The 144,179-nt window shown below is 42.4% G+C and overlaps 2 protein-coding genes across 5 annotated transcripts; one reads left to right on the top strand and one right to left on the bottom strand.

The window, feature by feature from the left end:
- The first annotated feature begins 16,016 nt into the window (after positions 1-16,016).
- Positions 16,017-16,936, top strand: LOC147609695 (uncharacterized). Its single transcript, XM_086787027.1, has 3 exons — positions 16,017-16,161; positions 16,443-16,551; positions 16,636-16,936. The coding sequence occupies exons 1-3, from the start codon at positions 16,092-16,094 to the stop codon at positions 16,703-16,705; spliced, it is 249 nt and encodes an 82-aa protein (XP_086643153.1). The 5' UTR covers positions 16,017-16,091; the 3' UTR covers positions 16,706-16,936.
- A 38,032-nt stretch (positions 16,937-54,968) lies between these two features.
- Positions 54,969-132,677, bottom strand: LUT1 (Cytochrome P450 superfamily protein). Of its 4 annotated transcripts, none has more exons than XR_015264131.1 (9): positions 132,050-132,677; positions 74,346-74,642; positions 73,147-73,344; positions 72,955-73,056; positions 56,942-57,082; positions 56,634-56,814; positions 56,446-56,528; positions 56,191-56,353; positions 54,969-55,400 (listed from the first exon to the last, which is right to left on the bottom strand). XR_015264131.1 is itself a non-coding variant. In XM_086786690.1 (9 exons), exons 1-9 carry the CDS (start codon positions 132,617-132,619, stop codon positions 55,338-55,340), a joined length of 1,725 nt encoding a protein of 574 aa, XP_086642816.1. In that variant the 5' UTR covers positions 132,620-132,677; the 3' UTR covers positions 54,969-55,337. The 4 variants fall into 4 exon arrangements, 3 of the variants coding, with proteins under 3 accessions (XP_086642816.1, XP_086642819.1, XP_086642818.1); XM_086786690.1 differs by having other exon boundaries at positions 56,707-56,814; XM_086786693.1 differs by having other exon boundaries at positions 56,707-56,814; positions 132,046-132,646.
- Positions 132,678-144,179: the final 11,502 nt, after the last annotated feature.

Raw genomic sequence — 144,179 nt, 5'->3', positions numbered from 1 at the left:
GAGCACATCATGGTGGACATTGTGCACAACATGGTGGAAATTATGCATCAAGCAGTAATGATGGCAGTGCAAATCACTTGTTTGCCCCATGAAACATGTTGTGGGATCTATGATGACAAATGCTGAAAATGATGACACTTGGTATATGGACTCTGGAGCATCAAACCATATGACTTGTCATGGTGAATGGTTTGAGAATATGAAGCCTATGGATGTAAAAGGCTATGTGGAGACAGGAGATGATACCCAGCATGCCATTACACATGTTGGAAGTGTACCATTGGTTATGCACAATGGTGAAACAAAATCTATGGCAGATGTCTTGTATATGCATTCTATTACAAAAAGCCTGGCCTCAGTTGGTCAAATGGTGGAGCAGGGATTACAGGTTTGTTTCAACAAGCATGGTTGCTTCGTTGAGGAGTTCAAAAATGGATGTAGAGTCATTGCTAAAGGCAAGAAAGAAGGCAGGTTATTTAAGCTGGATGCTGGGATTCCTGAGTTGAAATCAGCCATGTTCTCTAAAAGCCAAAATGTGGTACAAGACATTGACATGTGGCATCAGAGGATTGGACATGTGAATATACAAAGGTTAAAGAACATGCAGGCAAGAGGCATTATTAGTGGGCTGCCTAGATTCAAGTATGATGGAAATATGCATGTTTGTGAAGCCTGTCAGTTTGGAAAGCAGGTGAGGTTGCGGTTTCCTAGAGAAGGCAACATGAGTAGGAGGCCACTTGAGATAGTACATAGCGATGTATGGGGTCCTGCACAAAACCCATCTATTAAAGGCAGTTTATATTATGACATTCATTGATGATTTCAGCATAATGACATGGATTTACTTTCTTAGAGAGAAAAGTGAAGTGTTGGGAAAGTTTATGGATTTCAAAGCTTTTGCAGAGAAGCAATATGGCTCTTGGATAAAATGTTTGAAGACAAATGGAGGTGGTGAATAAACAACACATGCTTTTGAGCATTTCTTGAGAAAGCATGGCATAAGAAGGCAGTTAACTTGCAGGTATACACCTCAGCAAAATGGTGTTGCTGAGAGAAAGAATAGAGTCATTTGTGAAGTGGCCAGGGCAATGCTTAATGAAAAGAGCATGCCAGACTATTATTGGGCAGAAGCATGTGCTACTGCAGTGTATATACTGAATAAGACACCCACAGCAGCTATACATGGAAGTACGCCAGAGATGCAGCTTACCAGTTTTAGGCCAGACATTGGATACCTCAAAGTATTTGGATGCATAGCTTATGTACATGTGCCTGACGAGAGAAGGAGGAAGTTGGATCCTAAGGCAGAAAAGTGTGTGTTTGTTGGATATGCACAGGATCGAAAGGCATACAAATATTACAATCCACAAACTAGGCAAGTGGTTATCTCACGAGATGTGGTGTTTGATGAGCTTGCTAGTTGGTACAAAGCAAAGGATGAGGGTTCTCTTGAAGCTGATGTGCATGTGAACTTGCCTTAAGCAAGTTCTAGTTCTACTTCTATGTCTGGGCCATCAGAGTCAGAGAGGAGTACTGTACGTCCATGGTCAGGACGCTTGAGGCATGAGAGTGTGAGCACTGGGAGTAGTGTTGTGGATAAAGGAAAGCAAAAGGTTGAAGGAATTGGAATTACAGGTTATAAGTCGTCAAGTTCAGAGAGTTTGGATGAGGAACTTGGCATACTAGTTTTACGCACACCTGGTGTGCAAGGCAGGATAGATATGTGCCACCACATGCTAGAGTGATAGGTGTTCAGAGTGATCCGCATGCATTGCGAAGATCCCAAAGGGTCAGATGACAGGTTGACATACCGTGATTTTGCTATGAATTATGCATATATGACCTCTTTGGTGAAGCATGTGGAACCTACATGCTATACAGAAGCTATTGGAAAGCATGTATGGGAGAAGGTAATGGATGTTGAGATGGACGCATTGGTTCATGATGACACATGGGATTTGGTTGCATTACCACAAGATAAAAATGTTATTGGTTGCAAATGGGTTTACAAAGTGAAATGCAAGTCAGATGGTTCCATTGAGCGACATAAAGCGAGATTGGTAGCTAAGGGTTATGCATAAACCCAAGGCTTAGACTATGATGCAACATTTAGTCCAGTTGCAAAGATGGGAACAGTGAGAGCAATCATTACTATGGCTACAGCAAATGGTTGGGAAATGCATCAAATGGATGTGAAAAATGCATTTCTAAATGGTGATCTACAAGAAGAAGTGTATATGGCACAGCCAAAAGGATATGTACACCCAAGATATCCCACTCATGTATGCAGATTGAAGAAAGCTTTATATGGTTTGAAGCAAGCACCTCGTGCTTGGAGTGATAAGATGAGTAGATATCTTATCTCCCTTGGATTTCAGGTTCTACAGTAGATTCTTCACTCTATGTGAAGAAAATAGATCATGGGATTGTTTTACTTGTCATCTATGTGGATGGCTTGATTATCTCACAGCAGGTGATCATGGTACAGATGTGATGCATGTCAAGAAAGCATTGAGTGGGAAGTTTGACATGAAAGAGTTGGGTGAATTGAGATACTTTCTTGGAATTGAAGTGATCAAAGACCATGCAGGTACAAGGTTAGTGCAACGCCAATATGCATTGGATATGTTGGCAAAATATGGCATGACAGGGTGTAAGCCAATGAGTACACCTTTGGAGCAGAATGTAAAGCTACGGGATGATTTTGGTGAGGAGTTGGATGATCCATCTATGTACAGAAAGATGGTTGGTAGTCTCATTTACATGACTATCACACGCCCGAATTTGAGTTATGATGTGGGGCTAGTAAGCCAATTTATGCAGAGCCCCAAAAAACCTCATTTGGATGCAGTGAGATACATTATGCGATACGCAAAGACCACTGCACATTATGGTCTTCTTTATGAGCATGGTAAAGGCTTGGATATACATGGCTACACAGATGCTGATTGGGCAGGTAGCTCATATGAAAGGAGGTCCACTAGTGGTTATGCCTTTACACTTGGAAGTGCCGTGGTGAGTTGGAGTAGCAAGAAGCAACCTACTGTTGCTTTGTCTAGTACAGAGGCTGAATACAGGGATGCAACCATTGCTACACGTGAAGGAGTATGGTTAAAGAATCTCTTGGCTAATTTGGGTGAGCTTATTGATGGCAAAGTTGTCATTCATTGTGATAACATGAGCAGTATACAGTTGGCCAAGAATCCAGTGTTTCATGCGCGGACCAAACACATAGAGGTCCATTATCACTTTGTCAGAGAGAAGGTGCTGGATGGTACAGTTGATCAAGTGTCAAGCGTTGGAAAGCAAGAATACACAGTTGGAACGGACTCTGGAGGAACAGGCCAAGAGAATCACAGACCTGGAAACGAGTATGGCGACACGCACATGCATGGAAACACCACAAACATGGGCCGGAGTAGTAGCACATACTCCCCCAAATGGAGACATGCCTGTACTTCATGCAGAGGGTGGTGATGCAGAGGGTGGTGATGCAGTGGTAGATGATGTGGATGCACGTGAACATAAAGAAAGAGAAAAGCGGGCCCAAAACCTGGTTATTTAGGGATTGCCCGAAACAGATGTTGAGACTGCACTCTCTCTTACTACAGAAGTCATGGAGTTTTTTGGTAAGCATTTTGCCATGGCAGATGTACCTGTCTTTGGTGCTCGACGTATGGGCAAGAAGAAAGACGATGGGAAGGCAAGAGCCATTGTATGCACTCTATTGGATGCATGTAAGAGAGCTATACTTTTAGACAGTAGTCGAGTATATCTCAAGGGAACAGATTTTTATGTAAATGAGGATCGCACCCCCATGCAACAGGAGGAACGTCGGAAGCAATACAGTAAGTGAAAGAAATCCAGTAATAACACTTCAAAGGATGCATAGGGATGCGCGACCCATGGGAGCTGCACGCTTGTGAAGGTGTTGTTTTGGCATTGCAGAGGGTTTCCATGGCATAAAGGTGAAAGCATTAATGCTATGGTTGGTGATGCTAACATTGTGTTCGTCGCCAAGACATGGGAGCGGGAGACATGTAGAATTCCGAATATCCCAGGGTACATAATTCATAGCGTATATCAACCACATGTAGGAAAAAGAGGGCAAGGAGGAGTTGCATTCCGAATATCCCAGGGTACATAATTCATAGCGTATATCAGCCACATGTAGGAAAAAGAGGGCAAGGAGGAGTTGCATGCATATACAAATGTCATTTGGAAGGGATGATTGATGTATGTAAAGTAGACCGACATAAGCGGTACATATGGATTATGCTAAAGCACACTACACCGATGTACATTGCGGGATGTTACATTCCACATAAGGAGTCCCCCTTCTATGCACGACATGAAGTGGATTCGCAAGAACCTTTTGAAGATTTGAGTATGGATGCATGCACATAAGGAGTCCCCCTTCTATGCACAACATGAAGGGGATTCACAAGAACCTTTTGAAGATTTGAGTATGGATGCATGCACATATATGCAACAAGGACATGTGATGGTCTTAGGTGACTTAAATGCGCGTATTGGACGTATGCAATTTCAGCCCATAGCGCATGATGAGCTAGACAAGGAAGAGGTTGTGGATGTAGAAGCATGTTGGCGTAGACAGTCTGAGGATACATACATTAACACTCATGGATGTGCCTTGATGGATATGGTTAATGGTTTGCACATGCCAATATTGAATGGTATGAATTGTTTCCCTGATACTGAAGGATACACGTGCTACTCAACCAGTGGAGGTTCTAGTGTGGTAGACTATGCAACATTTGGTACACATGAATGATTTATGCATTATCAAAGAGTTTTGGTTAGGTGAAAAACATCCAGAATCGGATCATATAGCTTTGGGCTTGACACTTGATATTTGCCACCATGTAGGACATGCAGGGGACATAGTAGGTACTGGTGCATTCCGTATTGATGTAGACAAGAAACAAGTATATGCTAGTCACCTGGATAGTCTTATGAGCAATCTTATGAGCAATCTTACTAGGAGCACATGGGCTGATTTGAGAGATGTGATGTAAAATACGGCTATAGAGGTTTTTGGGAAACCAAAGAGCAGTCACAAAAAAGTCAAAGGATTGCCATGCAAGAAATGGTTTGATGATGAATGTAAAGCTGCACGTAGAAAGCTGAAAATCCTCCCTAAGGGACAAGAACGAAGTGAGGCGGAAAAACGATATAATGCTCTCACACGTAAAAAGCGACGACGATATGTAGTGGCCAAAGAAAGTGAAGATGCTAGGGAGTTTGAGAAATGTCCAAGGCAAGCATGGAGAAAATTGCAAACCAAATGGTCAAATGTTATGGGGGATTTTATAGATGCTGACATGCTATCGTATGTTACAGAACTTTACATGCATAAAGGGGTACAGCCCATCAAATGTGATGTACATATGCAGCCATTTAGTGATCTGTTCACTTTAGAAACATTGGAGGCAGCCCTCAACAAGATGGCTAATGGAAAAGCATGTGATACTTTGCAGTTGAATGCGGAGATGTTGAAATGGACAACAAAGGAGACGAGACTGTTTATGTTGCATGTGATACATCATGCTTTTGCATATGGTTTTCCCCAAGAATGGTAGGAGAATTGGATACAACCGTTGTATAAGGGAGGAGATCACAATTTGCTCACAAACTACCGCAGGATTATGGTCACTTCATCCATGGCAAAGCTATTCAGCACTATCTTGGAAATGCAATTGAGTAAATGGGCAGAAAGTAATAACAAACAAGCTTATGGACAAGCACGTTTTTGCCCTAGTTATAACACCATTTGGTTACTTTACGTGTGCTTATGGATGAGAGTCAGCTTGAGGGAGCAACCTTGTATTGTTGTTTTGTGGATTTTAAGAAGGCTTTTGACACCGTACCAAGGGTTGGCTTATGGCAACGAATGCAAGAATTAGGGGTCCCAAATGATTATGCATGGGAATTTATAGGATATATCAACGAGTGGTGTGTTGCCTCAAAGGTCGCAACGGGCTGTCACAAGTATTTGAGAGTAATATGGGAGTCAAACAAGGTTGCCCGCTCTCCCCTACATTATTTGGTTTATGCATTAATAAGCTAGAGGAAATACTTCTCATGGCTATGAATGAAGAGGAAGCCAAAAACCCGCATATTGGCATGTTTATCATCTTGCTCCTACTTTATGCAGATGATGTGGTCTTCTTTACATATACTAGGGAACGTATGCAGCAATTCATGGGGATTCTTGAACGGTTTTGTCAACATAGTGGTTTGATGGTGAATGTATCAAAAACAAAGCTAATGGCTGTGCACACCAAGCAATCAAAGACCCCACCAAAGTACATTATGCAGGACAGTCTATAGAGGTAGTATCTACTTTAAAATACTTGGGGATTGAGGTACCTCTGCAGACCACAGATGGCATGCATGTGTGGAGTGGCAATTAGTGGCAGGGAAAAGCAAGTATTATCACTTTGAAAACGACTGTAGTAGCCGTACAAATACTAAATGCTGGAAAATACGCTGTATGATTTTTGATGCATAGTTCTACAGACGGTATTATATGGAGTGGAAGTGTGAGGGGGGAGCATCTCCTCATCTGCATGGAATGACATTGAGAAGCTGCAAAAAGCTTTTATTCGTAGACATTTGGGCATCAAAAGCACCACACCATATGTAGTTATGCTTTTGGAAACTGGCCGCCGTCGTCGGCCAATTGAGGTACATGCTATGATCTGAGTATTGAGATATGCCACCCGAGTACGTCAAATGGATGACAGTAGGCTCCCCAAAAACGGGCATGGGATGCTAGTACACGCCTACAAAAAACGTGGAAAAGTAAAGTGCTTTCAACAGGATGGGTGCTGGATATGCGAAAATGGTTTAAAGTGTGGGGAGTGGATAGATATCTAGATATGGCACCAGAAGATATATGCATGGACACATTTCAATCAGACCTCTTACGAGTGTATCAAGCAAAACATCAAAGCAAGGGAGCAAATGGAAAACTTGCTTATTACAGTATGCATATCTATCCTTCATGTTGGGAATCCTACATGTAGGCAGAGGCACACACGCAGCCATACATAGCCAACCCGCTCTCAGTGGTATTTAGACGGAGTATTGCACGACTTCGAACTCAATCACACACTTTATTGATCGAGACAGGTGCATGGAGTGGACAGGCATGAGAGATGAGGTTATGCAAGCTGTGTGGACTACAGAGTGTAGAATGAGAGGAGCACATGATTATGACATGCCCAGCATATGCACACATACGAGCTGACTTTGATATCCCTTTACAGGGGCCACTTCACCAGTTTCTGACCGCTACTCCTATATCAAAGTTAGGGGCTCTCATCACCCGCATGTTACGCTTTCGGGAGAACCACACTGCATAGATCGTTCTTTCACCGTAGCTACCCTTTCCTTCCATGGGGGAGGAGACTCATTGTATATCTGGAAAAGGTCCCATGGTTCATAATTTGGCCTTCCATGGACGATAATAAACTACTCTACTCTACTCTACTCTCATCTCTGGCACATGCACATAAGCTATGCTACCAAACACTTTGAGGTGTCCAATGTCTGGCTTAAAACCTGTAAGATGCATCTCTGGCATACTTCCATGTATGGCTACTGTGGGTGTCTTATTAAGTACATACACTGCTGTGGCACACGCTTCTGCCCAGTAATAGTCTGGCATGCTCTTTTCATTGAGCATTGCCCTGGCCACATCACAAATGACTCTATTTTTCCTCTCAGCACAACACCATTTTGCTGAGGTGTGTACCTGCAAGTTAACTGCCTTCTTATGCCATGCTTTCTCAAGAAATTGTCAAAAGCATGTGAGGTGTATTCACCACCTCCATCTGTCCTCAAACATTTTATCCAAGAGTTATATTGCTTCTCTGCAAAAGCTTTGAAGTCCATAAACTTTCCCAATACTTCACTTTTCTCTCTGAGAAAGTGCTGAAATCATCAATGAATGTCACATAATACAAGCTGCCTTTAATGGATGGGTTTTGAGCAGGTTCATATACATCACTATGAACTATCTCAAGTGGCTTGCTACTCATGTTGCCTTCTTTAGGAAATGGCAACCTTGCTTGCTTTCCAAACTGGCAAGCATCACAGACATGCATATTCCCATCATACTTTGAATCTAGGCAACCCACTAACAATGCCTCTTGCCTACATGTTCTTTAACCTTTGTATGTTCACAGTCCAATCCTTTTATGCCACATGTCAATGTCCTATACCACATTTCAGCTTTTAGAGAACATGGCTGATTTCAACTCAGGAATCCCAACATCCAACCTAAATAACCTGCCTTCTTTCTTGCCTTTGGCAATGACTCTACATCCATTTTTGGAATCCTCAACGAAGCAACCATGCTCATTGAAACAAACCTATAAACCCTATTCCACCATTTGACCAACTGAGGCCAAACTTTTTGTAATAGAAGGCACATACAAGACATCTACCATAAACTTTGTTTCACCAATGGTACACTTCCAACATGTGTGATACTATGTTGGGAATCATCTCCTGTCTCCACATAGTCTTTCACATCAATTGGCTTCATATGCTCAAACCATTCGCCATGACAAGTCATATAGTTTGATGCTCCAGAGTCCATATACCAAGTGTCATCACTGTCACCATTTGTCATCACTCATAGATCCCATGACATGTTTCATGGCAAACAAGTGATTTGCGTTGCCATCATTACTGCTTGATGCAAAATTTCCACCATTTGCATAATTTCCACCATGTTGTGCTCTACCCCCTCTCAAATCATTTTGTTTGCAGTAACAATCACGTGCCATATGACCAAACTTCCCACAGTAATGGCATTCCACATTTTGCATTGATGTTTGTTGGCCTTGCCAATGTCCTCTTCCACGAGGATTACCTCTGCCTCTCTGCTGAGGTGTATATCCACGACCACCTCTGGCACCATATGTAGGCTGAAAATTCTGTTATGGTGACCTATCCTGTCATCCACGACCATTACCACGACCTTATGATGCAAATCTCCCCCTGCCTCTAAATCCCCTTTGTGAATAGAAAGCCTGATTCTTGCCATTATCATCATGGCTAGTAGATGCATCATGAAAAGAGTCGCTGAGTTTGATTTCCTCAACCAGCAAGAGTGAAACTAACTCATCAAAATCTGGTAAACCCGTACTCCAAACAGAGATAGATGTATCAAAAGACTTGTACTCCTTGCCAAGACCACGTAAGGCAATGTCTACCAAATCATCATCAGGCATGGGGGCATTGAGAGTTGCCAATGCATCTGCATACTTCTTTATCTCTTGTACATAATCATGAATACTCCTTCCTTTCCGCTTCACATTATGAATCTGTTGTCTCAACTGAGACTTACGAGCACTAGTATCCGTATAAAACAGCTTTACCAATGTATCCCATGCATCCTTGGGATTATCAGCATCATGTATATGTATGAGTATAGCATCCGAGATACATATAGACAAGTAATGCAAAACTTTGTATGCTCTCTCTGACCACTGTTTATGAGCTACAACTTGTTGTTGTGTAGCTTGTCGAGGTAGTTTTGGCTCTGGCTCCACACCTGTAACAAGGTTCCAAAATCCTTTTCCCTTCAGAAAGCTTTTAATCCTGTACTTCCATGCCTGGAAGTTCTTTCTATCCAACTTCTCACCCACAATCTGTACTAGGTTGTCTGACATATTTGTTCAATGCAAATGCACCTTCCACACACATCCAATTCTATAAACGAGCCTTCCTCAGCTCAACCACACTCTAATAAGTGTTCTAGATACTCCAAAGTACTCAACGAACTTCACTGTTGATGTAGAAAATCAACTTGATTGCATTCAAATTGAACTAGCATACGCAGTCCAAAGTACCCTATTTTGGCGCACTTTCCAAGGCTTCAAATTGCAATGTAGTGGTTCAATCAAGTGTGAATAACTTGCATTGACACCTAAACAAGCTCAATGTTGCATATCAACACCAACCAAGGTACATACATACCAAAAATATCAAATCCCCTTCTCTATTTTGAGAAAAACCAGTAAAACCAATAAAAACCAATAGTAAAAGTGCTCTAATTCCTTTGATTCTTGTCCAAATTGAGAGACCAGGAATACATTAGCTTAGAAATGATGTCTACTAACTCCATGTAAAAGGAATTAGACCAATTGTTCAAGTTGAGAGAGTAATTAGCCGATTAATGACCCTTTGTTTCACTAATCACTATAGATATCCTGTTTAATCAGCTCATAATCAGCTCCATAATGCATAATTGTTCCAACCAACCACATAGCAACCTTCTCAAGTGTGTGTACCACAAAATTGCTAAGGATATTTTGGGATTAATCAATCACAAGACTTGAATTTGGCCTCCACTTTGCAAACAAGAGGATGAGTTTTCAGCTTTGTTTCTTCCCTTCAGTCTGCGCTGCCTACTGTAGGGGAGGATTGAGTGGTTTGTTGTGATAATTGATGATAGATGGGAGTCCCCAACACTCCTAGGCATGTACCCAATCCATCAATGTGATGATTTTTGTAAAAAACCGGCTCTAATTGCATCAACAATGGACCTCTCTTCTCTATTTTTGTGAGGGCTTCAAAACAGTGAATTTCCACTCACTAATATGCATCAAACTTGCTCCAAATTCAATGTAGGGCTTGCACATGAGTTGCCAATGCATTCCCATTTGCCAGATACATGATTCTTTGTCAGATTTGCAACCATTTGCCTCATACATTCACCACACTCAAGCTTTAATGGAGAGCTTGCAAAACAGAATTTTTCTTTGCTTTGGCCAACTCAAATCTGGTGTTGTTTGTGTTTTTGCACCTCCATTCCGCTCAAGGATGTTTAGTAGTCCTTACCCAGTAGGCCAAGCTCTCAGATTTGATGAAAATAAGTGTGCTCCAAGCTTCACAGCTCCAATGGCAAGCTTCACAGTTTTTCTTCACAGCGTCTTCTCCCTCTTCTCTCACTCACTCATAAACCCTAATAGAGAGCATCAGACCATGATGAAAAATAGGTAGAGGGAGAGGAGACACACACACAGGAGCAAACCCTAATGTATTAAGCAAACCCTAACCATAGAGGGAAGCCATATCCCTTCTCACACTATGCATAAAACCATAATCCATAATCTACAACACACTACATGTGTTGTGTCCACACACTGCTAACCCTAGCTAATGTCCACACACTATGACCAGCTGGACGCGGTCATTTATGTCTCACACATGTTACTACCTAACATGCTACCTAACATGCTACCTAACATGCCAGCACATAGTGCAACTGGCACAAGCTGACATCAAGCTTGAATCTCAACAAATCATTACATATGCCGATGCGCTGTATACTATGAGATTCCATTAGGGAAAATTTGGGCTCATTTTTGGCCCTCTAAGGAATGCCACATCATAAAAAATGGGGCCATATTAAATTTTTTATAAATCAACTCCATTTTTTTCGGAGGTTGCATATATAGAATCTGCTCTTCAAGATATTTCCTTGATATATAACATGATGGGGTTTGGACATGACCCATGCATGGAAGATGTACAAAAAGTAGGTTCAAAAGTGATGATGTGGACCGTTTACGATAGCCTTTAAACTTGATGTTGAGGAAAATGGTATATCTTGAGCTTAGCAACTCCAAATGTTTCGGAGTTTGAAATTATAAGATCTACTTTTCATGATCTTTCTAATGATATGTCATATGATGGGGTTTTAACATAAGGTAAGAAATGTTCACCGTGGCCCCCATTTTTAAGGCAAAGATGGCAAAAAATTCCTTAGAGGGCCCAAAAATGAGCGCAAATCTTCCGAGTTGGGTTCGAACCACTTTCTAGGATCATGAACTTCCTGGATCACAAATGCCTGGGACTTTTTCATCTAGAGATCCGTAGACATAGGGAGTCCTTAGTGAGATCCAGATCAGCTGTACTTGCTCAAGGACCAACACAAAGAGCTCTAACCCACTTCTTCCATAATACCAGCACTGCAAGGGGGACGATCCACCCATCATACCTAGACCACAAGCTAGTGTAGGAGCTCGGCCAAGAGGTGTGACACTCAACAGAGCCACTGAGTTATGCAGAGCTCAACGTCCCAGACCCCATGGCCCTCGCCCACGGCCACAGGAGGATATGGGCCATCATCTCCCATCATCGCACGACCTTCTCACGCTAGCTCAATTTTACCACCTTCAGCACCATGTCACAACGGCCCATGAGGGATCTATTAGGGTGATATGAGAGCTCTTTACTCATGTACCTAGATCAGATTTTAAAGTTCTAGATTTTTGTTATCTTTCTTTATTACTATTTTGTACCCAAGATGATGTATCTAATGGGATATGATGTAACCTTTTGGTCTCATAGGTCATTTTGTCCTTTTGAAGACGTTAATACAACTCTCTCTCTCTCTCTCTCTCTCTCTCTCTCTCTCTCTCTCTCTCTCTCTCCCTAGATTATGACCTTAGCTCTTATACCATGAAAATGTTCTAGAGAGGATTAGAAATTCATGATTATAAATAGTAAAAACTCTCTCTCTCTCTCTCTCTCTCTCTCTCTCTCTCTCTCTCTCTCTCTCTCTCTCTCTCCCTATATTATGACCTTAGCTCTTATACCATGAAAATGTTCTAGAGAGGATTAGAAATTCATGATTATAAATAGTAAAAAATGATAATTACAATGGATGATAACCAAACTCAAAGCATGAACTCAAGATAAATTGGTTTACAGCTTCCCTTGTTCTATTTGAGTCCATTACATCATCATAAAGCCAAAGGCTTGAACACAAGAACTAGAGGACTCTTCTTCAAATAAAGTTTGTGGAAAAGGTACAAAGACATTTTTGATCTTGCCAAGAAAGAATATGTATCCATGTTGAGTATGTTAGTAATCATACCCTTAAGTTGAATTACTAATTAGAAATGTAAAAAAAACTATTATTATTCAATATACATAAGCTCATGTAGATTAAGATTTGTATACATCTGTTTGTTTATTTCCTCCCAAAGTATCCCCTAGTAGCCTCCTAAGCTATAGCTCTAGTTCTCACACACATGCCTAGTGGTATCTAAGATTTAGTACACTCTTTCACAAAAAAGTATCCCCTTGTAGTAAGGCTCTACAAAATAGCCTACCATAGACAATCCTTCCATTCTATGTGTTGTTTTCCTCTTCCACTTTCAGATATCAATAGTGGGCCCTCTCTATCGCCCCTCCCTACCCCTTCCATTCTATACCTTATTTTCCTCTTCCACTTTCAGATATCAATAGCGGGCCCTCTCTATCGCCCCTCCCCCCCCATAGCAAAAAAGAAGAAAAAAAACTATCTTGAAGTATTTCACATAGGAAAAAAAGCTAAGAGTTGGGGGTTTATGAGATAAGTGGTCCATACTCTAAGAAAAACTTAAACCTCAAGCTAAGAGTTAGGGGTTTGTGAGATGGGTGGTTCGTACTCATGAAGTGGCTATCATGTTCTAAAAGCAATTGCCTAGGTGACCCCACAAATCACATGGGATATAGATAACCATAGGGACACACATATCAAGGGACATAACATCATCAACTTTATGCCAAAGAAAGCAAGTTTAGAAACCTCATTAGAAACACACAAGCAAGCACCAAGATTTGTATATTTGAAGACCTCAGTGCACCATTGCAAACTGAACCAAAAGGGGACATGCCATCATCATCTTCATCCCAAAGAAAAGCACATAAGAAATCTAAGATTATAATAGGCATCCAGATTTGGTTATTTAAAGACCTCAGTGCACCAGATTTGGATTATAAAAGGCACCAAGATTTGGATATATAAAGAAATCAGTGCACCATTGCAACTCAATAAAAAAGGAGTTGAATTTACAAAGGTGAGGTTGGCATGCAAGGCGGGAAAGAGGGTTCTCCATAAAGCAAGGGCTCTCATCCACCATTAGACAAGCCGACTCCAAGAAGGGCTAGCTACCATGCAATACTTTTGGCCATTAGCACACCAATAGGCTGCTTTCAACGTTTTCCATTTTTTTTTTGTTTGCTCAGTTAGGCATGTCTCACTAACCTCATGGATTTAGATGGATTCTCAAACCCAAAGTGATGTAACTCTAGTCATTTTGTTTTTTGCATCAATCCTATAAGTCATATTTCACATCTCACGTACATTAATATCTTTATCATCATCCTCATCTCCCTCTCTCTCTCTCTCTCTCTCTCTCTCTCTCTCTCTCTCTCTCTCTCTCTCTCTCTCTCTCACATAAAAAAACCACTTTAGTAATATTAAATCTTTAAATAAACTTTCAAATTTATTGTGTGTTTAATTTCAGTAACGCTATTTTTCCATTTTTTGGTGCTTTGTTGGCTTGAATATGATATTATTATTTTTTCAAAAAAGATTTAAATTGCATCATTAATGTACCAACCCTTCTGATCCTACCATGTGTGTGTGTGTGTGAAGGTGTTGAGGTGTTGATGCTCAAAATTGTTTAAATGAATAAGGCCTTATGAAAAAATTATTGTGATTTACTAATTATATGGATATAAATGATCATAAGATTTTAGAATTTTAGATGATTAAACACACAACGAGTGGAAAAATTATGCACATGAATGTTGTGGTTTTCCTTTTCCATTTATGGAAGGACAATTGTCACATTTTGAATTGCTTTACAGAGATGCAAGGAGCACATCTTATAGTAAAGGTATTTTAAGTTACTTAAAATGGAGATAAAGAGTGGAAAACTTCTCTAATAAAACAACATGGCATGCATTCCGTGATCTACAAACAAAGAACGAATGGTGGATGCATTGCACATTGTACGCATAATACAATTCCCTACATGCCTCCCCAAGTGAATTATGTTAAGCAATGAATTTCACTTGAAGACCAAGGTACCTTTTACACCTTCAATTTTGAAGTCCAAGGCAAGGTTGCAACTTTCGGCCCTACCTCTTCTCGCACCTTGGATATCACCTACACTAAGTGATACCATCAAGACTTGACTTTTGACAGGCTTTTTGCATCCCTTTGCCTACTTTGAACATTTTTTACAAGCGCATTTTTTAAATAAAAATATGAAATACACTAAAGTCGCTAACACACAATACCCTAATGGCAAGTGTGTAAAGGTCCCTAATCCACATCTCATAAATGGTACCTTTCTTAAGCCCATGTTTTTGTGAGTGCATAAGGGCTATTGATAACTAAAGCAAAGAATATGGTCTAAGTGGAGTTCCAAAATCACAAATTAAGCTAGATGTCTAATATGGGCCTTTGAACTGCTTGAAGTAATGTGTATTGTCTCTCTTCTTACAAACTTAACTTTAATATTATTCTTTTGTAGCATCTTTGCGATCTCCCACTTTCACCCTTCCTCGTCATTCCTATGTCATTCTACACATTTTTCTTTTCCTTTGGAAGATTATTCATGCATACATTAAATCACAATGGTAAGATTAACTTGCAAGCAACAATTTGTCCTAGACTCTTCCAATAGTAATACTAAGGACTTTAAAAGTAAATCAACACATCAAAATACATTTGTTTTGGACTCTTTAGATTGTAGGTACTCTAAAATCATTTCAATGCATAACCATGGCAACAATATACACACCAAAACATAATATAATTTTCAATGTTTCACTTTACATGTGCCAGAAAAAAAAATCTCAACCGATCAAAATAAAGGTAATGCTTGAGAGTAACGACTATTTAGCAACTTAAATATATAGGTGTGTTCCTTGAAATTACAAGTTATTTAACAAAGGAATTTCAATACCAATGAGGGAAAATGCAATGCAAGGAATCAAGAAAGCAGGTGGAAGTGGCCTTCTCCATTTTCAAAAGGTGGGTTTCTTTTATTTATTTATTTCAAAAGGTGGGTTTCTTTTACTTATTTATTTCAAAAGGTGGGTTTCTTTTGAATGACGTCAATTTGTCGGTAAATGTAGGTGTGCTATAAATATGTAGGGAAGTTTGTTCTGTAGAATAAATAATAATACGTTAGAAAAGTTTGTTGTTCGTCTCTCTGTTCGTGTTCTCGCAGACACACACACAGAGAGAGAGAGAGAGAGAGATGGCCGACGGACCCAAGTATGCGTACCCCCCTCCAGGTTATCCTTCGCAGGGCTACCCTCCTCAACAAGGTATGCACAGATCGTGTGTGTGTGCGCGCGCGCGTGAGTGTGTGTGTGTGTGTGAGAGAGAGAGAGAGAGAGAGAGAGAGAGAGAGAGCGCTTTCACATGGTGGCAGAATTGCTTGAGATGATGTCGGTTTTGCTTGCTGAGTGAGTGAGTGTGTGTGTGTGTGTGAGAGAGAGAGAGAGAGAGAGAGCATATGGTGCTGTGTTCTGCCTCTTTTCGCTTGTTGAGAAGGCCGGCCGCCTTCTGAGATGTGTAGCTCTGCCCTTGCAATGTGTTTTGGCAGGTTACCCTCCCCAGGGCTACTACCAGCAACCGCCCCCCCCTGTCGTACCCCCTCCCCAGTACTCTCAGCGTCCTCCGAGCCAGAACAGCACAGGCTTTCTTGAAGGCTGGTAAGAGTACTCTCTTAACCCCCTCTCCTCTCTTTCATCTTGTTGTCTACACTTTCAAAGAGCAATGTGGGTGTGCATGTGCAGCTTAGCTGCTCTGTGCTGTTGCTGCCTCCTGGATGAATGCTGCTGCGACCCCACCATCATCTTCAACTGATTCCACTATGATGTATATGTATGGCCATGGACTCCTAATACATCTCATGGTTTGTACCATTATGGGGGCATTGAACAGATGTTCCTCTGGCTACCTTGGCTCTCGGCATTCGGTTTCGGCCGGTGGAATCGGAAGACATTTCTCCATGTTGTAATTCATAGCACACCTATAAAACATTTCAGAATCTGCTCTGCCGTCCTGCAAAGAAGTCTTAAGAGCCTACACGTTGCATATGTTTTTTTTTTTGGGTGTTTTTCTGTGTCAGCTTTCAGATATTGTGTTGCTTTTGCCAAAAGTGTTGCTTGCTCTCTTCAAAAGGGGACGATACTTGCTTTTGTTTTTAACTCTCTTCAAGGGGAGGGTACTTTAGTGGGCCAACAAGACGCATTGCTCCTTATTAGAAGTCATTTTTATTCTCTCTACCATAAAGTAAGGGTATAACAAACATTTTCAATTGGAAAAAGAGGTGCAACTTCCTTGTGCAAAGTGTTCCATGTGTTTGTTGATGGAATAAAATCAATCCAATGGCAAGCACCAACAAATGTTCATAGTGTGCAACATCCACGATGCGACAAAATGCACCAAAGAAGAACAAGGAACATGTGGTGGGAACAAAAAGTAAAAGTAAGAGAAGAAAGACATGAAAATTGATGTATTCAATTAGGAAAAGAGTAGCCCTTCTGCATGCACCATTCTTGAAGGTTATTATCACCTTTTATTCCTAGCCTACTACAAAGAAGCTTTGATTTTATTCAAACCAATTTGAATGGGAAGGAGATGGAAATTCTCTCTCTCTCTCTCTCTCTCTCTCTCTCTCTCTCTCTCTCAGAATTTCCTTCATATTTGTTGATGCTTCTTCTGTTGTTTTTAGGATTAACTCGAGATCCTAAATTTGATGGAGACGTAAAGACGTGCTATTGGACCCCGTGTATCCTTTGATTAGAATGCATTGGCTCTTTGATACTTTTGGTCTTCTACCTACCAAGATTTGGGGAGATATCACTATCCAAGGACTAGAAGGCATTATTATGCTCAATGATTGAACTCAATCTCAGACATGGGATTTCTCCTAAATAGTCATAGAGAAGAAAAGATGCATCAATTCAAGGAACATACAAATGGCCTAGATACACATAGTATTCTAAAAAAAGTTTAAGGTAATAACTCCAAAATAAAAAACTTCCGATGAAAAGTGCCTAGATAATGAAAAATGGAAGATTGTTTTTTAAAAAATTTTTGGCACTTAATATTTTCTTTCAACTAATGTCTTATATAGAGACTATTTTTGTAATAGGAATCTTTTTGAAATAATAAATGTTTTTTTAAATAAAAGTCTCTACCAAAAGCCACAAAATGACTTTTTCTCTACAAGATTAATGCTAAACTTCCATAGCCTGTAGTTTGATTTGTTAAGTCCATTTTTATGCCAAATAGGAATATGCAATTTTGTAATAGCATTGGATGGAGAATTTGTCAATGGATTTGGATTGGTTTCCTCAAATTCATTATAGAGCAACTTATAGTGTAGTGTAATTCAAAGCCTACGCATTGATACCATGCAAGAAAGCACAATGTGCATAATTTAGTTTACACTCATATTATGAGAATTAAATTTAGATTGATACACAACTTACATAATAAAAGGCAAGAATATAAAGGTCTTGAAATTTTGGGATTAAGAAAGATGACAGTTTTCCTAAGTGATGCATGATTGAGAGGGGAACCTAAATGTCGTAAAAATGATAGTGACAAGGGATAGCTATTGATCCATGAATACTAAATAATTTTTAGGATCAATGAGGGAATACATGAGCTTTATATAGAGCCCCTTGATGGTCCAATTAGTATGATTTTGAATCTTCAAATGAAAAAGGTCACACAAGAAGCAAGAAAGACAAAGCTAAGAAGGCACTCATCAAGGGCCGTGAAGATTGGGTAAGCTATAGTGTAAATCAATCCAATGTGGAAAGACAAACACAAGACACACATGAAGCAAAAAGGACACAAATGGAACTCCAATGTGGAAAGAAATATGTAAGAAGACTAATTAAGGACACAAATAGAGCTTACTCTGGAAAGACATATGTAAGAAGACTAACAAAGGAAACAAATGGAACTTTGATGTGGAAAGACATACATAAGAAGACTAACAAAGGACACAAAAGAAGCAAAAAGGACACACATGGAACTCGGCACTCAAGGATTGAGAAGGTGAGGTAGCCCTAGTAACCAATCCAATGTGAAGATAGAAAAAAGAACTCAACCTAGACATGGGATTTCTCCAGAATAGTCATAGAGAAGAAAAGATGCATCAATTCAAGGGATCAGATTGCCAAAGCATTAGAAAAAAACCCATACCACAAGAACCTTAATCAAAGGTGTCGAAGGCTCTAGGAAGGGCCTGGCTAACAAGGCACAAGGCGGTGAAAGCTCCAAGAAGGGATTAGTTCACAAGGCAGACAAGGCCATTCTAATTTACTTTTATCCAAAAGCAATGGAACCCTTCTTACCATGAGACCCTTATCCACCATGGGAGGGAGTCAAAAGTAAGAACAAGATCATGCATTCATATTTCTCTTTAATAACTTCTCACAAGATCATGCATTCATATTTCTCTTTAATAACTTCTCCAATCAATATTTATCTTGGGGCCTTGCATTGAATAATCCCAAAATTATGGAAGCTACAAGGAAATGTATGGAGAGGGATGAATTACCACCTCATAAGAAAATAGAAAAGTTGCAATAGCCTTATCTTTAAGAAAAGGTGTATACAAATGAGTGTCTTTAGGTTGGATAGAGAAGGAATATGCCAATGGCCTAGATACATATAGTATTTAGTTGGATAGAAGGAACATGCCAATGGCCTAGATACAAATGAGTGCCTTTAGTTGGATGGAAGGAACATGCCAATGGCCTAGATACATATAGTATTATTAAAAAATTTATTTTTATGCAATAGCTTAAATTTCAAAAACTTTCAATGAAAAGTGCCTTGATGATGAAAAATGGAAGACTGTTTTTTAAGTTTTTTGGCATATCATATTTTCTTTCAACTAATGTCTTACATTGAGACTGTTTCCACACAAATCCCTTTGCAACAATAAATGTTTTTATAATAAAAGTCTCTATTAATGGCCACAAAATGACTTTTTCTCTATAAGACTAGTGCTACTGCCATAGCTTGTAGTTTGATTTGTTATGTCCATGCTTATGCCAAATAATAGGAATATGCAATCTTGGAATAGCATTGGATGGAGATTTGTCAATGGATTTGGATTGGTTTCCTCAAATTCATTATAGTATAACTTAGAGAGTAGTGTAATTTAAAGCCTAAGCATTGAGACCATGCAAGAAAGCACAATGTGTGACATAAGGTAGTTTACACTCATATTATGAGAATTAAATTTAGATTGATACTACACAACTTACATAATACAAAGGTAAGAATATAAAGCTCTTATTGAATTTGTGCTTTCTTGCATTGATACCATGCAAGAAAGCACACTGTGTGACATAATGTAGTTTACACTCATATTATGAGAACTAAATTTGAATTGATACACAACTTACATAATAAAAGGAAAGAATATAAATCTCTTATTGAATTTGTGTGATTACAAAAGATGACGGTCTTCTTAAGTGATGCATTATTGGAAGGGGAACCTAAATGGCATAAAAATGATAATGACAAGGGATAGCTATTGATCCATGAAATAGGTGAATATTGAATAATTTCTAGGATCAATGAGGGAATACAAGAGCTTTATATCGAGCCTCTTGATGGTCCAATTAGTATAATTTTGAATCGCCAATAAAGGACTAGTAGACCTTGGAATGCCTAAGAAAGGCTCATAAGATTATTCTCCTTTTGTCTTGAAAACCTCTGGGGGTGTGAAACATAGGACATAGGTGTAACAATGCTACCAATCTAGTTTCTAATCATAGTTATATGTCATTACCATCATGGTCACACATGACTCCTATCATCCACACTAGAATGTTAAAACCGTGACGACCCAATCGCTAAAAGAAAGTTGCACCACCATATAAAGTAGAGTCATTACCATTATGGTCACACATGACTCCTATCATCCACACTAGAATGTTAAAACCGTGACGACCCAATCGCTAAAAGAAAGTTGCACCACCATATAAAGTAGAGTCATTTGAGGATCTAATCACAATAAAATGCTGCATTGAATTCTAACATGTGTTCGGCTAGACAAATGGCTCCTCCACATTGGATTAGTTACTAGGGCTACCTCACCTTCTCAATCCTTGAATGCCTTTTTAGCTTGTCATTTTTGCTTCTTGTGTGTTGTTAAAGACAGTGGGAAAACCATGCTAAGCCTAGTGACCCATGAATACTCTATTATAGAATAGCTCTCTTAACACGTTTCTAGCCATCTAAGTATTAGGCTGTAACACTACTTAAGGGAAATAGGTAGTGAATGTTCATGTTTTACACTCTATTTGTAAATAGCTAGTGAATGTTCATGTTTTACACTCTATTTGTAAATAGCTAGTGAATGTTCATGTTTTACACTCTATTTGTAAATAGCTAGTGAATGTTCATGTTTTACACTCTATTTGTAGTCCAATGTCAACATATTCCTTCATTCTCTTTTTTAGTTTACCTTCCTAATCTCTCATGTAGCTTATTAATAATAATTGATTTCCCAACTCACAAATATTAGAGCAAACTCTAAATTATTTCTCTCTTAAACAATCTCAAAACTCACATTTAACCTTGTTTTAAGCCTCTTTTTCCAAAGGAAGTATATCCTTATGAACTCTTTTAACTTTCATGATTTCTAGGCTAATCTCTCTTAAACAATCTCAAAACTCACATTTAACCTTGTTTTAAGCTTTTTTTTTACAAAGGAAGTATATCCTTATGAACTCCTTTACCTCTCATTATTTCTAGGCTAATTCTACTAAGAAAAATATTAAACTTAGCTCTTTACACCACCCTCAAATTCTTCTTGGATCTCCATTTATAGATCCTCCACGAAATTGCCACTAATAGTTAATTCACAAAGGAAGTACTCTCAAAATAAACTACCTAGGCTTTAAATTTAATAGGCATATTCTATATAGAAAAGTAAGATTTTTTCTCTTCAAAAGAATACCCCAAATATTTCTCTATTTCTAGTTATTAACCCTCCACTAAAACATACTTAAACCCATTTTACAAAGGAAGTATAAATTAAACTTGTTTTCTACATAAACCTTTCTACACAATAAAATTTTATATAATTCAAACATAAGTCATAGTTCAATAATTCCCTTAATTTCTCACTTATTGTGAGATATTAATTTTCTAAAAAATAACACCCAAAAATCAAGAAAATTAATATTAATTTTTTCTCATATCACTCCACCATCAGAAATATATTCTTCCCCATTTCAAAACCAATAGAGAAAACCTCATAAACTAAAACCATAACTCCCTACACTATACTCATCTAGACCTTTAATACCCTAAACTAAGCATTAAATTTCTAAACATTAATCTCAAACTACATAAGATTTAAAAACCCTTAACCCATTAATCCTAAAAGGTTCATTTTCCCTTTGTAAGTCTTGTATACTTAAGGAACCATTATTAAATATTTCTATTACCCTAAAAGGTCCTAACCATCTAACTTTCAACTTACCTAGAAACTTATAATATAGCGGCTATCATAAACTAGAACTAAATCTCCCTCTTGAAACCTAACGAATCTTAATATTACGATCATGCCAAGCTTTCCTATGTTTTTTCATAGCCTCTAAACTTTGAAGAGCTAACAATATTTCATCATTAAGCCTTACTAACCTCAAGAGAAAGGCATTCAATCACCTAATCACATTGCTAAAGCTACCCTAATAGCGGGAATTTCTTGTTCAATAGGGAATATCGTATCTATTCCATTCACTTAATTAAATGGATTATTTTACGTAGTAACTGTATATGTTGTATGATAAGCCCATAATGCTTCATATAATCATTCGTCCCAATCGCGTCTGTTCTCTACTACGAGTTTAGTTAAAATCCCACATAATATTCTATTAGTAACTTTTACTTGACCATTCGCTCTTGGATAATACAGTGTAGATTTCCTATGTTTTATCTTATAATTATCCATCAATTCATTGATCGTCTCATTTAAAAAATGAACCCCAATCACTTGTTCTAATAGACAAATTTAGCCACATCTATTGCTCAGTCTATCTTTAGAGGTTTTGCATCTACCCATTTGGTCACATAATCAGTACATACCAAAATATATCGATTGGATTGATATTGTGGAGGATCTATTGGTCCTACAAAATCAATCCCTCACTTTTCCAAAGGCGTTAATGCCAATATTGGTGTCAAAGGTGTAGCGAATCATCGTTTCGTTGGTAGTCGGCCAACTCGCTAACATTTATCATACTTATGACAATAATGATAAGGTTGGCCACACCAATATCCTATAAGGAGTATCTTTTGTGCTATCATCTCACTTGCAAAATGTCCCCCACATGGTTCGTCATGTAAAACTTTTAGTATAATACGAACCTTGTCCTCTCTTACATAATGATGCGATAAACTCCTTTTCACAAGGAAAATATTTATAAAGGTATCCACCCAACAAACTATAAGCCCTTGATTGCAACAAAATCTTTTCCTTTTCCCTTCTATCTACCATGGGTGGGTGCTCAGGAAATTAGCAATGTTAGCATACCACAAAACTTGCATTTCTATAAAAAATAGTTGAGTAGTCTCAGGAAAATCAACTTCTACCCCAACCTCTTGATTATCTGTCAATAGTCTAGATAAATGATATGCCAAAACATGCAATTTTCCTAGCTTAGTCATTGCCACTTGAAAATCAAACTCTTGAAATAAGAGCATCAATATCCAGCCAACTTTGGCTTGTTCAAGAGATACTTTAGAGCCTCGTGATCTACATAAAATATGAATTTATTTCCTAAAAGGCAATGACAAAACTTCTTAACTAAGAATACCATTGAGAGGCATTTCTTTTCTATAGTTGTGTAGCTATGTTCGGCATCAATCACATTCCCTGTAATCATCCCCTATTTTAGAATGCAAGAAAACATTGTTTTCCCTTGTTTTTGGCCTAGAGAGAGAAAATATTCTAGAGAGAGATAATTCAATTTTGAGATATTCTTGGATACAAAGTTTCTCCTAATATCTGAGATGAATTCCCGTAAAACAGAAGTTCAAAAATAATTTTTCAATGTGCATTAGAAATTAATTGAATATATGTATTAAAGACCTTAGCCTAAGGGTCCACATTTTTTGACTAAGGTCCAAATAAGGTTCTAAAGGGCCAATAGGATTAATCCAAGTGTTAGGATGACAAAAATACAAAGAATAAAAGAAAATACCCCAAAAATGAGTAAATGCTCACATAAGATGAAGAGTTGACCAAGTACTGGGTTTATTAGTTAAAAATTAAGGTTTATTAGTAAAAAAAATCAATTTTTGACACCTCAGTAGGAGGGAGAGGTCTCATGAAGGAGGCACCTTTTTTCATCATTACCTTACATTTTTAATTCAAAAAAATGAGATATTTTTATCTCTCCTCTCTCCTCTTGCAAACTGGATCAAAAAGTGAGCTAAACTGGTCTAAATCTTGTCCAAATTGGGTCAAACTAAAGCTGGAAGCCTCTAGAACCCAGTTGGACTTGGTTAGTGCCACCTATAAATAGACCCTCATTGCTTTGTATTTTTATCTCTGATTTACATGCCAGTATTATCTTCATTTTAGTGTAATTCTATTATCCCTCTATTTTGCCTCTACTACTTTGGGAAGCTTTGAGCTTCACAAATCTCCATCCTCTCTTGGAGATTACCCTCCCCATCTTGGTGGCCAAGCTTGCTTTGTGGGTTTCACTTCTTTTTGAAAGAATCAAGCCAAAAATCAAGGGTAAGCATAATTATTCTATGTATGCATATTAAAATTTTAGTTTAAAAAAGGAGTTCCTATCACATTTCAATTTATGAGTATTTATTTAATATTAGAAAATTGAACATTCTCTGAAATTGCAGTAGCAAAGCTATGGTAAAATTTTCCAGAAAAAAGATGAATCTTATTTTTATGCATAAATTTAATAAAGCAAAAAGAGGAATTCTCATTATATTCTAGGCATAGATATTTTTATGCTAAAAGAATGATTTTTGTCATATTTATGGAAAACACTTTTATAGTATTTATGCATAAGTGTGTAAATAGAGAAAAGATAAATTTTGGTTATATTTATTTTTTCATGCAATAAATAAATAAATTTAGATGCAAAAGAGGAATTTCCACGATATTCTAGATACAAATAATTTAAATATTAAAAGCGAAATTCTTGGCATATTTCAAAACATGGTTATTTTTATTTATTTAAAAGAGAAATTTTCATCGTACTTTAATTAGAAAATGCATAAATTAAATTCGGTGTTAAAAGAGAAGGTTTCACCATAATTTCATGCAAAAAATTATGGTATATTAATGTTGAGGATCAAAATGGAGAAAATAATATTTTAAGATATTTCTATGCGAATAAAACAATAAAATGATGTATGCATATTCATAAATGGATCATTGGAAAAAGAGTTATCTTTATAAAATTTCATTATTCTTGAATATAAATATTTATAATTCTAGTATGGCTAGGAAAGAATAAATTTTCATAATTTTGGAATTTACCCTTACGATTAGAAATCCCAGTTAATTTATTAGATAAATAGAAGAAAAATCCTTAGGAATCAGAGCTAGGATTAAATTCGAGTACGACCATGTGAGAATGGTGGGCCAGTAAGATGCTTACCTATCTCTCGAATCAGAAATTAAGTAAAACCTTGTGACCATTCCCATTTCTTTAGTCGAAGAATGTATTACCGGTGATTTAGAGAAGTTTTCCTTAGACCGAAATCATCGAGAAATATGTCAAAAATTCATTGTAATTGATGGGTGGGTTACCAAGATACTAGAATTGTGATTTTCATTAAGAAAGTCTGGATACTGAGAAAAAGGGACTTGTGGAATCAAACTCAACGGGAAATTCTTGCTTGCATAGAAACTCTGTTTTTCTAAAGGTGTCTTACGCCAGAATGCTGGAGAAAGCATTTGGCTTATGGTTTAATCTAAGGAGAATTATGTTATAAACAGCTGGCGGGGAGTCATCGAAGGACGTCTCTCTCGTGGGGGCAAAGCTTGCCAAGGTCTTGACCAGCCTTTGTATGGTTGAAATGGTGCGCTTTGAGTACGTTGGGCGAGGGCCGACGAAGCGGTCCCTGAGTGAAGTACTAGGACACCTAAGGAGGATCCGAGAGGTTTCTGACACCATGCGATGCACGGGCTCGCGGGCTGCTAGGACACCCATGCGTATGTCGAGGAAGATATTGATGGACTGGAAAGAAATTATCTAAGTGAACTGGAACTTGAAATTGGATCTCGTTGGTTGACTAGCTGGTCTTCATCAACGGAGAGTTCGGATGACATTTTGATTGTAAAACATTGGACTATAATTTTGAGGATTATGATGGAAATACTATGGTTTCATTCCAACTCTATTTTAATGACAGCTGAATCTGTGAAAAAGGCAATTTCATATTGGGTGTGTAAGTGGTGTGTCTATTTTGTAATTTGCTTGCCAGCTAGGGGACCTGGGAACTCTTTTCCCTGTACCCGGGACAAAACATAACCAAATTTTTATAAAAAGGAATCCCACCAATACAGTGGTTGGGCTATTGGCTAACCCATGGGCTGGTGGATCGGTGGATTCCTACGATACAGTTAGATACGTTCAAGTTACGTTAGTTAGAATAAGTCCCAGGAAGATTCTTGTTCTATCATTAGGACCTCAATGGAAGGCTTCTTGGGCCCTTTTATTTGGCAGTTTAAGGGAGTCAAACCTTTTCTCTTAAGAAGAAACGTTTTCTAATTAGAAGCTTCAAAACGGCTACTTTATTCGAATTTGAATTTTGGGGGAAAAATGGAATTTAAAATCTAGCGGATAAAACCATATCATGTAACATATCTATGGAAAGCTCTTGATGCGTAGATCACGGATCTGTAATCTCCGCTCAAATCGGAGCTTGTATGTAGAAGTTATGGAGGTCCGAAAATTGTAAAATTGTCCCCCCCTCCCTTTTGGGGGAAAAAGTGCACCCTTTGACCACTCTTACACCTCTCTTAAAAACCCAACATTTCAGTCCACATGGCAACCCCCCATTTGGCTATTCTTTAATCACCTTGATTAGGCTTTTGGGCAAATTAAAGGGCCCAAGAAGACCCCATTCACTTCCTAATGGGGAAAGAATTAACGGCTGTGCCTCACTTAAGGGGAAAAAAGCGATGATTTGTATGAACCAAGTGCAAGTCCCTTCCTTGATCTGGCCACGTGACCTATGGGTTTGGTTAGAATAGAAAGGATAGTTAAGGCCTTGACCCGTTAGTTAAGATTCTCGTTAGAGAATTTTCCTAGAAGAATCGCCCGTGCTTTTTGGGCGAGGGAAGTTTTTTCGGTCTCAGTTTCGGAGGAACTGTCGGATTAGTTTCTTGTCCGAACATCCGCAGGGGCGAGGCCCTGAGGAGTGGGAATCCCTGCCCTCCTACGCGAGAGGTTGCTACTTTCGCTACCAGCACCCCGGAGAAGGTCGCGCGGAGAGGGTGGGGCCTCACAGCTGGTATCAGAGCATTGTTGAAAGCTCAAGAATCAAATATGAATTTTATCTAAATTTTATAATAAAATCCTAGAAAGATGCACACATGCTGTATTTTCATTCAAATTAAGCTTCATTAATGAAGACTTTTAAAATTGATGAATTGGATTTTATCGATGGATGCCCCATATTTATCTGGTATCCCTGATCTTACTCAAACTTAGGATATGATTGCTTTCGCTTTTGAGCATATCCTCTCTTCCGCTATAACGACTCGAACGAGCAGGGCAAGGCTTGCTAATCATTTCGAGGAGCTATATTTTCCAGACCCAGCTGAGAGACGATAGCTTAAGTGGTTTGCAGCACAATATATCCACGCCTCTTGCAACCAGCGTGCTAGATGCTAACGCAGAATGTCTCATTAGCCATGGTCTTGTTAAGGTTAAAGGTTGTTCATGGTGTTATCCTTTATCACCCCACACCTCGAGATTTTAGAGTTACTTGTCAACTTTTCAGACTTCTTAGCCGTTTTATCCCAAGAAGTAAGATTGTAGCACCAATAGCGGATAAGGGAACAATTGTATCGCATGTCCTTAGCCCAGTATCGCCGTCTCATGCATATACATTGAAGCATTGATTTTTCGGAGCCATGTTGCTCTATGTATATATTGCAAACCTTATGTAAATAAAGAATGTTTTGTGAAAATTTTCCAGTTGTCTAAGTGATTTTGACTATCAAATATTGAGTTTAAAGAAATAAGATCTGTTTTCTCAGACGTATGTCGTAGATCTCTAGTAAGAACGATTACCTTGTTTAAAGTAATTAATTTTGAACTTCTTAAGTCTTAAGATCTTGAGGACGAAGTCAAATAGGAATTTAACGATGTATCGTTTTGGCAGAATCATGAGACGTGCGAATTGTGGGAGACAACCAGATCCTCTCATGGATGAGAAAGAGCTTGACCCTGATGTTCGCAAAGATCTTCACAGATCTCAACTAGGTCCCTTCAAGGGTGAAGGGGAAAACTTAGGCGAGTGGATCGAAGCCATGGAAGAATACTTTGATGTCACTGGATACAATGAGAAAAGTAAGATTGCTCTTGCCACGCTAAAGATTGTAGAAACAGCCAAAGTAACATGGAGAAATCACTGTGAAACAAACCGTCTGGATCAGAACACCTAGACGTGGGACGATCTCAAGGCATACCTCTCTGGAAGAGATTCTATCCTCCCAGCTTCCTGGAAACTAAGATGAATGAGTTCCTGGAGCTAACCCAGGGAAGCCATACCACGGAGGAATACCACCACGCGTTCACTCTTCTCCTCAAATACTTGCCACCGCTGGATGAAGAACAGCTGATGGCCACGTTCATTCGAGGAATGAACGAGCCTTTGGATACCCTAGTAAAGAATGCTAAACAAGCTTCAATGGCTGAAGCAGTGCAGATGGTGAAGGACTTCGCCAAGGCCTTTGTTGTTAAGGTCCCGCCAAAGCCAGCTCCCTCATCCTTCAAAAGGTTCCAAACCCTGGGAAGTACTTCCAACCTTCCACCTCTAAAAATACACCAAAGTCCTAATCTGAATCAGGAGATGGGAAGCTTCAAAATGGAAGGAAGGCCTTTTCCTTGAAGCTCTTTTTCAGAAACTCCAGCTCTTTCCAGAATGCAGAAGGAAGAGCTTCGAAGTGAAAATAGGTGTTTTGGTTGTCAAGGTTTTGGGCACCAACTCAAGGATTTCCCAACTCCTTCTATGTCAATGGGCTAAGGAAGCCAAGGTCCTTGAATTCAGAGATCGACTCCTTCGTATCGATCCAATTAGGGTCCCCCTGCCAAAATCAGGGCAACCCCAGAAGAGTGCTAGCTCAGCCTACAGCCTCAATGCAAAGTAGTCTTAGAACTCCCTCCCAGAATTGGGGAAACCAAAGAGAGAGAGTTCCACCTCAGATTGTAGCAGCTAGAGCCGCCACAATAGCTGAGGAAGTGGAGGAAGAAAGAGGACAGATTTATGCCTCCATTGAACATCAAGGGCAGAATCGTCAGTTCTCAGTCCTCCAGACTCCAACAGAGTACAAGGGTAAGCACTTTAAGCTTTTGATTGATTCAGGTAGTACACATTCTTTTATTTCCCCTGGATGCTTGCGTAAGTTAGTCCTAGATCAGAAAATAGGGGAACCTATGCAAGTAGAATCGGCCACCAGTTGGGAAGATTCTTTTCACACACCATGAGACAGACCGCATCTAGTTTAATCTAGATGGGAATGCGACATACTTCCAGTTCAGAGTCTTACCCTTGGGAATTTATGGCGGAATCCTTGGAATGGATTGGCTCCACAAAAATCAGGCTGACATTCACTGTCACAATGGAACCATCTTGTTCCTCGACCTACACAGGAAATCGAGTCCAAGGAACTAGAATTTATGGATCCCTAGTTCTGCAATTAGTCAAAGCTTCTAAATGGGACTCAAAAAGAGGCAAACTATCTATGTCGTTAAAATGAATCTAGTAGATAGAAAATGCAAGGCTACCAAACCAGAATGGCTAAGTGAGTATGCTGATGTATTCCCAGAAGAGCTGACTGAGATGCCTCTAACTCGTGAAGTAGATCATGAGATAGAGATAACCCCCGGAGCTCAGCCAGTAGCCCAGCGTGCATACAAAATGCCAGTTCTTGAAGCCATAGAACTTAAGGAGCAGTTAAGATAACTGCTAGAGCAAGGATTTGTAAGACCGAGTGTTTCACCTTGGGGTGTGCCCATTCTCTTTCAGAAAAAGAAAGATGGAACGTTAAGACTCTGTATTGATTATAAAGGATTAAATCAGTTACAATCAAAAATAAATATCCTATCCCTAAGATTGATGAACTCTTGGATCGGTTAAGTGGAACCCAAATGTTCACAAAGATAGATCTCAAATCTAGATATTACTAGATTAGAATCAAGGAACAAGATATCCCAAAGATAGCCTTCAATACTCGCTATTATGGGCATTATGAATTCATAGTCATGCCATTCGGATTAACTAATGCCCCAGCGACGTTTAATCGCCTCATGCAGGACATTCTCAGAGAATACTTGGATAAATTTGTTCTTGTCTTCTTCAATGACATCCTGGTATACTCTAAGAATGCAGCTGATCATGAAGATCATGTGCGTAAAGTCCTGGAGATCCTAAGGAAGCACCAACTCTTTGCAACAAAAAAGAGCAAGTGCACTTTCTCTGCTGACCATGTAGAATACTTGGGATTCATAGAGTAACCCCGCTAAAATCCAAGTAGTGGTGGATTGGTCAGAGCGCAAAACAGTGAAAGAAGTCAGAGGATTACTAGGATTAACCGGACGGTATAGAATCTTTATACCCAGGTATGCTTAAATAGCATCCCCTTTGACTAACCTTCTCAAGAAGAGCACCCTATTTCATTGGACCGCTATTGTGTTAGAGTGCTTTTGATAAACTGAAGACAACTTTAGTAACCAACCCTATCCTTAAATTGCCAGATTTTTCTAAATCCTTTGAGGTAGTTACAGATGCCAGTGGTTTTGCCCTAGGAGGTGCTGCAGGAAGGTCATGCAGTAGCCTATGAATCCAGAAAGCTCAGAACGCATGAGAGAAATTATGCTATCCATGACTTGGAGTTACTCTCAGTAGTTTATGCTCTGAAGTTGTGGAGACATTATCTCTTAGGACAGAGATTCACCTTGATGATGACAGATCATCAAAGTCTGAAGTGGATCTTCACCCAAAGGGATCTCAACATGCGCCAAAGAAGGTGGATGCAGACCCTGCAAGAATTTTACTTTGAGATAAAGTACCGACCAGGGAAAGAAAATGTGGTAGCCGATGTGCTCATCAGTAGGAAAGCAGTAGGAAAGCCTCCTTGCTTGCATAACATTGGTGTCAAATCCATTGATCAAGCAAAGAGAGAAGATTATGCAGGATAGATTCTTTGCCCCTATTTCTACCATACTGATGCAGGAAAGCAAGACTCCTCAGGAAATGAGTCGAGTTCTTGGGTACAAATTGGACGAAGGATGCATGTATTACAATAATCGGCTATGCATTCCTAATGATGAGGAAACAAATGGAAAAATTCTGAGGGAAGGTCATGCTATGACAGAGAACCCAGAAAGTGGTTACACAACTTACATCTAGTTGAGTTTGCTTACAATGCCTCTTATCACCGAAGTATCGGGATGAGCCCATTTAAAGCTCTGTACAGACAAGATTGCCTCACACCATTAACTTGGTCCGACCCATTGATCAGGGTTGAGATGTCCAGACAAATGCTTGATGACATGGAGCAACAAATGCAGGCAATTCGCAAAGATATTAAGGATGCCCACCAGGACAGACAAAAGCAGTATGCTGAGAAGAAAAGAACAAAGAGAGTGTTTGAAGAAGCAGATATGGTCTTCATTCGTATACGACCCAAGATAAGTTCTTTATCTCTAGGAAAGTACAATAAGCTATCTCCGAGATACTGTGGGCCATACGCCATTACTAAGAAAGTAGGAGATCTAGCTTATGAACTTCTTCTGCCTCCCCATCTCAGAGTACATAATGTATTCCATGTCAGCTTACTTAAAGTATGTACCCCCCCACAGCCCGATTCATGTGTTGTGGATGATGAACAATTGACTTCAAAGACTCAAGGCCAGATGGAAGTCCAACCCGAAGAAACCCTTAATGTTCGGGAGAAGGCTCTCAAGAATAGAGTCCTTAGAGAGTTTCTAGTCAAGTGGAAGTTCTACCCTTTAGAGGATGCCACTTGGGAGAAAGAAGAAGAACTAATAAAGGACTACCCCCACTTTGTGAGATGAGGAAATCTCACGTTTTTCAAGTGGGAGAGGATGTAAGGTTCCTCATCAGCCCTAAAAGATGTATAAGCTCTCCTCTTAGTCCCCTATAATCATCCCCTATTTCAGAATGCAAGAAAACATTATTTTCTCTTGTTTTTGGCCTAGAGAGAGAAAATGTTCTAGAGAGAGATAATTCAATTTTGAGATATTTCTGGATACAAAGTTTCTCCTAATATCTAAGATGAATTCCCCTAAAACAGAAGTTCAAAAATAATTTTCCAATGTGCATTAGAAATTAATTGAATATGTGTATTAAAGACCTTGCCCTAAGGGTCCACATTTTCAGAAATTTTTGACTAAGGGGCAAACAGGATTAATCCAAGTGTTGGGATGAAAAAAATATAAAAAATAAAATAAAATACCCCAAAAATGAATAAATACTCACATAAGATGAAGAGTTGACCAAGTACTGGGTTTATTAGTTAAAAATTAAGGTTTATTAGTAAAAAATCAAATTTTGACACCTCAGTAAGGAGGGAGAGGGATTATGAAGGAGGAACCTTTTTTTCATCATTACCTTGCATTTTTAATTCAAAAAAAATGAGATATTTTTATCTCTCCTCTCTCCTCCTGCAAACTCGATCAAAAAGTGAGCTAAACTGGTCCAAATCTTATCCAAATTGGGTCAAACTGAAGCTGCTGGAAGCCTTTATAACCTAGTTGGACTTGGTTAGTGGCCTCCCTCACCAATAAATAGACTCTCATTGCTTTGTATTTTCATCTTTGTGTATTTACCTGCCAATATTATCTTCATTTTAGTGTAATTCTATTATCCCTCTACTTTGGGAAGCTTTGAGCTTCACAAATCTCCATCCTCTCTTGGAGATTACCCTCCCCATCTTGGTGGCCAAGCTTGCTTTGTGGGCTTCACTTCTTTTTGAAAGAATCAAGCCAAAAATCAAGGGTAAGCCTTAATCCATGATGTTTTTCTATGATGTTTTTCTATCTTTCTCTATGATAATCTTCTTCCCAACCCCTCTAATGCCTGGGAAGCTTTTTAATCAATGGTCTTTTCTTGAAATCAAGATTTTTAATGATTCATAATGTTTAAATGGTTTAATGCTAATCTTTATGCTTAATTATAATGTTTTTTAAATTAATAAATCTCTCCTTTTGAAAGATTAATCATCTTTATGGTTAGATCCTTGTTAGAAGGATGGATCTTAATGATAATCTCATTATCTTAATCAAAACTCTAGGCTTAATAAGCTAGAGAAGAAGATTAAATATTTTTATGATTTTAAATTAATTCTTTTAAGCTTGTTTATGATTAAGAAAAATCATATTAATTCATTTTAAGATTGAAAGAGAGTTATGCTAATATTTTGGTAAGTATTTTCATATAGTAATGATGAATGGATATTGTAAGAATAATCAAAAAGTTTAAATATAATTATATTTATAATTATGCTATGTATGCATAATAAAATTTTAGTTTAAAAGAGGAGTTCCTATCACATTTCAATTTATGAGTATTTATTTAAGATTAGAAAATTGAACAGTCTCTGAAATTGCAGCAAAGCTATGGTAAAATTTTCCAGAAAAAAGATGAATCTTATTTTTATGCATAAATTTAATAAAGAAAAAAGAGGAATTCTCATTATATTCTAGGCATAGATATTTTTATGCTAAAAGAATGATTTTTGTCATATTTATGAAAAATACTTTTATAGTATTTATGCATAATTGTTTAAATAGAGAAAAGAGAAATTTTTGTTATATTTATTTTTTCATGCAAAATTAAAAAAAATAGATGCAAAAGAGGAATTCCCATGATATTCTAGATACAAATAATATAAATATTAAAAGAGGAATTCTTGGCATATTTCAAAACATGGGTATTTTTATTTATTTAAAAGAGAAATTTTTATCGTACTTTAATTAGAAAATGCATAAATTAAATTCAGTGTTAAAAGAGAAGATTTCACCATAATTTCATGCAAAAAATTATGGTATATTAATGTTGAGGATCAAAATGGAGAAAATAATATTTTAAGATATTTCTATGCGAATAAAACAATAAAATGATGTATGCATATTCATAAATGGATTATTGGAAAAAGAGTTATCTTTATAAAATTCCATTATTCTTGAATAGAAGTATTTATAATTCTATTGTGGCTAGGAAAGAATAAATTTTCATAAATTTGGAATTTACCCTTAGGATTGGAAATCCCAGTTAATTTATTAGATAAATAGAAGAAAAATCCTTAGGAATCAGAGCTAGGATTAACTGCGAATAATTTATGGTTAGACTACAACCACGTGAGAATGGTGGGCCAGTAAGATGCTTACCTATCTCTCGAATAAGAAATGAAGCAAAACCTTGTGACCATTCCCATTTCTTCAATCAAAGAATGGATTACCGGTGATTTAGAGAAGTTTTCCTTAGACCGGAATCATCGAGAAATAAGTCAAAAATTCATTGTAATTGATGGGTGGGTTACCAAGATACAATCCCATATCCTAACTAGTCTTGTAAAATGCCAATTGACAACTCCTTGCACCTCAAAAAGTAGGGTTGTAAAATAATTTTGGGCATTCTATGTAAACCTTTCCCCTTTTTTTGATAAGGCTGTAAAAAAGATTAATCAAAGGCAAGGCAATGAAGTATAATCTCCCTTGTTTGTCAACTATAGAAATTCTAAGCCGTGTCCCTTACTAAAACATTTTCACTTATTTTGATAAGACTATGAAAACCATTAATCAAAGGTAAGGCAATGAAGTAGGATCTCCCTTGGTTGTCAATTGGAGAAATTCTAAGCTGCATCCCTTAGTTAAACATTTCCACTTATTTTGATAAGTCTATTAAAAACATTAATCAAAGGCAAGGCAATGAAGTAGGATCAACTGTAGCAATTATAAGCTACATCTCTTAGTGAAACTACAAGACACAACCAGCAATATTGGAGGACATTAGCTTTAGTGCATAGGAACATGAGCCATATTGCATGGGTATGTCAGTTTCTTTAGTAACATTGTTTTCACACATTTGGGCCCATGGGGGGTTGCACGCTTCTTTAGCAGTATAACAATCCATGTTGATGATGGCTCCATCCATTGTATCTCTACAAGTGCTGGTAGTGGCATCATGGTGGTAAGCTGCACTCTAGTGCCTCCTAAAAATAGTGTAAATAACCCTAAAATAAGGCCCTAAAATTCTTATAAGTTAAAAGTGATCAGTTTTTTGTACATCATTGAAAGGGTTAAAAAAATGCATAGTAAATTGAGTTCAGGTGTGTAGTCTCGAATTTTATATGCAAGTGTTGCTTCATTTCAATAATTTTATTTTAGAGCTTTGTAACATGTGGATCCCCTCAGCGGGGGTAACAAAAGTGCATACACAATTTTGTGTAAACACATAGTTATTATATGTGGGTAAATATATAAATATATATATAATATATACATTTATATATAATATATACCCACACTTTCATGTGGGTGGAAAGTCGGCACACTTTCTCTCCAATAGTTATAAGAACCAACTAATATGCCCTTCCCTAGAGGAATACTTTTTTCTTAAATAAACATACTATTGTAGATTTATGAGTTTGATTTATGTAATAATGTATGCTATAATTTAACACAAAATTTTATTGTGTACTTAGATTCTCCTTGCAAGATCTACTATGAGTAGCCATACTAGATCTTGTAAGCCACCACACAAAGTTTTATTGTGTACTTAGATTCTCCTTGCAATATCTACTATGAGTAGACATACTAGATCTACTATATGAGTAGTCATACTAGATCTTATAAGCCTGTTTGCCAGAGGAACCCCATTCTCCAAGCAACCTTCTCCGAGTGAGGTGAAAATTAGAGCCAAACTTGGCGATCAACCGTAAAAAATTTAAAATTTTCTAGACAAAACTTTAAAATACACATGTAAAGAGAAAATAGTGCAACATTTTTCACCAATCCAACGAGCATAAGACATAAACACTTACATAATTTTCCATTCACACCTCACCATAAACTAGTCGAAAGATACCAAAATTGCATGAACCACCAATACACAAAACCTGTCTATATTAGAGTGCATATATAAGTGGCCATTCTTACATAACCACAAATCAATTAGAAGATCCCAAAATTGCCTGAACCACTAATACACAAAACCAATCCAAAATATAGGTAGAGAAAACATTGTAACTACACAAAACATCCTAACAATCTCGTGTCCTGTAGACCCCAAAAAGGCATAAACATCCGATGAAAAAAACCACATTCGACTACGCTCTTTCAAGGTGCGACATTGGATCGCTTTCCTCCTAGTGCTTGAAACAACTCAATTTTTGTTAGAGAGTCTTGGTGAATAAACTCTCATGAGCAATCACATCCAAACCAAGGACCTCCAGTAAATAAAGTACATGTGCTTGCATGGAATGTATGTAGAGCACTTACTCTCTCTTTTCTGAAAATCTTCACATGCGCATCTGGGAAAGTTGTTGATCATCAACGGAGTAGTTCACTCCCAACACTCTAGATCCATCAACACTTACGTAGAAGATATGAGACTCACTACATAAAATAATGGCCTCATGGATTACCTATCCGTCCAAGTTTCAATCCTTATCAACGTTCTCATTAAATTATTTTGTTAACCTTGTCCTTGATCTCACAATTTTCCCAACATGAAACCGTGGATGAAAAGCACTAGTCACCGCAGCATTTGGAACCGTATTATTCCGTGTGCTTTGCGGAACATCAGTCCTTTTTTGCAAAACGAATCCATTTCTTTCGAGCATTTGCACCTCATGGTGGACAATCTAAATTGGTATCTTCTTCTACAGGCTAGACCCTGTGCGCCGATCTTGGTGCACCAATCACACGGTCCTCGTCAACATCCCAAGAGTGTCTGAGAAGAATTATATAACCACACATACCCTTCAACAACTCCACTGGGATACTTTTTCTACGACCCCAGAAACATGGAGCCGAAACTCCACTGTTTTTGTCCATCCCCAAATCAATAATTTGAGAGCCACATCTGCCATTCTGTCTTGGCAATCACCCAGAACAAGTTACTTTGCTACCAGGAGTAGTTCTGCAAATTGACCACATTGTTTTGGGCATTTTAGTCTCCACACATGTACTTGTCTCCATACTCTTTGCATTCCTCATGATACCCTTTGGACGGTCTATTGTCACAGTCACATACTCTAGCCGATGACTGTCTTCATCCAAGATGTGAGGTCCCCCGCCCCGCTCCAGGGCTCCTACCGACGAGACGGAAGCGGTGTTGGCCTCCCGCGCAGGGTGGGGTCCACACACTCGGGGCCTCGCCTGCGGATGTCTGGGACGAGAGGCTAGCCCGGGCAGCCCCTCCGAGACCGGGGCCCGGAAGACTCCCCTCGTCCGGAAGGCACGGGCGATTCCACCAATTGGAAAAAATCTTCTAACGGGGAAATTACTCTAACGAGGCAAGTCTTAACTAGATAAACTGATCTGGCCAAACCTGAAGTCACATGGTCAAATCAAGAAGATACTTGCACTTGGTCCATGGAATCACCGCTTTTTTTCTCATTTACAAGGCACAGCCGATGATCCCCTCCCATAGAACAAGGTCTTCTCATGATTTAATACTAATTAACGTAACTAATTGTATCTAGTGGTTTCTCAGGAATCCTCCGATCCAGCCTGCCTATGGGTTAGCCAACCACCCGACCACTGAATTGGTGGGACTCCTTTATAAAGATTTGGTTGGATTTTTGCCCGGGTACCGAGGAAAAGAGTTCCCAGGCCCCCTAGCCGGCAATTCATGCAAAAATCAAGGTAGACATACCACGTACACACCCAATATGAAATTGCCATTTATATAACAGATTCGACTAGCTTTAAAAACAATCCTTCAATAGAAATCATAATATTTCTGATCATCATTTTCCAAAATTTTGAGTCCATTGTATTACAAAAATGTATCCTCTGAACTCTCCGTTGTTGAAGCCCAGCTGGCAAACCAACGAGATCCAAAATCAAAATTTGGTTCCCAACAATCTTTTCTTTTTGTCCATCCAAAATCTTCCTCGATGTATGCATGGGTGTCCTAGCAACCGCGAGCCCGTGCATCACCTGGTCAAAACCCTCTAGGATCCTCCTTAGGTGTCCTAACACTTCACTCAGGGACCGCTTCGTCGGTCCTCGCCCATCGTACTGGAAGTGCACCATTTTAACCGTACCGAGGCTGGTCAAGACCTTGACAGGCTTTGCCGCGAGCAACGTCCCTTGACGACTCCCCACCGCCAGTTGTTCCAAAACAACAACGAGCCTCCTCTTAGAAAAACATAAGCCAAATGCTTCCTCCGATATTCTGGCGTAAAACAGTCCTTTGAATGAAAAAAACAGAGGTTCCAATGCAAGTAAAATTCCAGTTTGAGATTGGTTCCAAAAACCCTTTTTCCATAATTCCCAATTTCATAATGAGGATCCTTGATCTCTCAACAGGGTAATCTACCCATCATTCAGTCTAATTGTCCAACTAGGTTCTCAGTGAGTTCGGTCGTTCAGGAAAAACTAGTTTAGTTCCAGTAGTCTATTCTTTGTGATTAGAAACTGGAATTGGTCACACGAAGTTTTTACTTGATTCAGATCAAGAGATGGACAAGTAGGTTTACTATCCGTCCCTCTCGTAGTAGTCTAACCAAATTCATTCGGTTTAGTTCTACAAGGATTCCCTTCAGATAAACATCTAGTTTTAGGTAATTATCAATTTAGTGATTTTACCAATTAAAGTATCCAAAGATATTCCTTCTATCACATAATTTCTCAACCTTAATTCATTAGGTAGAATTATGGTGGAAATTCATCTTTTGACACTAAAATTTAATTCAAATCCATCTTTTCTTAAATATCATAAAAATTCTTCTTTTAACTAAAATATCAATACCTATTTTTTTGAATAAACTTGAAATCCTTCTTTTTCTCAAAGCCTCCTCTAGAGTCATATGAGAAACCATCTTTGTAGGAGAATGGTTGATGATGTAGATAGTAGTGCTCACAACTTCTCCCCAAAAAGACGGAGGAAGATCAGAAGAAGAAAGCATGGTATAGGCCATCTCCTGAATAGTCGTGTTCTTGCATTCAACCACACCATTCTGTTGAGGAGTATGAGGTGTGGAAAATTGATGGCTTATACCTTTCTATGAGAAAAAATTATGGAAGGATTTTGAATGAATTCTTCTCCATTGCCAAAGCAGACTTGTCAGACCTTGTGTGTGGTCGGATTCTCAACCACAGTCACCCATGCTTTTGAAAGGGGGAGAAAACTTGAGATTTTTCTACTGGCCCAAACTGTACATGAGTAATCATCAATAATAAGCATAAAGTACATGGCTCCTCATTAGGTAGGCATCTGCATGGGGCCACACAAGTCCATATGAATGAGCTCTAGAATATGAGAAGCCCCATGAGTAGCCTCATGAGGAAAGGTATCTCGATGTTGCCACATGAAGACAAGCCACACAAGTGGAGTGGGATGGTTTCCATGGTGGAAGACCCTCAACCATCTATTGAGAAGACAATAGCATGCTGGAGAGAAGTATAATTTAGATGCCTGTAGCAAGCATGCAACAACGAGCATGCCACAAATATGTATTCACATGAGCTACACCAAGGCATGATAGTTGTGAGAAGAAGTTGCAGCAGATGAGATTAGGACTCATTGAAAGAGCCACCAAATTCCTTCAATCGATAAAGACCTACTTCCTAGATACCTATGGCAACAATCTACAAGGTGTTGGTATCAATGATCTTAAGGAGACATAATTATCAAAGTAGACACCATATCCTTTCTCTATAATCTAAAAAACTAAGAGGAGATTATTGGAGAGCTACATCCCGAATGGTAGAAGTCTAGCTTGGGGAAGAGTTAAGTCACTCATTATACCAACCAAAGAGACCTCCAAGTCAGAAGCATCACCAATGGACATTGTCAAAGAGCTGGGACAAATGTCATGAAGAATGGTCCTGTCAGGAGTCGTGTGAGTAGTACAACCACTATCAACTATCCAATCCTTAAGACGTGAGGTGGAAGGAACATGAGAGTCAAAGGGAAGCTACTCAATACCAATAAAGATAGACTCCTTGTGTGGAAGAGGATTTTTTAGTTTGGTTGGTGGATGAAGAGTTTTGATTTTTAGTAGAATCACTTTCTCTCTTCTTATTATTATGGCAATCAAGCTGAATGTGAACTTTGAGACCATAATAAAATGACAAGTAAGCTCCTTATGAGCAGGATTGTTGGAAAGTTTTTGGTCACCTTTGTTGCTCCTCATAGAAACCTTGAACTGCCATTCATTTTTTCCCTTAGCCTAAAGAAGGGTCTCAGAGTACCGTGGGCTGGTCTTCTTTCTCTCCTGGCACTATCTTGAAGCATGCCAACAATGGTATGTAGATCAAGAGTAGAAGGAAGAAGTGATATGTATCACAAAAAGTAGAGAAATGCTTGGGAAATTTTTCAAGGATCCGATTGACAAAGTCCTTGTCATCGGTAGCTTTGCTTTCCAAAGAGACCAACTACTTCTAAATGGTTATCTTCTCCAAGACTATCTTTTAAGCAAAGTTCTCACGGTGATACCTCCTCTAGATGGTATCCCATAATTGTCTTGTACAAGGCACACAAGTGAAGATGGGAGATGATCCGATGCACAATGAAGTAAGGGAGTGAGAGGCTAATGGAGCAAGTACACATTGCTACCACTAGTATAGAGTAGGGACATAATACAAAACACAGATTGTGTTAAGCTACATGATGGGAAAAAAAATGCAGAAAAAGGTTGATATCCTCAGAAAACACAACAAGGTACTGCTGTTGGAAGAAAAACGCAGCAAAGAAGTGATGTCCAAGACACCAAAATAGCCCCAAATCAGTGCTAGAAAAATGTTGATTTGTGCTCAAAGTAGACCATGTGTGGTAGTAGTTGAACAATCATTATGTGCCAATCTCTCATACCTATCAAACATGTCTTAGAGTATCGGATATACCACAATGATGTCTTCATCACTCTGATCATGAATTGTACACCTATCATCAACAAATCTAACCACTAGGCAGTAGAGGTTGGCAACAAGTTCTTTTTAGTGCCAATAACAAATAAGAATTTTGAGAAGACTTTTGAGAGAGATTGTCCCACCATTTGCAATAGTGAGAACAACATAACCAACTCCTTTTACTGGATACGAGGAGTTATTTGCACATGTGGCTCATCCATTGAGGAGCAGACTCAAGTGAGGAAATAAATCATACTGAGTGGTAGCACCATGATTAAAGTACTAAACATCTTGATCTATCCCTGACATGCATATATCATGAAAAGAATAATCAAACTTATAGTGCACACACCAATCATCCTGTGCATAATTCACTGACTCCTTCTTTTCAGCACTTGGTACTCATGCATCAGCCCACATCTATGCCTGACTCTTTCTTCTCCTTCTTCAATCTTTTTCAACACTATATTTACGAATTCCCAATCATTGTGTGTATAGTTTGCTGACTCCTTCTTTTTAGCTTGGTGGTGGTGATGCATCAACCCACATCCATGTGTGACTCTTTCTTCTTCTCCTTCTCTAGCCTTTTTTTTAATTCATTGATATAATGGCATGGATTCCAATAGTAGTTTCATTTTCTTATCTTCTTAGGCTTATCACCCCCTTCTCTATATCCTTTGCGCTGGACTTTCCTCTCGCTTATAACCCTAAGAAAAATATTTACCTTTATCTTTTTGAGTGACAAGAGAAAATGCCTAATCTCCCACATGCATATACTAGTTTAATTTTTCCTATATTTCTCTTCTTGCCAGAGCACTGCAACCAACTCATCAAAAGTAAGGGAATTGGGATTACTCACATTCATCATGAGCCACAATAATGTAGATGCAAAACCCTAGTATAAATCCGATAGAGCTGTGAGAACAATAAACACCAAAGAACTATCTAGATAAGCCTCATTTATACATCCCTAAGATCTTTAATCCTTGTGAGGAACTCATCCATTAAACATATGCTTGGATCTAACTACTTACGCAAGTAGGCCACTTGTGCCTTGTTATGCACATGGTAAAGCACAACAAAGCGCATCCCAAGCATTCTTCATAGTTTTACATAAGCAAACATAAGGAATAATGCTCCTTTTCATTGAAAATGCCACTAATGCATGTACATATGCATCCCTACCATCCCACTTGGCTTGTTCCATTATGGGAGGGGCAAAGGTAGATGCCACAGTTACATTATCAGAACTCCTATCACCATCTAAAGTACCTATACTATGCTATTATGATGGTGAGATAGGGCATTCCTCAATGCCAATAATAACATAATTGGTCTTGTATAGGTGAAAGGGGCCACGAGGTAGGGGGAGAGAGAGGGCGAGGTGGTTGCAAAGAAATCAAAATATAGATAATATGTAATGTTATTATTGTGGCAAACCATGGCACATTGTAAAGGACTGCTATAAAAAGCAAAATGATATTCAAAGAGGAGAGTGTTACATTAAGACAACTATGCATTATCAAGTAAACAGGGTGATGACATAACTGAGAAGTTGTTATTTGTGATATAGCACAGCTAAGTGTTTGTGATGCAACGCATACTTAGTTCCACAATAGAAGATGTGTCAAGATCGAGAGATATTTGATATGTGGATTCTAGTGCCTCTAACCACATGACCAATCATGGAATGTGGTTTAAAGATATGCAAAGAATGTAAGAACCAGGTTATGTGAAAATAGGTGATGATACTATGCATCCCATTACACATGTTGGTAGAGTGTCATTGTCTATAAGTGTAGCAAATGAAGTACTTGGAAGATGTACTTCATGTTCCTAATATTACAAGAAACCTATTTTATGTTAGATAGATGGTTGTTGAGTGTTCTATGGAAAATAGAACAAGAGAGATAAAAGACCCTTAGTGTTTACACTTTATTGTGCATTCATATAAACTAATGTCATAATTTTCATTATTGTTGTGCGCAGGTAAATGTGACCGTTAACACATGGCCGATGGGTCGGATTCCCAATCCGAATATTGAACCCATATATATGCTATATGTATGTCAGATTCCCAATCCGAATATTGAACCCATATATATGCTATATTCGGATTCCCAATCCGAATATTGAACCCATATATATGCTATATGTATGTCAGAAATGAAATCCCATGAGGTATATGCAATACCATGCTATATCATACAATATGAATATATGCAACCATGAATCAATAATGATGTCCACAGTCCAAGAGCATGGAGTGGACCATGTAAAACTGACACATAAGAATCTGCATGAAGCTCCAGCATTTGCATCATAGGCAAAAATAAGCCTATCACCATAAAGATATATTGATTAAGAAACTGTAGTAATTGGTATATATAATAAGGTCGATCCTCCAACAGCACTTGGACACATGCCAACAAGAAAGGCATACCACCAAAATAATAAGTCAGTGAAGCTCATGGTGAAAGATCATCATCATAAAACGATGCCAAATAAGATCTCAACAACTGCATCAAGAAAGCATGGATGGTCGGATCATCCTCCAAAGAGAATATCATCGAATCTGAATGATCCACCAAAGGTACAAGATCAAGAGTATGATCCTCCACTAGAATATCATCTAGAGTATCATAATACTCTAACTCAGACACAGCATCATAATATATGTCATTGGCAAAAGAATGATCATCATGACTATGATCCACATAAGCAACACCATGAAGAATATGTGTGTCATCAATAAAAGTGATATCATAAATATGATCCTTCCTCCCTATGTGTTATATATCACAAGAAGTACCCTCAAGAAACATATGTGCTCGAAACATGAGATCATCCTCATCCTAGAAAATGAACACATACGACCATAAATGAGTGATATATGCATACCAATAGCATAGGAAAATCCATATTCTCCTGCTGGCAACATATAATCCATAAGCATATGCCTGAATAACCATCATATGAAAGAGCATAGAAAAATCTCCATGAATAACTGCATACCTTGTTACTCTTCATAGGCTGCAATAAGATGAATATATCTCTTGTGAATATCTATAAACCCACTTTTTCATGGATAGAAAAATAAACCCCATCATACCTCACAAAATAATGGCATAAACCCTCCATCACATGGAAAACTCCATCAACATGGATCCCATCATGCATGGAAATATCATGAATATCATCATGGATCACCATATCATCATTAAAAAAAATATCATAAGAAACATCAAGATATGAACCATTATCACATAAAGGATCATCATGAAGATAAACATCGTGTGAACCTGGAGAACTATCAATATGATCATCACCACCATCACGCATAATAGACTCAATCAATGGACCCTCCAAATTTGGATCATGTGTAGTAGACTCAATGTGAGTCTCCACACCAGCATAAAGAACTGGATCACCATAAATAGAGCCAAAGATACTTATCATATCTGCATCAATATCAATACTAACCAAAGCTAGCTTCTCTGGATCTTCATCAAGAATCTGGATGAGATCATCATCCACCATATCACTATGCATCACTGCATCATGTGTAAAAATATCATCATAAACATGAGAAGAAACCTGGCTATCATCAACCATAGAACTGTCCTCCTCCAGAAAATCAAAAATCACACCATCATCATGGACAACATACTCCATATCATCATTCATGGCATCCATCCTCTACCACATCATCAATGCTCTCAAAATCATGAGGCAATATGATATCATCACACATGTGATTTGGAACTATGCACATCAGCATATCTGTCATTCTGACTATCATGACCATCCGCCAAACCCTAGGATCCATTCGAGGCGAAGCTAGGTACGTTCAAGAACTCCTCCTGGCACTTCCAACCTTCGTGGTTATCCCATGCACTCTCAACTCCCATCACATCCATCCCAATATCATGGCTATCAAGTTCAACATCACTCTCATCATCACTACTATCATCCTAATTATCACTAAATCCCAACATATGTGCACTAGCTTCTTCATAAGGTTTCTCCTTCCAAAGATATCATACAGCTCATCCATATTTGATTAAAATGCCTCCAAGCAACATAAGTGATAATGTGTGCTCTCCGGTCCATCCATATGAAACCATCCATGTGCTCTATCCAAAGATGCATGATAAGATTTCAAGTAAACTTTAGCCCTATACAATGATCTATGTGATACGACATGTGCAAGATTATCCAAATTCTCCGCCAATGCAAGTGTACAATATTTGCTTCTATGCCCAACCTCCTTGCATAATGAACATGGATGAAAAATGTATGTGCAGCACCCTTATGTGATTAAAACTTTCAAGAAAATGGTATCTGTTAACCTGCTTTTGCAGGGCTCAGACTTTACCTCCAACTCAGTGCATCATGTCAATGTAAGGCCATTGGATTTTTGATTTATGGGGATCGACTAAGACTACAACAATTGCAAGTTGTCGGTACTATGTTACATTTATTGATGATCACACTAGGAAAGTGTGAATTTACTTCATGAAGGTGTAAAGTGAGGTGTTTGCTCACTTTCAGAGATTTAAAGCCTTGGTGAGAAGGAAAAAGTTATACAAATAAAATGCCCAAGATCGAATGGTGGAGGAGAATATTTCTCCAATAAGTTCAGTGATTTCTTGAGAAAGCAGGAAAACAAGAGGCAATTCACATGCAGGTACATTGTGCAGTAACAAAATGGTGTTGCACTACAAAGAAAAAACAAGAACATTGTAGAATCGCTTGTGCCTTGATGTCTAAAAAGAATATGCCATATTATTTTTGAGATAAAGTAGTAGTAATTGATGTTTACATTATGACTAGGACCCTCTATAGTTGATGGCATGATTCCTGAATAGAACTTTACAGGCATAAAACCAAATACTTCTCACTTGAAAGTGTTTGGATGTATTACATATGTGCATGTTCCTAATGAAGTGAGAACCAAATTGGATCCAAAGGTAGATAAATGCATCTTCATTGGTTATGCTTTGGAGTAGAAATGTTATAGATGCTATAATTCTACCACCATGGGATGCAACTAAGTAGAGATGTTATCTTTGATGAGATGAGTAGCTCGTGTGCACTAATGAAAGTAGCTAAAGATACAGATGTAAGAAGTAATGATGATGTCACATGTAGAGTAGCAAAAGTAGAGATTCTTATGGACTTGTAAAGTCCTCCAGTGTTAATCCATGGTCATACAAGTTGAGGACTGATGCAAGAAATGTAGATACATCATCTCGTGATACTATAAGTGTTGGTACACATGTATCCCAAAGGAAAGGAAAAGAAATATCGTCCTTTTGTGCCTGATCTATTAGTATGTCACTTTTATGTGGATGTGGACTCTAGTGGCTCCGAGTCGAGCCTTGATGAGGAGCTTGGAATTCCATCAATAGCTACTCTTGGTGCACACAAAACTAAGGCACCCGACGTATATGTAGGTCTACTTGGGTTAGATACCCTATGTTGGCAAGTTGAGATCTGATGGATATACATCCCATCACTGTGCTTACATGGTTAAAGCAATATAGGAGATATAGTCCACTTGTCTTGAGCAGGCAATATAGGAGATATAGTCCACTTGTCTTGAGCAGGCACATAAAATTTTAAAAATAGGAAGATGCCATGGAGAGAAGATGGCAGCATTAGATACAAATGCGACATGGGATTAGTATCTTTGCCAAGGAAATTGGATGTAAGTGGGTGTACAAGGTAAAGCATAACTCAGATAGATTTGTGAATAGGTATAAGAGGCAAGAAGATGAGTAGGGTTATGCATAAATGAGCTTACATTCAACTCGGTTACGAGAATGTAAACCATGAGAGATGTCATTACTATGACTACAACAAAGGGTTGGTCTTTATCAAATGGATGTAAAGAATGTGTTCTTGCATGGTGATTTGCAAGAAGAAGTTTACATGCACCCACCAGTAGGTTATGAGAGCAACGCACATCTAGATTTTGTGTGCAGGTTACACAAAGCCTTGTATAGCTTAAAGCAAGCTCCTAGCACATGGTTAAACAAGATAGGGGAGTATCTTATTACCATTGGATTTCAGATATCCAATGGAAAATTTTCACTTTATGTGAAAAGACAGACAAAGGGATCATGTTGTTAGTCATTAATGTGGATGACTTGATTATCACTCAATACTAATGCTAACATACATGATATCAGGATGCTTTTGAAGTAAAAGTTTGAGATGTAAGATTTGGGTGCGAACTGTAGTACTTTCTAGGTATAGAGGTGGTAAGATCACTTAATGGCATTTTGTAGGCAATATGGCTTGGGTATGTTATCCAAGTATGGTATGACAGGCTATAAGCCTATTTTAGTGCCATTGGATATCAGAACTTGGAACAAAACACTAAGCTTCATAGATACAAGTGAACTTTTCAAGGACCCCACTGTGTGCAGGTGCATAGTGGGTAGCTTGATGTACATTAGGCTAGATTTGAGCTATGTTTTTTGACTTATGAGTCAGTTTATGCAAGCCTCCAGGAAGCCACACTTGGATGTGGCTAGATGGATTCTTAGATACATAAAGTCTACTATTGATTATGGACTTTTCTATGAGACTAGCAGAGAGATACAACTACATGGGCTTACAAACGTTGATTGGGATGGTAGTGTCTTGAATAGGACAAAATCAAACCACACATACTTGACGGTATCAAGGAGTAAAAGCTATTGAGTGAAGAGGTATAGAAAAATCTGAAGATCTACCAGTGGCTTTATGTTTTCTTTTGGGAATGCTGCTTTGAGTTGGAGTAAGAAGAAACAATCAACATTTGCCTTGTTGAGTATAGAGATAAGGTACAAATGGTGTTGCTATTGCAACTTGAGAGTGTAGCTTGGTTTAAAGATTAGTGATATGGGTGAGCCCGTGGATAGAACTATTGTTGTTTATTGTGACAACATGAGTAGTATACAACTGGCCAGTAACCCAATCTATCATGCTAGGACAAAGCACATTAAGGTGCATTATCATTTTTGAGGGAGAAGGTTCTAGCAAGTGATGTGGATTGTGTATATTTCAGGATAGACGATCATGTGGATCTTCACTCATGAAGGCATTGGGTACACATAAGCTTCATAAGTTTAGGAGCTTAGTTGGAGTGCAATGCGTGGAGTTGAGCTCAAGGGGGAGTGTTGAGATATCGAGCTCAACTAGTGTTACAAACATTGATGACTTGCCTTTCGCACTTCCACCACTAGATGGGTCGGTAACATTATGGGCGATATACTGCCAGTGGTTTATATGCTATGTGACAGCTACATTGTGACAGCTACATTATAGTAGGAGATTACTTTCCCTTATAGTTTGTAGTCTTATATCTCTATGTTATGGTTGTAGGGAAGAGAAGAGAATAGAAGGAAACTCAACCATCCATCTCTCTTGTGTGCGTGTCTATTGTAGATGAATAAATTAAGCCTAATAAATAAGATTAAGAACATAAGAATGAAATGCTAATCACAATAAGCACTAGAGCATGAACAAGAGATACTAAAAGATACCATAACCATGAGTTTTATCTTTATTCAAAAGGTAGGGTTTATATATAACTTTAGGGCATCACCATACCCACCTCCCATGTGGGATAAATCCATAAGGCCATAAAAAAGTGCATAAATCGGACACCGTCTATCCCATCTATAAGTACCCCATGACTTAAAATGTTTTACCATCCTCATAAAAAACCTAAAGAAAAAGGGGTTTACCATGGAAAACTATTAAACAAAGTAACAAACTCCCAAAACGATGCAGACTCTGCAAGGACATCGATGGAATTAGTACCCATAACCTCCCACTCTCAGGTAAATTGGTTCTATCATTTTGGCATCACACACTCAAACAGAGAGAGAGAGAGAGAGAGAGAGAGAGAGAGAGAGAGAGAGAGAGATGATGATGATGATACCAGGACTCTCCAAGGGTAAGAATGGGACTTTCACTCTACACTCATGTAACTTGGTCCACGCCAATTCCACACACATAGAGAGAGTGAACATAGTCAAAAGTGACGCTAAGACTCACCAAGAGAGTGAAAAGAGATACACATAGTCAGAAGTTACGCTAAGACTCACCAAGGATAGGAATGGGACTTTTATCCATATCCTCTTACAGTTAGGTAACTCAGTCCACACCATTTCCACACACATAAAGAGAGTCTGAAAGGCAAACATACACATATAAAAAATGACATAAAGACTCTCAATGGACTTTCACCCATATCCTCTTATACTTCGGTAGCTCGGTCCACACCATTTTCCCACACATAGAGAGAGAGAGAGAGAGAGAGAGAGAGAGAGAGAGAGAGAGAGAGAGAGAGAGAGAGAGAGAGAGAGAGAGAGAGGGACATACACAATACAAGAGAGAGATGTATACTTTCATCAACATCAAGAAGAGGAAGTTAGGGGCGGCGACGTTGGACTGGTGGAAATGGATAGTAGAGAGGGCAGAGCAGATCCCAAAGAAGGTGCTTCTACAGTGATAAGGATGATGGCAAAAATGACAAGTAGGGAGCAGGCTGATCAGGGCCCCTTGGGGAGCCTAGGCAACAAGAGATTAAGGTTGAAATATGGAAAAAATATGTGTTAAAAAAATACACTATCATGTGGTGGAACAAGGTGAGAGGGAAGTGCAAGACCAAAGCGTTGATAAGGGAGGAGAGAGGGTGTGGAGGGGGGGAGGAGGATGGAACTCCACCAAAATCTACATTTGTAGATGAACTAATTAATCCACATAAATGAGATTAAGAGCATGAGAAGAAATGCTAATCACAATAATCATTAAAGCATGAACAAGAGACACTAAAAGATACCATAACCCCATGAGTTTTGTCTTCATTCAAAAGTAGGAATTATATAACTTTAGGGCATCACCATAACCCCTCCCATGTGGGATAAATCCATACACCGTCCATTCCATCTATTTTACTCTTGTGTGTATGTGTTTTCTTGCAAGGAGCTCAAGCTCATCCTCTACCTCGCATTTTCTCAGCTTGAACTAGTTAGCGATCGAGTTTCTCATTTTATAAACGAGGTAGTGAAGTTCTTACTTGTAGAATTCCTAATGGTTCCTCACAATTTGTCACACACATAATTATTTGTAACCTAATGGTCAAACGGACAAAACATTATGTGCTACTCTCACTAAAATAGTGGAAGCCATTAGAAGTGATTAGGAGCATAGGCTAGGTAGTTATTTACAAGAAATATTCCTTTACTATACTCTATGAAAAGTATAGAGTGTCTTTAACTCTTATCATTGTCCAATAACCTTTTGAAATGTGTGGCATTGACTTTGTTAGAGTCAAATTATCCTATAGCAAGGATAACATAAGCACAATACAATGTCATTACCATAGGCTACATAGCCATATGGGATGAGGCTAGGCAAGGCTAGTACAAGAAACACCACTATTTGTGTATGAGAATATTATCTTTAATTTGAGTGTTCACTTGAACTAGTTAGCGATCGAGCTTCTCATTTTATAAAACGAGGTAGTGAAGTTCGCTCTTAATCATCACAAGTCGTCATACTATTATCCATAATCCAATGGTCAAAAGGAAAATATTATATGCTATTCTCACTAAAATAATGGAAGCCAATAGAAGTGGTTGCGAGCATAAGATCATATAGGCCTACTAGGTCGCCTATAAGAAATACACATTTTAATTTCTCCTTTGGGCTAGAATGACTATGTTGCCGATAGGTATAGATTCATATGCTCTGTCTCCTCATCCCATATTTCTATTAGAGAAGTATCACAAGATGATATTACTAGATAGGATGATATATGTGGTGAATGAAAAATGAGGAGTTTGAGGATCGGATCAAGGATACAGAGTGGGTATTCTTGTCAAAGAAAATGTTTTATGTGTGGGACGGCAATCATCACATTGTAGCATGAATGCTAACTCTTTGAATGTGGTGTTAGGTTTTTTAAAATAGCAATGGAGTTATTTGGTTCATAATGAATGTAGCATTCAAGAATGTACAATCAATAATTATCCTTGAAAAGCTAAATTAAATCAAGACTTAGAATAGTACATGAAATAGTTGTCAAAAAAATTGAAGCACAAACAATGATTTGACAGTAATTTAAGAGATAAGGATAGTAATAAAGGTGGCATGGTATAGCATGCAAAATGGAAAACACAAGGTGAAAGACTAAGGAGTGGGACTATTTAGATATCTAAGATCAAACCACAAGAATTGGTGAAAATCAAAACCTTGGAAAAAATAGAAATGGAAATATATTATCGCCCTTTAACTAAATATATGTTATTCAAGTTCAAAAAAAGGACGATAAGACAAGAGAAGAAAGGATTTGGGGATGAACCTCTCTTGAAATCAATATGACATGCCCTCCTCCGTAGTCGTGGGCGTCTGGACCACCCAAGCTCAATCCCACAATCAATGAGTGTACCGCTGGTGTGGGTGGTATCCATGTCCTGCTCTGCTGCTGCAGTGGTCCATCTGGCGCAGTGATGGCTGGACTAAAGAAGTCTGTAATGTGCCTCTGAGTCTGGCTCTCTGTGCGCCTAAGCAAGCTATCTCTATATCTCCGCAGCTCAAGCAAGAACAATCCCAAACACCTCTGGTCCCGGTACCCCATGACTCTGGAAAGTGGTCCAAAACCCTCTCTGAATAAACAGTGGAAACGACCACGTATCTCATAGCATGCAGTACAATGGCATATATAATGCAGCTCTGTCTCTGGCTCCCCATGGCATACTCGGCATATCATGGCCTCAGCTGGTATACCTCTATATCGGCCAATCTCAATCTCAAGCTGGTCTGAGGATGTGCGAATCTGACCAATAGCACATCGTACTGCATGAGACAAGTGTACATCCATGTAACTGGGTCGGATCACAAAACCATCTGCTGTGAGCTGAAGAAAATGCTCTCTATAGAAACTGAAGACTCTAAGGAAGATAGCCCCGAAGTGGAATTATACAAAAGAAGCTATTAATTTTACACACAATCGAAAGATAAATGAAGTTTTTGCACTTCTAGGCATAGGGACGGACCATAAGTTCAAAGAAACTCGCTTATGTTAAATCCTTTGATGTCAAATTTGTTGGGATTAAGGGTATGGAAAATCTTTCTTTCCACATTAAAGCTAACACCATGGAAGGCAAGTTCTATGTCATGACAACTACCGCTACGGTTGGCGACGGCTACACCAATCTTGTGTGCTTCACTGATGACGTCTTAGATGCCAAATTTGTTGAGATTAAGGGTATGGAAAATCTTTCTTTCCGCATTAAAACTAACACCATGGAAGGCAAGTTCTATGTCATGGCAGCTAGTGCTACATTCAGCAACGACTACACCAATCTTGTGTGCTTCACTTGAGGACGGCTTAGATGCCAAATTTGTTGAGATTAAGGGTATGGAAAATCTTTCTTTCCACATTAAAGCTAACAACCATGGAAGGCAAGTTGTATGTCATGATTGTATGTGGGATGGGAAGACATCAAATACCATTTCCATTTGGGAGAGGAGGGTGGATGGCAAAACATCAATGCCATATCCATTGGGAGAAATACCCAATAACTTTTCCAGCTATAGCTAGACAAGAGGAATTGCCATTTGGAGATCAACATGGAACATCGGTTACCCCATCATTACCTCCTATAGCCAGTCAACTCACAGAACCTCCCAAACCACAACTGAAGATATGTCTAAGAAGCTCCGGTTACCACCATAACAAAAGATGTCCAAAGACCTTGTAACCAATCAACTCACACAATTAGCCCAAATCACAACTGAAGATCTTGTAACCAAGTAAAGAGTAACACCCTACGGAATCACATAAACTACTCTGTGAGGTAGTAATGGATACCGAAGAACCTTCTCAAGGACCCAAGGAGTTTACTACTGTATGTGTTCCAAAGAGCAACACCTTGAATATGATTAACAAGGCAACAAAGAGAACCGTGTGGGTGCCATGCCAACACTTGAAAGGTAATACAAGGATTTGGGTGCCTAAGGTGATCCACAATATATGGCTAGAAGAAACCCTTCAAGGCACTAATCCAAGCAAAATTGACATCAAGGGAACCAAGAAGTGACTAATAGAAAGGAAAAAAAGTTTAACATTATGTATGTAACATGCCCTTGTTACCAGTGAGGCAAAGCATGAGTCGATGAAAAGAGGCTCCAAAAAGCTTTGATTGCTAAGGGTTCAATGAAAAGAAGTGACTAATAGAAAGGAAAAAAAGTTTAACATTATGTATGTAACATGCCCTTGTTACTAGTGAGGCAAAGCATGAGTCGATGAAAAGAGGCTCCAAAAAGCTTTGTTTGCTAAGGGTAATCAAGCAAAGCAAGAGTCAATGAAAAGAGGGTCCAAAAAGCTTTGATTGCCAAGGGAAATCAATCCCATTCTTGATGAAAATTGGCTCAGTCATAGAAATCTTTTGATTAACCATAGAGATCAACTTCTACATTTGTATAACTTGACATCTATGATCGTAAGACTGGTTTCTATATAAACTCCCTCCCTCCCTTTCTACACTTGTAAAAATCAACAAAGTACTGAGAGTATGGTAAAACTTCTGCAGATGTATGTACTTAGGAAAATTCCTAGCTCTCTGCACTTGCTTTTTAATACTTATATTCAAATGGAGAGAGTGGGTTCTTGTTTCTGTTGTTGAGTTTATGGAACATATGGGGTTGGCTCAAAAGTGGGTTGATATACATTATGCCCTCGGTCATCAACACCATTATGGATGCAATAGGCGAGGATGTTGAAGCTCATGTGAGTGGGTAGGAAAGTTTACCTAGTGATTGTCCTTGTTGAGTGCAAGCAATTGAATCTAAGAGACTTTTGGCCATATGCATCCCTTTATGTGAAAACTAACTCTCCTTTGTAAGCTACCTTTTCAACACTTCCTCACAAAAAAAGGGGTCAATAAGAGGGCTCTCATCGTCACACAAAAAAGGGGTCAACAAGTGGTCTCTCATCTTTCCAATTTTCAGAAACTCCAACAATGGGACATGGAAGGGTCAATGTTGTGTTTTGGGACCCTTTTAACCATGGCTAATTAAAGCACTACCTATAGCTCGTGTAGCCTCTGACTAATGTATGGTGACAACATATGATGTAGCCTCCTAACTAATGTCTTGGCTTTAGTGATTCTAGCTTCAATCCAAAAATATTTCAGAGCCTCTTAGCCACTTGCATATTAACCAATGACACATTTGGCACGTCTCTTCCGTTTTACCTGCACCACCTCTACTGTAGGACACTTCACCAATAAGATTGGAAATTTTCTTGCTTAAATTTGTGACAAGGTATAATGAAAACTCAAAACAAAAGCAATTGCTTCATCTTTCAGTAGTAGGCATATGCAAAGCATTTGGTGCGAAAGGGTTTGGTTGCACCAAAGCTTGATGAAATCAAGCCTTGTCCATGCATGCTATAAGGGAAAGTTGACTATGTAGGTAAAGGTGCAATGCCTTGGCCGAGATATTCTTTTACATGTTCGAGTATTCTTCATTGAGATGTTTATGGGAAATTTCAGTTCAGTCTCCTATAACTCATGTCTAGAATCAAAGTGGATCTTGTGTAAACCATGAAAAAGTTTCACATGCTTACATTTAGGAGGATTTCCCTCGTCCTACAGAATGGCTCATCAACAGTGCCCTCTTCCCACCCGCCCCGTCCAACAAAAAAAAAAAAAAAGACAACTCGGATGCTACTCATCAAGGGACGTTGCCAATCATGATGAAACTAATATGAATAAGATGATATGAGCTGAGAAGTTTGCAAGTCAAAATATACAAAGACCCATGAGCCAAGAAATAATATACCAAGCTAAGATGGTACACTGGGAGCGACTCTCCCATGTTTACATACAACTATGATCCACAACAAGTTTTCTTTGCCAATATCAGAACTGTCTGAGAAGAATCACTTTGGTGAATTAAGTCCTGTGACAAAAGTGAGTGGCCTGTCCATGCTTCCGTCAATGGCAAACAAAGTCCGTACAATTGAGTTGCCAGGATGGAAGGAAGAATCAATGCCACACAAAAGAATGTGCAAGCTTTAGCTCCGTACACTATCTTCGAAAGCAAGCCACTTTCAGAACCAATCACACGGTAACAGGCTCTGCTGCTACTTTTCTTTGCCGCTCACTTACTGACATGTAGAGGCCCTGTCCAAACATGCCCAAAATAAACTCAAGCATATAATTCTGGCTTATCTTGTTCCATTTGTCCCCTAATCACAAAACTTACAAATCATCTAGAAGGTGTACTCATCAAAGCTATAAGGTGAAAGGCGTACTCATCAAAGCTAAGTTTAGCAGTCAAAAGATGCTTTAGGAAGGAAAAAATGAAAATTAGCTTAAATACATAAAGTTTGTGGTCAGCATGTTCTCCAATCATGAGGTGAGATCATGTTAAGAAGATGCACGCGGCAAGTCTACAGGGGAACACATGAGTTAGGGTTTAGCAAACAGTGCTGGACGTTGTGAGAGAGGACAGGCCCTGACTGTATGGGAGTTTAAATAACATGGGATTGGTGCAGAGCTGTGTCTACTTGTGGAAATTGTTCTAGTGGTGTTTGATACAGTCAGGACTGAGGCCCTGACTGTATGGGAATTTAAGTAACATGGGATTGGTGCAGAGCTGTGACCATCATCTATTTGTGGAAATTGTTCTAGCGGTGTTTGATAGTCATATCGCTCTCCTTGATGTGAACAAGCTCACATATACATACAACATGAGTTTCCGAGAGCCCAGTAATGCCTTCTTGGACCTACAAAAAGTGTACACTACACAGGCATATAGTGACAACATCCGTAACGTGTATGCATGCATATTCACACGTGCATGCATGTTTTTCAACACAGATACCTACCAAGTTGAAAAGTAGGATAAACCTTACAAAACTAAGAAGACCATGCGTGCTCACGTTCTATTATAACTTTTATAATCACTTACTGTAGTTGTGTGTATTGTTGCCCCTGTGGTCATGCCTATGATCTGGCCGGGAACAAGCTGAAAGTTCAACCGTTGCAGAAGAATAGCCAATGCAACAGTCGCTTCCAACATGGCAAACTGGTCACCTACACATTTGCGTGGGCCACCACTGAACGGAATATACCTAATCAAGAAGAGTACACCATCATCAGAAGCCAAAAGAAGTAGAGCAGTTTCATGCTAATCAAAAAGTGGTGATAGAACAGGAAACATTACCTAAAGTCTGTATTGGATTCATTCGGCATTGGCCCATCTATATCAAACCTCTCCGGTACAAATTCCTCTGCTCTTTCCCAGACCTAAAGTTTTATTATTGGCCACAAATAGGTACATGAGACTTACAACCAAAAAAAACGTTTGGACCTGTCCATGCCAATCCACCTTAGGTAAAGGCATGAAGAAACCTTGAGAAAAGCACATTTGTAGATTGCCAACAGGGATAACCACATCAAGCGGCAAAGGCTTAGTACACAACACCTCGGGGGAATGATGGATATTGTACACTGAAATCATTATGTCTTGCCCAGTTTCAACTTTGTAACCTCCAGGAATAATATCAGGTTCTTGTGCTCTTCTTATCAAAACCTATCACCGCCCCCGTGTGAGGTTCCAAACAGAGACACGGTAAGAACAAAGTAGTAGGTGATTCTGCAACCTTTAATAGGAGCTTTATGTAAGATCCAGACAAAAGGAAAAAATGGAAAACACATACAGGGGGGTGAGGATAGAGGCGCATTGACTCATTGATACACCGGGTCAAGTATTTCAGCTCTTTCATGTCGGAATACCGGGGGTTGCGACCCTGAAGAACATGGTCGAGCTCCTCTTGCACTTTCAAGTATGCTCCTTGACTCTAAGTTGGACCAAACAAAGGCTTTCTGTCATCAAAACTGTGTCACAATTCTTTTGCCCCAGTATAAAGTCTAGAAAGGTAGTGCAGGCTGAGAAAGCATCAGAATGCCACAAATCTACACGAAACAAATAAATTACTGCCTTGAAACTATTTGCCCATAGAAACATTGTATCTAATAGTTAGAAGGTTGCGGATATCATGGCAAGTGTGCCAAATTTCAAAAAAAATGGTGAAAGATATCATCACCCAACCCCACACATAAGGGGCCTTCTATCAGATTGAGCTTGCCATTGAATGGCATGTGATCAAGCAAGGAGAAGACAGCCATGTGCAGCATATGCAACTTGAGGAGATCCACCCAAGGGCCAGGGTGTTGGTATTATAGCAAAAAGGAAGAGGTAAGAAGGGCACCAGGGGCACATACCCCTAGTCACATGGTAGTGGACAAAGAACTGCCAAAGAAGAGATACCTTGGTGTGAGCAAAAAGAACATCCAAAACAATATCCATCTTGTCCCAAACAAATTTGAAGATGGGTTGGAAAAAGAAGTAAATGAGAGGTTCAATCTCCGGTTCACCTGTAGTCAATAGAAAACCTGTTTCTGACAATTTCCATCGTGTAAAACTGTCCTAAATCCCTGTTTACAGCCATGGGGTTCTGTGATTAGCAGAGAGAAGAGAGAAAGAGAGTGCTGTGGTCCACAAATCAGCCCCATAATAGTCAGATAGTCATCATTTTGTAGAAAATCAGCCAAGAAAGCAATTGTTTTTGCATGGAGAGCTAGCAGAAACAGTTGACCAGCACATTGGGTCCTGTATATGAAGTCGACCAGCTCATAAAGGGTGGAGAAGCAATCAGTCAGCCTTGGCATCCATGCTGCATGTTAAACACCTGTAGTGGCCAACACACCTTACACATGTAGATCTGCTAGGGTTTTTGCCAAAAGAGTAGTTCTCCACTCAAAATAGCTACATGAGTTGGTGTGCACTTATTAGGTAATAATTATACTTTAATTCTACTAATTACAAAGGACAAGATTCTTTTTTGGAATTTATAGCTTATATGATGACAAAATCCTGAAAGGGCCACCTTCAGTGTGTGAATCCTGCACCCATAAACCTTAGTAAAATTGAATTAAAAGAAATTGTGCACACTTACCACCTGCAAAATATACCGCTTTAGGCCTAGGCAGAGTATGCACACATGTCCAAAGGGGTTTTAGACGTCCCCAGGCTCCATGAACATTCACAGTCAAAATACCAGGCACTGTCCATGTAGACAAAACATGTCACAAATAAAACAAAAGCCAACACACACATGGCTATGCAAAATGTTACTGGAAAAATTTCCCACCTCTCATCTTTACACCTTGAAGTCTTCCGTTGTGCACAACGCGAAGATCAGAATGTCATGGACACCATCCATGCAGATCTGGGGCACTCACGGGCACCGCCCATCTTGAGTATACCCATACATGTCAGACTCCTCATGAGTGCCGACCATGAGTCCCATGTACATCTCCAGCAATAAAATAGGAGATGGTGACACAGACCATCACTAGTGCTTTAGAGAAGTACCAGGCCCTCCATGACCGATTCCAAAAGCTTTTCCTTGGGGACAATTTGCTTGGATCCTCTGAGTGAGTTTCCATATCGCCTGAGCAAGGCTATGGAATCGGAGTTGGACCGCGAACTCCACGAACTATTGCGATCAGGATTCCTACGCTCTAGTGTGTCCCCGTTTGCAATACCGATCCTTTTTGTCAAGAAAAAGGATGGATCTTCAGACTTTGTGTGGATTATCGTGCTCTTATCAAGCTGACACTTAAGAGCGAGTTCCCAGAGAGTAAGCAAAGAGAAGGATAGAGAGAGAGGCAGCTATAGAGAGTGTGCAAAGATATAATATATATATATATATATATATATATATATATATATATATATATAGAGAGAGAGAGAGAGAGAGAGAGAGAGAGAGAGAGAGAGTAAAGAGAAGGATAGAGAGAGAGAGAGAGAGAGAGAGAGAGAGAGAGATGTACTTTATATAAGAAATGGCCATACGTAAAAAAGTGTATTGAAGTACGGATTGTCGAAGAAGACATCCCTACGACAACCTTTCGCACTGAATGGGCCCACTATGAGTTTGTGGTCATGCCCTTTGGCCTAACAAGCACCCCAACAACATTTAACCACATGATGATGAGTTTGTTTGTGGACTTGATCTGAAAGTGCCTTCAATTGTTGGGATTACGTACTAGTTTTTTCAACTACCGTCGAGCAACACGACGTAAGTGATGAAGTTGCTAGAAAGCAACAAGCTTTATGTCAATGAGAAGAAGTTGGAATTTTATTTGTACGACGTGCGTAATCACCAACACAACCATTGGAGCTATGTTAAAGCAGAATGGTCATCCAGTAGCTTACATGTCTCTCAAGTTGATTCCTACACCAAAAAAAAAACAAAAACAAAAACAAAGAAACCAACAAAAAAAAAAAACTCGGTCTATGATCTAGAACTCCTAGCTGAGATCTAGGCCCTAAAGCATTGGAAACATTTTCTATATGGGCGCGATTTTGAAGTTTGCATGGATCACCCGGCTTTGCGCTGGCTTCAGAGGATGCCAAGTGAGCAACGGAGTAATCGGCAACGCCACTAGAGCCAAATTTTCCAACAATTCGGTGACATGATTGAGTATCTTCCAAGAAAGGCCAATCCAATGGCCGATTTATTAAGCTGGAAAGGAACAGTGTCCTACATCCAATCCACTCTGATAGAGCTTGCTCAATGCTGATGCAAGACTAGACGATATGAAGCACGATATGAAGCACAAGTACGCGGATTCTGATGAATTCGGTACTCAATGGGGACAGGCATTGGAAGCTACATGACCATTTCCATTCTTGCCACGTTTTGTAGAAAATAGAGAGACAATTTTACTGGCCCAAAATGAGGCGGGGCATATTCACGTGTATGCGACGTTGTCCTATTTGTCAAAAGGTGAAAGCATCGCATGGGAAGAAATCAGGTTTGTTACAACCATTGCCTATTCTCGATGGCCCTTTCCAAGACATTTCAATGGATTATGCCTCCCAATCCAAGTAAGCGTAACACAGTGTTTGACGGCTGTTGATTATTTTAGCATGCTTATTCCATGCAGGGCTGATGTTGCATAGTTGTTTATCCGGCATTGGTACCCTATTGGTAGCATGCAATAAGTTGATCGTCGTAATGCGCAACAAAGCCTTCTTTATACTCGTGAGTTTATGCAATTCCACTTTACTTCAGAAAGAAAGAAAAAACGAAAGTTATATTAAACGTCTTCAAAAGACCTAGTGGGTCTATGAGACCACTCAAACAAAGTTTTCAGAGAAGCACATGAGAATTGCAAACTTTCTTTCCATGTTTCATTTTCAGATTGTGCATACTCCAGGAAAGAAAAATGTGGTGGCATTATCCAGGAGGCCTTATGTGGCTGCAGTATCAGTGGCCTCTCATGGGGACTTATCTGCTATGCGAGATTTGTATCATTTGGATGCTAATTTTTGCCAAGATATGCGTCCAAAGGTTATGGACAAATGTCACGCTCCACCTTATGCTAGTCATAGAGGTATCATGCCTACTACACGCATGATTGAGAGATATTTCTTTTGGCCAAGCATACGTAAAGACATTGAGGCATATGTACGTGCATGTATTACTTGCCAAAAAGTAAAATTTGACAGGCAAAAACCTCCAGGTTTGCTTCAGCCATTACCTATTCCCTCACAGCCATGGGAAAGTATTACTATGGATTTTATTATGGACTTGCCTAGATACCAGCATGGGAATGATGCTATTTGGACCATTGTGGACAGGTTTAGCAAGCAAGCTCATTTCTTGCCCGTCAAGAAAACCATTAAAGTTGATCATATGGTGAAGCTTTTTCTTGCTAATATTTTCAAGCATCATGGTATGCCTAAATCCATTGTTGGGGATAGAGATCCTAGGACTACGAGCCTCTTCTGGAGAGCTTTATTTGATAACATGGGCACTAAACTTGAGTTTTCATCAGCTTATCATCCCCAAACGGATGGCCAAAGTGAAGCTGCAAATTCAGCCAAGTTGGATTTGTTGAAGTGTTATGTGGCAGATCAAAAGACTGCATGGGAGAAGTATCTTCCACTTGTTGAGTTTGCCTACAACAATACGATCCATGCCTCCACGGGAAAGGCCCCGTTTGAGATTATTTATGGCAGAGTGGTTTTGCCACCCATCCTTCGTCCCCCCTTGGGAACTTTGGAACTGGCCGCCTCCATGCAAATAAGGTGGGCCGGCCAGCTGTTCGACGTGTGCCCCTTCCATCGCTCAGGGTGATCCTCCTCTTGCATATAGGCGGCTGTGCAGGCGACCTCTTCATCTGGCTACCCACAGACGGCAGCGCACAGGCGACCTCTCCATCGCTTACCCACAGGCGACTGTTCCTACTCTTGCTCCCAGGCGACCTTTTTCTTGCCAACAGGCGGCTGCGCCCAGGCGCCACCTTCTCTACCTTGCAGGCAGCTGCGCACAGGTCTCACTCCTCTCTGGCCAGCAGGCGGCTGTGCCCAGGCGCCACCCTCTCTACCTAGCAGGCGGCTGCGCACAGGTCTCACTCCTCTCTGGCCAGCAGGCGGCTGCGCCCAGGCGCCACCCTCTCTTGCTTGCAGACGGCTGCGCACAGGCCCTCCCTCGTTTGCCCGCAGGCGGCTGTGCCTAGGTGTCCTTCTCTAGCCCCCATGCAGCTGCACTCAAGCGCCTCTGATACTTGTTCTCCCACTAGCGAGCTACAGGCGACTCTCTCACTTGCGGGCTGGCAGCAATAGCAGTAATAGAGACTTCCCCTCTCATACATGGGTGCCTAGTACTTCTGAAGGCCATATCCATTATTTTACAAGGTAAGTGGATTGAGATTTAAGCAAAGGTCTTTGGTGTAAATCTTACAAGGGATACTCTCTGCTGCTAACACCCGTTCGGTGCCGGGTAGTCCAAGCTTTTGGAGAACCACGGTCCATGGGTGCCGAGATTGGCAGAGCCAGGCGTTAGTACGGGAGCGCCTGTTTGTGCGTGGTCCTGGAACACCAGTGGCGCGCTCTCTGCGGATTCCAATGAAGGCACAGGACCGTAGAGATTAGACTTCTTCAAGTGAATCGCTCTCCTTCGAACGTCTACTTCAAGTCTCTTGTTTGGTAATTGTATTCATCTCAGTTGTACATGGACATCTTCTGGTTCATTGAACCCATGGAGCATTGTAACACTTAAATACTCCCAATAATATATCATATATTGAGGGGGGGTCGGCCCGTTCCGGCCCCAGTGCTAGTGTCCATTCAACATTTCATTTCATTTCAGTTTTCAGTTGTTATTGAGTTGTCCATTTATATTGTGATATTTAAGTTGTGCTATTACGCGTGTGGGTGTCCAACAGAGTCTATTCCCACTTGACGGGATCGGTTTCAGCTACCCTGAACCCGCCTTCTCACACCCGCGGCTGCTATCTGCTGGGGTACCCGCTTGCTACTGTCCTTTGTACCCGCTTGCTGCTGTCCTCTGTACCCGCCTCCAGCACCTGGTTGCTGCTGCCCTGTACCCGCCTCTAGCACCAGGTTGCTGCTGCCCTATACCCGCCTCCAGCACCCGCCTGGTTGCTGCCTTGTACCCGTCTCCAGCACCCGGTTGCTGCTGCACTGTACCCGTCTCTAGCACCAGGTTGCTGCTGCCCTATACCCGCCTCCAGCACCCGCCTGGTTGCTGCCTTGTACCCGTCTCCAGCACCCGGTTGCTGCTGCACTGTACACGCCTCGGTTGCTGCTGCACTGTACACGCCTCCAGCACCAAGCTTGCTGCTGCTCCTGTACCTTGCATCAGTATTGAATGTTGCTGCCCTTGTGCTCGCCATCAATACACGCCGACTACGGCTGTCTGCACTGACCAGGACCACATTAAAGGGGGGACAGTTTCCTCACCTTACATCCCAATTTAAATCTACATCAAGTACTTGTTTTTGTATTTCAAATTCAGATAATATTAAATTTAAATGTTGTTTTTCCAAGTCTTGTGTAGGTAATCATCACCACCGGTTGCCTTCACCATGAAGGCTACTGGGATGGTAATCTTTCCCCGCGAGTACCCTGACCATACCCTGACCACGCCCTTACATTCAGAGGAGCCAGTGAAGGTCAATGGGGTTTGAGGGAAACTGGAAGCAAAGCTTACTTGGGAGCACCAAGTATCACTCCCTCCGCGGTGTCTTACCCTGCCAGGTGTTAGTGCCTGTTGGTGCACAGTCCCGGAAGACGAGTGCGGGGTGGGTGTTCACCCAGTGAAGGTGGAAGACTGCCTATGATTTGGTCTACTCCGACAACCAATTCTTCATCAATAGAAATCTTATTGTTTTCAGTGTATTCACTCCATGTTATGGAGAAATCTGGCCTTGGGAAGCTTATTGTTCAGGGGCTGCTTCCAAGCGCTGAGCCTTGGAAGGAGCTTCTTTTTCAGCGATTGCAGGCTAGGGCTCCTCCAGCAAGGGGGCACTTGGGCACCAGAGATACGATGGATCTTCATAGAGATGAGGAGGACAGGCCTCAGCAGTAGAGGATGGGAGGACAGATTTGCCTTGAGCATCCTGCGAGCTTGGGAGCTGCTGAGACCAGGGCTTTCTCAGAGACCTCCTACTTGTGATGAGGAGCTCATATGGAGCCCCGCGGTACGCACTGAGCAGGGTCATATGCTGGGCTCTCGGCCTCGTCTAGCCTGGGGACCATTGGCGGCAGGCCCAACACGCAGTTTTGGAGACTGGCATGCCTTTTGCAGTCTCCCAGAGGAGGTCCAGGTGGAGAGGCTGAGTCACTTCAGAGGGGGGCTGATTATGCGGGATGACATTCAGGAGGCACTCACTGAGGAGTGGTTCACGCCTTTCGAGCCAGCGGCCCCACGATGGATGGGAGCCTTTACACAGTTGGAGATCCTAATTGCTGTCAGAGCTTGCACTGAGGATGGTAGATGCCTCTACTATGAGATCCAGTATGAGGGCAGCAGAGAGTGGAGGCGGAGTCGCCTTTGGTTGCAGAGTGCATTCTTCAGAGGATACGAGTAGTGGCATATTGATCCAGACCCTGCAGATGTGGACTCTGATTGGCGCATTTGGGCATATGATGCGCGCCCTTTGGCCCGGCTCCAGTGGGACCCTGGCGAGTACGAGTGGCATGATCCTTATGCGTCCCCCGAGGCCACAGAGATTACCTTTTTCCAGTACACTGTTCGGTTGGGGAGGCATATTCTGACTACGAGGAGGATGGTCTCTCCAGCCGCAGCGGAGCATTGGCGGCTGCAGGGACTCTCACAGGAGTTCCTGGAGGATTTTTGGACCAGGCTCTGGGCTAGTCGACAGGCATGCAGGATCTCGACTTTTCAGTGGCTGGTTGCCCACAGGGGCTCTGCGGTTGGCACCTGGCTTATCTACAGTGGTCTTCCGGCGGCCTGTGGCCGACGCAGCCACCCTTTGGAGACACAAAGACACTGCCTATGGGACTGTCCACAGTCGCAGCAGACTGAGGATGATGCGCATTTTGGTCCCCCTCTCTCCAGAGGGCATGTATACGTGGGGTGCCGCTGCTTGGTCAACATCGTCAGGGCCTGCTCTAGGATACGAGACGAGGTAGGACAGCCACGCTATCAGATTCATTAGGGGCCAGCCTCGCCTTGTTCCTTCACCAGACTTCTCGTCCGCCGTCTGGACACAGGAGAGGGATCTACGATGGGAGCTCCTCAACAGCCTCACCATCTGGTTCACCTGGAGAGCCCGGTGTTTCAGGGCCTTTCAGGGGAGACTGGAGCCACCAACAGACACTGTTCGAGGGATTTGGCAGGAGCTGATCCACACCCTGCGCGGACAGTATGACCGCATTCGGGGCGACTCGGATGTGACGATCTTGCGGCGCCAGGCCTTCCACACCACTTGGCGCAGCGGCCCCTTCTATACGCTACACGCAGGAGTCGCCCGCTGGCATTACAGGCCACCTGTTTGGCTTTTCCTCCCTCCTATTGTATGATATAGCTCTCAGTTTTTTGTACTCATCTTTGTACCCTCTGTGCACCTAGGGAGAGTCTCCCTAGCTGCCTTGATTGGATCTCTGCTCTGCCTTCTTATGAGCAAGAGAGGTTTTTTTTGTAGCCCAATGGGCGGGTTTTTTTTTAACTAATGAAAGGATCTTTTCTCGAAAAAAAAAAAACTGGCCTTGGGACCCTTGAACACTTGTACATATAAATACTCCAAGAAATACAAACTGTCTTGAGGGGGGGGGGAGAGGCGGCCCTTTCCGACCCCAGTGATGGTGTCTAGTGTTCTTTGTCATCTCCAGTTTTAAGTGTTGCAAGTATTGTTCCATTATTTGTATTAGTTAAGTGATCTAAAATGTGTATTTTATCTTCCGATTTGTAGGCCTCCTATAAGAAGCGGTTACAGCTTTAACCATGTAAGCATAGTGATGGGTTGTATATCCATCATATCTCAACCTATCAACGGGATGGTGTCTAGTGTTCTTTGTCATCTCCAGTTTTAAGTGTTGCAAGTATTGTTCCATTATTTGTATTAGTTAAGTGATCTAAAATGTGTATTTTATCTTCCGACCCCAGTGATGGTGTCTAGTGTTCTTTGTCATCTCCAGTTTTAAGTGTTGCAAGTATTGTTCCATTATTTGTATTAGTTAAGTGATCTAAAATGTGTATTTTATCTTCCGATTTGTAGGCCTCCTATAAGAAGCGGTTACAGCTTTAACCATGTAAGCATAGTGATGGGTTGTATATCCATCATATCTCAACCTATCAACGGGATATCTAACCCGAGTAGGCCTGCGTACACCGGATCATTGTCGAGTGTTCTCAAAACAACCCTAGTTCTCCATGTACCAAGAGTAACCAATGACGGAATGCCAAGTTCCTCATTAAAGCTTTGCTCGGAGCCACTAGTGTCACCATCCACATAAGAATGACCTGCTAACAAATCAGGCACAAAAGGATGATCTACCTTTTCCTTCCCTTTGCGTGATACATGTGACATAGTAATGGGTTCTATACCCATCATATCTCAACCTCTCTAACCCGAGTAGGCTTGTGTACACCTTGATCATTGTTAAGTGTCCTCAAAACAGCCCTAGTTCTCCATACACACCAAGAGTAACCACTGATGGAATGCCAAGTTTCTTCTCAAAGCTCTGCTTAGAGTCACTAGTGTGACCATCCACATAGGAGCGACCTACTGAGTGATCAGGCATAAAAGGTTGATCTACCTTTTTCTTCCCTTTACATGATACATGTGTACAAGCACCTGTAGTACTACGAGATGATGCATCTACATTCCTTGCATCTATCCTCAACCTACTTGACCTTGGACTAGCATTGGATCCATTGCTAGAGGACTCTCCACGTCCAATAAGCACCTATGATTATTGCTCTACATGTGGGATAACATCATTAGTTCTTACATCTCCATCTTCAGTTGTCTTCTCTGGTGTATACCAGCTACTCGTCTCATCAAAGACAACATCAATGCTTACTCGCATCTCACGAGTAGTAAGGTTATAGCATCTATAACCTTTCTGCTCCAAACCATAACCAATGAAGATGCATTTCTTTGCTTTTGGATCCAACTTGGTTCTCACTTCATCAGAAACATGCACATATGCAATACATCCAAACACTTTTAAGTGAGACACATCTGGTTTTATGCCTGTAAACTTTTGTTCAGGCATCATAGCCTGAATAGCTATAGTGGGGGTCTTGTTCATAATGTAAACAGCAATTGTTTCTGCTTTAGCCTAGAATACTCCAGCATATTCTTTTCAAAGATCAAGACACGAGCAACTTCTACAATGTGCCTGTTTTTCCTTTCTACAACACCTTTCTATTGCAGAGTGTACCTCTGTATGAATTGCCTCTTGATTCCCTACTTTCTCAATAAATCACTAAACTCATTGGAGAAATATTCTCCCCCACTATCCAATCTTAGGCATTTGATCAACATACATTTTATCTTCTCGACCAAGGCTCTAAATCTCTAAAAGTGAGCAAATACCTCACTTTTCTCCTTCATGAAGTAGGCCCACACTTTTCTAGTGTGGTCATGTAACATAGACTATAGTACCTACAACCTGCAATTGTTGCAGTCTTGGCTGGTCCCCATACATCAGAATGTATAACATCCAATGATCTTGCACTGACATAAGTTTGGTCTGCATACCAAGCTTAAACTTCGGCAAACTTGCAACAATATTTTGGACCCCCATAGACTTCAGCCATTGTATATTCACATAACCAATGCGCTTGTGCCATATGTCAATATCTACGATGACATCTGTCCCATGCACAAACATGGTTGCCTTCACTTCAGAGATGTCATCCAAAGTAAACATCATGTCATGTCTGTTACCCTTTGCAACCAAGAGACATTGATTTTTGATTTCTTTCACAAAACACCCTTCAGAATTGAACCTCACTTACAGACCCAACCCAACCATTTGTCCAACAGAAACCAAGTTTTTCCCAATATTAGAGACATAAAGTATATCTGCCAAGTACTTCATTTTACCAACCTGCATATTTACCAACATGCGCAATGAGAGGTGTAGTATCATCAATTGTTTCCACATATCCTAGTTTTTTCATTTTCTGCATATCTCTAAACCACTCACCATGACTGGTGATGTGGTTAGAGGCGCCAGAATCAACATACCAAGTATCTCCCAATCTTGAAACATCTCATCTCATAGAACTAAGCATGTGTGGCATCACAAACAGTTGCTCACTTCTGTCATCACCACCGTGTTTACTTGATGATGCATAGTTGCCTTGTTGCAACTTTCCACTTTTGAGATCATTCTGCTTTTTATAGCAGTCCTTTGCAATGTGTCCACATTTGCCACAGTAATAGCACTCCATGCTTTTTGTATTTTGATTTCTTTGTCAACCACCTCGGCCTCTCTGGCTCTCCCCTGCCTCTAGAGTGGCCTCTTCCACCCATTTATACATTAGATTCTTGTTGTTGCTGCCCATGATTTATGGTTCTGAAATAACTTGCACCTTGACCTCTATATGATGATATGTCTCTACCTCTATCTGACTAAAAGACCCGGTCATGTGAGTTTCCAAAGAATAAACCTCCCTCAATATTCATCTCCCCATAGATGACAAGAGTAATTACTTCCTGGAAACCTAAAAAGTTCTCTCAAAGTCCAATGCAAGTCTAAAACTGACTATATTCCTTGCAAAGACCAAGGTCACCAATATCATATTATCATCATCTACTCGTGATCCAATAAAAGCAAGAGTATCTGCAAGCCCTTTAACCATCACCAAATAATCATTTATACTCGGCTTCCCTCTGCTACATTATGCAGCTCCTGCTTTAGCTGCATCTTTCGAGCTCGAGTGTTTGTACTGTACATCTTTACCAAGGTGTCGCAAGCCTTCTTAGGCATTTGTGCATCTTGTATATGTACAATCATAAAGTCTGTCACACTAGCAGACAACCAATACAGCGCAACTTTCTGGCTCTTTAATGCCATGCCTTAAATGCATGCACCTACTATAGGATGGGACTTTCTTTAGCAATCTCTGGCTCCTTTTCATCACCTGCAATAAAGTCCCAATATCCTTTTCCCGTAAGAAATTGATCATCTTGAACTTCCATGCTTGGAAATTATTCTTGTCTAGCTTCTCGCTCACAATATCGGATAGACTGTCAGACATCTTTACTTGCAGCAACTTACCAAATAGTGCTTGCAAATACTTCTCCACTTATAGCAAACTTGCAATCTTCAACACAGCGGTACTGCACACCTGTTATACTCCAATAGTATATGAAACATTCACACAAACATACATCCAACAATAATTGTCTAGCTTCTCGCTCACAATCTCGAATAGACTGTCAAACATCTTTACTTGGAGCAACTTACCAAATAGTGCTTGCAAATACTTGTGCACTTCTAGCAAACTTGCAATCTTCAACACAATGATACCACACCTATTATACTCCAACAGTATATGAAACATTCACACAAACATACATCCAACAACAACCTACAAATCTCAAATTCTCTACACAAACTGTCATGCAACCAAATTTTTGACACAACTTTGCTCCAACTAAAAATTGTGCATACGCAGTCAAAATCGACACCTTCACAAAGTGCCTGCAAAAAACTTACAAGGCCAAAATGGATCTTAAACACACCTGAACCATACCGAAATGTGCAACCACGAGGATGCCTCAATCTAGGACAGCCACTTCCATGTTTGCCTGTAGCTCTCACAGCTACCCAAAAGTGTTGCTCCAAAATCAAAGAGAGAAAGAGATGGAATTACCCTTATTCATGTACCGCTTCTTTTGCTTGTCTCTTGAGCTCTTCATACGAACCGGCACTCTAATACCATGAGAAGAATGCAGGGGAGATGATGATCTTGCGCTTCTTGCAAGCAAGTACATACACACAAGCAACCAAACACATAAGAGAAATGGAAGGCTGAATTTTCTTCTATTCTCTTCTCTTCTCTATAACCATAAACTAAAGAGATAAGAGTACATACTATAAGAGAAGGTACTCTCCTACTACAACATACAATGGTCGGTCCATAGTATGAACCCGACTACATGAGCTGGCACTATAACTATGCCGTAACTCTAGTACACCAATGTGGCTATCACACAGCCTGTAAACCACCGGTGACATATCAACCACGCCAATGGCGTAAGTGCAAAAGCTATCACCTGGGCAGGTCATCAAGGTCCACAACACTAGTTGAGCTCGATATCTCAACAATCTTTACTCAAGGTCTTAGTCAATTCATCTCTAAAGGGGATGCAATTGCTTGTTCAACATATTGTTCCGTCAATTTGATCCAATTGTACTAGTGTCGTTCGTGGGCCTACTCTTTACAAATGTGTCGGATACGTCTGTCTAAGCATTCTCTTTTAGGCTGAATCTGACAGTCTGCCGATCGATCGGTGAGTTTGTTGGCCTGATCAGACAATCTACTGGTATGGTCTGTCAATCAACTGGTCTGATCGAACAGTGTGCTCCAACTTTCTTGGGAGCATTATCTAACTAGTTCGGATTGCTTGGTTGATCCTCCTATATGGTTTTGCTCTTTTTCCCTAAGTCAGCTGCATCTATGCTTTCTTTTAAGGTGTTGGTATGATCTTCTTGGTCTAGTTTCTGATGAATCTAATCCTCCATGCTTGCTGTTTGTTGGTCCCACATATTCCCATGATTAAAAACCAGAATCTGAAGCCTGTCTGTCTTGGAGTTAGGTACATCTGAAGGCTGCTCCTGAGTCTTCTGCCCTTTCTGCTCTTCCGGTGTCCTTTCAACTCCTGTCATATTCTGATTCTCCTTCTCCTGATTTATTTCTTGGTCATGTTGGTTTGGAACAGCACTTCTGCCCAGTAACCAATCCACAACTTCTGAGACCTTGGCTTGCTTCCTGATATTCATGCCATTGTACCTCTCGCATATGTTTTGTTCTTCTTGAAGTGCAGATTCAGCTTTGTCATTATCTTCAGCTTCGTCTTTCCAGTAGCATTCTTTCTATGATTGTTCATCTGATTCTTCATCTGACTCCATGCTGACACAAGTTTTTGCTATCTTTTTTGTTATTGCCAGGAATCTTTCCACGTTGCTTTTCAGTTCTGCTATTCTAATGATACTCACGTATGACTAATGGTTTCCCCCTGTTGTGCTGCAGATGCCAGTTCCTTGCTTCTTTCACGAATCTGAGAAATTCTTCCATTCGTTCTTTGCTTTATCGAGCTTCTTAAACTCATTCTTTGTGATGGCTTTGCAAAATGTTCTTAGTGACCGCTGCATATTCTTCTGATATTTTTAACAGACAGTATCTGAGTCTATGTCCTCGCTCACAACATCTTTGGCATCTGTGGAATTGACAGTCTTTCCTGCAAAGGCTTTTTTTCATTGCAATATTGACACCTTCTATTTCCCATTACTGTTAAATAAAAACAGTCAGCTGTGAAAACTAAGCTACCATTCTCTGCATAGTTGTTCTCTTGCTCTAATGTCAAGGTCCTGTGTATTGCTCCCCCCCTTAGTTGAAGTATAGGAGTCTTGTATAGGACTGCACAATGTCGTATTTGAGGTCGGCTGGTACCAACCTGTTAATGAGGAGTTGGAACAGAATGTCATTCATTTGTTCCCTTAGCCTGATCAGCTCCTTGGCATGGTAAGTAGGTTTCCACACTAGCTCTGCATCCACAGGTGCCAGGCATTTGGCTGCCTCCCTCAGCCCCATCTTGTTAGTCCGCGGAGACAGCGGCAGATTCTGGTTTGTTGAAGTAGGTCAGTGTGCTCCTCTAACGTAATCTTGTTCCATTGTTCTGGTGTTTTGTTGTGAAGCAAGGTGACAGCATCATTCAGCTGAACTGTGATCAATGTGGCTGCAGCGGCGGACGCCATTGTCAAGGCAGAGATCTGCCGCCGTCAGTATCTTAGATGCTCCACCACGATCAGCTCCCTAATCAGTACTATGTGTGGCCTAGGAGAGTCAAGTGTAAGGTAGATGGTAACATTGATCGCTACGAAGCGAGGCTTGTTGCAAAGGGTTATGCTCTACAGAGGGGTATAGACTACGATGAGACTTTTACTCCTACGTCTCGTATGATCACCATTGGGTGTATTATTGATATCACAGCACATCATGGTTGGAATGTGCATCATTTGTTGGACATTAAAACCATCTTCTTGCACGCTGAGGTCTATGTATCTCAGCCTCGCGGTTTTGTTCAAAAGGGTCAAGAAGCCAAAGTGTCCAGATTAAAGAAGGCTTTCTATGGCCTTAAGCAAGCTCCTACAGAAAGGCATGAGAAGATGAATACATACTTGGTTGCACAAGGGTTTGTAATAGTCCAACATAGAGTACCACCCACTATGTCAAGGAAACTCGTCATTGTTTTATACATTGATGACATGCTACTCACAGGCCGCAATGTTAAGAAGATTTCAGCCTTTAAAGCTAAATTACAAGCTTCTTTTGAGATGTCAGATTTGGGCCCATTGCATTACTAAATGGGCATTCAGCTTTTACAGCGTGATGATGAGATTGTCATGATGCTGAAAAGGTTTAATCTTGAGGATTGTAAGCCTATGGCTACATCAATTGAGAGGGTGTCAAGCTTGGCATTCAGAATTTTGGAGAGCCTTTTGATCAGACATCATTCCACGCATCGAATCACGTGTCATTCTTCACCAAACAGCACGCTATTCCTCTCTAGGAATCAGCGCCATTCCTCAAGGAAACACGATCAGTCAATAACTCAAATTATGCCTCATTTGAAACACAATTCAATCCCTAAATAATGTATAAAATACACACAAAATCACTAAAAATCTGAAAGCACAAAATTGGTCAAATCACATGCAATTTCTTGTTGTATCACGCTTTCAAGACCTCCCAAAACTTGCAATTCTGTTTCTGAGAGCCTTGTCTATTGGGTCCCTTCTAGCTCACTGTGCAAAGGTCAGCATGAAGCCACCATACTGGCCTGATGTGTGGGTGCCGTAAGGTGTCTAGAATGGAAGAGAGGCTGGCACCAAACAAGGTTGCCAATAATGGATCACAGGGAAGCACAAGATAGAGGAGCATAAGAAGAGAGAGATTTGTACGACAAATAATTTAAACAAAATTGAGGAGATAGAGAGCAATCGCAAGAAAAGCAAAAAAAAAACCCACAAGGGTCTTACAAGACTAAAGCATATGATTTCAAGTACATTCACTCTAGGTGCACCTGAAACAACTCCTGAGGTAGATGCCTACGACTACTCCTAAGGAGGATGGAGATGACAGACCTTAGTCAATAGGTACAAAGTCCATGTCAAGACAGAAGCCGTAGTCTCATGACCTGCCACAAGCATTGACAGCAAATCATCCCGCAATTGAGTGCTTGAAACCTGCAAGAAGAAGCACCGATAGCTTTGGCATCATAAATTCTAAGTTTCATAAGTAAGTTTTCACCTGATACTATCAGCAAATGTAAGCACCTCTTCTCGGCTTGCCAAAAGGAAACGAAGAATGCTTGGATCAGCCTCATTGATGTATTCATCGTTGTCTAGTCGCTCTCCCTCCGCTTCCACAATGGCCTTACATTTGGCAACAAGCTCCTCTACTGCTTCCTGTATGACAGCCACTGCTTGGGCTGCCTTAACTTGCCTCGGTACCACCTTGCATAAAATTGGAATCTGTAAGACACCAGAAAATGACGTTAGTTCAAAACAATCTTTTGTCCTCAACATTGTAAGGCTATTGCACTAATGGATGATTGTTTGATAATAAGTTAAACCACAAAAAAATTGCATGAAACACTCAGATCCACTGTCTTGAGATGAAGGCTTAACAACTGACACGTAGGCTGAGGAAGAAGGTGTAACATGTGCTGATTAGCGCTAATTAAGCTGGGCTCTAGACTCAGATTCTGACTCCTATCCTATGTGCATTAATGCATTATTTGGAAAATGCCGCTGTTCCAACTGTCCCCGGGCTAGATCTTGCTCGAGGAACATTCTTCTGCTGATATCAACTCGCCTCTTGCTGCTCCTAGCTTGGGCTCTGCAGATCTGGCATGGGATCCTTGCATATCTTCATCTGCACCCCAGCCACCTATTTATATGCATCTGTGGGGCTGGTCTGCTGGTCTAGGGCTGGTCGGGTGGCTGTTGATGGAGACCGAATACATCAGCTGAGAGTTGTATCACATTTCACTCTCACAAGCATTGCACCTGGTATAAACTGCATGGCCTCCTGATAATGACTCTCAGCAAACCCAACCACCTGAGCCATCAGATATCCTGTGGACATTAGAAAATACTACAAAAACCAGCTATCAACAAGACTCTCATAATTTGACATCTCTGCCAAGGAGGATTCCCAGGAGATTAAGACCCTGATCAGGCCTTGACCAAGCTCTGGCCAGACACTTGAATATTGGGCTCCACTGGTATGGACACCGGGGTTTAAGAGAAGCCTGTGGTCCACGAAGGTCTAGCCTGTGATTTGCATGGAGCTATAATTGCGTGGTGAGCTCTATTAGTCTTTGTATGCATATCCTGCAAGATGCTCACTGAGGACATAGTGTATGTCTCATGCCAGGCTCCTGGAGCCCTATGAAAGGCTGTGCCTGCCAAACTGCCAGAAATACACAATATCCTTTTAACTTTAAAAAAACATTGTAGAAAATGCACACCTTCCAATAGGGTAGAATGTCAGTCGACCGAGACTCTGCCTCCTTAAGTGCTGTGTAGACCGCTTGTATGACTGGGCTATCAGATGTAAGAGAATCAAAATTGTAATTGAATACAGAAAGACCAATTACATCCAATGTCAACTGAGAAAACTTCTCCTCCATGTTAACGGATAGGCCTTTTCCTACACCCATCCTCAACTTCTCCACCAACTGTTCAGTACATGTGCAGAAGACCTTGTCCACCATTGTTGACAAGTATCTGCGATGCAGAGACGGCAATACTGCCCTTCGCCTGATCTGCAAAGTCAGTAAGTAAAAGTGTTTGTTTTACTTGGGGCTCCCAGAGAATAGACAAAGTAAAAAGAATCCATAACACATGACTTCCAGTCACACTTTGAAGCATAACCCAGATTTTAGAGCTACTTAAGACATTACTAAATCAAATCATGAAGGCAATGGAGATTAAACTAAGCAAAAACCAAAAGTTCTTCATCAAGAAAATCACAGAATTCACTAAGAACACAACTTCAAGAAGGCTTTAGTGTAGCCTGCACCAACCTAGGGCAGTTAAAGTCATCATTCATTTGCATTCAGCCATTGGAACAGTGTTTGACCTGTCAAGAGGGTCAACCAGAGCTGCCCTTTTTTCATGCACATTCTGTAAGATAGCTCTATTGACATTCATTAACCTGGTTTAACCAACTAAAGCTATCAAATTTATCCTATGTTCACTATAATATGATCCTCCAAGATCCAAACACATTTACAATCTCAAGAAACTTCATACTACAAGCACCTAAAAAATAGCTACCAAATATCTACCACATACTCTTGTTCTAGAGAGAACAGTGCGAAGGTTTTCCCTTTGTACAATGTATAACGAAGACTCTGCCTCCTCTCAAGTTTTGAACACCATCAACCATTCCAAGACAACATTTCTCCTGCCAAAGAATAATCTTTAACAATTCTCACAAGAGACCCCCCAAAAAAGTCATTGCTTGGAATGAGTTGAGAACTTTGTTGGCATCACTTCACTTCTCACCTGGTTGGCATTGGCTACATAGTATCAGGAAAGTAAAGAAGAGCTTGCACATTTGCAAGATTTGCATGCAAGTAGGTGAGAGGGTATGGGGAGAAGGCGCAGAGGAAGGTTGGGGGAACCTTGATGACGAAGATATGGGAAGAAGATGAGATCTTTTGTGAAGGCTGTGGGAGTTGGCAACATGGGCATGCAACAATGAGTCGGTAGGCAAAGCATAGGCTTGCTGAGTCCCTTCGTGAGTAGCAACAAGCGAGTAAGATGCCGGGTGCCAGCTCCTCACCAATTGTTTTGTTTCTTCTTCTGGAACGAGACTTCTATTAAGTATGAAAAAACATACAACAATCATGACTATAAACCCGAATAGAATAGAATCACCCCAATATGAAAGGTGATTTCAACCACTGAGGAGCATCATGATGCCATGAGAGACCTGTGGGACTAGAGGAAAAGAAAATGCCATGGTCCCACTCTTGCATAAATACAACGCGCTTTGCTTGCGTGGAATGAGAGGATCCCTAAATACGAGCCCAAGTAACATGAGAATATGGATGATATCACCCCAAGTAGCCTATTCGAATATCTGTGTTGTATCACTGGAGAGAGATCATAGCTCTCCCAATGAGGCTTGACAGTAGGGATCCTATGCATATGTCGAGTGAGGAGAAGCCTGGCATTCCGGACCGTGAAACTGAGAAAGGGAAGGTTTTTCAATGGATCGAAGGCATCAATCCACTCCCACTCTCCTGGATTCCACTGAAGATATCTGATAGGACTACCACCATATAGCCACAAACACCAAGAGCCCTGAGTCACTATCTGAGGAGAAGGATCAATGAACCAATGCTTCCTCGAATGACCAACAATCCTCACTGGACTAAGCCTAGTATCTAGGATGATCCCCTCCATGCTACATCTCCTCAATCTCCTTCGAGGCGTGAGAGAATAGATGATGCAATCTATAGCCTCCTGGCCTGGGAGAGCAATGACTTGCAAAGGTATGCCTATCCTTGAAAAGACTCCCAACCAACTCAGATGATAGTCTCCATGAAAGGTCCGAGAGAGCCACTCATGCGGAATGGCTACATCAATCTGATCAATACGTATGCGAGAGCCCCTAAGATGCTGAATGGATGCAGCTCTCTGATCCACCGGAAGACTCTTAAAGGTCTTCCAAGCAAGAATTGTGTATGCACATCTCTCCCATCCTGACCACTACATGTAACACACCAAGTGGCCGACCGGCCTCATCCCTGATGTACTCGTTCCACGTAATAGGTTGTCAGTCAACCTCATCCAAAGACCTAGGAAGCCTTTGTTGCAAAAATGGTCTCATGCTCTGACAATGGTTGCAATAAGAGGGGAAGATGGTGTCTTGATATTAGTCTCTGTGAACAAAAACCGTGTGTTGGGCAACCAATCTCTCCCAACAGGAGGTGTACATCTGGAAATTTGAGACAAAAAAATTTCCTTCCAAGGCTCAGTGCTTGGTAGGAAACCTCTGACCACAAGTTCGCAAAGCAATGCCCTGCATTTAATATCCGGATCAATAATATTCAGCCCCCCCTCTCGTCTGGGCTAAATAACTGTGAGCCAGGCTACCTTGGCACAAGTGTCTGTGGTGCCATCCAAACCCAACCAAAGAAAATTGTGGATCAATCTCCGCAATTGACCAAAACATGTACGAGAGAAGCACCAACAAGAGGCAATAAACCAAGTCGAGGCAAGCAATACCTGATTAGCTACCAAAGCTCTAGAGGCTAAATCTAATCTTCTGGAGCTCCAATGAGGAAGCTTCTTCCGGATGCTCATAAGTGCTGGAGCAAACTGCTGTGCACGAGAAATATCAACCCCAACCTGGCATCCCAAATATCTAGCAGTGCATCCTGTACTGATCCAAGTAAACCCAAGCTCTGCACCCCAAGCAACTCTCGGTGAGTCACTAATGCAAAAGCCAACAGATTTGTGCCAATTAATGAGTGCCCCTGTTGCCAAACAAAACTCTTCCAGTGCTACCCAGAAGGAACATAAGCATATGTGTGAGGCCTCCAAGAACATGGTTGTGCCATTAGTTAACTCAAAGCCAACCAACTCCTCTTGACTACGAAGAGGCAACAACCTCAATCCAGAAATACCAACAGTGGAGTGGAGGAGGATGCTCATGGCCTCTGCAACTATGATATATAATAATGGGGCTAAAGGGAAACCTTGCCATACCGAGTGAGAGAGCTGAAACCGCTCTTCTCTATCACGGCAAGCGAGCACACTACTGTGGGCATCACGATACATGCACGAGAGAAACCCATATGGCTAAGAGTACCCTCAAGGAAGTCCCAATCCACTCTATCATAGGCCTTCTCAAAATCCAAGAGCAGAATGGCTAAGGGCTGATTACTCGCTTTGGCCTATTCCACGGCCTCCAGAAAATGTTATCAAAGATGCTCCTTCTATGTAAGAATCCATTCTGAGTATCATGAATGACATCCTACAAAATTGGCTGCAATCTAATGCTCACTGCCTTAGCAAGAATCTTATATGCAGTCCCAAGTAAGGTGATAGGTCCCCACTGGCCAATCAATGTCTTATCCCCACTCTTAGGAATAAGATAGATAAGTCCCTCAGTGAAGGAAGAAGACATAGAACCTATGTCCCACATCTCCTGGAGAGCCGATGTGATCTCAGCACCAATCTTTGTTAGCAGTCATCTCTTGTCTGTACATTACACCAGGGCCTTTGTTGCCAGTGTGCCCGCCCATTTTAGGTGTTCCCCCATTTTTCCTCACTTTCCATAGTATTTTCCCATTTTTGCTAGCTGTGGGAGGTTGTTTTCTACTTGTTGGCTGTATCTGTTAATGGCCGCCTAGATTGTGCTACCCGACCTGACCTACGGTACTGGCCAACTGGTTTTTTACCTGGTACTCAGCATATATGCTATATTGGATGTTTATGGGCTGGCCGACCAGCAGCCTGGGGCCACATAAAATGGTTTTTATGTGGTCCTAGCCCTCCCACATTGTCTTGTATCATATTCGGGATTTTCTGGTGTATATAGAGCAGGGTTACACAACTTCTCTCTCCCTCTCTCATCTGCGTTTTGCTCTCTACAGCAGTTGTCTTCATTTCCGCCCAACATTCTGACATGGTATCAAAGCTCCAGGTGGCTTGAAGCTTGGAGACAGTGGGAGCTTGAGGGTTTGCTGATATGTGTCACAAACAGGAATGTGTCACAAACGGACACGTGTACACGGAACCAATTTACTACCAAAACAGCATACATACATCAACCATTCCTCGCATATATATAATTACCATCATTGTGAAACATTACATGAGCATATACATCTTGCAAACATAAACCAACTTGCACATGACACAACACTAGGGGCTGAAGTTGGGCCAGCCCCCCCTGGGGTATCTTTATTACCAACAGAAGTATTTATATGTACAAGATGCAGGTGCCCGGAGGAGTACACACTCATCCACCCGACACCAGATTTATCAAACTGTGAAAACATAGGTAAACACATTACCGACAACTCCTCAGTCACCAACCACTCTTGTTGCAACACCCTCGATCACCAACCAAGGTTAGGCTATCACCAACCACTCCTGTAGAAATACCCTCAGTCACCAACCAAGGTAGAGTGATCACCAACCACTCCCATACTTTGATAGAGCGGTCACCAACCCTCTAACAACAAAGTGCTGTCCCAAACCTGCAAAACAGTAACCAGCCATGGTTTTGGCTCACTGGCCACCCACACGTTCCACCAGATCACATCCCCAGGCCTGATACTTGTCTAGGGACATGTTTGCTCAAGTTTCGTCGCGAGAAACCTCCTGCAAACCTGTAAAAACAGCCAATAATGGCCCTTACAACAGTCGGCCAGCTACTGTTGAGTCTCTGTTCACTCCGTCCAAGCCCTGTTCTCAACAGAGTAGCACAAAAACAGTCCCAACAGCCATGCGCCAGCTTCTGGAAACAAATCTAACAGCTTGCAGCCCTGTAGATGCAGTCGGCCAGCCCTGTAGAGAGAGAAAGAGAGAGAAAGAGCAGCCAACCAACCCTGGGACTCTTGCTCTCGGCATGTACTTCACCTGTAGCTCATGCAAAATGAGTAAACTTGCTGTTTTTCCTGTCCAAACAGCTCCTAACAGCCCATGTTTTTCAGATGAGTGCTCTACAAGTCAGGGCTTGCCCACTTTGGTCCTCCCACACCCAGAATAGCAACTCATGGAGCTATTTGGGAGTGCCCAGGTGCCCATCTCTCATAATTGGCCTTGGTTCATTAAAAATAGTCCAGCCTAATGTAAACTCACTTATAAAATTATAAGTGTGTCTGCCCACACTTTAAGTGAATGTGAACCCTGCACCCAATAAACCTTAGTATTAAGTAACATGAAATAATGAATAAATTGGGTTAAGTGTGCACACTTACCACCTGCAAAACACATAAGGAAACCATATGAGTCCCAAACAAGTGTGCACACGCGTATCCATGGGTTGTCCAGGCGTCCTCGGTGCCCGTGGACATTCACAGGCAAAATACCAAGCAGTGTCCAAGCATCAAAAACAAGTCATCCATGCATGTGCAACTCACATACATATGCTGGTGTACAAACATAGTGGATGAAATCTCCCAACTTACATCTTGTACATCCAACTAGCCCGTTCAGAGGCGCCGTCCACACAGGACCAAAAGGTACTCACCAGGGTAACCACCCTTCCATGAATCCAAAGTCACTCACCAGGGTTATCACCCATTCCATGAGTTCATAAATCATGCCAGGAACTCACACCAAGATACCAATCCTTCCATGGAGCCCTTCCACATGTATTCAATCATGACATCATTCCAGACGTCTGCCAGAGAAGTGGTGACATTCACCCCGGCTTCTAATCAGTTGCCCGCAACTGAAAAGCTTCCAAGTAGGCCGCAAGAAGATCTAGATAATCTTTAAAATATGCCTCGTCCATCCACTTCGCATCAAGTGCTGGATAGTTCTTGAACTTCACAAGGTACTTACGGACAAGCCTGCCTCTAGTAGCTTTCCGTTCCTTGTGAAAAACAATCTGCTCAGGCTGCAATACTTCTTCCAGCATCAACCTCGCGTTGATCTTCCATAATCGGCTCCACCGGCTCAGGACCAATATATCTCTTCAAGAGACTGACATGGAAAGCATTATGAATCCGCCAATGATCTGGCAATACCAGCCTGTAAGCTACCCCATTGATCTTTTCCAAGATCTGAAATTGTCCATAATACCTGCAAGATAGCTTCGGATAGTTACCATCTTCCCCAGTTTGCTTGTGAAGGCGAGCCTTTTGGAATTTTAATAAAACCCAATCTCCATCCTTCAAATCCAATTGCTTTCTATGCTTATCTGCAGCTTTCTTATGCTTATCCTGGGATCTCTGTATGGCTGTCCGGACCTGTGCAAAGGCCGTATCCAAATCGCTTACATACTCATCTACTGCAAATATCTCATCCTTCGTGCGAAGGATAGGTGGCAAAATAATCTTGCCATAAACAATCTCAAAGGGCGCCTTGCCCATAGAAGTATGCACTGTATTGTTGTAAGCAAACTCTATCAGTGACAAATACTTCTCCCAATCTGATTTGTGATTAGCCACATAGCATTTCAAAAGATCAAGCACTGCTGAATTTGCAATCTCACTCTGCCCATCTGTCTCTGGATGATATGCAGAAGAGAAATTCAGCTTTGTTCCCATGTTATCAAACAATGCTCGCCAAAAGAGACTTGTGGTGCGAGGATCACAATCTCCCACAATCATTTTTGGCATACCATGATGCTTGAAAACCTGTGCCATAAATATCTTTGAAGACAAACAGGGTTAGGGTTAGGGTTTACAGAAAGCAATCAAACGTGGAAAACCAAGAAGCAGGAGATGAACACGACTGCTGTATATCTCAATGATAGAAAAAATCAAGTACAAGCCACATGATAGTGACCCCTAAAGGATAAGTGTTCACATGTCCGGCCATAAATGTGCCGGGTGGACCAAAACACTTATAAACTGCATATAAGTGAAACTGAACTAAACTGGGGGAAAAACCTCCACTAACTGAAGTAAAAAGTGCCCCAGTAACCTACTGATGATCACTAGCACTCCTCTGGGTGCATACACAGCATAAAACCCAACAAACCCCCCTGGAGTGATATGTGATCACTGTACATCATCCACCAAAAGGAAACAAATTCAAAGCATTGCGGAATGCTTCAAATTTCGGACGTGGTAATGCCTTGGTGAAGATGTCTGCCACATTCTGATCTGTAGGACAGTAGATCAGACTGATATCTCCTGCCTGGAGTCTCTCCCGAACAAAATGATAGTGAATCTCAATGTGTTTCGTGCGAGCATGAAACACAGGATTCCTGGCCACAGCAATGGCACTCTGACTATCAGTATAGATAGGTGTAGGCTCCTCCACTGAAATATCCATATCAGTCATAAGACGACGCAGCCAGACACACTCAACAGTAGTAGTGTAGGCTGCTCTGTACTCTGCCTCACCAGCCCAATCTGAATCACTGTAAGCGTGTAACTGCATGTCACCCCCCTCAGGATAAAGCAAACCAAGAGACGAGGTACCCTGCAAATAACGGAATACACGCTTCACAGCTTGCCAATGTGACAACCGTGGGCTGTGCATGAATCTGCTCAACTGAGAGACTGCATACTGAATATCTGGCCTTGTATTACACAAGTAAATAAGGCACCCAACAGCCTGAGCATATGTAGTGGCATCAAAGGAAACACTGTCATCTTGTAGTGACAGTTTCATCCCAGGCTCCATAGGAGTACTAATAGGCTTGCAATCCTGAAATTTAAACTTCTCCAGAAGTTTAGCAACATAACGTGATTGCAACAACCCAATGCCTCTGTTATCCTGCACAAACTGTATGCCCAAATAGTAATGTACAAGGCCCAAGTCAGACATGTCAAATGTCTGTTGCAGTATCTCCTTAAAAGCTGCAATTTTGTCATCATTTGATCCCATGAGCAAGAGATCATCCACATAAAGACTGATGACCAGCAGATCTGTCTCTTCTTTCTTCACATACAAAGTGGCCTCTGATGGACTGTTCACAAATCCCTGAGTGAGTAGAAAAGCATCTATTTTTGCATACCAAGCTCGTGGAGCTTGTTTCAAACCATACAAGGCCTTTTTCAGCCTGCATACTTTCCCCTCATGACCATGTTCTGCAAATCCCATGGGCTGAAATACATAAACTTCCTCCTCGAGGTCCCCATGTAGGAATGCAGTCTTTATGTCCAACTGGTGAACAACCCAACCACGATGTGCAGCCAATGCAATGACACACCTAAGTGTCGACATACGGGATGTAGGAGCAAATGTCTCCTCATAATCAATGCCCTTCTTCTGTGCATAGCCCTTTGCAACTAGACGGGCGTTGTACCTGTCAATGGATCCATCTGCATGTCTTTTCAACTTATAGACCCATTTAGTACCAATGGCTTTCTTGCCTTTGGGCAGATCAACCAAATCCCATGTTTGATTCTTTTTAATAGAATCAATCTCATCCTGCATGGCTTTGTTCCAATGCACATTATCTCGTGCATCCACAAATGAATCAGGCTCATCATCATCCTGTAAACTGGCTGCCATAACCAGATTCAAATCCATGATGTGTGCATGCTCATTGGTCCTTGTCTCCCTACGAGTGCGACCAGCAAGAGGACCCTCTAAATGGCTGTCCTGTAATGTCCTCAAATACCATCTAGGTATATGTCTGACCTGTGGTGCCTGCTGTCCCATATTTGGTTCAGCTTCTGGCTCATTTGGCTGCTGAATTTCTGCACCACCTACATCATTTGCTGGCTGTCCACCAGTACCCTCATGAGTTGGATCACCAACTGTGGAATGAAACTCCATGGGTAGTAGACCTTCAAACACATCATTTTCAGCCTGATTTGCCTCATAACCAGCCATGGATAATTCTGATTTTTCATCAAAAATCACATCCCGACTGATGAATATCTTCCTGGATAGTGGGTCATATAACCTGTAGCCCTTGCTCTCACGGCTATACCCAACAAAAATGCATTTTGTGGCTTTATCATCAAGCTTCCTCCTCAACTCTTTGGGTATGTGTGCATATGCAAGACACCCAAAGATACGAAAATGCGATACAGAAGGCTTGCGGCCATGCCAAGCCTCAAAAGGAGTAATAGAAACCAATGCCTTTGTGGGACATCGATTTAAAATATGACAAGCACACATTACTGCTTCCACCCAAAAGATATGTGGTAGTCTTTTTGCCTTTAGCATACATCTGGCCATCTCCATGAGTGACCGATTTTTCCTTTCTGCAACCCCATTCTGCTGTGGAGTGTAAGGAGTAGTATACTGATGTTTTATACCTCTACTCCAAAGAAAGGAATTCAGCACATGTGACATATATTCCCCCCCTCGGTCAGAACGGAGAGTCTTCACCTTGCATCCTGACTCTGTCTCAGCAAGTGCTACAAAGGCCAAAAATGCATCATATACCTGTGATTTCTGTATCAAAGGATAGACCCAGCATATACGAGAGAAGTCATCAATAAATGTTGCAAAATAAAAGCAACCACCTAATGACTTCGTCTGCATGGGACCACAAAGATCACTGTGTATAAGTTGCAACTTTGCAGTTGCTCTTAGAGCCTGATCACGTGGGAAGGAAAACCTGTGCATTTTTCCCAAAATACATCCTTCACAAATGTGATCTGGAGGCTTTTCCATGAGAGGTAGATCTGTAAACATATTATGTCGCTGCATAAGCATAAGACTACCAAAATTTACATGCCCCATGCGAGCATGCCATAACTCCGCATCAACCATAGCTGGAGTAAGAGTGAATGCATGATAAGCAGACTGATCCACTGGCTGAAATGCATCCAACTCATAAAGTCCATGACATAATGTACCAGTAAGCATTAAGGTCAAGGCATTTGCTTTGTCTCTGACCATGCATTTATCATCATCAAAGTGGACTTGCATTCCACAATGTGCTAAAGAAGAAATGGACAACAAATTCTTCTTTATCCCTGGTACATATAAGGCATCTGTAAGGCGGAGAATAGAGCCATCAATGGCTGTAAGCTGAATCTCCCCAATGCCACACACTGGATACGAAGCATTGTTGGCACACTGAACAGTTTTGCCAACAGGGGCAGGGCCAACATGACTAAACAAATCCCTGCGAGATGTGATATGCTTTGAGGCACCACTATCAAAATACCAAGTACATGCATGCTCTGTCAAGCTGAGTGCCTGTGAAGACCAAGAGGCATCATAGCTGCATGTAAAAAAACAGTAATCCCTGTCCTCAACAAAAGAAGCAGTATCTGGAGGAGCTTTAGGAGCATCATTAACAGACATCCCAGCTTCCTTTGCCTTCTCTTTGGCAATCCTCTTTCTACATTCCGTGATGTAGTGACCTGGCTTCTTACAGTAATGACATTTTCCCTTCTTCTTGGGCTGTCCATCACCTTTCTTGGTATCCTGTGAAGAACCACCATCACCTGAATTTTGATTTGCACTCTTTGGCTGAGATTTCCCTTTCCCCTTTTGACCTGTAGTAAATGCTTGTTCAGCATTTGTGTTCATATTCATATTCTTCCTCATTTGCTCCTCTTGTAGTAAGAGAGCAACAAGTTCCTGATACTTGAGGGGTTCAACAGCATTCCTCATGCTGAGGTTTAAAGAGGTATGGAAAGCTAAGTAAGATCTTGGCAAAGAGTGCAAGATGGTGGACACAAGCTGTGTCTCAGGAATAATCTCATCCACATTGATGAGTTGCTCTCTCAAATCCTGCAGCTTGTTTAAGTGGCTAGACATATCATCTCCTTCATTCATTTTCTGATTTTCCAGCTCTCTTTTCAAAAATGAGATCCTAGCCTCATTACGAGCAGCATACATCTGCTCCAAAGTCACCCATGCATTCTGTGAAGAGCCAGCTGAACGAATATGAGGTATAATGGACCTCTGAACTGACAATGCAATGAGTGACAAAGCTTGTGCATCCCTGGCATCCCCTGTCTTTTGAGCATTTGTTCTCTAAACAGGCAATGGCTGTCCTGGAGCCTGTACCTGTTGTCCTCGTCCACGAGCACCCCCTTGGGGAGGAGTCTCTGGAGCCAATGGACCTGGACGTGGTTCATCACCACTAACAAAATCCCAAAGACCTTTTGCCACAAGCACATTTTTCAGCATAAAACTCCACAAGGAGTAGTTCGTGCCATCCAATTTGTCTTCCTTAGACAAATATGTGAATACATCACTTTGCTGTTGATTTGCCATTATGCTTTACGCACAATGTTGTACCTGTTTACCAAAAAACCCAATAGCAAAAACCCTGATAACAACTGTACTCCAATGAATACAGTTCACCCAAATCTGCCTGCACTCTCAATCCTCTGAATGTGCAGCTCAATGCACCAATGACTGAGTAGAGCAGCAAATGGCAAACACAATGCCAAAATGCCCCAAAAATGCCCAAATTTGCTGCACCCAAACTGTGCAAAAAAACCTGTATATTTTCTTGCTAGAAAATCTGCCTGTTGTGCCTGTATATTTTCACAGAGAAAATTAAAAATGCCCAAAAATTGAATTTTAATGCTTACCACCGAATGACTGTGTAGGTTGTGTTATTTCTGTAGGTACAGTCCCCAAATACACAGCACTGAATGCTGCACTGAAAGTACACAGTGCACGTTTCTCTGTGCAGGTGACAAATAGCGCTGAATGTACAGAAGCAAGTCGCAGGCGGCGCTTGACTGATGCAGTACCCGTCTGAAGGCGACCACTTTACTGTGCAGGTACAGTCAGCGCTGAAGGCGTATGACTGCACAGGTGACTTTCGGCGCTGTCGGTGGCTGGTACACGTACGCTGAAGTTGTAGGCGACGTCTTATAGGTGGCGCACAGGTACACGTACAGTCGGCGCTATCTGGGGCTGCAGGCGGCGTCTTACAGGTGGCGCATAGGTACACTGGTTGATTAGCGCTGACTGGGGCTGCAGGCGGCGCTTGCAGGTGGCGCACAGGTACTCGGGCTGAAGGCGACGTGAAGGCTACGTGTCGTAACTGTAGGCGGCATACTGTAGTACCCGGCTGAAGGCTACGTGTAGTAGTGTAGGCGGCGTACTATAGTACCCGACTGAAGGCGACCACTTTACAAAAGGCGGCGCACAGCTGCAGGCGACGTTGGCTGAGCTTACTGTACGGGCAGGTACTGTTGTACGGGCAGCAGCAATAGAGAGCTTCAATGCTCTGCTGAAGGCGGTGCAGGCTGTGTACGGGCAGGTAGTGTAGAGCTTCAAGGCTCTGATACCAATTGAAGACAAACAGGGTTAGGGTTAGGGTTTACAGAAAGCAATCAGACGTGGAAAACCAAGAAGCAGGAGATGAACACGACTGCTGTATATCTCAATGATAGAAAAAATCAAGTACAAGCCACATGATAGTGACCCCTAAAGGATAAGTGTTCACATGTCCGGCCATAAATGTGCCGGGTGGACCAAAACACTTATAAACTGCATATAAGTGAAACTGAACTAAACTGGGGGGAAAAAACCTCCACTAACTGAAGTAAAAAGTGCCCCAGTAACCTACTGATGATCACTAGCACTCCTCTGGGTGCATACACAGCATAAAACCCAACAATCTTTGCCATATGCTTTGGCTTTATGGTCTTCCGTACTGGAATAAAATGTGCCTGCTTGCTAAATCTATCCACAATGGTCCACATGGCATCATTCCCTTGCTGCGACTTACGAAGACCTGTGATAAAATCCATGGCAATACTCTCCCAAGGCTGATTCGGAATCAGCAACGGTTGAAGCAACCCCGGAGTCTTATACCTGTCAAACTTAACTTTCTGGCAAACCATGCATTGGCGCACATAGTCATCTATGTCTTTACGCATTCCTGGCCAGAAAAAGTCTCTCTCCAAAGCCTGTGTAGTGGCAAGGATTCCTCTATTCCCTGCATAAGGCGGTGCATGGCATTTTCATCCATTACTTTCTGCCTCAAATCCTTATGTACACATAAGCGATTATGAAACATCAAATACCCATCACGTATTGAGTAGTTCGGGGTTGTTATACCTTGCTGAAGACCAGCCCATATATGCTGAAAATCAACATTTTTATCATAAGAATTTTGCATATTTGATAAGTCTTGATGATAGGCTACTGTAATAGCACTTACTTGAGGCCTGCATCGACCACTACATTCTTCTTACCACGAGTATGTAAAATCTGAAAATGAAACATAGATAGGAAGTTTGCCCATCTTGTTGGGTGTTGGACTCACACACTCACACACACAAACCTGCACATTAGGGTTCGGTGTAGGGTAGAGAAGCTCACACACAGAAATGAGAGAGATAGAGAGAGCCAAAAGTGTGGTATCCACAAAATGCAAGTCAACGCTTGCATGTGTGCCACATCCATATAATATAGAAGTACAAAATATTATATGTTAAAGAGTGTCCTTTCACACCTGATGTCCAAGGGGAAAAACCACATGGGAAAAAGTGCCCTTGGTTAAGCCCTGTTCACACATAGCACTACCATAAGTGGCTCTATATTTTTTTTATTTTTTTTTTTAAGTGCCCTTGGCTAAGCCCTGTTCACACATAGCACTACCATAAGTGAGCATATGCCTACAAATCCCCCCTGTAGTGGAAGTGTGAACCTGTACAAGGTAGCAGATCACTCTCTGTATGAGAGTAAGCCCAAAGCTTTGCGGAAAGCTTCAAACTTTTCTCGAGGTAAAGCCTTTGTGAATAGATCTGCAACATTATCCTGTGTAGGGCAATAAGATAAACTGATCTCCCCTGCATGTAGCCTCTCTCTGACATAGTGATAATGAATCTCTATGTGCTTGGTACGTGCATGAAATACTAGATTTCGTGCCACGGCCATAGCACTCTGGCTATCAGTGAGAATGGTGGTGGGTGTCTGCTGACACTCACGAAGATCAGCCAATAGTCTCCTCAACCATACACAATCTACTGTAGCTGTAAAGACTGCCCTGTACTCAGACTCACAAGTAGATGTAGCAACAGTGGGTTGCTTTTTACTCAACCAAGATATGCATGAGCTGCCAAGAAAAAAACAATTCCCACTGGTGGATTGCCTGGTATCGTAATCACCAACCCAATCTGAATCACTGAATGCATAAAGCTGCAAGCTGCCCCCCCTGGGATAGAACAAACCAAGATCCAGGGTACCCTTAAGATATCGAAAAATGCGTTTGACTGCTTGCCAATGCTTTGTGCCTGGGCTGTGCATGAATTTGCTCAACAAAGACACTCCAAAAGATATGTCTGGCCTCGTGTTACACAAGTAAATGAGGCATCCCACTGCCTGGCTATAAAGGCCGGCATCAAAAGGCTCTCCAATATCATGCATAGTAAGCCGTACACCTGGTTCTACCGGAGTAGAAATGGGCTTACATTCATCCATGTGAAACCTTTTTAGCAAACTTTTTATGTACTTAGTTTGCTGCATAACAATGCCATCATCTGTATGCATAAACTATATGCCGAGATAGTAGTGTAAAGGCCCCAAATCTGACATATCAAATTCAGCTTTCAAATCAGCTTTGAAATCTGAAATTTGTGCTTTGCTTGTACCTGTAATGAGCATGTCATCTACATACAAGATGACTATGAGAATATCGGCATCGGTTTTCTTCACATATAATGTGCTTTCAACTGGACTATTCTCATAACCTTGGCTGGTTAGATGAGCATGTATCTTATCATACCAAGCTCTTGGAGCTTGCTTTAACCCATACAATGCTTTGTGCAACCTGCATACTTTATGTTCCTCACCAGGAACTACAAAACCAATGGGCTGATTTACATATACTTCCTCCTGTAAATCCCCATTTAAGAATGCAGTTTTGATATCCAATTGATGCACTTTCCATCCTTTATGGGCAGCCAATGCAATCACTGATCTTATTGTGGTCATTCTCGAAGTAGGAGCAAAAGTCTCTTCATAATCTATTCCCTTTTTCTGGGAGTAGCCTTTAGCCACAAGTCTTGCTTTGTACCTGTCAATAGTACCATCAGACTTTCTTTTGACTTTGTACACCCACTTTGTGCCAATTACATGCTTGCCTTTAGGCAATTCCACAAGATCCCATGTATTATTCTTCATGATAGAAGAAATTTAAGAAGAAGGCTCTTCTGAATCAAAGAGACCACCCATTGCGAATGCAGACTCCCCACGATGTACATTCAAAGCATGGCTGGAACTAGCCCTTGTTCTACCTGTGAGTGGAGCTGCAAGTTTGCTTTCTTGCAAAGTTTTCAGCAACCATCTTGGCACTGACTTGGCTGTGTCTATGGCTGTTTGCTCTTCCCTGACAAGATCTTCCACTTCTTTCACAGAAGGGGGCTGAATGGCTGGCTGTTCCACATGTTCTACACGTGGATTTTCTTATGTAGGGGCTGGCTGATCTGAATCCCCCCTAATTGCAATGGGTAAAAGTCCATCAAACATGTCCTGTAAGCCTGTATCATTGCTTTTATACAAGCTGTACATGGGCTGTTCGGAATTTTCAGCAAATACCACATCTCTACTGACAAAAATCCTTCGTGTAGTTGGATTATAAAGACGGTATCCTTTGCTCTCATTGCTGTAGCCCACAAAAATGCATTTAATTGCTTTGTCATCAAGCTTTGTTCGGAGTTGTTCTGGCACATGTGCATATGCCAAACACCCAAATGTACGCATATAATCCACTGTTGGCTTTCGGGTATACCAAGCCTCAAATGGTGTTATGGTTTTCAAAGCTTTTGTTGGACACCTGTTCAACACATGAGTTGCACACATTATAGCTTCCATCCAAAATTTGTGAGGCAACTTTTGTGCTTTCACCATGCATCTTGCCATCTCCATGAGAGATCTATTTTTCCTTTCACCTACACCATTTTGCTGCGGTGTATAAGGCACAGTACATTGGTGTTTGATGCCCTTTTGAAGCATATAATCCTTGAATGCATTTGACATGTATTCTCCACCTATATCTGAGCAAAGTGTTTGGACTTTACATGCACACATATTTTCAGCCATTGCTACAAAGTGTCGAAAGCATGTAAACACATCTTCTTTTGCTTTCAAAGGGTAAGCCCAAGCAAACCTGGAGTAGTCATCAATGAATGTGACGAAGTAAAGATGCCCCCCTATGGATGGTGTCCGCATTGGACCACATACATCACTATGTATGAGCTGTAATTTACTTTCAGCTCTAACAGCTCCATCTTTGGGGAATGGTTTCCTTTGCATCTTTCCCAAAATACACCCCTCACATACATGTCTTGGTGGAGACTCAAGAGACGGCATATTATCAACCATATGATGCTTCTGCAAAAGCATCAAACTCTAAAAATTTACATGCCCAAAACGAGCATGCCATAGCTTTGCATCATGCATAGCAGGAGTGTGGGCAGCCACTGTATTTGCATCATAAGTGCGTTTGTCATAGCTGTCCAGCTTATACAAGCCTTTGTATCGTGTTCCAGAAGTGACTATTTCATAACCCTTTGATGGGTCTTTTACCAAACACTTCTCGTCTTCAAATTCAACCTTTAAACCTTGGTCGTTTATGGCTGAGACGGAGAGCAGATTTTTCTTTATCCCTGGAACATACAATACATTTTTCACACATATATTGGCACCATTGGCTGCAATAAGTATGACATTACCAATTCCCTTTACTGGATATGTGGTATGATCTGCACATGATACAGTGCGGCCATTTGAAGCATAAACCAAGTGCTGAAATACATATTTGCATGAAGTGATGTGGCTTGAAGCACCACTATCAAAATACCATGATGCATTCTGTCTGTCAGATGCAATGCAAGACATATCAGTGTCTGAAGCACCTGGTGCGTCACTAGTGCATGTGACCAAAAAAGTGTACTCTTCCTGGATTACATTAGCTGATTGCTGTGCTTTGTCATCCGAAGAGTCTGCTACTGCATTGCCTGCTTCTTTCTTTTTCTCTTTTGCAATCCTTTTCCTACATTCACTGATGTAGTGTCCAGGCTTATGGCAGTAGTGACATTTGCCCTTCTTTTTGGGCTTGTTTGCATCCCCTTTGTCAGACTTTTCACCACTAGAAGAGGGCTGTCCATGACCAGCCTTGCTAGACTGTTGTCCCCCATGCTTAAAGCTCTTTGCTTTACCCTATCCTTGGCTGTAAATGCCTTTTCTCCACCACGGTTGCTCGATATGTTTGCTCTTGTTTGCTCTTCCTGCAAGAGTAAACCCACGAGCTCTTCAAAAGTGACGGGATCACCACCTCCTCTCATCGAGAGGTTGAGAGAGGTGTGAAAGCCCAAGTAGGAAGGCGGTAAAGAATGAAGAGTGTTGGTGACCATCTGTCTGTCTGGGATAACCTCATCAATGTTGAGCAATTGTTCCTGCAAATCTTTCACTTTGGTGAGATGATCTGCCATAGAGTCACCCTCATCCATTGAAAGAAGATCCAATTGCCTCTTCAAGTAGGCAACTCTTGCCTCGTTGCGTACCTGATACATTGCTTCCAATGTGTCCCATGCAAGCTTCGATGTCTTGCATGAACGAATGTGCGGAATAATAGTCCTTTTCACTGAAAGGGCTATCAATGACATGGCCTGTGCATCTCTAGAGTCCCATCTCTTCTGCTCTTGTGTGGGAGCAGGATCTACATCAGGAGCTCTTTGAGCACCTCCCCTTTGAGGCGTGGCTGGCTGTATGGTAAGTGGGCGTGTGTCATCACCGCACACGATGCCCCAAAGCCCTTTGGCTACCAGCAAATTACGGATCATAAAACTCCAGAGGGAGTAGTTAGATCCATCCAGCTTGTCCTCCTGGGTGAGCACACCAAATACATCTGTAGCATTCTGTGCCATGTCAACAAAATATATCTGCAAGCAAACCAAGCACCAATGTGCACTTCCAGGCAACCAAATGTCCTGTGCAAATGTATGCCTGCAAACCAAAGCAAGTGTAAACCTGCACCAAATTGTCCAATTACACTCAATGTGTATACATACGCGACAAATCGCAGCTGTAATGCCCAATTACATGCTCCAATCAGAAAATCCCTAATTTTTATGCACTCCAATTGCTTCAATGTGCATCTAATTGGCCAATTTTCACAAAAGCCCCAAATTTCTACAAATTTAAGAGCTCCAATTTGCCAATTTTGACCTCAATTTTGAAAACCCCCAAATTTCTGCAAATAAGAGAGGTTCAATTTGCTGATTTTGACCTCAATTTCAAAAACCCCCAAATTTCTGCAAATAAGAGAGGTTCAATTTGCTGATTTTGACCTCAATTTCAAAAACCCCCAAATTTCATCTGCAATTTTCTTTTCAATCTGACTTGCACAGTATTCATTGTCTGCAAAATCGGCATATGACCTGCCCTGCAATGGTTGCAGATTTTGTATTTGACCTAGAAATTTGTCAGGAAAATACCTTCAGGCAAGGTGTCGTTGCAGGTGGAGACGTTGGAGGGAGTCAAACTAATGTGTTGTACGTTGCAGAGGACTGATGAGAGCAAACGTCGGACCAACCAGAGCAGGCGTGTGCTGGGTAGTCGAGCAGGCGGAATGTTGGGGAGCTGACGGGTCCCAACCGGCGAGCAGCAGGCGTGCTGGAGTCGGCTAGGCGTTACTGATGCAGGCTCCCGACGCTGGTGTCGAGCGAACAGGTCAGAAGCGGAAGCCGCTTTAGTCGCTGGCGGGAGCGGGCCGGAACGGGATGGCAGCGGGCGATTGGGCCGGAACCGATGGGCGACGCCGGTCGGCTGGAACTGAACGGCGACGGCGGGTGGGTCGGGACGGCCCGTCTGTGAGCGGCCGAACACGAGCGACAAATTGAGACGATCAGGGCGGCGGTTGGAATGGAGACGGCGGACGGCAGGAGCGACGGAGCGCAGGGCGGCGACTGTAACGGAGACGGGACGTCCAGTGGCTGTGACGGAGCCGGGGCGCGTTGGGACGGCTAGTCTGCAGTCGTCGACGGAACGGGACGGAGGGGCGACGCCTGTGCTGACCGTCGACGGGCCTGGGCCGGTGGCGCTGTGACGGGACTACGGCAGCCGTTGACGGCGGTGCCGCCCGCGAGCTGGGCGGCGGTGGTGGGCTCCCCAGTAGTGCCGCCCGATTCTGGTGGCTCGACGGAGGAGCGTCGACGGAACCGGAGGACGGAAATTCACAGTCGACGAAAAATGGCAGCCTGTGGACGGAATTTCGCAGGAATTTTTCCCGCAGCAGTTTTCCAAGGCCAGCTCCCAGCTCCCAGCTCTGATACCAACTGTTGGGTGTTGGACTCACACACTCACACACACAAACCTGCACATTAGGGTTAGGTGCAGGGTAGAGAAGCTCACACACAGAAATGAGAGAGAGATAGAGAGAGCCAAAAGTGTGGTATCCACAAAATGCAAGTCAACCCTTGCATGTGTGCCACATCCATATAATATAGAAGTACAAAATATTATATGTTAGAGTGTCCTTTCACACTTGATGTCCAAGGGGAAAAACCACATGGGAAAAAGTGCCCTTGGTTAAGCCCTGTTCACACATAGCACTACCATAAGTGAGCATATGCCTACACATCTCATATGTTTCTCAGGTAGCTTAGTCTGTGTAAGAAAATACCGTAGACTCTGATTGATCAGTCTTAACGGTAAATTCAGCTCCCAAAAGATAATGCTTCCACATCGTGAGAGTATGAATCACTGCCAATAACTCTTTCTCGTAAACCTGCAAGTGGAGTTCGGCATGTTGCAACCGACGGCTCTCATATGCCACTGCATGGCCTTCTTGGTTCAACACTGCACCAATACAACTCCCACATGCATCACATTCCACTGAAAAAGGTTTATGCAAATCTGGAATGATCAACACCAGTCCAGTCATGATTGCTTCCTTTAACTTAAGAAAGGCATTCCTTTGCTTGTCACCCCAGTGAAAAACAGCTTTCTTCTTTGTTAAATCATGCAAAGGTCAAGCAATCTCAGCGAAGAGCTTAATAAACCGGCGATAATATGAGCATAATCCCAGAAAACTCCTAATCTCATGTACATTCTTCAATTCGGGCCAATCTTTTATAGCCTGCAACTTGGCAAGATCCATACGTACTCCACATAGTGGTTGAGGACTTTAGGTACGGTGCGGTATGGTACGTGTACGGTACGAGTATGTAAAGTACGCATCAAGATAAGTACTTTAAGTACGTTCATGTTTTTTACTACGATTGTATGTATGTGTGTGTGTGTGTGTGTGTGTGTGTGTGTGTGTGTGTGTGTGTGTGTGTGTGTGTGTGTGTGTGTGTGTGTGTAAAATAAGAAGGAGAAAGAGAAAGGAAAAGCTAAAGTTATTCCACAAGTTGTTTCTTCTTTGGCCGTGCCTAATCAACCCAAGGATAAAGGAAAAGATAAAATATCTTCGGCTGAATGGAAAACTCCGAAAAAAGCTACTATGGTTCGTCGTGCTCCCATTCCTTCACGTAATTGGACTGCATCTGCCACTATTGCACAGTCTTCCACTTCTTCGACTATGCTTTCTAGAATATGGTCAGATGTAGTTCGAGGTGCTTCCTCGAGTATGGATGCCGATGTAAATGCTTTGGATATGTGTGTGGATACGAATATGCATGAGTCTCTCTTGATTCAGGGCGAGGGCTCTCTCCCTGATTCAGTTGCTGTTATGCAGCATTGATTTTTGCTGGCTGTTCACTGTATATACCTTTGTACAGATTTGATGTTTGATGCTCCAATAAAATGTCTTTCGTACAATATTAGAGGACTTTGTGATCCTGGTAAATTTAGGTTGTTTTGGCACTATGTACATAAAATGCAACCTCATCTGGTGTGTGTGCAAGAACACAATCAGCATATCTTAGTGGGTCAATCAGGTCACTTTGCTGGTTATGATATATTTTATGCGGGCACTCAGCATTACTCGGGAGTTTTTATGCTCATTAAGCATGATCTGCAACCAATGTTGGCCTACAATGATTCTGTTGGCAGATGGATGGTCATTCAATGTTCATTGTATGGACAAATTTATGAATTTGCAGCAGTTTATGCGCCACAAAGCTCAGCTGACAGGGCAAATATATGGTCGCAAATGTTGGCTTATCCCTGGCTCCATAATGCATTCCTTTGTGGAGATTTTAATAATGCTCCATCTCCTGAATTTAATTCCACTGGAAGAACTCATATGCTTGGAGCTGAACGCAGAACATGGAATGATTTGCTCTCTTCCTGCAATATTTTCGACCTATGGCAGCATGTATTCCCTCGTCTGCAAGGGTTTACCTTTAATCACAATGCTTTTCCGCATATCTGGACACGTCTGGATCGCTGGTACTTGTTACATGCAGACCAATACAATGATTTTGTTTGCAAGCTATGGATTGATCGCTCCATGTTACTCTCTGATCATTCTCCTTTATGGTTAGGCCTTTATTTTGATATGCCACAGGATGTTTCTGTTCTTCAGAAACATAGGCTGTTGCTTTTAAACAACAGTTATCTTGTGCATGCTGATTTCAAGGAAATGGTTTTGCAAGCCATTGAGCCTTTGCCCCTTCAAATGCATGAGGATATTGACATTGCTTGGTTTCAATTTGTTCAGCGCATGCAGGCTGTGATCTGTGATTATGGTCGTTATTACATGGCCGACTTGCGGAATCGGATCTTGCAGGCTAAAGAAACATGTCAATCTATGGCTGATCTTGCTCAGTTTCGGGTTTTAAATACCAATGAACAAGAATCTTTAATGCAGGCTAAGCACTTCCTCATGCTAAATGATCAGAGAAAATTGCAAAAATGGTTGACACGTTCGCGACATCGAGCTATCATAGATAAGGGTTGCTCTTCCAAAGATTTTTTCAAAAATCTACATGCTTCAAGACAAAAGGAATGCATCAGAAGGGTGAAAAAATCTGATGGTCAATGGACTCATTCTTTGTTGGAGCTCTCGTATATTGCTAGTCAACATTTTGCAACTCTTTTTGCTAAACCGCCAACTACTTCACCTGACATACTTAATGCTCGTTATGCTTTATTGCATCATGTTCGGCCCATTATTTCTCCACAGGATGCTTTGGAATTGGAATCTCCGTTCACTGATATTGAACTTAAAGATGCTTTACGTTCAATGGATCGATGGAAATCTCCCGGATGGGATGGATTGACAGTGGAATTTTTCCATGCGTTTTGGCCTCAGCTGGAACAATCATTGCTGTATATGATCAATGAAGCTTGGGCAAATGATGTACTACCATCTTCTTGGAAAGAAGGATTGGTTAAGCTTTTCCCTAAACAGGATCTTTGTGAAGCTTTTTCTGATTGGAGGCCCATTACTCTTATGCCTGTCATCTATAAGCTTCTGACTAAGATGTTGGCAAATCGTATTAAAGGATTTTTACATGATGGTTTGCATCCTGCGCAATATGGTTTTGTGCCTCGCAGGCAAATCAATGATAATTTGGCTAATGCTTATATTGCCATTGAATATGCCAAATACACTAAGCAGGATGTACTCATTTTGCAGGTTGATATCGAGAAAGCTTTTGATTCTGTGCATTGGGACTATATAGCTATGACTATGAGTTATCTTGGTTTCAGTGCAAAGTGGCAAAATATTGTGTATTGGCTCTATAATGACAGTGATGCTTCTTTGATTTTGAGCTCTTCTCTATCAGATTCTTGGAAATTGGGACGTTCAGTTCGCCAGGGTTGTCCGCTTAGTTCCTTGTTGTTTGCTATTGCTACACATCCTTTTCTTTGCTACTTGGATTTTTTGCAAGCTACTGATGAATTGCATGGCTTACAGCTTCCTACTGGGCATACTTTCCTGGCTCAAGCTTATGCTGATGATTCTTTTTTTATGCCCAAGAATACGCAACAAGATCTTCAGAGATTAATGGAGGCTTTGGAACTTTTTGGTCTGGCTGCTGGTTTGAAAGTAAACTTCCGTAAGTCTACCTTGCTTGCGCTTAATATACAGCAATGGCATCATGTATTGTGGCCCGGTGGAATACCTCCTAGTGGACATATCGTTCGTCATTTGGGTTACCCTTTGGGTTGGCAGCTGTCATCTTCACAAATGATTCAATGGGTTATGCTAAAACTGAATCGCAAAATTAATTATTGGCAGCTTTCCACTTGGCCTCTTCATGTACGTCTCAGGATAGTGCAGGCTATTGTAATGGCTTACATACAGTTCTTTCTTCCATTGATTATGTGGAGGAAAGCTGATATAGATCGGTTTATGTCTCTGGCAATGGCAATTGTGTGGAAAACTCAACATCGTAAAAAGGGTCTTCGTCTTTTGTCAATGCCAAAGATGTGTTCTCCAAAGATACATGGTGGCTTGAACATATTGAATATTCATTTTCATGTGCTTGCTCGTAAATCCACTTTGCTGTCGGAATTTGTACAACAGCGCCAACCATGGGCTATTATGTTGGGTCATATGTGTATGTCTATGTCTTCACCTGCTTTTGGAAAGTGGACTGTTACGTATTGGGATGCAATTTTCAGCCATTTCGATGGAAAAATTGTCGGCTGCCCTCTTTCATCTAAGTTAATTTTTGCCTGGAAACAGGTTACGCAATATCTTTTTTGGAATCCCAGGCCTAATGCGCAATCTTCTTCGCTTCGCCTTGAGAGTATTCATTGGTCAAAGGCTTTTGATGTACCCTTGGCTCTACGTGAGCCTAGGAAGACATATTTCCTTTCAAAGAAAGGAGTTTATCTTATTGATGATGTTTTGGATGCTGGTGGCCATGTGCTTTCTTTTGTGGTTGCCGCCAGAAAATTTGGTCTGGGGATGCATTATAGATCAATCTGGCAGCTTATTCGAAAGCTTCTTGCTCCTTTTGAACCAATTGCAGATTTGGACCGTTCTGATCGTTTGGTTGATTGGAGCCTTAGAAGAGAACAACCTGCACGAGGCCCTTTATCAATGGCTAAACTTTCGGTTCATTCGATATATCATCTCTTGTTGCCTGCCTCTTGGGTTCAAGAACATGCGAATCAGATTTGGCATCTTCATAAAAGTCAGGCTTGGTGGAAACAGCGGCTTCATTCTCTTTGGAAATGCAGTCTTCCTTTGAAAAGTAGAATTTTTTTATGGAGATGCTTGATTGGAGTCTTGCCAGTCGGCCTTTTCTTGGCTAGGCGACTTTTGGCACCTTCAACTTGTCACAGTTGTGGTGCTTCTCAAGAGACAGTCTTTCATCTTTTGTGGAGTTGTCCTCTCACCAGGACTTTATTGGATCGGATTGCTGCACGTTTGAGAGCCCGCTTCCGACAGGCACCCTTTGGGAAATACTTTTGGATCTTCGGTCTTCTCCCTTCACCCCTTAGATCCTATAAAGTCTTCTTTGATTGGGTTCGCTATTGGGTTTTATGGACTACCTGGCAGTCTCGCAACAGGATAGTTTTTGCTGGGCCTCATTTGGATGCTTACTCATTCTTCCGTTCCTCTCTTCAGCAATCTTTATATGACTGTCTCTGTCTTCATGAGATTGACTCATCTCTGTATGCTCTTTTTATAGATTGTTTTTAGATGTTTAACTATGTTCACACTGAACATAATGAACACTCTAGTAGTCTCCCTTGTATATGGTCTTTTTGGTGGGTTTTCCTCGTTTTGAGGTTTCCCACCTATAATTAATGACATGAAGCTTTACCAAAAAAAAAAAAAGTGTGTGTAAAATAAGAAATATCTAGCATCCATACAAAAATAGCACGAAAGACAATGAAATGAAAACTAATCTATTAACTACTGAGCAATGACCACTGACTAAAATAATTAAAAAATGGACCAAATTAGTGTTGTACATTGAACCTCATATTTTGTACGAAGACCTTATCCGTACGAGGTACGGTACGTATGGAGTGATACGGAAAGTACTAAAGGTACTCATCGGATGAGTACGGGTACGGAATGCAACTATGGTACTCCATCCTTGGGTACAATATGACCAAGGTAGTGAATTTCAGCCAAGAAAATTTCACTCTTCTTGCCATTAATGTAGAGCTTATGGCGACGAAGCTCTTCAAAACACTATGGCCAAATGCTCCTTATGCTGCTCTTCATCTTTAGAGAACACAATGATGTCATCAAAGAAAGCACCAGTGAACTTTCTGTGTGCTCTGAAGATATGATCCATCATACGATTAAAGGTGGCAAGAGCATTGGTAAGTCCAAACGGGACCACCAAGAACTCATAAAGCCCAAACTACATACGAAAAGCAATTTTGTGAATATCTTGAGGAGCCACCCGTATCTGATGATATCCACTCTTAAGATCGATGTGGCTAAAACATGCTGCACCCTCCAACCTATCCAAAATATCATCGATACGTGGTATCGGAAACCTGTTCTTTATCGTCACCTTGTTACGGGCACGATAATCCACACACATCCTGTACGTCCCGTCTTTCTTTTGCACCAGCAACACAAGTGAGCAATAAGGAGATGAACTAGGACGTATCAACCCTTTCTCAAGCAAGTCATTAACCTGCGCCATAATCTCTTCTTGCTGACTTACTGTCACAAACGGGCACGTGTATACGGAACCAATTCACTACCAAAACCCCATACATACATCAACCATTCCTGGCATATACATGATTACCATCATTGTGAAACATTACATGAGCATATACATCTTGCAAACATAAACCAACTTGCACATGACACGCTGAAGTTGGGCCAGCCCCCCCCTGAGGTATCTTTATTACCAACAGAAGTATTTATATGTACAAGATGCAAGTGCCCGGAGGAGTACACACTCATCCACCCGACACCAGATTTATCCAACTGTGAAAACATAGGTAAACACATTACCTGCAACTCCTCGGTCACCAACCACTCTTGTTGCAACACCCTCGGCCACCAACCAAGGTTAGGCGATCACCAACCACTCCTGTAGAAATACCCTCGGTCACCAACCAAGGTAGAGAGATCACCAACCACTCCTATACTTTGATAGAGCGGTCACCAACCCTCTAACAACAAAGTGCTGTCCCAAACCTGCAAAACAGTAACCAGCCATGGTTTTGGCTCACTGGCCACCCACCACAGGTTCCACCAGATCACATCCCCAGGCCTGATACTTGTCTAGGGACATGTTTGCTCAAGTTTCGTCGTGAGAAACCTCCTGCAAACCTGTAAAAACAGCCAATAATGGCCCTTACAACAGTCGGCCAGCTCCTGTTGAGTCTCTGTTCACTCCGTCCAAGCCCTGTTCTCAGCTGAATAGCACAAAAACAGTCCCAGCAGCCATGTGCCAGCTTCTGGAAACAAATCCTGTAGCTCATGCAAAATGAGTAAACTTGCTGTTTTCCTGTCCAAACAGCTCCTAACAGCCCATGTTTTTCAGATGAGTGCTCTACAAGTCAGGGCTTGCCCACTTTGGTCCTCCCACACCCAGAATAGCAACTCATGGAGCTATTTGGGAGTGCCCGGGTGCCCATCTCTCATAATTGGCCTTGGTTCATTAAAAATAGTCCAGCCTGATGTGAACTCACTTATAAAATTATAAGTGTGTCTGCCCAGTGAATTGAACCTTGCACCCAATAAACCTTAGTAGCATGAAATAATGAAAAAATTGGGTTAAGTGTGCACACTTACCACCTGCAAAACACATAAGGAAACCATATGAGTCCCAAACAGGTGTGCACACGCGTATCCACGGGTTGTCCAGGCATCCTCGGTGCCCGTGGACATTCACAGGCAAAATACCAAGCAATGTCCAAGCATCAAAAACAAGTCATCCATGCATGTGCAACTCACATACATATGCTGGTGTACAAACATAGTGGATGAAATCTCCCAACTTACATCTTGTACATCCAACTAGCCTGTTCACAGGCGCCGTCCACACAAGACCAAAAGGTACTCACGAAGGTAACCACCCTTCCATGAGTCTTGAGTCACTCACCAGGGTTACCACCCTTCCATGAGTTCATAAATCATGCCAAGAACTCACACCAGGATACCAATCCTTCCATGGAGCCCTTCCACATGTATTCAATCATGACATCATTCCAGACGTCTGCCAGAGAAGTGGTGACGATTTGAGGTGCTGATTGGAGATTGGTTATGCTGTTCGGGAGTTGGAGATTGGGTAGAAGGTGGCCATCACCGTCGGCACCATCACATGGGAGGAGCTTGTACCTATGGTCTTGGACCAAGAAGAGCGTTTTACGAACCCTCCACAAGGCGGAGGTTTTGAGGCCTTGACTGGCCAGCGGTCGAAAGGCCATAATAATAACAACAATAAGGGCAAAGGGAAGTCTTCATCATCAGAGAAGTCTTCCGAGAAGAAGCCCGATTCAGATCGTGAGAAACTGAAGGCCGAGCAAACCTGTAACGATTATGGCAAGAAAGGCCACTAATGGAGAAAGTGTCCTAAGCGGAATACCACAAAGAGTGCTGATTCTTCAGCTTCAGCTACAAAGACTCTAGCCTTTGTGCACTTGGAGATTTTGGACACAGATGCTTCATCTTCTTCGAGCGAGGAGGCAGTTGGCTTCACCACCAAGGATACTCGGGAGTGGATTCTTGATAGTGGTGCTTCTAGGCACATGACTCCTTCTCGTGAGTTCTTACAGGATCTTAAACGGCAGTCAGGTTGCATTTTCATTGGTGACAATTCCATTATACCGATTCATAGTGAGGGCAGGATGAAGATCATTCCCGATGGTAAAGGGGGGAAGCATTCCTCTCGTGTTCTTTACATCCCTACACTTGGTTTTCATCTATTGTCAGTGCATGAGGTTTACAAGACTGGCGTCCGGGTGGAGTTTGAGGAGCATTCTGTTGCTCTACAGCTCAGAGAAACAGGCCAGGTTGTTTGGGAAGGTGGAGTGGAGAACGGTACTACAAACTCTCTACACTCTCCTCTCTGACATGCACTTAGATCGGTGACTTGTGGCACTTCCATTTTGGCCACTTGAATGTGGATGCGCCGCAGTGGGCTTTCCGAGACCAGATGGTGGATGGCTTGTCAAATATTGGCAGCAGATAGGGACGCTGTAGTTCTTGCATCCGTGGGACAGCACAGGGACTCTTCTGAAGCAGGCTTCTAGGCGGGCTTCGAAACCTTTGGAGTTGGTACACATTGACTTGTGTGGGCCTATGTAGACCCCATCCTTGGGAGGTTCTTTGTATTTTATGTTGCTTGTTGATGATTGTAGTAGATTCACATGGGCTTATTTCCTTTCCCAGAAGGACCAAGCTTTTGCTCGGTTCAAGGAGTGGCATGTTATGGTGGAGAAAGAGTCTCGATTGCAGATAAAGATTCTTCGGGCTAACAAAGGAGGAGAGTTTTCCCCCAATGCTTTTGTTCGATTTTGTGTGGAACATGGCATCAAGCGGGAGCTGGCCAATAAAGGTTTGCCTTCAGAGAATGGAGTGGTTGAGCGAAAGAACCGGACTATGGTGAGATGGCGAGAACGATGTTGGAGCATCGTGATCTTCCTCAACCACTTTGGGGAGAGGCTGTGGCTGCAGCTGTCCATATCCTCACCCGATCTCCAACGACTTCAGTACCAAGGATGACTCCATTTGAGGCTTATTTTGGCAGGAAACCAAATGTCTCCCATTTCTGTGTGTTTGGGAGGAGTGATGCCTATGTTCACATTCCAAAGAAATAGAGGGGGAAGCTTGACTTGAAGTCCCAGAAGCTTGTATTTGTACTTGTATTTACAGGTTGTATGAGAGCGGAATGAGGTTGTTGTCACATCACGGAGAACAATGCACCGGACCTCTTCACAAAGTCTCTACCTCAGGATATGCTCCGGCAGCACTTCAACTCACTGGGGTTGGTTCCACATCCAGGAGCTCAGAGGGGGTGTTAGCAGTCATCTCTTGTCTGTACATTACACCTGGGCCTCTATTGTGGGTGTGCCCGCCCATTTTAGGTATTTCCCCCATTTTTCCTCACTTTCCATAGTATTTTCCCATTTTTGCTAGGTGTGGGAGGCTGTTTTTTGCTTGTTAGTTGTATCTGTTGTTGGCCGACTAGACTGTGCTACTCGACCTGACCTACAGTACTGGCCGATTGGTTTTCACCTGGCTGACTCGTTTTTTACCTAGTCGTGAGCATCTGTTGCTGATCGTGAGCATATATGCTATTGTCGGCTGTTTATGGGCTGGCCGACCAGCAGCCTGGGGCCATATAAAATGGCCCTACCCCTCCCACACTATCTTGTATCATAATCGGGATTTTCACGTGTATATAGAGCAGAGTAACACAGTCCCTCTCTCATCTGCGTTTTTCTCTCTTCAGCAGTTGTCTTCATTTCCGTTGTGCATTCTGACAATCTCATCCCAAAAAGTAATGAAAAAAACAGGGGAGAGACTATCCCCCCCCGTACTGAGTGAGAGATCTGAAACCGCTCTCTTCTATCACTGCAAGCGAGCACACTACTATGGGCATCACGATACATGCATGAAACTCCCTTGATCCATCTAAGAGAAACCCATATGGCTAAGAGTACCCTCAAGGAAGTCCCAATCCACTCTATCATAGGGCTTCTCAAAATCCAAGAGCATAATGGCTAAGTGCTGATTACTCGCTTTGGCCCATTCCACGGCCTCACAAAATGAGAAAATGTTATCAAAGATGCTCCTTCTGTGTAAGAATCCATTCTGAGTATCATGAATGACATCCTGCGAAATTGGCTGCAGTCTAATGCTCACTGCCTTAGCAAGAATCTTATATGTAGTCCCAAGTAAGGTGATAGGTCTCCACTGGCCAATCAATGTCTTATCCCCACTCTTAGGGATAAGATTGATAAGTCCCTTAGTGAGAGAAGAATGCATAGAACCTGTGTCCCACATCTCCTGGAGAGCCGATGTGATCTCAACCCCTATCTCATCCCAAAAAGTAATGAAAAAAACAAGGGAGAGGCCATCCTCCCTTGGACACTTACCATGAGGTAAGGCATGAAGAGCATGACTAAACTCCTGCTGCATAGAAAAAGGGGCATCCAGAACGGCACACATCTCCTCAGTAATCAAATGTCGCAATGCATTCCAAACCTTTCTCTGTGACTTGTGTCTCAAGTTAGAGTAAGGCTGAGCACTAAGAAGCTGGCAATAGAAATTAGTGGCAATTTGTCTAACCATAAGAGGATCTGAATGAAGGGTGCCATGTGAATCCTGCAACTGCCTGACACTATCTTTGGCATGAGATGGACCGTGAGTAGCAAAGAAATGTTTGTTGCATCTTTCACCCATCTGGGTCCAAAAGGATTCCTATGCGTGGTAACGGTACTCCGCACGCTGCTCAAGAGAGCGATGAAGCTCTGCCCTAACTGTACATAAAGAATCTGCAACCCATTGAGCATGAGGATGTTTCTTGTGCTCTTTTTGTAAGGCAGCCAGTCTACGTCTAATAGCCCTTTCTAAATCCAAGGCCTCTTGCCTCTTAAAAATATGATAAAAGTCACCAATATCCCAGAGAGCAGAGGCCATGCTTTACGAGGCTTGCGAGAAATCGTGAGATCTCCAAATATCAAGCATACGACTTGATAGCTCTGCATTTGAGAACAAATTATCAGGGATGCGTACATGGGGTGCTGATCCATGGCGACTCGGATCTCTAATGCATAAAACCACTGGGCAATGATCCGATTTAGAGGTGCCTACAGCAATAAAGGTATGCCCCCCTCTGTCAAGCACCCAATCATGTTGTTTCTTCTTCTAATTCAGGTGCAGCATTCAATAGTACGCAGGTACATGTATCAATATCTCAGGATTTTGTGGATCATCAATTAGGGCTTTTGCTTCTTGTAGCATCATCTTGATGTACACTCGTAGGGTTCCCTTAAAGACAGTGCCACAGAGTTGGCTAGATAAGGAAGCATTGCAGTGTAAGGCAGTTTCCGCTATCTCCTCTATTTTTTGGAAAAAGTCTGGTGATGCACACTTTGTTTTTTGGAAAGAGTCTGATGATGCACACATTCTCAAAATACACAGCGGAGATGATGACCAGATCTGGGAACACGAGCAAAAACGCAGGCAGAAAAACAGCACAAGAGAGATAGAGATGTAGGCGTGTAACTCTGCTCTGATATACACAAGAAGATCCCGAATATGATACAAATGAGTATGGGGGCTGGGGTCCTATATATACCTCCCTAGAGGGCAGTCGGCCAGCATAAAGCCCACGACTGATAAAAGATCCCACGACTGCATAAATGCAGTCGGCCAGCAAACTGGTGCCCACGACTGATGAAAAACAGTCGGCCAGCAGCAAGAGTGCCCACGACTGATAAGCACCCAGTCGGCCAGCACTGTACTGCTCTTGGCACCCTCTGGCAGCCCTCCCAAGCCTCAGAAAAATGGGAAAATATAGGGGAAAAATGCGGAGAGTGGGGAAAAATGGGAAAACACCTCATAAGGGCAGGCACACCCACAACAAAGGCCCTGGTGTATAAAACTACACAGGAGATGACTTCTAACACCCCCTCTCAGCTCCTGGCTGTGTAACCAACCACCACTGGGAGCTGGGGTGCCGCCTGAGCAAGTCCTGAGAGAGCGACTTCGTGAAGAGGTCCACCGTACTGTCCTCTGTCCATAGTTTCCAGAAACGGCGTTTCTGGAGCACCGAAACGCCGAAACGTTTCGGAAACATTTCCAGAAACGGAAACGGCGTTTCCAGCTTTTATTTTTTTCCAGGGTTCAAAAACCCGCGTGCTCTCTTCGCCGGCATTTTTCGCTTCTTTCCGCCGCCTGTTTGGAGCTGCTCTAGCCATCTACCTTGCCCTCTACTCCTCTACCTCCACATCAGCCCTCTACCACGCCCTCTACCTCTCTACTTGGGGCCTCCACCTTTGCCATCTAAGCTCTACCAAGCAAGAAGGAGTCACACCTTGCTCGCAGCCTGCAGGACCAGAAAAACAGCCTCCACTTCTCGAATCTCTCCGAGTCTTCCGACCTCGAACCGCACAAGTAAGTTAAGTAACATGGCTCGGACTCCGGATCCTTTTTGGCAGCATGTGGAGCAAGTGGGGGCTTATGCAGGATCTGGTGGCTCCAGGAAATGGAGATGTAAATATTGTGGGTTGGTCAAAACGGGGAGTGTCACCCGTGTGAAGGACCATCTTGCTCATGTTCCAAACAAAGATGTAGGGCCATGCCCCTCTGTTCCTCTAGATGTTCGGAAAAGCCTTGAAATGTGGAGGCAAAAGCGTTTTGCCGTTCCCGAAGAGGAAGTATCTACAGCAATGGGTGGTCAAGAGCATGAAGCTGGTTCAAGTCAAGCAGCAGCAGCAAAGAGGGCCAGAGGCAGAGACACAGGATCAGATTTCTCCTCTACCTCAGTGTCGGGTGTGCATGCAAGGAGGACTCCTTTGCCAGGTGATGTATCACATTCACAAGACACCCCTCCAATAAATACTGTACAAAGGGCTAGCATCCAAGCAGGATTTCAAAAGCAAGCAATTGCAGAGGCAACTAGGGAGCTCACCCGGTTGTTCATACGGTGTGCCATTCCCTTTCATGTGGCCAAGACAAATCAATGGAGGAAGACCATGAGATGACTTCTAACACCCCCTCTCAGCTCTTGGCTGTGTCACCAACCACCACTGGGAGCTGGGGTGCTGCCTGAGCAAGTCCTGAGAGAGCGACTTCGTGAAGAGGTCCACCGTACTGTCCTCTAGGCTCTGTCGACAGAACTCCAGCAAGATGTCATCAGCAACGATCTATTCACGAACAAAGTGCCTCTCGATGACCATGGGTTCCTCCAGTGGAAGCCCAAACCTGCAATGTAACCTCCTCCTATTCCATAAAACTGCTCCTGGGTCATAAGTAGATCTCCTCGTGTCCGAATCTCCTCCCCAAACTGATCACTCCAACCGTGGAGTCGGACTCCATCCAACAATCCCCCTCCTGTGTACAAGAATCCATGATCCTTCGCATGTCGCAGAAACCACAGGAAACGCAATCCTGCCTCCCAAAGAGACATCCGCAACCAAGAGCTCAACTGCCTCATCAGGAAACTCCCGTCCAATCCGGTGTCCATCAACCAGATCAATGAACCATACAACCTGCTCACAAGGATCAACACCTGTTACGGTGCACAAGCAAGTCCTGGAAACCTGATGAAACCTGTCAACCACCCCCTCTGAATCCGGAACCACAAAGCCAGGAGAAACCACCTCCTTCTGCAAGTAAGCACCTGCCACCTGCCTGGCTTTCCGAAAGGTCCCCGTGGAAAGAACATCCTCATCTACTGGAGGTTCTATGTCCCGAACACTACGAGACATCAGAGCATAAGTGACCTGTTCAGCTTCCTCTGACTCACGAACACAAGAACTACCAACATCAGTACTGGAAAGTTCCTACCAACTGCTGCCTTCTACTGGCAAGCTATGCACCACCTGGTCTCGAAAAGCCCGCACCTGCAACGTATCCACACCTAAGTAGCCATTACCACACTGCCACTCATCACAATCCTGAGGACCTGGGAGAGAGAGTGCTGAAAGCCTGTAAACTCCATTCTCCACTCCGCCTTCCCAAACCACTTGGCCTGTTGCTTTGTCCCGGAGAGCAACAAAATGCTCATCAAACTCCACCCGTACGCCAGTCTTGCAAACCTGATGCACTGACAACAGATGAAAACCAAGTGCCGGAACATACAACACCTGGGAGGAATGCTTCCCCCCTCTGCCATCGGGAACTATCTCCATCCTGCCCTCACTGTGAACTAGGATAGTGGACGTATAAGAATATGACCAGAAAGCCTGCAGAGATCCTGTAAACGGGAACAGGAAGGAGTCATGTGCCTGGAAGCACCACTATCGAGAATCCACTCCCGAGTATCCGTTGCGGAGAGTCCTCCAATCTCCTCCCTGCCTGAAGAAAATGAAACATCGGTGTCCATCACCTCCAGGTGCACAAAAGCCGGAGTCTTCATGATTGCTGCTGAGGAGTCTTCACCCTTCTCGGTCTTCCGCTTGGGACACTGCCTCCAATAGTGGCCTTTCTCGCCACAATCATTACAGGTCCTCTCTGCCTTGAGTTTCTCGCGGTCAGCGTCGGACTTCTTCTCAGAAGACTTCTCCGATGAAGCCTTCCCTTTGCCCGAGTTACGGCCTTTCGACCGTTGGCCAGTTAAGGCCTCCGAACCTCCACCCTGAGGAGGGTTCGTGAATCGTTCCTCCTGGTCCAGGACCATGGGCACAAGCTCCTCCCACGTGATGGTGCTGAGCCTACCACTGGTAATCAAAGAGGAGTAAAATGCTGAGTACGAAGAGGGCAAATGTGACAGCAACGTGATGGCCATGTCCTCTGACGATATCTCCTTCCCAGTCTGAAGGACCTCCTGCTGAAGAGCCTGCAGCTTGTTAATATGCTCCCGCATCGTCGACGACTTTGCAGGGCTCATAACCCGCATCTGTACTTCCAAGGAAATCCTCTTCATGGGCGATACCCTGTTGTAAAGTGAGGCCAAATGCTGCCATATACCTCTGGCCAGCGTCATATGCTTTACATGGTTGATTACCTGTGGTGTGCAATTGAGGAAAATAAACGAACTGACCCTGGCGTTGACACGATCCCACATCTGTGTCTGGGCCTCCCGGTCTTTTCAGGTTGACGGTAACTCCCCTTCCTCTACTTCCGGCCGTGGAACACCAACAACGACGAAATCGGCGAGGTCGTAAGACTCCAAAATAGATTCCATCATCACCTTCCATATGCCGTAGTTGCTCCCGTCTAACTGACGGTCCACCGGGAACGTGGGGAGTGTCGGGATCTTCACATGTCTCTCAGCCATCTCAAACAGATCTGCCATAGCGGGGATGTACTCTGAAAAGGGTGGGTGGGTGGGAACAAAGAAGAACTGATACCTGCAAGTGGCTGTCCAGCAAATCAACCCGCCTTCCTCTTGCTTCTCCTCTTCCCGAACAGTCCAAAACAGTCCACCAATCAGCCACAAAACAGTCCCCCTCTTGCTCACACAAATCCCAAGACCTATCTAGAGCCTAGGCTCTGATACCAATACGCAGCGGATATGATGACCAGATCTAGGAACACAAGAGCAAAAACGCAGGCAGAAAAACAGCACAAGAGAGAGAGAGAGAGAGATGTAGGCATGTAACTCTGCTCTGATATACACAAGAAGATCCCGAATATGATACAAATGAGGTATGGGGGCTGGGGTCCTATATATACCTCCCTAGAGGGCAGTCGGCCAGCATAAAGAAAAGCCCATGACTGATAAAAGATCCCACGATTGCATAAATGCAGTCGGCCAGCAAACTGGTGCCCACGACTGATGAAAAACAGTCGGCCAGCAGCAAGAGTGCCCACGACTGATAAACACCCAGTCGGCCAACACTGTACTGCTCTTGGCACCCTCTGACAGCCCTCCCAAGCCTCAGAAAAATGGAAAAAAATAGGAGAAAAATGCGGAGAGTGGGGAAAAATGGGAAAACACCTCATAAGGGCGGGCACACCCACAACAAAGGCCCTGGTGTATAAAACTAGACAGGAGATGACTTCTAACACACATATCGTTCTCTGGGCAGGGTATCTAATAAGGTCTGCTTATCATGGAACATCTTGATGTGCACTGGTAGGGTTGCCTTAAAGACAGTGCTACAGAGTTGGCTAGATAAGGAGGCATTGCAGTGTAAGGCAGTATCTACTATCTCCTCTGTTTTTTGGAAAAAGTCTGATGATGCACGCTTTGCTTTTTGGAAATAGTCTGATGATGCACACATATCCTTCTCTGGGCAGGGTATCTAGGTCTGCTTATCATGGAACACCTTTAAAGACATCCCTGTATCTTTGATGGTTGAATTGGGTGTGGTTGTCACGATTGTGACTAACTCTCTTAATCTCTCCTTAATTACTCCTTAATCCCTTATTAACTGAAAGGACACCTGTGAAGGGTCACACCCTTACACATGGGTCACTATCAAAGGACATGTCTACCCCTAAGTCCAAAGGACATAACCGTTGACTCAAGAGCCACACCCCTTCCCAGGGATGTGTCTCTTCACTTGTACCCTTTCGGCCTCTATTTAAGAAAGGCCCCTGTGTCAATGCAAACAACTCAATCTTTCTTGCAGCATTTGTCTTATGTTTATTAATTAAGTCTTAATCATGTTAATAAAGCTATAAAAGCTTTATAGTGGTATCAGAGCAAACTTTTTTCCGTCCTGTGTTATGCCCAAACCCTAACCCTAACCCTAAAATAAGTCCTAACCCTAACCCTAAAATCAGCCCACCCAAACCCTAAAATTGGGTGTAGCAAGTGTTGAATGGAAGAGCAGGAGAGAATGCCTCATTTAATTTTACCCGATTTTGCCAATTTTGCTTGATTAAGCATTTTTCCCCAATTTTCTCAAACAAAAAAAAAATGGCGGGAAGCAGAGACTCACACCAGGGTTCCATCTAAGTGCTTGTAGGCTGCCCTGTACTCTACTGAAGGTCCTGATCGCACTCCTTTCGGGCTGAATCCCTCTCCAAGCAAGGGGTGCCACCCTTCGTTTTCTAAAGCCACAACTCTTCCCATTTTTTCCCTTTTTTTATGTGATGTTTCACATGATACAATAGGCTTACCATTAGCCTTATAAGTTAAGGCTTAAGCCTTTTTACACCCACGTGGCCTCACCCAACCACCTGGGCAGCCGGCAGCCAGCACCCAACGGCAACCCGACCAGCGAAGGCAACCCGACAACTACTTGCGCAAAGAAACCCGGCAGCGACCAGCGCTAAAGAAAAAAAAAAAAGAGAACCCAACGGCCAGCCCGACCAACGCTTTTTTTTTATTTTTTTTAACCATACACTTACCTTACGGGTTCCTACGAAACGGCGCCACCCTTGCGGCCGTTTTCAGCCACGCGCTCGCCGTCGCCTGCCTTGGTCTCCTGCGCACCAACTTCCTGCCGCTTCCCTTCCTCGAAAGCAGCCTTCTTCATTGCTAGGCTCCTGCGGTCTATGTTGGTGTTTGGACCAGCCACGTGTAGTTGGTGTTTTCAGTGGCTTGACGGCTACTACCTTGGTGCTTCTTCTCCAGCAATACTATTTATTATGGCAACCTCCTTCAGGTGTGATTTTTCCATTTTCTTGGGTATACACATTTCACTTAATGTGGAGTATTAACATATCAGCAACCCGCCATTTCATTCTTTTGCGGGCTTTCCACTCCTCCGGGGCCAATACCTTTTTTTTTACGGGATCAAAAGTACCTCTCCGATCACGTGGACACACACTACCCTCTTCTCCGACGGTTTATGGCAGAGGAAACCTATGACTTCATGGGCTCGCACGAGAGTCTGCTATTGGAGAAGAAGGTACAGGGGTAGGGGCAGCTACTGGTGTCAAGGGTGTATACTCCGGTGTAGAGGGGCGCACCGTGAATGAAGATGGATGAATGTCCTCAGAATAAGTGCAATATTCATGAAAAATGATGCTACACTCGGGGAGGATAGCGCCCAGATAAGGATGACGCATGAGTATAAAACAATAATGATCTAGATCCTGTGCAGAAGTATTAACACGGAGCACCCACACGTCGAATTCTCGGAGGTGAGAAGTCGGTGTAGCTATCTGAATGCGGTAATGAGTGGGCTGGAAAAAGGGGGGCACACTCACTGGAACAGGGGCTCAGACTGGTGGAGAAACACGGGTAGGAGAGGGCACTATGGACTGAGAGGGTGTATCCTGTAAATAACGTCCCAGAGGATCGCCCTTACTATACTCGATGGTCTATAGCCGCTTCACCAGTACGTAGCCTCTCCTCTCGGGATTTCCAGATGCCGCACCCTCCAGCCGATGGTTCTTACTAGAGCCCAGCGGCGTCATCAACAGCAAAAACCCCCCAGAGCCTCATCACCCTAAAGCCTCTACATCAACATCTCCTCTCATGGCAGAACTTGTTGACATACCAGCCCCTCCGGAATGGCAGTCAGCTTTGCAGCAACTCCAACAGCAGTTCCAACATCAACTCCAGGAGTCTATGGCATCCTTGGCCTCTCAGATCCAACAGCTCCACACGGATCGCCACTCCTACACAAGTTCCGTACCAGCAGCAGATGTTTCAGCAACACTACCAGCAGACGAAGACGTCATTCCTTCCGAGGTAGAAGGCGACGACCTTAAAACTCTTTATCGTCTTTTACAAGCCACTAAAACAAAGAAATTGGAAATTAAACCCCTGACTCTTATGGTGGTCAGCGCAATAAGCGCATCCTAGACCAATGGCTCTACAAACTGCAGTTATACTTTGAAACCATGACCCTTTCTGACTCCAAAAAGGTGATTTTTGCGGTATCCCTCCTCAAAGACACTGCTTTATTATGGCGGCAATGACGACAGCACACTGGAAAACCGGTTACAACGTGGGAAAAATTCGAGCGGGTCCTCCGTAAGCAATTCATACCTGCCAATGCGGATTTCCAAGCCCGTACTCGCTTACGCCATTTGGACCAAACTGGTTCCTTGGCCTCTTATATCTCCCAGTTCACCAACTTGATACTGGAGATTGATTCTTTGTCCCCAACGAACGAACTTCATGCCTTCGTTGAAGGGCTTAACCCCACACTGCGTGCCGATGTTCAGAAATATAACCCTGTCGATCTTGCCAATGCCATACGATATGCCGAGCGCATTGCAGACATTAATTCTCGAAATTTGGCCTCTTCCAGTCGAACTAATGACTTTCAGAAAGCCAATGGACCTCGTATGAGCCGAGATGGTCGCAGAGAGTCATTTGGCTCTTCTACCTCCCGGCCTAATCCCCAATGGAATAATTCTCAACACCCTCGCCGATCAGAAGGATCGTCCTCTTTCGGTTCCGACGTTCTCACTCCTTCCAACCACGCAGTTCGGATCGTGGACGGGACCAAAGACGTGACCAATCTCGCAATCCTCGTCCTTCTACTGTTCCTTCTGGACGGGATCAACAAAAGACGGGATTGTGCACAATTTGTAATGGAACTCATCGTTGGTTTGAGTGCCCCAAAAGACCAACCCATCGACAGAATTCTAATGCTGAACCCCCCACTTCTGAGGAGAAACCCCTAGTTGCTGACAAAGGAAAGCGTGCAGTTAATCACCATGCTATTGCACATGCTTCGGTAATTACCGCTACTGCTACAGCACAAACTGTCTCTTCACCATTGCCTCAGCGGTCTACTCAAGTTTTGGTTCTTCAAGGTTCTATTTCCAGTCACCCTATTCAGGTGCTCATTGACAGTGGGTGTTTTCATAATTTTGTGGGAACCACCTTGACTCAGAGATTGAAGATTCGGACTTCTCCAAGTACTGTTGTTTATGAAGTAGAGCTTGCCGATGGTTCCACATCCTCGTGTAACACCATTGTCAAAAACCTCTCCTTTCGAATTCAGCACTATCGTGACAAATTGGATTTCCAAGTCATGAATTTGGCACATCATGATATGATCCTTGGTCAAGAATGGTTGTATCAATATGATCCCCTGATTAGTTTCCGGAACCATTCTATACAATTTGCTCAAAATGGTATGCTTGTGGCTCTCGAAGGAATCAAAGACCAACCTTCTACACTAACCCTTTCAGCTCTTCAAGTGAAACGGTGGGTCCACAAGAGTGGTTGTTCCTCGGCACTTTTAATGGTCTATTCAGCCAACGACCCTCCCGAGGACATAGATACAAAGGTGATGTATCTCAGGTAACCTTTCTTTGCTCCATACTTCGATCTTTTTCCTCAGGAGCTTCCTGCGGTTCTCCCACCTCATCGACCAGTCAACCATGCTATTGATATTCTTCCTGGCAGTGCTCCACCTACTCGTGCTCCATATCGAGTTTCTTTTACGGAATCTCAGGAGATACAGCGACAACTTACTGAACTTTTGGAGAAAGGACATATTCGACCAAGTAAAAACCCTTTTGGAGCTCCAGTGCTTTTGGTGAAAAAGAAGGATACGTCCATGCGTCTTTGCATCGACTATCATGCCCTTAATAAGTTAACTATCAAGAATAAGTATCCTCTTCCACGCATTGATGAATTGTTTGATCAATTGCTCCATGCAAAGGTCTTCTCCAAAATTGATCTTAAGTCTGGATATCATCAAATTCGCATTCGCGAAGGTGATGAATATAAGACAGCTTTTCGCACAAAATATAGTCATTACGAGTACCTGGTCATGCCATTCGGGTTAACCAATGCCCCTACAACATTTATGAGTCTGATGAATGATCTTTTTCGTCCTTTTTTGGACAAGTTCGTCATTATTTATCTTGACGACATCCTGGTGTTCACTCGAAATATGGAAGACCACAAGGCACATCTTGAGATCATTTTCCAGGTGCTTCGAGACAATGCTCTTTATATTAATCCAGGCAAAAGTAAATTCTTCAAGACATCCTTGGAATACCTTGGACATGTTGTTTCAGCAGACGGTATTTCCGTGGATCCAAAGAAAATACAGGTTATTGTCAATTGGCCAACTCCCACAAACATCCATGATGTTCGTTCTTTTTTGGGACTTGCCAACTTCTATCACACAAAGGTTCATCGATTTTCCGAAATAGCTGCTCCTCTTATCGAACTTCTAAAGTCCGCTCCTGCATTCCAATGGTCTGAAGCCGCAACACAAGCTTTTGACAATTTAAAGACAGCTTTGACAACAACTCCTGTCATGGCTATTCCAAACCCTACTCTCCCCTTTGATGTTTACACGAATGCTTCCGATATTGCCACTGGTGCCGTCTTAATGCAACAAGGACATGCTATTGCGTTTGACAGTCATAAGCACTCTGCAATTCAAGGAAGATACCCGGTATATGACAAGGAATTTTTAGCTATTGTTCATGCCTCGTGCATGGAAACATTATCTTCTTGGTGCGGATTCAGTGGTAAAAACAGATCATCATTCTTTGAAATATATCTTCACGCAGCCAGTTATGAATGCTAGGCAAGCACGTTGGGTCGAATTCTTAGCCAATTTTCATATGACAATTGAGTATGTTCCTGGTCTTACCAATGTGGTTGCGGATGCCCTCGGTCGTATGCTGTTAGCTTCGGTCTTGGCTATTTCTACAGTTGAAATGGATATACCTCAAAGTTTCAAGGACCGTTATTCAAAAGATCGTGATTTTGGAAATGCATTTCGAATTTTCAATTCTCAGAATGCAACTCCTTCCGACTTAAAGATTTATGGAGCATATATAATAGTGGATGGTTTATTATATTATCAGGACCGTATTTGTGTACCTCATGATACTCATGTTCGAAGAGTATTGGTGAAAGAACATCACGAGGTCACTTATGCTGCACACCCAGGCATCAACAAGACTTATCGTCTTTTGACAGTTACATACTATTGGCCTCAAATGAAGCAAGATGTTATTAAGTTTGTTACAGCGTGTCTCTCATGCCAACGTATGAAAGCTAGCAGACAAGTTCCAGCTAGTCTTCTTCAACCACTTCCAGTTCCCAATGAACGCTAGGAAAGTATTAGTTTGGATTTTATCACTTCATTGCCACGTTCTTCTAAAGGCAATACATAGATTCTTGTGATGATTGATAGATTTTCTAAAATGGCACATTTCATCCCGTGCAAGAAAGCAGCCCAAGCTTCAGATATTGCAGTAGTGTTTATACAGTATATCTTCAAACTTCATGGATTGCCAAAATCTATAGTTTCGGATCGAGATCCAAAGTTTACAAGACATTTTTGGACTTCGATATTCAAGTCTCTTGGTACAAATTTACTCTTTAGCTCTGCTTATCATCCTCAGACAGATGGATAAACGGAACGAGTTAATCAGATTCTGAAAGAAATGCTGCGACATTATGTTCAGTCTCGATTAGCTTCATGGGAAGAATATTTACCTTTGGTGGACTTTGCTTATAATAATTCTTATCATTCAGCAATTGGAATGACACCTTTTCAAGTAGCTTATGGCCATACTCCCCTTATTCCTGTCAACTTTGTTCTTCAACATAAAGTGGCTTTAGCAGACCACCTCATTCAGGAAATGCAAGATATTCTATTACAGATTAAGGATAAGATGATCAACCAAGAGCAATATCAACGCACAGCTAATAAGCGTCGTCGTCACATTGAATTTCAAGAAGAAGACTTGGTATTATTATATATTGCCCCTCATCGATACAAGACAGTGACATCAGTTTTCCCAAAGCTTCGCCCAAGATATTATGGACCCTTTTGTATTATTAAGAAGAACTCATCTCTCAGTTATAAGTTGGAGTTACCACCTTCTTGGGGTAGAATTCATCCACCTTTCCACATTTCTTGGCTCAAGAAGTTTGTGGACGGTGATTTTCCAGTTTTAGATCATTTGGATTATGTTCCAGAAATCGAAGATAAACACATACTCTTAATTCCAGAGATAATTCTTGATGTCAGACAGAAAGAAACACGACATAAACTCACTACAGAATTTATGGTTAAATGGAGAGATCTTGATGATTCGGACTCTACTTGGTAAAGTGATGAAGACTTACAGGAATATCCAGAACTTCTTCGGGAATTCTTTCAAAGACAACCATCTCTTCTTAGCCGGAGTCTTATTTTAAGTGGGAGGGAATGTCACGATTGTGACTAACTCTCTTAATCTCTCCTTAATTACTCCTTAATCCCTTATTAACTGAAAAGACACCTGTGAAGGGCCACACCTTTACACATGGGTCACTATCAAAGGACATGTCTACCCCTAAGTCCAAAGGACATAACCTTTGACTCAAGAGCCACACCCCTTCCCAGGGATGTGTCTCTTCACTTGTACCCTTTCGGCCTCTATTTAAGAAAGGCCCCTGTCTCAATGCAAACAACTCAATCTTTCTTGCAGCATTTGTCTTATGTTTATTAATTAAGTCTTAATCATGTTAATAAAGCTATAAAAGCTTTACAGTGGTTGGGAAATTAGAGCTGACACTACCCTTTGGTCCTTTTCCCGGTGCCTGTTTCGAGTGTGGTAGATTTGGTCATTATGCTAGGCAATGCATAGTTTCTAAATGCGAGGGTACTAGAGGTGAAGGCATTGTCACAAAAGGAAAAGAGGGGTTTGGCAGGCAGTTTACTCCTAACAAGCATAGCCAACAGCAGAAGCAAAGAGTAACAATGGAACAAAGGTCATTCAAAAAGAGAATGAAATAAAAGAGAAAGGGAAAGCTATAAGTCAAGGAATGGTCTAGAAAAGTAAAAGGGAAAAAGGTAAAGGATGGTTCATCAGATAAATAGGGGCAAGTGTTTGGGCAGTTCAGTGCTAAGCACAAAGGGTTTACGCTGCTTATCTCCTATCACATCATATGCACACATGGACAAGGCTAATCCCTGAAGTTAGCAGCAGATAAACAATTGTTTAGGGCAGTAGCAAGTCCCTGTTAGGCACCAGAAGGCATCCTTTTGGACCAGGATCAAGTCGGCCAGGCGTAGGAGGTGTTTCACTTCAGGTGGGCAGAATATTGTATTTATGTGTCCATGAAGCTGGCCAACCAGCAGTCGGCCAGTTGGTATGACTTCCCAAGGAGCCTATGAAAGGCTAGGCATTGATTCATTGTATTCATTTGACCCCATGCTTGGGGCAGGTGAAGAGGGTGGTCTTAGGTTACCTTTTGGGAGGCCGAAGGCCACAGAATCTGTACAATCACATATATCTTTTTGTATAATCGAATATACTCAAAATACAGCTCTCTCTCTCTCTCTCTCTCTCTCTCTCTCTCTCCTTCACGCCTGAGATTGACGGGCGGAACCTATGTACCAAGCTAGGACTAAAGGAGAATGAGCCGCTCCCATTCACTAGAGTATGGAGGACAACCCCAAAGGACTCCACCAAAGGCAAGGCCTCAGTGCTACAGTTCCCGGACGAGGAGAGTAGGATAAGCTTTATGAGAAGACGGGCTATCTTGAGGAGCTTGCCATGGGACCCCATCTACTTCGATGATGACCTCACATGGATGCAACTGGAGCATAGAAGACCATGCATGCCGAAGATCAAGGCGGCACGCAAAGAAGGGAAGAAGGCACATTATAGGGATGGTCACATCTACATTGATGGGAAGAGGGTCGAATAGCGCCATCTGGCCTATGAGACACGGAGGAAACAACATGAGGACAAAGAGATACACATAGCAATCTGGAACTGTAATGGAGTCCTATGGACACATCCAGGGAGACTTGAGGAGGTGATGGAGGGCCGGGATATCATCTTGATGACAGAGACACATGAGAGCCCGGAGAGGGGCTTACCACGGGTTGAGGGTTATCAGTGGGAGTCAGCTCACCGACAGGGGATGAGACAGGCCACCTCCCGAGGTTCAGGAGGTATTGCAGTGCTTTTCAGGCATGGGTTACATGAGCATGTTCGAGTTGTAGCACGAGACTCGGAGGCGAGATACATGTGGATTAGCTTACGCCTCTCGGAGACCAGACGGATTTATATCGCCCTTTGCTACTTTCCTCCGAAGGGGTCGCGGTTTGCCACCACCGAGGAGCCAGGTGGAGGAGAGGCTAGTGAGTCTCCATACTCTGTCTTATCTGAGGAGATCTTACACTATTCGACACTGGGAGAAGACTTCAATGCACGGACTCAGAGCAGACAGTGCGAGATCTATGACTTTGAGGATCCCCTGCAACTAGAGCCGCTAGCTACAGAGGATACAGGGACCACTCGGATCTCCGCTGATGGAGGAGCTGACAGCACTGGATATGGGCAACATTTGCTGGAGCTTGGGGCCCGACACCATCTCGTTATTTATAATGGGAGGACTCAGTGGCCAGATTCAGGTGGGTTGACTTGCTTTCCAGTGGGAGGCGGCAGTAGTACAATGGATTATGTGATGGGATCCCGGGAGGCAGCAGATATGGTGTCTCACTTCACCGTACCACCATGCCCCATTGGGGCGGATCATACATACCTATCCCTCACTTTCAAGAGCTTATTGGAGACCCACCCACCCATCATACAGCCACCACGCACTATTTTTCACTTCACTCAGGACCTAGCCGAGGTGTACGACTATCATGTTCATGATCAGCTATTTGCCTTAGATCCATCGGCACCCATGGCCATGCTCACCTCCCAGCTCTCACATGTACTTCACTCCGCAGCCGCGAGGAGTTTCCCATACCACATACAGACAGGACGGCCACCTACATCTGGGAGCATGCCCCAGAACCGATGGTATGATGATGAGTGCAGAAACCTTTACCGCAGTCTCCGATTGCAGAGGGCTCGCGGGGAGATCACCCGGAGGCAGGCAGGCAGGAGGATGCATACTCTCACCCGCCGTAAGCGGCGAGCTTATGAGGAGGCTCAGTACTGGGACACACATCACATGCTCATAAGCAGAGATGCTGCTGCTGCTTGGAGGAGACTCAGAGAGCCCCGTCCTCCCACACCTATTGCCGATCCTCAGACCTTGCAGACATATGCAGAGAGACTTTATGATGTGCCTGCACAGCCCCCTATACCACAGCCCACAAAGCCATGCTCCACAGTCTCCACCTTCTTCACCCCACCTATGGTTAGGAGGGCCATATGCCGACTCCAACATGGACGGGCGACAAATCATACAGGATTACAGGGAGAGCATCTCATCTATGCTGTTGATACATTGGCACCATTTCTTGCTCATCTCTTCAACAGAGCTCTGTCAGAGGGGTTTCCGGCTGAGTGGACGATGCACACTATTGTGCTGATCCATAAAGCGGGAGATGTACTAGACCCCGAGAACTACAGGACCATCATGATTGGCCATATATTGGCCAAACTATACGGGGCAGTTTTGGAGGCAGAGCTGAGCACTCATGCAGAGGTTGGGGGATTGAGAGCAGCAGACCATGCAGGCTTCCGTCGAGCCTTCTCAACCACATCGACCACATTTTTACATTGAGGTGCCTGATTGATCAGGCCAAGGCACGGAGGCAACGGCTCTATTGTTGCTTTGTGGATTTCCGCAAGGCATTTGATACTGTGCCCAAAGAGCGCCTCTTTCGGCGACTACAGACACTAGGCATACCTTCAGACATGATGTGGGGCATATACAGGCTATATGAGCAGGTCTTTGGGAGAGTTCGATGCCCAGGAGGCTTGTCCGACACAGTTGCTAGCACCATTGGTGTGAAGCAGGGGTGCCCGCTCTCCCCCACACTCTTTGGGCTCTATATTGATGAGGTGGTCGATTACATCACACAGGGAGGAGGCTCTGGGGTTGAGCTATCAGGTATTACTGTCCATGTTATGCTTTATGCTGATGACATCGTCTTGGTATCCGACACGCAGGTTGGGCTTCAAAGACACCTTGTGGCTCTTGATGACTTCTGTGCACAGCAGGGGCTCACAGTGAACCTTGGGAAAACCAAGGTTATGATCTTCCACACTTCACCCGCAGTCAGGAGCCACACTACTCTCACATTAGCAAGAGGGCTGTCACGTGCATCCCGCACTTGGATGCCACGTAGACATTCTGTACAGTAGGTGCAGGACCTGGGATGGTGAACTGGTCCCATGTGAGCCCAGTCCGGGACGAGTCAGCCAGGGATCCATCTCAGTCGTCCGAGGTCAGGTGTGCATTGTCCTGCACATGAGTCCAAGGTCAGGTGTGCATTGTCCTGCACATGAAGCAGTGCCAGTCCGCGCTGTGAGTCTCCCTCTGGAATGATGTCAGATGTGCTGTGTATCTGGTTTGCAACTGGATGCCAGGCCTCTGTAGGCATGTAGTTTGCATGTAGAGATGGGGCCAGCCCATAGGGCTACCCCAGGGCAAGGTCTTGCATTGGCATACTTAGTATGGGCATGGGGGAGGTATAGAACCACCCCCAAGGGGCCAGGAGGGCCCAAGATATTGCCCACCAGCCAAGGCAAGGGCTGGAGGGGCAGTCGGCCAGCTCCAGAGCCTCTGGACAGGCAGCCGACAAAGGGTAAAACCCTAGGACAGCAGGCGGCCAGGTGTGGGGGGCAGTCCCACACCTCTGCGCAGCATGTCCAGCAGCCAGAAGCTGTCCCAGAGTCATGCGCAGGCTGGACAGCCATCAATCAAGTGTGAAAACACTTTATTAAGTGTGTGGGTATTTTAATAAAAATATTCAGTCGTGGGCTGTCCTGAAGCCAGCCGACTGGATGCAAGAGGGGGTATAAATACCCCAGCCCATAATCCCATTATTCATCTCACAATTCACCAAGAGCCTCAAGCATTCAAGGGCCAGGACAGCCAAGGGTTTGCTAAAGCTAAGGGGTGAAGGACTGAAGGTCAAGGGCAGGTTTTCCAGCCAAGAAAAGGTCAAGTACTTTGTATTTGTTTCAGATTTACATCATTCTAATAAAGCAAATACACCATCCGTGGTGGGGGCCCTACAGAGGGTAATTGGGACCCAATACTGTGTCCTTCTCCATCTCCCCCTTCTCTCTCTATTTTCTGCACATCGTCTTTCAGTTTTGTGCGTTAATTCCGTCGCGAAAAGAGTGCTGTTTTCTGAGTTTTGAAGTACCGATCCTTCTCCGAAGCTTCCGCATATCACAGTGGTATCAGAGCCTACTTCAAGGACGAAGATTCAGCAAAGAAAACCAGAAAATTTTTTCGCTCGTGTGGTTGGTTTTTAGACACCGGTGGACTACCCTTTTCGGAGTGACTCCTGTCCCTCGAAGGACGGTTGGTTTTTAGCCTCCGGAAGCCTCCGGAAGTCTCCCACACAGATAGTGGATGGTCAGATTGCGTTCCGGAAAGGAACTGCATATTCCCGCTATGGCGAACTTCGGCGACGAGAGAGAACCAGAACCATGGGACCAGAGTGCACCAGGCAGCCCAGCTAGGGCACCCAGCTTGAGTGTACAAGACATGTTCCAGCAGATGATGCAAGCAATCGCAGACCAGACAACCAAGTTGGACGAGCAGAAGGCGCGGATTTTGGCTCTGGAGGAGCGTTCTCACTCTCCAGCGTCGCGTTTTCCATCTCCTCCTCCCTCTCCTTCCGTACCCCAGATACCAGATCCTCGTCACCGGGACCCTCTCGAGGGGTCACAGCCGCAGTCAAGCTCCTTGCTTGAGAGGCAGATACGAGCATTGGAGATTCGACAACGAGAAGACGAAGCCATGCGACGAGTGGAACACGAGCGTTACCTCCGAGCTTTGGACGCCAGATTGACACCGACGGCGCCCCCGAATCATTTTCCCGAGAAAATGAACTTCAGTAAGTATAATGGTAAACTCGATCCCACTACTCTGTATTCATGGTTACATCAATTTGAAGCTTACTTTGCCGCAGTTAGGAAATCAGATATTGACAAAGTGATCTTAGCCAGTTGGTATTTGGAAGGTGAGGCCATTCCTTGGTGGACTCAGTGGGCTCATGCCCACACCAGATCAGGTATGGCAGCTTATGGGTGGGACGAGTTCGTCCGTGACCTTAAGCAGCGGTTTCTACCGCCCCACTATCTTGAGCGACTCGAAGACGAGTTCAGGGGTGCGCGTCAGAATGCGCAACCAGTCCTTCAGTTTGCCAATAGAATTTCGACCTTGTGTCTACAATTAGGCTTATCTGATGCGGACAAGAAAGGGCAGTTTTTGTATGGCCTGGACACGCAAATCCAATGGGAGATGCGTATGTTTAGGCCAGCCACCTTTGAGGACGCACTCTCGCTTGCGCAGAGTGCAGAAATGAAACACAATGGTGGCAAGCCCAAGACTTCCCAGCCGGCTTCTCCCAAGGCTAACGCCTCGGGGGGCAAAAGCCAGAACCAGACGGGGTCTTCCCCAGGACAGAGCCCGGGAGCCTCTGGCTCCAAGAACTCGAACAATGCGTCTAAGCTTACTCCAGACCAGAAAGCGGAGGCAGGCAAGACAGGTGGCAAGTTGAGTGCTGAGGAGCTTGCTCAGTACAGGAAGGAGGGTAGATGTTACTTTTGTCACACAAAAGGACATACTTCTCGGGATTGTCCAAAGAAGCCTCCAAAGCCCGCCGCCGCCTCCACAGCTTCCGTGGTGAGCACAGCTCCCACACAGACCCCAGCGGCTACCCCTAGTTCTTCAACCCCCGGTGCTTCAGTTGGAGCAATTATTAGCCGGGAGCTCGAAGATAAGCAGAAGGGCGCCCATGATCAGGAGTATGAGCGCAACGAATTGCTCAAGTCCTTTGGCTACATAGGTGGCCAGAGAGTCGTTGTCTTGTTTGACAGCGGCAGCACAGAGGATGTGATCACGGAAGAGGCCGCTAGGCGTGCCCGCTTCGAGCTCACTCCGGTGGACAAACAAGTTGAGGGATTTAGCACAGGTATGACTACGAGCGTCAAGTATGAAGCTCTAGGTGCTAAATTAGTCATTCAGGGCATAGAGTTTGTGCGTGATTTTATGGTTGCCCCTCTTGTGGGAGCAGACATAATTTTGGGTATCCAGTGGTTTCACAAGTTCCTTCCTGATGTCAAGTGGGACAAGCACACGTTCCAGATTGATCGGAATGTGTCAAACACCCCTATGACCATTAAGTGTGAGCCAGGTATTCCAAACTTTCCGCTCATAAGCCACTTGCAGGCTAAGCGAGCAGTCAGGAAAGGCGCACAGTGTGCGATGATTTACATCCAGACAGCCCAGACGGTGGCCAGTGCTTCCGAGAAGTACTCGGTTCTCCATGAAAAGTTCCAGAAGATTTTTCTTCGGGACAGTCTCCCTCCCCAGCTTCCCCCGTCCAGACCGGAGGATCACAAAATTGATCTCCTCCCAGGCTCGGAACCCCCGAGCAAGTTTCCTTATCGCCTTTCTAAGGCCATGGAATCGGAGTTGGACCGCCAACTCCAGGAATTGTTGCAAGCTGGCTTCATCCGCCCCAGCGTGTCGCCATTTGCAGCACCGATCTTATTTGTCAAGAAGAAAGATGGGTCTTCTCGGTTGTGTGTCGATTATCGTGCACTCAACAAGCTGACTATCAAGAGCAGATTCCCGATGCCTCGAATTGACTATATTCTCGAGAGGCTGAATGGAGCTAAGGTGTTCTCTAAATTGGATTTAAAGAGTGGGTACCACCAGGTTCGGATTGTGGAGGGGGACATCCCCAAGACAGCTTTCCGTACAGAACGGGCCCACTATGAATTTGTGGTCATGCCATTTGGTTTGACGAACGCCCCAGCTACATTTAACCGCATGATGATGCGTATTTTCCGGGAGTTGATTGGAGTGTGTGTGTTCATATTTCTGGACGACATACTCATATTTTCAGCTACAGTTGAGCAGCATGACATTGATGTGGAGAAAGTCCTTAAGTTGCTGGAAAGCAACGAGCTCTATGTCAATGAAAAGAAGTCAGAATTTTATCTGTTCCAGGTACATTACTTGGGATATATAATCAGTGCCGAAGGCATTCGACTTGATCCGGCTAAAGTGGCCGAGATTGTTAACTGGGAAGTACCTCAGACTGCTTATGACATTAGATCATTTGTGGGTATATGCCAGGCATATTCCACCCACATTGATAAGTTTTCTGATCTCTCGGCAGACCTCACCGATCTGCTAAAGGGAGTGAAAACAAGGAGGCAAAAGATTCGAATGACTCCACGAGCGTTGGAGGCATTCCAGAACCTCAAGGTGGCTTTGTCAGAAGCGCCTTGTCTAGCCCTTGCCTCGTGGGACGAACCATTTCAGGTGATCACCGATGCGAGTAACATCGCAATTGGAGGTGTGTTGCAACAAAATGGTCATCCAGTAGCTTACATGTCTCGTAAGTTACTGCCCGCCGAAAAAAATTACTCAGTCTACGATCGTGAACTCCTAGCAGTCATTCAGGCCTTGAAACATTGGAAACATTTCTTGTATGGCCGTGACTTCGAGGTTCGCACTGATCATCAGGCATTGCGCTGGATTCAGACGATGCCCAGTGCACAGTGGAGTGATCGACAGCACCGCTGGAGTCAGATATTCCAGCAGTTTGGTGGCATGATTGAGTACCTTCCAGGAAAGGCCAATCCAGTGGCCGATGCTTTGAGCAGGAAGGGACAAGTATCTACGATTCAGACCACTAGACTAGACCTTGTTGGTACAGGACTAGAAGACATGAAGCACACGTACGCGGATTCCGAGGAATTCGGTACACAGTGGGAACAGGCATTGGATGCCACAGGACCATGCCATTTTCTGATACGCGATGGTTGGCTTTATTACAAAGGCCGACTGTGTGTCATGAAAACATTCCGGGCAGCTCTTCTCCATGATGCCCATGACGCCATTACAGGTGGTCATAGGGGCATGAATTCGACTCTGGAGAAATTAGAACGGCAATACTATTGGCCAAAGATGAGGCGTGATGTGTTTACATATGTACAACGCTGTGATATTTGTCAAAAGGTGAAAGCTCCTCGTGGAAAGAAGATAGGGTTGTTACAGCCTTTGCCAATTCCTAAGGGTCCTTTCCAAGACATTTCCATGGACTTTGTCACAAATCTGCCTCCCAGTCCGAGTAAGCGTAATACACAGTGTTTGACTATTGTTGACAGGTTCAGCAAATTTGTGATGCTTATTCCTTGCAGGGCCAATGTGACCGCCGAGGATGTTGCCCAGCTATTTATTCGGCATTGGTACCCGATTGGTGGGATTCCTAGGACCATAGTGTCAGACCGAGATGCCAAGTTTACCAGTCATTTTTGGAGGGCATTGTTTGATAATTTTGGTACTAAGTTGAATTTTTCCAGTGCATTCCACCCACAGACAGATGGCCAGACAGAGATATACAACCAGTTGGCCTTTGATGTGCTGAAGTGTTATGTCCACGATCAGCAAGGTAAGTGGGAATCGTTTTTGCCTTTAGTTCAAGCTGTTTTGAATGACTCTTTTTCTTCAGCTATTGGCAGGACTCCATATGAGGCAGTGTTTGGAAGGCCTTTCCAGTCGTTGTTAACCAGGACGTCGTCTTCAGTACCGGAGGCGAACAGAGTGACGGAGTCTTACCAGGAGATACTAGAGTCCGTCAAAGACAGATTGGCTAAAGCGCAAGAGGCCTACACTCGACAGGCCAATAAAGACCGAAGGGACATGAAGTTTTCGGAAGGAGATTGGGTATATCTTCGGATTATGAAGCAAAGATTGAAGCAGGTGGGCAAGCGATGCCCAAAGTTGTCTTTCAGGAGCTTCGGACCATTCCCCATCCAGAAAAAGATTAATGAGGTGTCTATGCAGTTAAAGCTACCTCCGAGTTGGACTATGCACGATGTATTTCATGTCAGTTGGTTAAAGCCATATGCAGGTCCACCCCCTTCAGAGGTCAAAGACGAAGCGGAACCAGACATCATTGATGAAGCAAAAGTAATGGTTCCAGAACACATCCTTCTGCACCGTTTCAGGCATGGCTCAGGCCGAAGACTACGACAGTTCCTCACGAAGTTTCAAGACCGAGGAACTCATGAAGCGGTATGGCTCGACAAAGAATTTTTCAAAGATTATCCGGCTTTATTGACGGATTATTTGGAGGCTATGCAGCTTCCGTCAAGTTAAGCAGAAGGGGATGTCACGTGCATCCCGCACTTGGATGCCACGTAGACATTCTGTACAGTAGGTGCAGGACCTGGGATGGTGAACTGGTCCCATGTGAGCCCAGTCCGGGACGAGTCAGCCAGGGATCCATCTCAGTCGTCCGAGGTCAGGTGTGCATTGTCCTGCACATGAGTCCAAGGTCAGGTGTGCATTGTCCTGCACATGAAGCAGTGCCAGTCCGCGCTGTGAGTCTCCCTCTGGAATGATGTCAGATGTGCTGTGTATCTGGTTTGCAACTGGATGCCAGGCCTCTGTAGGCATGTAGTTTGCATGTAGAGATGGGGCCAGCCCATAGGGCTACCCCAGGGCAAGGTCTTGCATTGGCATACTTAGTATGGGCATGGGGGAGGTATAGAACCACCCCCAAGGGGCCAGGAGGGCCCAAGATATTGCCCACCAACCAAGGCAAGGGCTGGAGGGGCAGTCGGCCAGCTCCAGAGCCTCTGGACAGGCAGCCGACAAAGGGTAAAACCCTAGGACAGCAGGCGGCCAGGTGTGGGGGGCAGTCCCACACCTCTGCGCAGCATGTCCAGCAGCCAGAAGCTGTCCCAGAGTCATGCGCAGGCTGGACAGCCATCAATCAAGTGTGAAAACACTTTATTAAGTGTGTGGGTATTTTAATAAAAATATTCAGTCGTGGGCTGTCCTGAAGCCAGCCGACTGGATGCAAGAGGGGGTATAAATACCCCAGCCCATAATCCCATTATTCATCTCACAATTCACCAAGAGCCTCAAGCATTCAAGGGCCAGGACAGCCAAGGGTTTGCTAAAGCTAAGGGGTGAAGGACTGAAGGTCAAGGGCAGGTTTTCCAGCCAAGAAAAGGTCAAGTACTTTGTATTTGTTTCAGATTTACATCATTCTAATAAAGCAAATACACCATCCGTGGTGGGGGCCCTACAGAGGGTAATTGGGACCCAATACTGTGTCCTTCTCCATCTCCCCCTTCTCTCTCTATTTTCTGCACATCGTCTTTCAGTTTTGTGCGTTAATTCCGTCGCGAAAAGAGTGCTGTTTTCTGAGTTTTGAAGTACCGATCCTTCTCCGAAGCTTCCGCATATCACAGGGCGGGTCGAGGTGGTGAGCTCTCGCTTGCTATTGGACAGCTACGAGTCTCATCACATCAGCTAGAGATAGAGGCTGGGAGAGCGGCACGGGTTCCTAGAGCTGAGCGGATATGCAGATTGTGCCGCGAGGAGGTGGAGACTGAGGATCACTTTGTATGTAGATGTAGAGCCCACCGGGGGGTCAGAGATAGATATGCAGGATTGTTTGAGGAGCACTCTTCACTACATCAGTTGATGGAGGCCTCGGACCAGCGACAGCTTGGCAGACTACTACTAGAGCTTCATAGTTCTCGAGAGAGACTCCTCCAGACACCCGCTCCCACTAGGGGTGGGAAACAGTCCCAGCTCACAGATTTCTTCCAGAGAGCTATGCCAGTGCCAGCTGATGTACCACGTGGGGTGACCGCACAGAGAGCAGAGGAATTGAGAGCCAGGAGGAGACCTAGACAGACTGGACATAGAGCACCCCGACTCCGTCACCGAGAGATAGCAGCTATCTGAATGAGACACCAGATGGAGACACAGGAGAGGCTAGCTCGCTTTCATTCAGACTCAGGGTACATGTTCATGCCATTCACAGCCTCAGCATCGGCGATGTGTGATATCTTATATCCCTCTTATGGCACTGGATGGAGTTAGACATAGATCTGCATAGCATGCTTGTACTACCCCTTCAGCATATAGAGATGCATCTTGCCTTAGCACTCCATCCACATCCCCACCCCCCTTATATTGTTTGTATATGGGCTCCACCGATCCATGATGATGTTAGAAGTCATCTCCTGTCTAGATTTATACACCAGGGCCTTTGTTGTGGGTGTGCCCGCCCTTATGAGGGGTGTCATCATTTTTCCTCACTCCTCGTATTTTTCCCCTGTTTTTTCCCATTTTTCTGAGGCTTGGGAGGGCTGCCAGAGGGTGCCAAGAGCAGTACAGTGCTGGCCGACTGGGTGTTTATCAGTTTTGGGCACTCTTGCTGCTGGCCGACTGGTTTTCATCAGTCATGGGCACCAGGTTGCTGGCCGACTGCATTTATGCAGTCGTGGGACCTCTTTCTTCAGTCGTGGACACTTTAGTGCTGGCCGACTGCCCTCTAGGGAGGTATATATAGGCCCCCAGCCCCCATACCTCATTTGTATCATTCGTCGGGATCTTCTTGTGTATATAGAGCAGAGTTACACGCCTACATCTCTCTCTCTCTTGTGCTGTTTTTCTGCCTGCGTTTTTGCTCTTGTGTTCCCAGATTTGGTCATCATCTCCGCTGCATATTCTGACATGGTATCAGAGCCTAGGCTCTAGATAGGTCTTGGGATTTGTGTGAGCAAGAGGGGCTGTTTTGTGGCTGATTGGTGGACTGTTTTGGGCTGATCGGGAAGAGGAGAAGCAAGAGGAAGGCGGGCTGATTTGCTGGACAGCCACTTGCAGGTTTTATTCCTTCTTTGTTCCCACCCACCCACCCTTTTCAGAGTACATCCCCGCTATGGCAGATCTCTTTGAGATGGCCAAGAGACATGTGAAGATCCCGACACTCCCCACGTTCCCGATGGACCGTCAGTTGGACGGGAGCAACTACGGCATATGGAAGGTGATGATGGAATCTGTTCTGGAGTCCTACGATCTCGCCGATTTCGTCGTTGTTGGTGTTCCACGGCCGGAAGTAGAGGAAGGGGAGTTACCGTCGATCCGGAAGGACCGGGAGGCCCAGACACAGATGTGGGATCGTGTCAACGCCAGGGTCCGTTCGTTTATTTTCCTCAACTCCACACCGCAGGTAATCAATCATGTAAAGCACATGACGCTGGCCAGAGGTATATGGCAGCATTTGGCCTCACTTTACAACAGGGTATCGCCCATGAAGAGGATTTCCTTGGAAGTACAGATGCGGGTTATGAGCCCTGCAAAGTGATGTCTGGACAAATCACCACTTGTTGAAGTATATTTGTGATCAACCACACCTTAAGGGTCGAAAAGCCAGATACGTTGACCTCATGCAAGAGTTTGACTTTGAGATCTGTTACTGTAAGGGAGCAATTAATCAGATTGTTGATGCCCTTAACAGAATCCCTGAAGGGTCGAAAAGTCAGATGCGTTGACCTCATGCAGGAGTTTGACTTTGAGATCTGTTACCGTAAGGGAGCAACTAATCAGGTTGTTGATGCCCTTAACAGGATCCCCGAGGTCAATGATATCTCTTTTACTGAGATAACAACTAACTTCTATCTCTCTCAAAAGGCATTGCTAACATGGTTCCCATTTTGGTCAAATTTGGCAATTGGTTCAACACTATTTCAGCCCACAAGATCCACACTCCGATGAGTGTTACTAAGAGATATATTTGAAAAGTATTCCAATAGAGTTGGATTACTATTCAAGGATGGCGAGGTTTGTGTGCCCAGTGATGTGGACGTCCAATTTTTGATATTGCATGAGTTGTCATGACCATAGTTGCTCTCGTATGTCGTACGACGTTGTCGTATGGTACTGTCCGTACGGCACAATATCGTATGGATTTGTAAAGACCGACCCCCCCCCTTTTCCTCATTTTTGACTATTGCTGTTTTGACCCCTTTTTTTGTTGAAAACAATGGTTGTTTATGGTTGTTTTTGACTGTTACGAGGCTTGCTTGCTTTTGGTGTCCTTTTAGGCTGAGTAGCCAAGGCTCTGTGGATGTTGACTTTTGGTGTGGATGCAAAGGATCTGTTCTCTCTATCCTTGTGATCACTGCTCCGTATTTGGAGGGTTGAGGTGAGGCACCTTCCTTAGTTAGGGCAACAAGAAGCAAAGGCTTCTCCTCAACTACCTCCCTCTTTCTGTGTCTTCACAGACCGTCTTCCAACAATTGGGCCTTGGCCCTTGGCCTTTGGTGGGTGCCTTGGACTCTTTTGCCTCCCTTTAAAAAGCTCTCCTCCAACCTTCTCTCCATCACAAGTTTCAAGCTCTCAAGCTCAAGCTCTCATAGCTCTAGCCTCTCAAGCTCAAGCTCCCATTGCTCTCAAGCTCTGTAACAACCTCTGAGCTCTCTATCCTTTCAAATTGATAATCCATAAATTTATAAGTGTTTTTTTTTAACCGTACTGTACTGTATCATACTTCAAAATTTCATATGGTACGGTAAATTCCTGTAGAATATCGTACCGTACTGACCGTACGACTGTACGCAACCAACTATGGTCACCACGCACCTAGTGCGGTGCACCCAAGCATACATAGAACCTTGGCCTTGGTTGGCCGGCATTTCCATTGGCCACGCATGAAATCCTTTGTTGACGATTATGTGCGGAAGTGTTTCTGTCAATCCACAAAAGCAAGATACTCCTTTGGTCTTGCCCCTCATCCTTTGAAGGTATTCTGAGCACTTGCGGAGTCATTATTGGATGATGGCACACCTAGTGTTCCTTTCGTGAGCTTGAAAAACTTGCTCAAGGCCTTTTATGATCTTTAAACTTGGTACCTCTGTATAAGCTGTCCCTTGGCTTCAGATTTGCATTGAAACAGTGTAGGTATCACCTTTGTCTGGAACTCAGGAATGAACTAGTTTATTTCCTCAGACAATCTGCACTGCTTTTTTGCTGCCCATTGTGTGACATTTTTTTTTAGAGTGCAATTTTTATTACTGTACTAGTGAGGGGGTTCGAACCCAATACCTATACGTCCACAGGCCAAGGGTGTAACCACTTGAGCTAGAGCCTGCCAGCATTATGTGACATTTTTTAACACGAACCATTCAATAGAATCAGAGAAATTACATATGCACACACACACACTCACACGCTTGCACACGCATGTAAATGCACTGCATACATACATACATACACACATGCACACATACATGCATATATGTACGCATTCAAAGAATCAGAGAAATTACATATGCACACACACACACACTCACACGCTTGCACACGCATGTAAATGCACTGCATACATACATACATACACATATGCACACATACATGCATATATGTACGTGCATGCATGCATTACATACGTACGAGAAATCATAAAGGCTTTTTGCTCCTATGTATGTAAGAGTAAGATTACCCACTGTCCAGAGCTGCCCTTCTGCAATAGCAAATCCAGAGCCGAAAAGGAATTCGGAGACCTCAGAGACGAGGCCCTTGGCGTATTTGCCGTAGTTCTTAAGCACGTGCTTGGCCGCGGCAGGGTCGCCGATGACAACAAAATTGCGGGGCCCAGCTGCGAGGCGGTAGACGGGGCCGGTCTCCAGCATCCACTTGAAGAGGGGGAGGAAGAGGGCTCCACCCAGCAGCTCCTGCACATCGTCAAGTTTGGCTGTGGCCACAGGCACGCCGGAAGTGTCCTGTCCGATCCTCACCCTGCTGCTCAGCGATGTGAGCCAGTCTGGACTCACCCACGACTTGCCCGCCCCGGATTTGTCCGGCGGAGGAGAAGGGCCATTGCTGCTGCTGCTACTGCTGCAGCAGCGAACCATGAGACCTTGATAATGATGCCATGGGCCATCCAAACATGCTGATGTTGATGATGATGAATGCGAGTAGTGGTGAAACAATGTGCGTTGTGGAAACCTCGGCTGCTGCTTCTGTGATAGTGAGAAGAGGACTTGCGCCGGCACAGCACCTCCCACCATAGCCATTTGCTCTGATAAGAGGAAAATTCCTCCTCTCTTCGATGATTCTTCTATAATGAATCCAAATGTAGAGACATTTTCACACTTGGGAAGTTAAATATGGTAGCCAAATTTTGTTTGATAATTAATTAATTTGTTGAGGTTGTATAACTTTAGGAGTTAATTAATTTGTTGAGGTTATATAACATTAGTCTAAGGTGTAGAGATGGACCTAAAAAATCGAATTCTCAAGATTTTTTTGGATACTTCCTTAACCGCCTCAGGTGGGAATAAAAGGCACAGAGGCTCAGGTCTTTTTGAGGTTGTGGCCTCTAGAGCGAGAGAGAGAGAGAGAGATCGGAACGAACGAACGAACGAACATTTCTTTTTTTTTTGTGCTGTGCTCCACGAATGTTCCTTTTTTTTTGTGTTGTCCGTCTTTTTTCGCTGTGCTATAGGTGTTAGGAGACAACGTTTTAACCTTAAGGTTAAAACATTAGCGCCACTTTAATTAATTAGTGATGTTACGGGCGCTAATTAATTAAAGTGCACAGTAGCACGAATATGTTGATTAAGGTTTAAACCTTATTATGCATTTATTTCCAACGAGTTTCCAACGCATTCAATTTTCTCCCCTATAATTATGGGGTTTTCCAAAGTTGTTTTCGTGAGTTTTTTTTTGTGGGGAGGTGGTGAGGCATGCATTGCCTACCAAGATCCATGGGGTCACTGCGCAGAGCCGTGGAAAGAGTTTCTCTTGCAGCAGCTCTGCAGGCTCGGGATCAGGTGATCTAGTGTTGCTTTACACATTGAAGAAACAAAAACGCAAGCTGAAAATGCGAGGACTTGGTCCATTTGTGATAGCTTCACAAGCCTAGAGTTTGATTTGTGAATTGAGAATTTATCAATGAGAAGCGTCATTTGAATAAGAATTAGTCATAGGAATGACTATTCTTTTGGGGAGAGAGAGGTAATTAAGCATAAATGTAAACTTTTCTTAATTATTCATTATAACTCTTAAGAAAAGCTTGATTTGCATTATAAACACTTAATTTAGAAACTTCTCAAGCTTGAGAGGGGTTGAGAAGTGAAAATATTGAGAGAAAAACCATGAAATTACATCTTACCTCTTGATTTTACTTGTTTCTCTATCTTCGAAGAAGCCCCCAACCAATCAATTGGTTAGTGTGTTGAGAGGAAAGCTCCAAGGATGGTTGAAGAGAGAGAGAAGCTCCACTCTCTCCAAAAGTAGAGGATTTTTAAGGGATAATAGAAAATATCATTATTTTAATATAATACTGGCATGGTATAGCTCAAAGATGAAAATACCAAAGAATGAGGGTCTATTTATTGGTGAGGGAGGCCACTAACTGAGTCTAACTAAGTTCTAGAATTTGGACAAGATTTGGACCAGCAGTTTAGCTCCCTTTTTGATTTGGTTTGATCCAAGAGAGAGGAGAGATAAAAATATCACAATTTTTATGAATTTAAAACTCATCCACATGTGTGAAATAGGCGCCTCATTGCCTGATAGCTGGACATCCAGGGTTTATAAAAACCTATATGTCTGTGAAGAAAAGCTTCTTCTAGCCAGGACTTAAAAAGGATGTACTTGATCATGCGCGAAAATGCTTGATGTGCCAAAGAGTCAAGGTAGAGAGAGTCAAGATGCCAGGGAAACTGCAGCCTCTAGACATTCCATAGATGAAGTGGAAATGCATCAGTATGGACTTTGTCACTGGATTACCTTCAGTGCAATCAAGTTACAACTCCATTTTTGTGGAGTTGACAGGTTAACCAAAGTTTCCTATCTGATTCCAGTGAAAGAAACATACTCTGCAGTGGATGTTGCTTGAGTTTTCCTTAAAGAGATCTTCAGATTGCATGGTTTACCCAGGAGGATAGTAAGTGATAGAGATCCCAAATTCACATCGAAATTCTGGAGTGCGTTCTTTAAAGCAGTAGGAACTTTCTTGGATCTTAGCACAACCTATCACCCCGAAACTGATGGCCAGACAGAAAGGGTGAACCAGGTAATAGAAGATATCCTTCGGTCATGCTATGGCAAGGAACCCAAGAAGTGGTTAAGTCATCTTCATCTAGTCGAATTTGCTTACAATGCTTCTTATCATTGGAGCATTGGGAGGTGTCCTTTCAAAGCTTTGTGTGGACAAGACTGCCTTCTTACACTGTTGACTTGGTCTGACCCATTGATCGAGTCGAAATGTCTAGACAAATGCTTGATGACATGGACCAGCAGATGCAATCAACTCGTAAAGATATAAAGGCAGCCCAAGACAGACAAAAGCATTATGCAGATAAAAAGAGGTCAGAGAGAGAGTTTGAAGAGTCAGATATGGTCTTCATTCGAGTACGACCAAAAAGAAGTTCCTTATCCTTAGGGAAGTACAAGAAGCTCTCTCCTAGATACTGTGGGCTGTATGCTGTCATAAAGAAAGTGGGCAATCTAGCCTAGAAACTTCTTTTGCCACCCCATCTCAAGGTACATGATGTACTTAAGAAGTATGTACCTAGCCTGAGTCACATGCTTGATGATGAACAATCGATCTCCCCGACTTAAGGCCAGCAGATGGTACTCCAACTTGAGGAAATCGTTGACGTTCGGGAGAAGATTCTCAGGATGCAAAGTCCTTAGAGAATTCTTAGTAAAGTGGAAGTTCTTCCACTTTACTAAGAATTCTTAGTAAAGTGGAAGTTCTTCCCTCTAGAAGATGCCACCTGGGAGAAAGAAGAAGAGTTGGCGAAGGATTACCCCCCCACTTTGCGAGATGAGGACATCTCGCGTTTTTCAAGTGGGAGAGGATGTAAGATTCCTCATCAGCCTGAATAACAATTAAGCGTCTACTTCAATCCCTTGTAATCATTCTTTGTAATCATTCTATGTTTTCTGAATGCAAGAAAATATTATAATTCCTTGTTTGGCCTAGTGAGATAAAAAATTCTAGAGAGTGGTAAATCAATACTGCGATATTTTTGGATAAATAAATTCTACAGATATCAAAAAAAAGTTTCCCTGAAAGAGAAAATCAAAATAGATTTTCCAAAATACAATTGAAATTAATTAAAAATGATTTAGAAGACCTTAGCCTAAGGGTCAAGATTTTCTAAAAATTTTAGACTAAGGTTCCTATGGACCAATAAGATTAATCCAAGTGTTGGGATAAGATAAATCCAAAGAATAAAAGAAAATACCCAAAAATGAGAAAATGCCCACATAAGATGAAGAGTTGACTAAGTACTAGATTTATTAGTTAAAAATTATAAAGTATTAATAAAAAAATGAGATATTTTGGAGTAATCATTCATTTTTGACACATTGGTAAGGAGAAGGGGGCCCTTCAAGGAGGCGCCTATTTCACGTGTGGATGAGTTTTAAACTAAAAAATAATAGGATATTTTTATCTCTTATCTCTCCTAGATCAAATAAAAAAGCGAGCCAAACTGGTCCAAAACTTGTCCAAATTCAGCCAAACTGAAGCTCGAAAATTCTAGAACTTAGTTGGACTCAGTTAGTGGCCTCCCTCACCTTAAATAGACCCTCATTCTTTTGTATTCTCATCTGTGAACTAAATATGCCGATATTATTTTAAGATAAGTTTATTTTCTATTATAAAAATCCTCTACAAATTGAAGAGATTGGAGCTTCTCTCTCTCTTCAATCTTTCTTGGAGACTTCATCAACATACCAAACCAATTGATTGGTTGGAGGCCTCTACTTTGATCAAAGAATCAAGCAATCTAGGAGGTAAAATGTGGTTTATGGTCTTTTTTTTCTTTAATCTCCAAATGTTTCTCTCTTCTCAACCCCTTTCAAGCTTGAGAAGCATTCAATTGAATGGCTTTTGAATACAATTGAAGTTCTTTAATGAATTGTAGTGATAAAACACATAAATTTCTATTTATGCTTAAATTATAATGTTTTAAAACACATAAATTCCCATTTATGCTTAAATTATAATGTTTTTTAAGCATTTCTCTCTCTCTCTCTCTCCCAAAGAATGGTCATTCCTATGACCTATTCTATATTCAAATGAAGCTTCTCATGAAGCAAATATCTAATCTAAAAGTAATTTCTATGCTTGTTAAATTAGAGGCCAAATAAGTGGCTTTTAATGGAAAAATTAAGAATCAAGTCCATTATTGGTTATTGATCCAATTAATGGTTATTCTAATCATAGGGATATTACTAAACTTTATGCTTTCAAATTATTAAGAATTATCAGTAATAGTGCAGGCGGAGCTATGGTAAAATTTCTGAAAAATTAACACATAAATCATTTTCATTCATAATATGAAAAGAGGACTTCCTACCATATTCTAGGATTAATAATCCTAGATTAATTGAATGATTCTCATTATAATCATGGAAAATTTGATTTTGATGTTTATGCATAAATAGTTAATTAGGAAAAAGAGGAATTCCTAGTAATCCATTTTTATGTTGAAAGAGTAATCCCCATGACAATGGAAATCCATGTATTCCAATGAAGTAAGAGGAAAATTATGATGCTAAAATAATGTATATTTTATTTAAAAATTAAAGAAGGATTCTAGTTAAATTTATCTTTTTGTATAGATAAGTTTAAATGATAAAAGAGGAATTCCCACCATATTGGAATTCAAATATTTAAATGAGGAAAGTGTAATTCCTAGTGTAAAGTAATTAATAGAGATTTTTATTTAAATTTTAAGAGAAAATTTAGTTAAATTTATCTTTTTACATAGATAAGTTTAAATGATAAAAGAGGAATTCCCACCATATTGGAATTCAAATATTTAAATGAGAAAAGTGTAATTCCTAGTGCAAAGAAATTAATGGAGGTTTTTATTTAAATTTTAAGAAGAATTTTAAATAGATTTAATTTATGGTAAAAGAGGAATTCCCATGATAATTGGATTGCACTCATTAAAATGAGAAAAAGAGGGATTTCAAGTTTATTTAAAAAAAGGTATGATATTTAGTTAAAGAGAAGAATTTTTATGATAATTAAGACAAGATGGATTTGAATTAAATTTTAGTATCAAAAGATGAATTTCCAACATAATTCTACCTAATGAATTAAGGTTGAGAAATTATGTGATAGAAGGAATATCTTTGGATATTTTCATTGGTAAAATCACTAAATGGATATTTGCCCAAAACTAGATGTTTATTTAAAGGAAATACTTGTAGAACTAAACCGAATGAATTTGGTTAGACTACGAGAAGGATGGACAGTAAAACATACTTGTCCATCTCTTGATCTGAATCAACTGAAAACTTCGTGTGACCAATTTTAGTTACTAATCACAAAGAATAGACTACCAGAACTAAACTACCAAACTCACCAAGAATCTAGTTGGACAATCAGACTGAATGATGATTAGATTACCCTGATGAGAGATCCAAGATCCTCATTATGAAATTGGAAACTTTAGAAAAAAAAAAGGTTTTTAGAACCAATCTCAAATTGGAATTTTACTTGCATTGGAACCTTTGTTTTTTTAAATTCAAAAGACTGTTTTACGTCAGAATGCTGGAGGAAGCATTTGGCTTATGTTTTCTAAGAGGAGGTTCGTTGTTGAAACAACTGACGGGGAGTCGTCAAGGGACGTCGCTCGTGGCAAAGCCTGCCGAGGTCTTGACCAGCCTTGGTACGGTTAAAATGGTGCGCTTCCTTCCGGTGGTACGATGGGCGAGGAGACCGACGAAGCGGTCCTTGAGTGAAGTGCTAGGACACCTAAGGAGGATCCTAGAGGGTTCTGACCAGGCGATGCACGGGCTCGCAGTTGCTAGGACACCCATGCGTACATCGAGGAAGATTTCAGATGGACTAAAAGGAAAGATTTTTGGGAACTAAATTTTGATACTAGATCTCTTTGGTTGGCCAGCTGGTCTTCAACGGAGAGTCCAAAGGATATTATTGTAATACAATGGACTCGGAATTTCAAAAAATGATAATAAAAAATATTATGATTTCTATTGAAGGATTGTTTTAAAGCGAGTCGAATTTGTTATAAATGGTAATTTCATATTGGGTGTGTACGTAGTATGCCTACCTTAATTTTTGCATGAATCGCTGGCTAGGGGGCCTGGGAACTCTTTTCCTCGGTACCCGAGCAAAAACACAACCAAATCTTTATAAAGGAATCCCACCAATACAGTGGTCGGGTGGTTGGCTAACCCATGGGTTGCATCGAAGGATTCCTAAGAAACAACTAGATACGATTAGTTATGTTAAATAGATTAAATCCTGAGAAGACCTTGTTCTCTAGAGAGGATCAGTCGGGCTGTGCCTCGTAAATGAGGAAAAAAGCGGTGATTCCATGGACCAAGTGCAAGTCTCTTCTTGATCTGACTAACGGTGACTTCAGGTTCAGTCAGATTAGTTTATCTAGTTAAGACTTTGACTTGTTAGAGTAATTTTCCTGTTAGAAGATTTTTCCCATGGCGGAATCGCCCGTGCCTTCTGGGCGAGGGGAGTCTTCCGGGCCCGATCTCGGAGGGACCGCCCGGGCTAGCCTCTCCCGGACATCCACGCGCGAGGCCCTGAGTGTGGATCCCTACTCCACGCGGGAGGCAGGGACCTCACAGCTGGTATCAGAGCTTTGTTGAAAGCTAATAAGGATAAACGAATTCTTATCAGAAATTGATAACAAAAACTCGGTAAAAGGATTTTTCATAATGTATTTTCATTCCGCAAGTCTCATTAATAAAGAATTTTTAATCAAAGAAATTCCTTTTTTTAGATGGAAGTTCCATACTTATCTGGTATTCTGGACCTCACCCAGTCACAAGACATGACTGCGTTTGCCTTCAAACATCTCATCTCTTCCGCTGCAACTCGAACAAGCCGAGTCAGACTCGCACGCCATTTCAAGGATTTATATTTTCCTCACCCCAGTGGAGAGACGACAGCATAAGTGGTTTGCAGGAGGGCAGTATGTCCACGCCTCTTGCGACCGAAAGTTCCATACTTATCTGGTATTCCGGACCTCACCCAGTCACAAGACATGACTGCATTCGCCTTCGAACATCTCATCTCTTCCGCTGCAACTCGAACAAGCCGAGTCAGACTCGTACGCCATTTCAAGGATTTATATTTTCCTCACCCAGCGGAGAGACGACAGCATAAGTGGTTTGCAGGGTAGTATGTCCACGCCTCTTGTGGACCGGTGTGCAATGCTGAGGCAGAACCTCTCATTGGCCATGATTCTGATAAAGTTGAAAGTGGTACATGGTGTCATTCTATATCATTCAACGCCTCAGAATTTCAGACTTTCATGCCAAATCTACAGACTCCTTAGTCGCTTTATTCCTCAATAAGGAGAAGATAATAGCTCCCTTGGCAGTAAGTGAACATTTGTATCAGGGCATGGCTATGGCCCCAGCACCGCTGTCTTATGCGTCTCCCGAGGAGATTTTGATTTTTGGAGCCGAGGTGCTGCTCCATGTACATATTGCAACTCTTGTATAAATAAAGAAATGTTTTCTGGAGAAAAATTCCCTGTTGTATAAGTGATTGTTTATGGACGACCTGATAAAGAAAAATGTGTTATCGGACATATGTTATAGATCTCCAATAAGATCATTTATCTTGTTTAAGAAATTGTTTTTCAAATCCCTTAAGTCTTAGGATCTCGTGGATGATATCAAAATAAAAATTTAATAATATTTCATTTTTGGCAAAATCATGAGACGAGGAAATTGTGGCCGTCAGCCAGACCCTCTCTCTGATGAAGATGATTAGCTTGACCCTAACGTTCGCAAGGCTCTTCATATAGAACTCAGCCACCAGGACCCTTCAAAGGATGACCTTCAAAGGAGAAGGGAAGAACCTAGGCAAGGCTGTGGAGAAATGGGTGGAAGCTATGGAAGAATAGTTTGACGTCACAGGCTACAACGAGCGGAGCAAAATGGCTCTTTCCAGGCTGAAAATAGTGAAAATAGCTAGGGTGGCATGGAGGAACCATTGTGACACCAATTGTCTGGATAGGAATACTCATTCCTCCTGGAATGACCTTAAAACCTATTTGAGGAAGAGATTTTGTCTCCCTGGGTTTTTGGAAACTAAAATGAACGAATTCTTAGAGCTAAAGCAGGGAAGCAAAACCATCAAGGAATATCACCAAGCCTTTGCTCTTCTACTCAAAGATTCACCACCTCTAAATGAAGAGCAACTCATGGTGGCCAAGTTCATTCAGGGAATGAATGATGTAAGATTCCTCCCCCAGCCTCTTAGGATGTCCAATATCTTCCCTTGTAGTCAAATCCCTCTTCAAAAATATAAAAATCTTGTTTCTACCAGTTTTGGCCTAGAAAGAGAAAATCTTGTTTCTACCAGTTTTGGCCTAGAAAGAGAAAATCTTCTAGAGAGTGGTAATTCAGTTTTTAAATATTTTTAGATAGAAAAATACCTCATCTTATTAAAATAAGTTTCCTTGAAACAGAAGTTCAAAAAGATTTTCAGAAGGTGCATTAGAAATTAAGTATAATCTGTTCAAGAGGCATTATCCTGGGGGTGAAGATTTTTTTAAAAATTTAAATTAAGGTTCCTATGGACCAATAAGATTCATCCAAATGTAGGAAGGAGATAACTGAAGAAATAAAAGGAAAATCCCCCAAAAATGAGTGATTACTCATATAAGATGAAGAGTTGACTAAGAACAACATTAATAGTTAAAAAAGGGAGATATTTAGAAGTAATGATGCATTTTTGACACCTCTGTCCTCATGAAGAGGGCGCCTATTTCACATGCTTGAATGAGTTTTAAACTCCCAACAAATAATGAGATATTTTCATCTCCCCTCTCTCCTATTTCAACTCAAAAAGTGAGCAAAATTGACCTAAAAATGGTCAAAAATTGACCAAACTGATCTGGAAAATTCTAGAATCAGTTTTCTTGGTTAGAGGCTCACTTTTTCCTATAAATAGAAGCCCTCCCCTTTGTTGAAACTTAATAGTGTTTTATGCATTGTTACTCTACTTCTCCTAAGCCAAGAACTGTGAATTTATTAATAATTCACTAGTTTTTGACATTTTCCTCTTTCAAAGATTGGTGGCCACTCTTGTTACAAACAAGAGTTGAACCCTCAAACCATCAAGCCAAAGGAAAACTCCAAGAAATTATGTAAGTAGACATATGCATAAAAGATATATACATATTTTTATATTAAAAGTGTGATTTTTATCATAAATGATTTTATGCATAAATAGATGCATAAAGAAATCTATTTTTAGTTCAAAAGAGTTATTTTCATCAATTTTGATTTTATGCATAAGAAGAAGCATAAAAGATTGAATTTTAATTCAAAAAGTGTCATTTTCATTTAAAATGAATTTATGCATAGGAAGATGCATAAAAGATTGATTTTTAATTCAAAAGTGTCATTCTCATTTAAAATGAATTTATGCATAGGAAGATGCATAAAAGATTGATTTTTATTTCAAAAGTGTTATCCTCCTTAAAATGGAATTTATGCATAAATAGATGTGTAAAGAAATCTTATATCAAAAATAAGAATTCTCTTGTATTCTATAAATAGATATGAGGATGTGAAACGAATGAAATAGATGAAAATGAACGATGAATAGATGGAGATGTAAGTATGTGAAAGAATGGATGTAGTTATATGTATGTGAAAGAAATGATGTAGATGTGAATGTGAATGTGAATGCAAATGAGGATGTGGAATGTGGATATGGATATATGGATGTGAATGTGAATGTGGATGTATGTGAATGTGAATGTGGATGTGTGAATGTGGATATGGATGTAGATATGGAATGTGGATGTGGATGTATGTAAATGTGAATAAGGATGTGGAATGTGGATATGGATGTCTGGATGTGAATGTGAATGTGAATGTGGATGTATGTGAATGTGAATGTGGATGTGTGAATGTGGATATGGATGTAGATATGGAATGTGGATGTGGATGTATGTAAATGTGAATAAGGATGTGGAATGTGGATATGGATGTCTGGATGTGAATGTGAATGTGGATGTATGTGAATGTGAATGTGGATGTGTGAATGGGGATATGGATGTAGATATGGAATGTGAATGTGGATGTATGTAAATATGAATGTGGATGTGTGAATGGGGATATGAATGTAGATATGGAATGTGGATGTGGATGTATGTGAATGTGAATGAGGATGTGGAATGTGGATATGGATGTATGGATGTGAATATGAATGTGGATGCATGAATGTAGATGTGGATGTGGATGTATGAATGTGGATTTGGATGTGGATGTATGACTGTGGATGTGAAAATGGATGTATAAATGTAGATGTGAATGTGGATGTACGATGTGGATGTGTGTGTGGAATAATGAATGCAAATATGAATGTGAATGGATATGAAGTCGATATGAGCGAATGGATGAGATGAGATGTCATGTGAATCATCAGAATGTGAATGAATAATATAAAATCTGAACGAATGAGATATAATGAGAAATGGATGTGATGAGACGTAATGTAAATTAAGAAAGATAGGAATGGATGTTATGTGAAGTGAATGAATCCGATGTGATGGGATGGAAAATGATGTATCTCGTCAAGAACGGATACACATATGAATTGGAATTGGATTAAGTAATATGGATTGATATGGAATAATGTGAAATGACGAGAGTTCAATATAGAAACTATATTTGTAAACTGTTTGCAAATGACTGTTTTATGTCAAAGATGCTGGGGAAGCATTTTGACTGTCTTGAATATGTGGTCGTAGAGACCTACCTGATAAAGTTGCAACAGTTGACGGAGAGTCGATGGAGGACGTCTCGTGTAGCAAGGTCGGCCGAGGTCTTGACCAGCCTCGGTTCGATTTAAATGGCGAGCTTTCGGTACGGTGGATGAGGGACCAAGGAAGCGGCCTATGAGTGAAGTGCTAGGTGACCTGCGAAGGATCCTAGAGGGTGCTGACCCATACGGGGCTCGGGCTCTGGGTGCCGAAGATACCCACACGTGCGTCGTGGAAGATATTGGAATAAGGAGTAAGAGTTGTTTTCTGAAACCGGGCATGGATCTGGCTGATTGACCTTGCTGGTCCTCAACGGATGAGTCCATGGCTCTTTTATATGGATCTGTTGGTTGATCTTGCTGATCTTCCACGGAGATTCCATTTTGTTATGTGAATATATTGCCGGTTACTATGAGCTAGGAACTATCGAAAAGGCCCCTGAGTGAACAGGTGGTGAGTGTTCTGGTTGCCAATGATGTCATAAGTACACCGATGAATGAATGATTAGAAATATGGATTCAACCAGAGATTTTGAGGATAGTGATCAATGACATAATGGTTTCATTAAAGGATTGTTTTAAAGTTAGCTGATGCTGAGAAAAAGGCAATTTCATATTGGGTGCGTAAGTGGTGTGACTAGTTTTATGTTTGCATGAACTTCTGGCTAGGGGGCCTGGGAACTCTTTTCCTTGGTACCCGGGACAAAACCTAACCAAATTCCTAATTGGATCCCATCACTACAGTGGTTGCTAACCCATGGGATTGGATGGGGTTAGGCTGGACTGATGGATCCGTAAATCGAGACTCAAGTTCTGTTTAGTTCGATAGA

This window comes from Cibotium barometz, chromosome 50, assembly GCF_041138505.1.
Source record: "Cibotium barometz isolate CiBa-2024 chromosome 50, ASM4113850v1, whole genome shotgun sequence".
In the NCBI taxonomy this organism is placed as follows: domain Eukaryota; kingdom Viridiplantae; phylum Streptophyta; class Polypodiopsida; order Cyatheales; family Cibotiaceae; genus Cibotium; species Cibotium barometz.
The sequence above is the reverse complement of the archived record's forward strand: the minus strand, read 5'-3'. Positions and strand labels throughout refer to the sequence as shown.

What these genes read in the sequence shown, in the direction of transcription:
- LOC147609695 (XM_086787027.1), top strand. Translation starts at nt 16,092, where the DNA reads ATGGCCGACGGACCCAAGTATGCGTACCCCCCTCCAGGTTATCCTTCG. An exon ending in GGGCTACCCTCCTCAACAAG is followed by an intron (nt 16,162 to 16,442) that starts GTATGCACAGAT and finishes GTGTTTTGGCAG; the next exon opens with GTTACCCTCCCCAGGGCTAC. An exon ending in ACAGGCTTTCTTGAAGGCTG is followed by an intron (nt 16,552 to 16,635) that starts GTAAGAGTACTC and finishes GTGCATGTGCAG; the next exon opens with CTTAGCTGCTCTGTGCTGTT.
- LUT1 (XM_086786690.1), bottom strand. Translation starts at nt 132,619, where the DNA reads ATGGCTATGGTGGGAGGTGCTGTGCCGGCGCAAGTCCTCTTCTCACTA. An exon ending in TTTTGGCAAGCCGAGAAGAG is followed by an intron (nt 73,057 to 73,146) that starts GTGCTTACATTT and finishes TTCTTCTTGCAG; the next exon opens with GTTTCAAGCACTCAATTGCG. An exon ending in GCCTCTATCCTCACCCCCCT is followed by an intron (nt 56,815 to 56,941) that starts GTATGTGTTTTC and finishes GGGCGGTGATAG; the next exon opens with GTTTTGATAAGAAGAGCACA.